We start from the raw sequence: 144,179 nt of genomic DNA, 5'->3' as shown, positions 1-144,179 counted from the left end.
AAGGTGTAGTTTGTGTCTGTGAACACCCATGTGTACACCTGTGTGGATAAGCATGCTTGTATTCCAAAGGTTTCTCCATGTAACGATCTGCTAGTGAGTGTGGGGAGCCATAGCCCCGTCCCCCAGGGCATGAAGCAGGTATGGAGGAGATCCAGGCCCCAGACATCTAGAGGCCCCAGAGTACGAGGACCCAAGGAGGACCACCAAAGGGGGGGGGAACCGTGCCACCCTCCTGGGAAGAGCTGAGTAGAGCCCCAAACGAGAGGTCACCCAGCAGCCACAGAGCAGAGGCCAGAGGGGGTTGCAGTGGCGTGCCCGCGGGCTCTGCCGGCAGCCAGCTGTGCCAGAGAGGACCGAGCTTCAGGCCCAGAGGCCAGAGGCCTGAGGACACCCCACCCCCCGGAAGGGGCCCAGCCGGGCCACAGGCGCCAGGACCCGCCAATCGGCCACCAGGAGTGAGCCGGTACATACATGAGTGCCCAGCCCCAGTCGACAAGAACCACCAGCACACCAACGTCTGAGGGCATCAGCCACCAGCAGGGAGTGTGGTGAGGGGAGATAGGCCTCCGTACTTTGGAGGGCCTGAGATGTTCCCAGAGAGGTGGAGTCTAAGACCCAATCTGACATATAGACACAGACGAACAGGCGCACGCAGACTCAAACGTGTATTCCCACCCCCATATACACAACCAAATACTCGGCACTTACCCAACATGTAGACAGACACAAATAGACACTGCACAGACAATCACACTCCCCAAACATACTCTATATCCCAGGTCCAGGTACCCCCGCCCCCAGAGGGGCAAGCCGCACCTAGACCCAGGAGGTGTAACCCTTCTCTCTGGGGTGGAGGCAAGCGGACCGCCTCCTTATCTGCAGTAGTAGGGAGGCCCAGCATCACAGACCCCAATCTGACGGCCAGCACCTCCTCCCAGCCCCCCAGCCCTGACGGCTAACAGAACCGGGGTGAGTGAAGACCCCAAACCTCCCTCTGCCCGCTCATATGTAGTGTTGCTGTGTGCTGTTCTAAAGTGCATTTAAAACACAGGAGGGCATGGTGCATCCTGCCAGAGAGCAGCACGGCTCCTCCCGAAAACCCTCAGTGTCTATATGCATTAAAATTGAGGGTAGGGCACCAGCGCCAGAGGTGGGTTGGAATACACCGACCATCCTCTGGATGCTGTAAAACGTGCCCACCCCCAAGGCCCTATATGTATGTGTTATGTGAGAGTGTGAGTGATGTGGATGTCTAGGTTGCAGAATAAAATTGAGGCACAGGTGGCCAGAAGGGGACAGAGGGGGAGTGCCTCCCCTGCACCCTGGTGGCATATCTGCACCCCAAGCCCTGCGTGTGTGGGTGGGTGTGGTAGAGCGGGAAGAGGGAGGTAGCTGAGGATGGGGAGGGAAGAAAGGGAGGGGCAAGCGGCCCCTCCCTGGGGCCAGCTCCCCCGCTGACCCCAGTAGGCACCCCCAACTCTGGAACCCACCAGGGCAAGGGGGCCCAGGCCCATCCGGACCGGGGCCCACAGCAGCAGCACCGCCCAGCCCTACAGAGTCCGGGGCAGCCCACCCGACTCCACCGCAGAGAAAACTGCACCCACCCCATCATCCAATCATCTCCCAAACTACACAAGACAATAGACACCCAGGTTGAGTTCATTCTCTACCTCTCCTATATCTCTCCCCCACCTGCAAAGTGAGCTCCTGTAGAGAGGAGACCACCTGCAAAGATATAACAGCCTCCCCACCAGTTAGAGAGCCCCCTAGTTGGGCTGATGCACCAGAGGTCCCCTGCACTGGGGCTGAGCCCCCCTGCACCCACCCGCCCACAGCCCCGGCGACACAACAGCCAGGACCCAAGCCCCCAAGGCCCCGCCAGCACCCCAGACCGGGGGCGGAGCACCCCCAGACCCCCAAGCCTCCACGCCCGTCCCGGACCCACCCAGGGGCAACCAGGCCACCAGGCCAGTAACCAACGTCCGCCAGTACAGACCCTCCCCTATCTCCGCTGTACGCAGCCACAAGGAAAACACCATCTAGGAGCCATCAGAGCCCCTAACCAGGTCATGGCCACATCCCCCGGGTTAGGCCCTCCAGGGAAAACGTCCCTAGGGACTCCCCAGACGCCCTAAGGCCGTCACTACCCCCATATCAACCATAATAGCGAAGGCAGGACCAAACCATGACCCCCCACCCCCACTAGGTGATGAAGCCGATCAAAGGAGCCCAAAGGGATTGATCAAATGTGGTGGCAGAGGCTGTATCAAGACTAATGTGATCTATTAGATGGTTTTTATATTGATTAGAATTAAGATTATTTTTATTTTTCCAGTTAAGGAGGACCGTTTTCTTGGCAATGCATAGGGCTGTAAAAACAATGTGGGCTGTGTTTATTTCTGCAGTGACCTCATCCAAGTTGCTCAGCAAGCATACTAAAGGGGAGGCTGGAATGTTACATTTCAGACACTTCGATAAGTCTTCACATATCTCACGCCAAAACTTCTGAACTGGTGGACAGAACCAAAGAGCGTGGATGTAATTGTCCGGTGTATTTGCTAGACAGTGTGAGCAGTTGTTGGAAGACGTATAGCCCATCTTGAACATCCTATGACCAGTATAGTGCACTCTATGTAATATTTTGTATTGTATTAATTGCAAACTGGGATTTCTGATCCATTGAAAGGTTTTTAAGCATATCTGAGACCAAAGGTTTTGGTCTAAGCTGATTGATAAATCTGCTTCCCATTTTGCAATAGGAAGTGATATTGATTCATCTATTTTAGAAAGCGTTCTGTATATTTTAGACAATAATTTGGGGGGTTTTAGATTAAAAAAATGTACCACACTTGGTGGTGTTTGTAATTCAGCTTCACTGGGATTAAATTTCTTTTTTACTATGGATTTAATTTGTTGATATTCCAAAAATCGTTTCTTGTTGATCCCATATTGTGTAACTAGTCTGTCAAACGAAATAAAGTCTGTTCCTTCCAATATATGTTCCAAGTATTTAATTCCTTTGCAACTCCAATCTGGAAAGTTTATCATATTATTGTTTTGTAACATGTCCGGATTGTTCCAGATAGGTGTACGTTTGCATGGGATTAATGAGGACTCTGTCATTTTTAGAAACTCCCACCATGCTGTCAGAGAAGAGCTGATGTTGATGCTTTTAAAGCATTCATGTCGTTTGATGTTTGAACTGATAAATGGTAGGTCTGAAATTTCTAGATTATTACATAGTGCCTGTTCTACATCTATCCAAGGTTCATCTAAGAAGGTGTGTTTAAACCATCTAGAGATGAACTGAAGCCTGTTGGCTAAAAAATAGTAATTAAAGTTAGGCAGATCTAATCCTCCTTTATCCTTGGTCCTTTGTATTGTTTTTAAGCTGATACGTGGGGGTTTATCTTTCCAAAGGAATTTAGAAATATATGAGTCTAGAGATCTGAACCAATCTTGTGATGGCTTATTTGGGATCATTGAAAACAAATAGTTTATTTTTGGCAAGACCATCATTTTTATAGCGGCGACCCTTCCCATGAGTGATATGGGTAAAGATTTCCATCTAGCCAGATCGCTTTCTACTGTCTTTAAAAGCGGGATGTGGTTTAATTTAGTTAATTCTGAAAGCTTAGGAGAGACATTAATACCTAAATATTTTATATTTCCAGATTGCAGTGGTGTAGGAGAAGAATTATGGAAGGAGCAATTAATCGGAAGAACTGTAGATTTTGTCCAGTTAATTGAATAATCTGAGACTCTTGAGAAAGAATTTATCAATGCAGTCACCGCAGAGATATTGGTTTGTGAGTTTTGGAGAAAAAGTAACACATCATCCGCATAAAGGCTGATTTTATGTTCTACATTCTTACATTTTATGCCCTTAATTACTGAATTCTGTCTAATTGCTGCTGCTAGTGGTTCAATAAAAATTGCAAACAGTGAAGGGGAGAGTGGGCATCCCTGCCTGGTGCCCCTCAGGAGACAGAAGCTGGAGGATGTTTGGTCATTTGTTCTGACACATGCTGTTGGGGAATTATATAATATTTTTAACCAGTTTATGAAAGAGGTTCCAAAACCAAATTTGTGTAAAGTTGCAAATAGAAATTTCCAGTTAACTCTGTCAAATGCTTTTTCTGCATCAAGAGACATTATTATGGTTTCAATGTTTTTACTGCATGAGTAGTCTATTAAATTAAGTAATCTACGTGTATTTGTAGATGAGTGCCTACCTTTTATGAAACCAGTTTGGTCAGGATGAATTAAAAGGGGGGTTATTTTCTCTGATCTCTTTGAGAGAGCTTTGCAGATTATTTTAAGGTCTACATTAATAAGGGATATTGGACGATAGCTTGAGGCAAATACAGGGTCTTTGCCTGGTTTTAGTAAGAGACTGATATTTGCAGAGTTCATATTTGGTGGTAGTCTACCATTTTCTTTGATTTCCTGCAACATTCTGTGAAAAACTGGTGCTAGAATTGTCCAGAATTCTTTGTAGAATTCTGCAGGAAAGCCGTCTGGACCTGGAGCCTTATTATTGGGCATACTTATCAGGGCTTCCTGGAGTTCACCTGGCGTCAGTGGCGAATCCAGTGCCATTGCTTGGGTGTCTAATAATTTTGGAAGAGTTATGTTGTCCAAAAACTGATCAATTTCATTTTTAGATGGGTTTATTTGTGGTGTATATAAAGTTTCATAGAAATCCCTAAAAATTTTGTTTATTTTTTTAAGATCATATATTGTGTTCCCAGATGAATCTTGAACAGCACATATAGTTGTTTTTTCTTTATTGATTTTTAACTGGTTAGCAAGAAATTGTCCGGATTTGTTACCGTGTTCATAATTTTGCAGGCGAAGTCTTTGTACTAAGAATTTAGTCTTTTTATTAATAATTTCATTTAATTCTAGTTTTGTTTTGCGTATTTTGTTTAATATTTCTTGATCTTGGTGTGATACATAGGCTTTTTCTAAGGATTTGATGTTTTTTTCTAGTTCCTGAATATTTTTGTTTTCTTCTTTCTTCTTATGTGATGAGAAAGAGATTATTTTACCTCTCATCACGGCTTTCCCTGCTTCCCAGAGGACAGATGCTGATGTTCCAGGAATGTCATTAAAGTCTAAATATGAAGTCCATTCTTTATTATTCTTTAGTATTTGATAAACTCTTCATCTTTGAGCAGCGATGTATTAAATCTCCAGTTTTTACTTGGTGTGGTATTATTCTTCTGCATTAGTGTTAAAGATACAGGAGCATGATCGCTGACAGCTATAGGATGAATCTCAGTGTCTGAAATGTCCCTCAGCAGTGAGCTGCTGACCAGAAAATAATCCAGACGAGAGTAGGAGTGATGAACATGTGAGAAGAAAGAATATTCCTTACTGTTGGGGTGGAGGGAGCGCCAAAGACCAAAGTCGCTCATATACTGTTTGATTATATTTGTGGACTGCCAATTACGCTGAGTTCCTGCTGTATTGAGCCTATCCATTTTTTCATTTAGTCCCAGGTTGAGGTCAGTAAACTAATGTTTACTGTCAGATGCTTCCTAAACACCTCATTGCAATGTTTCATCCCTGGAATATGAGTTTCTTCCTCAGGTCTGTACTGTTGCACTAATCATAAACCCAATCATTTTATTTAGCATTTAAAATAAAAATGTGTGAGATGATGTCATATATTTCACTTGACAAAGCAAGTTTGTTCCCCTGTGTGTATGTCTAGGCCAGGGGTAGGCAACCTTTCTGATGAGGAGTGCCATTTAAAATTTCCTCAGAAGTCAGTGTGCCATATGATTGCATTAGCAATAAATTTAATAACACTCTATATTAACGGTTACACACTATATAGAACCACTTTATAGAATTATATTTGTTCGCAGATGTTGGCAGCTATCAGCGAATAGTTATCAGCTATTTTGAAACAAAAACAAGAACACCATAACAGCAAATGAACTGTACAACAGAAAATGCAAATGCTATTTATGGTGTCCTCACAACAATGATAAGAAAAATAAACTGGGCCAATATGGCATGTTTGTTAATACACTCTGATCTCTGGTCTCCCACTCAGAAACACAGGTCTCCAAGTGTCCAGCATTCAGATGGCTACCTGAGGACACTCATGTGAGAGAAAATCTGCTCACACAGATATGTAGAGCCAAATACTGTCAATAAGTATTTGGCTCTGCAATGTTCTGAAGACAGTTAAACTTGTCAGGTAGTGATGTCCAGCAGGTGAAAATGCAAGCTCCATGAACACGCACAGCTATGGATTCCAGCTGCTTCGATGTTATATGTATGATTTCTATACATTTTATGTCAGATAAAAACTTTGGTTGTAAGCTTCAGATAATTATTTAATAAAAGCGAGACATTTTAAGTGAGAATAAGAAAGTATTTCTTTGTGCCCCCCTTTCCCTGTTAATACCCTACCTGGCCCCCTGGCAAAACTTTGCTAGACCCGCCCCTGCATAGTTACCAGCTGTCAGCTACCTAAAAAAAAAGGATCCTGGTGTTATTTGTCTCTCAGAAACAGTTCATAACTTCCCTTCAACTCATTCATGTCACCTAAAAGGTAAACCTGTTTCTCCATCACCTGTTCAGCTCTGATGATTCAGTAAGGACATCTACTCGTTCCATCTTCATGTTTCCCTCTCACCAGATATACAAACTGATATCATGACCAGCAGCTTTTACAGCTGTAGCTCCAGCAAACATCAGCTGATACTAGAAAGTAATATTAAATACATTCTAACAACAGCTGATCAAGCTTAAACGTGCTGCTGTTGTTTAGCGCGACATCCGCCGGTTTCCTCTTTCTGGCGCAAAGTGGGCGATAAACAAACAAGAGAGAAAAGCTGATCAGCTGATCATTGATCCGTTTCATGATTGAAGAAGAAACAGGAGAGGGAGGGGGAGAGAATGAGAGAAGAAGAGGCAGCTGTGCAGCGTAACGACAGAATAACTCCAGCTTTGTGTCTTTTTCCATTCTAGCTGAAGTACGGGACAAACTGTCCCTTTTCACCTCAACACGAAACGCGTAATATTTTCTCTCAATGCAGGACGATTCCGTCTTTTTACGGGACGGTTGGCAACTCTACTAACTAACCTTATGAATTAAATTAAGTTCAACATAGGTAACATCAAAGCACCCACCCAGCTGTATAGAAACTCCGTCATGCTAGCTAGTACGCAGTACGAGTTATTGTAACTGACTGTAAAAAGTCAGCACAACGAAAATAAACTACACCTAAACTTGGTTTATATCTGACCCAGATAGATTGCAGGTCATAACTTCTTACCTCAAGTTCAGTTCACCTGACACTCGGACCGGCGGCTACCTCCGGGCTCTCCTCCTGCCTCCCCTTTCTCTCATCCACCTGCTGGCCTCCACCACTTGCTAATTTTACTGAATCTGAGGAAGCACCGCCATAGCCACCACCAAACAACTGAGTTATTTTTACACACCGACCAGCATCTGGCCAATCCACCACCTTTCATTGTTTATACCGTTACAAAGAAAAAAAAAGTCACCGGGCCACCGAGCAAATGCCCAGTATGCCGGATGGCCAGTCCAGCTATGGTCGTGCCATCAGTTAACCGTTCGCGTGCCAACTGTGGCACGCGTGCCTAGGGTTGCCGACCCCTGGTCTAGGCGCAAGCTTCACATACATCAGAAACAGGAAACCCAGTCTGTTAGTCTCCACTCATTTGCAACATTCTGCTCACTTGTGTTATAATTAAATGATGTTTCCCTGATCTAATAACAATCAACTAATTTACATATCAATTCATAACCCACTAAGTTGACAGGAAAAGTTGATAACAGCTGGTTTGCAATCTTTAATCAGTCCCACATCATATTTAGACTTGGCCCACAGGCCGTCAGGCACCTCTGATCAACAGTGGGATCAAACAGTTCAACTGAGCAAACAGTGAACAGTATAACAATCGACAGCATAACTGTTTTATAAGCATTCAATTTTTAGGGAGAACAACACTTTTGGGTCCTCCCTGACTTGCCAATCACAAGCTCTGTTACAATTGTGCACAAATCTGCCCAGGTCTTCCCACCTGTAGTCAGCAGACCTAGCAAGGGAAATGTGTGGGGTGGATGCATCCATTATAAACAACCTTTTGTTCTTTAGTGAGTGAAATCGCAAGCGCAGCAAATGTAAAGCTCGAAAATAAGCATTTCACTGTTAGTTTATCATTTTCAACTCTTTACCACTCCTCCTCATCAGGACTCTGCGAAGCACAGTGAAAAGTAAAGTGCAGGCCATCAGCAGCCAAAAAAGGCATCTGGAGGCATGCAGTCACGTGCTGTTTGTAAAAAAAAAAAAAAAAACTTTCAGTGAGCGGCCCTGCCCCCAGGCTCCATTCATACACGAAGGCAGGGGTCACAGGGCTGTATTTCACCATTGCACAGTCATATTCTGACTGTGTGATTGTAATGCCATCATGGCAGGAGATCAAATTTATGGTTAATTTACACATTAAGTAAGTTTACTGGACATGAGTCTGACCATAGAAAACTATGTTTTAACTTTTGACCCTGTCCGTCAATACAGGACAGGTGAATGGTGAAATTATCTCTTTGAACATGGCCTGTTGCAGAGACAGTGTGGGTGTACCTGTTGGCTGGAATTTCAGGGAGGGTGAGAGTGTAACACAGAGTGGCTCCGTAGTCTACAAGAAATTCCACCTTCTCACCACACACAGACATTGTATACATAGGCAGAGATTTATAGGCTTTGTTTGTTAAATGTACATATTTGCCCTTTGGATGGCATGAAATGTGTTCTAAGTGTTCAATGGCTTCTTGCAACAGTCTGTGTGTTTGTGTATGTGTGTGTGTGGAGCACTTTTTCCCGTAGCACAGGGGTCAGCAACCTTTAAGACCCAAAGAGCCACTTGGACCCGGTTTCCACGCAAAAGAGAACACTGGGAGCCGCAAATACTTTTTGACATCTAAAATGAAGATAACACTGTATATATTGTTTTTACCTTTATGCTTTGTGTGAACAACTAAGGTGTGTTGCTTATGAAATCCGTGAAGTGCTACAGAGAAAATTACATTTTATTTATGTAATTAACACATTTTGAACTCTTAAAGAAATATAACAAAAGGAAAGACACCCAGCTGAACCAAAATGATCCATGTAGCAAACAAAAACTGTTGTGAGCCACCACCCTTATATCGCCTTTGGACTTTTGGAGCCTTGACCTGACTTTTAAAAAAATAATTGGAAAAAAAGCACTATGCTGCTAAAAAATGAAAAATAGATATTTGCAAAATTCTGCCTAAATATGTATTTTACCAGGTTAATGTGTGTGGCGGGGTGTGGTCTGCAGCACCGCTGCAGGGGAGGCGGACGCACCTGAGCGGCACCCGCAATCACGCCTCGCCGCCTTAACGTCTGTGCTCTCTCAGCTTTTGTGTTGGTCTGTGTCAGGCTGTGAGCTGAAAAACTACAGCCGGCTGTATGCGTACAGCAACCGTGTGTGAAAAGTGGTCAATAAAGAGATGCTGAAAAGCATGTTCATGGAAACATCGTCGGGTCTGCCGTGATATGTTTACAATGGGACTTCCTGAACCTCTGTGCACAGCGTCTGCAAATCGGGACTGTACGAAATCACTTTCATCTTTACGCAGGACTGTAAGCTGTCATCTGTGAGGCGTGAGCGGTGTTTGTTTTTAACATAGTTCACAGTGGAGAATAGCTGCTGACATAATGTGGATCCGAAGATCCATAACTGGCCTACCTGGGGTTGAAAGTCTCGATAAATGCACGGCGTTTAAGCGGGGACACCGGTTTCCGCGAGTGTGACGCTTATTTTGAGCGATGAAAAAATAATAAAATATAATTTTATTTTTTATATTTCAATATCACAATAATCTTCCAATTTAGAACTACATGTTAAAAAAAATAACTAACATAAATAAAATACACTTCAGCTAAATACTTCTAATTTATTTTCCCAAACCACGCGGAGCCGCACTATAAGGACTAAAGAGCCGCATGCGGCTTCGGAGCCACAGGTTGCCGACCCCTGCCGTAGCACTTGTTAGCGAAGCCTTCTTCATTGCGTCAGCATGTGTGTGTGCGTCTGTGTTTGTGTGTGGCTCTTGTATCACTCCTCACTGTATCATCGTGTGTATATATGTAGGTTTGTGTTTTTGCGTCACTTCCCTGTTCTGGTGTCTTGGGAAAACCACGGCCTGAAGCGTCCCCTGGAGTCCTGCCCTCCTCCTCTTAGTCTGCTTGCAGCCACCACTGCTGCTGGTCACTGCGCTGTCCACCCTGGTTCTGACCCAGATTGGGGCAGTCCTTTCTCCAGTGTCCATTCTGGGCGCAGGTGAAACATCTTGGTCTGTGTTTTGTCCGTTTTGAGGTGGCTTTTGACCTCGATTGCTCCTTTTGCCTCTGCCACGCCCTTTTCCTCTGCTGCCCAATCCTGCATGCTGGTTTGCCACAGCCTTGTACAGTGTTAATGCAGCGTTATAGAGGTCAGCATTCTGTTGCTCTCACGTCGAAGAGGGGAGAGGGGAGAGCAGGAGTCCAGGTCAGCTTCGGCTTTCTGTAGTGGGGCATAAGCACAAAAAAAAGGTAGAGGTGTATGAACAGGAAAATGTGTTGCTTGCTGTTTTCTATGGAGAGGGGAAGGGAGCCGACATAGGTCCTGTGTCAGCTTTCTCCCTCTCTCCTCCTTTTTCACATTTTTTTCACATTTTTTTCTTCCACTTTTTCTCCCTTTCAAAACTGCTTTCTCTTCTCTCCACCCACACTTTCAAACACTTCTCTTTCATCATTCATTCAATACACATCAACTGACTTAACCAGTTTCTTTTTCAGCATTTCTTTTTCTTTCTCACAACATACTTCATGCCTTCTTTCTACATTTTTTACCATCGAGTCAAAGACTGAGTTCTCTCCTTGGTCACCCGGTGGAGCATGCGCAACAGTCCACGCCCCAGCCCTTAACTCGGCCGTGCTGACTGTCATCCCATGTTATTCGGTAAGCGTCCTTAGCGAAGCCTTTTGCCTTCTACGGACCAAACGTGCTAAAATACCGCCGCCTAACGCCAGTCCCCCGGCGCCTAGGGGTTTTTTCTGCAGACTCTAAGCTACTCGGCCGAGCTCCCATGAGCCACTGCCCCAGGGGCCATTAGATCCTGTGTCTAGCTGAGACATCAGGAAATTGCTCTGTACTTAAGCCCACAACTTCTCCGTGAAATATCACGGAGGTGCGCCACGACTCACCCACCCTTTGGCCTGACCAAACAGAGAACCCAAGTGACTTATACATCCATATATGACATAGGTTGGACACAGCTCACCAGTGCAGATTCTCCCCTAGTTCTTTTGGATGATCTCGGTGTGTCGCTGAGGACTCGCCACACAACTCCCCCTTTTTGAAGCTTTAGTGGGACCAAGGATTGACTTTTTCCCTCGGGGTGATCAGCCGTCTTTGGGGTCATTCCTCAGCGCCCACACTCGGAGCATCCTGTTCGTGACGCCAAGCTTGTCATGGAATTTTGTAAATAAAGTCTGCAACACGGAAAGAGCTGTTGTCAAGCTATTTATTACTGCGCAGGAGAGCCAACACACACATCAAACATCACAGTTCACAGTCATGCCAGCTCTGCCCTTGGGGTGTCTCAGCTCCTCTTTTATACCCCCTCCCCACACACAACTTTCTGTATCTTTTAGTTACAACAGGTTTCTGTCCCATGGGCAGTGGCTGGGCAGAGCAACTTCCACCATCTTTTCCCAGGAAGCTCCTGGCACCTGTCATCTTGGGAGTTTCGTCCTTCTACGCCCTAACAGTTAGCAGATAACATAGTGAAACATCATTAGGCCTAGCTAAGCAGTTCTTTACGAGGTCATACTGACACACACTTGCTTCATCTTAAGCAAGGCAAAGGTTATACAAAAATCATACACTAAGATTCTAAACACATAAATCTAAATGTGAGGATAAACTAGAATTTTCCATAACAGGGAGTATATATGAAACTCTTCTTTTGTTTTCTCTGTGGTTTCAGATCTTTTACCAATGATGTCTACAAGTTAAGGCAAATCTGATGTTTAGAAACTGCCAAAAGTAATGGCTGAATGATAATAGCCTTTTAGCTGCAGTAAGAATTAGATTAGATATTTCTGTGTATCCAGATGTACTGGAGGCAGGAGATAGAGCTGATACTTCTGATGAAGCTTTAACCCAAAGGGGAGGCTCAAACTGAAAAAATATTGTGTGATTGATGTACATATACTTTCAAATGTTGGTGTCTGCCTTCCACTGAAACCAAAATTGAGTACTTTGGCATCAACTCAAACCACTGTGTTTGGAGGAAGAGAAATGCTGAGTATGACCCAAATAACACCACTCCCCAAAGCATAATGTGGAAACATTATGCTTTGGGGCAGTTTGTCTAAGGGTAGAGGATGACTTCACTACATTGACAGGGAAATGGACCAGACCATGTTTCTTTTTACTATAGAAAGTAAAATTTTGGATGAGAACCTCCTTCCCTCAACCAAATCACAAAAGATGGGCCGTGTATGGCAGCGGTCCCCAACCTTTTTTGCACCACGGACCGTTTTAATGTCAGATAATATTTTCATGGACCGGCCTTTAAGGTGTTGCAGATAAATACAACAAAATAAAATGATACGACTAAGACAAAAACTGTGGTATTTTGTAAATATAGTAATAAACGCAAATTCACTGTGTAATTGTGTCCTCCTCTCTGCCCCTTAATGCTCTCTGGTCGCTATGGTAATGCTTAAATATTTCTTTCAAAATAAGACACACAACTGCAACACGGGAAAAGTTAACAATAAAAACCCTGAAAACCCTGAAAACCATAAATTTCAACCATCAACTCAACCCAACTTCAACCCAACCATCAACTCTCGTAGACTGGTACCAGACCACTCACGGACCTGTACCGGTCTGTGGCCCGGGGGTTGGGGACCGCTGGTGTATGGGACTTGTAGCTATAGAGTGGCTATAGAAGGTTGTGAAGTGGCCTTGTCAGTCTCCTGACCTCAGTACTATAGCGAGCTGAAGCTTGAAGTTGCCAACCAGGCAACCAAGAAACCTAAAAGACCAAAATCCCACCTGAGAGATATGAAAACCTGATAATAAGAAATTATGCCAAGAAAGTTAGTATTCTTGACCAAGTCCTAAAACTAGGTTTTGCTCCCCAAGATCAAATACTTATTTCACTCAATGACATGCAAATCTGTTTATAATAACTTTTGAGGGGTTTTTAACTCTTGTGTTTTTCTGGGTTGTTTTTTTGGTTGAATTCTGTCTCTATCCAATTAGAGACTATTCATTGTTTTGGAAATGAATAAACTTACAAAGTGGCTTACAAACTTACAAAGTAGCTCAAATAATTATTTCTCCGACTGTATCTAAACTTTCCTTGGTCTGACAAACCTAACCAACATAATAAGACATCTTGTACAATTTTTGAGAGAAATACACCCCTTTGACAGGAGCAAACCTCTGACAGAAAAAGGGTTAGAAATGGCTTTTGCATAAGATTCCCTCTTATAGTTAACCATTAGACAAACTAGCTAATGTAGGCAAAGGTTGTTTTGACAAATCAAATGTCGTCTTTGCAGATCCTCCAACCCTTTTTGCAGCCCTGTGTTAGAACAACATCAAGGGGCAATGGAAGGACCGGAGGGCAACTATCACATTCCTTCATCCAGTCTGTGCCTGAGTCAGACTCCTGTCTGCATCACTGTAGCAAGCAGGTATTGGTCTTCACACACATGGTATATTGTTAGTTCCATAGGTAGTTGGTGAAAGACATAATTTTTGTAGTTTTGCCTCTATTCACCACCACAGTGAATGAAACATTCAAAAAGATAAAATTGATTGAAGTGCAGATTTTCAGCTGTAACTCAAGACTTTTAACAAAAATGTTTAGCAATTTTTGCCTTTAGAACAGCAGTCATTTTTCATGACATAGATTCAGCGGTGTATTGGAATCATTCCTCTGGGTTTTTGGCCTATATTACCACAACAGCATCACACAGGACACGACCCATAATAGTAATGCTTATTGGCTAGTGGATTTAAGAGCAGACCACAGTAACCTCCCTGAACAGGATCCAGTAATCATCACAGTAGTCTCCAGTATGCAGATTGGACAGCACCAGGACCTGACGTGCTCAAGAAGCTGACTGTACTCCTTGAGCATTTGGCAACACAAAAGAACAATCTGCAGATATTTTAGGCACACCTGGAATGGCTAACTAAAGGTTGGACAGTCCTTATCCCGAAGGATCCTCAGAATAGTAGGATAGTCCCATCCCACTACAGGCCAATAACCTGCCTTAATTTCACATGGAAGCTCCTGCCAGGAATCATAGCAGCTAAGATGAATGGGCATATGTCTCAATTCATGAGTGGGGCATAGAAAGGAATTGGCAAAACACCAGAGGGACAAAACATCAGCTACTGGTAGACAGAGCAGTTGCCCAAGACTTGTCTTCACCTTTCACCTTGCTTCTCCAGCTCCTCTCTCCGCCCTTAGTATGTATCCAGCTTCTCATGTTCTTCTTCACATTGTTCTTCCTGATGTAGCTATCACTTTATATAGCTACATCTATCATTACGGCCTTCTTCCTCTGCTTGTCCACTACTACTATGTCCGGTTGGTATGCCATCAACAGTTTTCTGTCTGCATGTCATTAGAGTTTTAGTTGGGGTGCTGTGATTCAGTTACATTTTGTTGCTCATGCAGGTCCTTGGAAAATAGCCCTCCAGAGCTGTCCTTTGAGGAGGAGAGGCCCTGGTCCCTTGAGCCTGGTGAGTCTTTCAAGTGTTAATTAATTTACATTTTTGGCTCATATATTGTTGCTATGAGCAGGTCAGGCTACATCGTTTTTTCATGTTTTGATTAAGGGACCCGTTGAGGCAGAAATTATCTTCTGTATATTTAAAATAAAAGAGTACAAGAAAACTTTCTGTAGAAATTGTGGTGGGATTGTTGCTACTGGCAGACTAGGTCTGGGGCTATTGGTGGCACTAAAAACCTTGTTGCTACAGCTTGTTGCTGTAAAGTGAAAACAGGCATACTAAAAAAAGAGGCAGACATTTTAAAAATGACATATGTGCATCATAATGGGAAACTGAGAAACAAAGCAGCCCCAGACCATCACACTATGACCCCTATATTTTACTGTTGGTTGATGTTCCTTTTCTGAAATGCTGCATTACTTTTACGCCGGGACACACACCTTTGGGGGGGGAGGGAGGTGCATGTTATTCTGCTGATGACAGCAGCACTAATGATCTAGGAAAACCATATATCACTTTACATGTTTTCTTGAATTTTTTTTTTAACAAATGCTACCATCAGATTAAATTTGAAAGCTATAATTGTGGACACTAAAATGCTAACAAAAAGATAGACAGACAAACAGATAAACCAAACTGATTACATACTCCCTCCCTTTGGGGCAACAATGACCCTTTTTTTACAATGAAAGATGGAATTTAACATAGACTGAGTGGCACACTGCTTAAACCTTGTATACAGTACATGCATAGTTTAATGGGGAACTACAAGTACTGGAATTACCACTCATTTTTGTTTGTATCTTTCTTTGTCTCTGTCTATGTACACTACATTATCAACTGTGCCTGTTTTTGTTCTCTGCATTACCATTTACCAGTTCTAAACCAAGCTTAGTGATGTGTGACTCACCATTCATTTCACTGCTGACTAACTGTTTTTTTACAATTTTGGCAAATGTTCTAGTGCACAGGCCCAATAGCACATTTATGTAGCACAAGCATTTCTAACATGTCAGGTTCTAACATTCTTGACTCCAAAGAAAGGCATGGCTTGTCTCATCCATTCTGCCAGTTTTATGGTATTTCCGATATTTGTGTACATCTTTTTTTGTGACGTCAAAATGCAACAGAATTAACAACTCCTGGCTGTGTTCATCAACCTGTTGTTTGTCACATACACGTATATCTTTTGGACAGTCTGGTGGTTCTCTTTTACAGAGCTTACAGAGCTTGTAAGCAAAGCTCTGTCTTCCTTGGACATTGGATCAGGCCTTTGACACTGATGTGGTTCAGCATCTCAGCAAAAGAAATCATCCTTTTGATGTCAGTAAATTGTGAACGTCTAAACCAGGGGTAGGCAACCTTTCTGATGAGGAGTGTCATTTAAAATTTCCTCAGAAGTCAGTGTGCCATATGATTGCATTAGCAATAAATTTAATAACGCTCTATATTAACGGTTACACACTATATAGAACCATTTTATAGAATTATATTTGTTCGCAGATGTTGGCAGCTATCAGCGAATACTTATCAGCTATTTTGAAACAAAAACAAGAACACCATAACAGCAAATGAACTGTACAACAGAAAATGCAAATGCTATTTATGGTGTCCTCACAACAATGATAAGAAAAATAAACTGGGCCAATATGGCATGTTTGTTAATACACTCTGATCTCTGGTCTCCCACTCAGAAACACAGGTCTCCAAGTGTCCAGCATTCAGATGGCTACCTGAGGACACTCATGTGAGAGAAAATCTGCTCACACAGATATGTAGAGCCAAATACTGTCAATAAGTATTTGGCTCTGCAATGTTCTGAAGACAGTTAAACTTGTCAGGTAGTGATGTCCAGCAGGTGAAAATGCAAGCTCCATGAACACGCACAGCTATGGATTCCAGCTGCTTCGATGTTATATGTATGATTTCTATACATTTTATGTCAGATAAAAACTTTGGTTGTAAGCTTCAGATAATTATTTAATAAAAGCGAGACATTTTAAGTGAGAATAAGAAAGTATTTCTTTGTGCCCCCCTTTCCCTGTTAATGCCCTACCTGGCCCCCTGGCAAAACTTTGCTAGACCCGCCCCTGCATAGTTACCAGCTGTCAGCTACCTAAAAAAAAAGGATCCTGGTGTTATTTGTCTCTCAGAAACAGTTCATAACTTCCCTTCAACTCATTCATGTCACCTAAAAGGTAAACCTGTTTCTCCATCACCTGTTCAGCTCTGATGATTCAGTAAGGACATCTACTCGTTCCATCTTCATGTTTCCCTCTCACCAGATATACAAACTGATATCATGACCAGCAGCTTTTACAGCTGTAGCTCCAGCAAACATCAGCTGATACTAGAAAGTAATATTAAATACATTCTAACAACAGCTGATCAAGCTTAAACGTGCTGCTGTTGTTTAGCGCGACATCCGCCGGTTTCCTCTTTCTGGCGCAAAGTGGGCGATAAACAAACAAGAGAGAAAAGCTGATCAGCTGATCATTGATCCGTTTCATGATTGAAGAAGAAACAGGAGAGGGAGGGGGAGAGAATGAGAGAAGAAGAGGCAGCTGTGCAGCGTAACGACAGAATAACTCCAGCTTTGTGTCTTTTTCCATTCTAGCTGAAGTACGGGACAAACTGTCCCTTTTCACCTCAACACGAAACGCGTAATATTTTCTCTCAATGCAGGACGATTCCGTCTTTTTACGGGACGGTTGGCAACTCTACTAACTAACCTTATGAATTAAATTAAGTTCAACATAGGTAACATCAAAGCACCCACCCAGCTGTATAGAAACTCCGTCATGCTAGCTAGTACGCAGTACGAGTTATTGTAACTGACTGTAAAAAGTCAGCACAACGAAAATAAACTACACCTAAACTTGGTTTATATCTGACCCAGATAGATTGCAGGTCATAACTTCTTACCTCAAGTTCAGTTCACCTGACACTCGGACCGGCGGCTACCTCCAGGCTCTCCTCCTGCCTCCCCTTTCTCTCATCCACCTGCTGGCCTCCACCACTTGCTAATTTTACTGAATCTGAGGAAGCACCGCCATAGCCACCACCAAACAACTGAGTTATTTTTACACACCGACCAGCATCTGGCCAATCCACCACCTTTCATTGTTTATACCGTTACAAAGAAAAAAAAAGTCACCGGGCCACCGAGCAAATGCCCAGTATGCCAGATGGCCAGTCCAGCTATGGTCGTGCCATCAGTTAACCTTGCCGACCCCTGGTCTAAACGTTTCCACGCCAGGTCAGTCAAATACATATAGCAGTTTAGCCCGTCCAAAAGGTGGTAACTTTTATTTGTTTAAATCTCGCAACAGTTTAGGTAAAGATAAACTTTAAAGCCTTGGAGAATCAATCTTTTGATAACTCATCTTGTGTGTTCCCAAGGACTTGGAACATTGGTTTGAGACTGCTCAGTAACTTGAGCAGACTGCAGTGTTGACTAGGGCTGCAATGATTCGTTGAGATTTCTGATTAACTTGATTATAAAAAAAATTATCATAAATTTTTTGCTTTGACCAAACTTCAGTGTTCACTGTAGCCACCACATACCCCTTACAGACACACAAACTCACTCATTCACTTGCACAAAAATAGATACACATAAACACACATCTACCTCATCCAGAAGATATGTATTGTCAGAACTCGTTTTACTTTCTGTTAAAAAAACAAAGCATTCTACGTAGACAGAGAATAGGCAGCTTTATTCCTCAGTTTAGAAGGCATATATACCTTAATTTATTTCACTTTGACCTTTGACTGTACTTGAAGTTTTTTATTTATTTTTGCATTTAGGAATATGTTTTCTTTTAAAAAAAAGTCAATTTAATATGGCACATAATACAATCTAGGGTTTTTTTGGGGTTTTTTTTAACAGATATTTTACGCAGTTTGTTAATATCAACACTTCACCGAGTTCTTTTGATTCCTCAGAGGCATCCGATGGAAGACAAAACACTGCTCAGCAGACCATTTAACACTTTATTTCTCTTTCACATTACTTCTAGAAGGGAGATGCGTCCTGCATGACACGTTGCCGCGTATCTCAAAATGGTGGTGTGCCCCTAACAATTTTATTACAGAAGCTCTCTCATTTTAGTCTAAACAACAGTGTCTCAGTAACTTTCCATTAGAGATGGTCCCCTCTTATCTACTTTTTCCCAGGCAAGTGTAGCGAGAGTCTGCAGCTTTCTACTCCCCAAGGACACATGGTCTAATTCCTTTATTTTTCAGGGCTGTGTCCACTTAATGCTATACTATATAACTTTATAACACTTATTAATAAAAATCATAGCATTATTGAGGCATTGTAAATTATTTAATCCCAACAAGTTAAACTTATAAAACCTGCCATTTCTGAAATATAACCCAATGAGCAGTTCCTTTTGAAAGATCTGTTTTTTTCCTTTTGAATCTTTATTATTGCTCATTCATAAGACAAAGTATTTCTTAGCCAATTACTCAATTAATCATTGAAATTATAGATAGAATTCTTGATTACTATAATAATATGCCAAATATCCTTGCTGCTCACTTGAACTTCTGCCACTGTCTGGATATGAATTTGGATCAGAGGTTCAGCTGTATCTATATCTGTTCACAAAATTGCTCAATACAATATCAGAGTCTTCAAACACAGGTGCACCTCGTATGTGTGGACTTCCTCTGTGATTGAATTCCAAGCAGTAAAAATAGTAAATGACTTTCCCAAGTGGTTTTGCAGGGTATACGATCAAAACTTTGAACAATCTCTCAACATACTCATGTGTCAGAAACGTCTGCATTAGTGTAACAGAATTGCTTTGCATGATTTCACACTTGGAGGAAAAATCAAGGCAACACAAGCCAGATGCTAGAGTTTAAAACGGACCTGTTCATTTTGTTGAGCCTTCAGTGTACAGCCATTGCCATTTTGCCAGAAGTGTTAGCAGAAAGGAGGAATAACAAAACCTTTTGACTGTGCTGGAATTCACAGTGCCTTGCCTGCTGGCCATACCAGGTTTTCTGGGTTTTATGAGCCTTGCACATGTTCCCCCAGCTTCCTTGCAATGTCTTGCCAGATGGTGCTTCATTTCGAGTACATATTGCACGACCCCTTTATCACTCCGAGTGGAGGAAGGAGACTCCCAACCCTTCGAGTATAGATCCAAGGGCCCATGTACATCCCAGCCATAGAGTAACTTGTAAGGGGAGAACCCAGTTAAAGGTAGGGGAACTTCTCTGTATGCAAACAGCAGGAAGGGCAGCCATGGGGGTTGGTTCCCTGGTCTTTTAGAAATGAGTGTAGATGACTGGCAGTGACTACAGGAGGTTTTGGTCTGACTTCCTTGAAAGACATGTTTTCTGGCATATGGAGCATGCACTTCAGGATTTCTGTATGTCTGCATACATTAAAGGCCAAAAGAACTGTGAACTGGATACATGTTTTTTGGCGGGAAGGTTTCTGGCCCAGGGGAGGGTGTGTGTTAGGTACATGATAAAGGGCCTAGGGACCAGGGATCACAAGATATTGGTGGTCACAGTCAACTGCATATAACACATGCTTATTAAAAATGAACTTTTCATTTCCCCTCTCACTTTCCGTTTTCCCCTTCAGTAACCTTAGCAAACAAGTTTTTCAATGTCTCATCCTCCCTACAACTCCATTCCCGGGATAACATCAACAGGCAGGCTCTGTACCACCCCAAAAGACAACACCTAGGACTGTTCATTAATGGTCACTGTCACATCAGCTTTGGGGTAACGATGCTTATCAGCATGTACACACAAAATTTCCTCCTGTCTGCTATAATCCACATTGCTCACTGGTACCATACAATGGTTAACCAAAGACATTTCCAACAAAGCAGTAACTCGCTGACTATTGACATTTACCATTTTCTAAGCGCTGCATTTCCACTGTCTTTCCCTGTGGGCTCCATCTCCTGCTGGGGTGCATAGCTATCCCCTGTGACCTTAGCTTTGCAGATGGGGCACACAGAAGTTTTGTGGCCTGGCTGCTGGCAATAATAACAAACAAGGTCCTTACCAGAGGTTTGTAAGTTTAGTGGTTCTCTTGTGGCTCTGGTTTACTCTCTGTCTTTGTTGGACCTGGCAGAGAAGACTGGAGCACTTGTTTTTGGTGCCCAGTGGAGCATGAAGCCAGAGCCCCTTTACAAGCATTGCAATACTGTACCACAAGCTTAGCAGCCGTAAGTCCATCTGCTGGCTTGTACTCCCTCACCCAGGTCTTCACCTTCACTGTGAGCACCCAGGTTTTCTGTCAGAAAAATTGTCTTATAAAGTGAGACACAGAGCAGCAAGTTTAACATATTTAAAAAATAAAGGGTGTTTATGTACAGTGGAGGATCAGCAGACTGGGTAAAAGACATATCAGGCAGTTTGTACCATCATTCCAGGAACAATCCCATCGAAGGCCTTGGACTGAATGGTGTCTCCAGGATTGTGGAACGGGTTACACATTATGTCAGTAAACAAGTTGTGCAACTTCCTGAACATACTTCTTATTTCATTACTTGCAAGGGAGCAACAGCAAAGTCTATGCAAGTGTTCGTCAGGGTGATCCTGTTGAGCCTTTTTATACATTTCACTAATCACACACTTCTGGGAAAATATATGTGTGACTTATTGCTGTAATAATATATTATAGTCAACCATATCGAACGCTGCACTGAGGTCTAGCAGGACAAGCACAGAGATAAGTCCACTGTCAGAAGCCATAAGAAGATCATTTGTAACGCGGTTTCTGTGCTGTGATGAGCTCTGAAACCTGACTGAAACTCTTCAAATTAAGCCATTTCTCTGCAGATGATCTGTTAACTGTTTGACAACTACTCTTTCAAGAATTTTTGAGATGAAAGGAAGGCTGGAGATTGGCCTATAATTAGCTAAGACCGCTGGGTCAAGAGATGGCTTTTTAAGTAACAGTTTAACTACTGCCAGCTTGAAGGCCTGGGATACATAGCTGATTATTAGAGCTAGGTTCATCATATTTAAGATTGAAGCATTAATTAATGGTAGGACTTCTTGAGCAGTACAGTAGGCGCAGTAGGAATGGGGTCTAAAAAAACAGTAATTATATATATATATATATATATATATATATATATATATATATATATATATATATATATATATATATGACTTCATGGATTTATTCACTACTCAAATTATATATATATATATATATATATATATATATATATATATATATATATATATATATATATATATAGTTGGTTATCATTTAGTGTAGTGTGGTCTGCTTTTTAGACAATCCCAGTTGGGAAAAGAAAGAACTGACAGCTGGAGCATCTCAAGAAAACAGATTTTAAAACTCACCAATGGAGAAATTAAAGGCTACAATAATTTGTATGTCTATTTATTTATGTCTATTTATAGAGCTCCATTTCATTTTAGCAAACACATTTTATCTATTGTCACATAATATCCTGTTTGACCTGAGACATGAAAAAATAACAAGCATAATGATTTACTCCCATTTTATGAAAAGTTAACATGACAAGAAAAATCGTAACAGCTAGGATTTATATATAACAATAACAACCATTAAACAATGAATCCCACATTGTTGTGAGAGGAAGACAGGATAAAAGACATGCTGTGGAAGAGAGCCAGCGATTAATAACAAGTAAGGTGTGTTTATAACACCAGAGAGGTGTAAACACATTGTGAGAAAGGTGATTGAAGAAGAAACATTCAGTGCTGTAAGATAATTACACTTCAAAAGATATCTTGGAATAAGAAAAAATATCTAGACTTTAGACAAGTGAGAAATATCTTAAAAGAAGTGTTGAGACACTCATTCCAAGTACTTTATTATGTCAAATAAACTCAAAACTGGCCCATCAGTGCTTCTTTCAGCATCACTTCTTTCTCACTTTTGAGAGGACGATTTTTGTGGTCACCAGTCTTTCACAGGGGTAACAACCATTCTCACTATGGACAATTTAGAATCAATCAACCAATTAACCTAACTCAGTTAAGTGCATGTCTTTGGACTGTGGGAGAGAGCGCCCATAGGAAGAGGCCCAAGTCAGATGGTGGAGTCAAACCCAGGACCTTCTTGCTGTGAAGTAGCAGTGTTAACCACTGCACCACTTTCTTGACTGTGTGTTAAAGTTTGAACAGAAAGAAAATTTAGAAAGAAAAGATGCAATATTGTGTCAGACTGGCTGTTTGAACCTTTCTTTGCTTCCACAGGTGGATGTTCAGAATCCATCGGTGAGTTAGTCTCAGGGGCAGCACATACTACCCTCTGCCCCTTCAACATCCAAAAGACACCATCTGACTATGACTTTCTACTTCCCCAACCAGGTAGCCCTCCCTAACAGTGCATGTACCTCCTCTCACTCAGCCATAGCTTCCTGTGCATGTCAGCTGTTTCATGCTGCCTGTCCTGTCTGTGTTCCTCCTGCAGACATGACAATGCATCTGTGCCATTTGCTGTGCTAACTATAAGTGCCCTTTGAACAATGTTGTATAACTCATCAGTAAACACAGATGATTACTATATAACACGATATTTAATTACACAATTTTATTCTATGAAGTTAAGTGTGGTACACTAATTATTGGAGCCATTTAATAAGCTCCCTGCTATAGTATGATCTGATTATGAGCAGGATGCATGTGCATATGTCTTTGTGTCATGAATGGATGGGTATGTGTGAGTGAGTGAATGGCCTGGGTGTGTGTGTGTGTGTGCACAGCTGGGCACAGCCCAGTGTTTGGGGCTCGCTGTCCCTTTGGGACATTGCTGCAGTTCCCAAGGATGTGGCCCTGCCTTTGGTTCCAGGGCGTGTGGCTGGATGTTCGGGCGTGGTTGTTGATCTGCTTCATTGGGGTTAGCTTATTTGGCGCGGGGGTGGTTCTCCGGAGCCTGGGGCCCTGGGCAGCCCACTACAGCTAGTGACCAGCCTCTGGTGGAGCTGGCGTATTTTGGCTTCTCAAGTGACAAAGACACATACACTGACACGAACACACACGCACAAAATCTATATTTAAAAAAAAATTCCCCGCTCGCCCCTGCGGGCGGGCTATCCTTCAAGATCAGGTCCTCTGCCAGAGGCCTGGAAGCTTGAGGGTCCTGCGCAGTATCTTAGCTGTTCCTAGGACTGCGCTCTTCTGGACAGAGATCTCCGATGTTGTTCCTGGGATCTGCTGGAGGCACTCGCCTAGCTTGGGAGTCACTGCACCTAGTGCTCCGATTACCACTGGGATCACCGTTACCTTCACCCTCCACATCTTCCCGAGGTCTTCTCAGAGCCCTTGGTATTTCTCAAGCTTCTTGTGTTCCTTCTTCCTGATGTTGCCGTCATTCGGGACTGCTACATCGATCACTACGGCCGTCTTCTTCTGTCTACCACCACTATGTCCGGTTGGTTAGCCACCACCATTTTGTCCGTCTGTATTTGGAAGTCCCACAGGATCTTAGCTCGGACATTCTCCACCACCCCTGGGGGCCTCGTCCATTTTGACCTTGGGACGTCCAGGTTATACTCCGCACAGATGTTCCTGTACACTATGCCACTTGGTTATGCCATTCCATGTATGCCCTTGCCTGCTAGCATCTTGCACCCTGCTGTTATACATATATATGTAAATATATATATATATATATATATATATATATATATATATATATATATATATATATATATATATACATACATACAGGCATTTTACTTTAACTGTCATGATATCATTCCAGAACTCCAACATATGGTCTTCATATGGTCTTCATTTGAATACTCAGATATATCTGACTGATTATAATCATTTTTGTATGTTTGATGTCTTAGCACCACCTCAGGGTGTAGAAGAGTCACACATTCATGCCGAATTCAGCCTTTTTTCCTCAATACTTTTCCTTTTTTAGCATTCTCCTGAAAGGCAGCATGCCTTTAGTATGTAATCCGTAGGACTGCAAGACTGCACATAGTTTAGAATTCTTAGTCAGCTACCTCCTCATAGAATAAGTATATACTGTCAATCAGGACAGAGCAAAAAACCCCAAAACAGAACTCTAGCATCTGGCTTGTGTTCCCTTACAGTATTTGAAGACACCTTAAACAGCTGCCCTCCATCCCAGCCTCCTCCTCCTCCTCCACCTGTGAGACACAGCTTTACTGAGCCGCCCTCATCATCCTCATCCTGTAACTCTTCCATATCATCCAACTCTGTTATCACTCAACTACACATGCCCCCCTCTGGACACGAGCATGCCCTGTTAACTCCAGGTAAAGTTTTTTTAAAAAAAAAACAAGCTAAATAAATCGTTTTAGGGCATTATATTTCTCAGTGTAATAAGTGTTACACTTATTATTTACAACATTACTTTGCTCGTGTTGGCTTGTGTGCGTGACTTTCTCTGTTGTCCAGACTCAGTTTTTGGCATGGTGAACAGTGCTGCTCCCTCGCATCCAGCCAAAAGGCAAACGGACAATGTGAAAAGCTCCAGAGACATCCTGGAGTACAACCATCCAGGTACAACCTCTCACTAAAGAGACCATCCTGTCTCTTTAGTGAGTGTTCACTGAGCTCATGGGCAGTTAGTAATACTGAAAACATATGTAAGTAGTATTAAAGTTGTCAAATTGTAGATAAAGTCACAGAGGCAGCACCCTGTGCTGGGCAAGCTGGATGCGTGGATTCATGCAGTTGATGGTAAACTCCATGACTAAGCAACAGGGGATCTTAATATAGTGCTCAGTCGGTGTATAAATGACTGCATGTTTTATAGGTTTCAGACCTTTCATGTTGGGAGTGGAAGATCAAAATTTTAAGATCTAGATGCCTTTGAAATTGTGCAGAACCAAAAATTTCTCCTTCAGTTAACCAAAGGAGAAATTTTTGGTTAAAAGGTTCAGAGAAGAAAAGGTATTTTTTCATGTGTTGACTTGAGAAATCTCATCAACATGGATTCTTCTTTATGTCCCTAGCAACTTTTCAATGAAGACAGTAAGACTGCTTTTATACAAATAGGCTTAATTCCTTTCAGTCAGAGGAGTAGAAAGGCAGGGGAACATCTAGGACATTTCTACATGGTTAGAATCTCATGACTTCATGAAAAATGTCTGAAATCTGAAGGTGCAGGAAAAAGATCAGTACGCTGATAAGCAGTGTTTAGTCTTCTCCTTCCTAAGTTTTCCACTGACATCATTTCTCTCCTCTTCCTCGAAGTATCACTGGACTGTTTGCAGGCACCAGCGAGGCCACCCAAGCCATATCCCAGGAAGAGTCCTCCAGAAATACAACCAGAAAAACCACACAGCCTGGAGCTGGAGAGTGAAGATGCAAAGATAGCCAAGCTGATGGGCGAGGGTTTCGCTTTTGACGATGTGAAGCGAGCACTGATGATTGCTCAGTACAAAGTGGATGTGGCCCGAAGCATCCTGCGAGAATTTGCCTTAGTGGCCCCCAGACTCAACCTCTAGTCCTAACAGATTGTGAAAGTGGAGCACAGCGATGAGGCCGTGCCTCTAAAAAGGGCTTCTTTATTCTCTTTGGTCTCAGAATTTTAGGGAAAAATGGTGAGGGAAAGAAACAGAAATATTTCAAGGGAGACTTAGTTTTTGTTGCCAAACAGAGATGACATGCACAACAAAGTGGCTAAAACCAAATCACTGCAGAGCATCAAAAAAGGGAAAGATATGGCTGTGAATGATTAAACCTGTGAAAAAAGAAGAGGCTTGTTATGTTTACAGTGAACTTTGCCAGTGCTGGCCTCTGGTTTTAATTCTTCTGTGTGTCTGGGTGCGTGGACCAGATCATGCTACTGCTGCTACTGTCCTTTCACATTACTCAGAGCTGAAAGATTCTTATAATAGCAAAACAGTTTCAGCTACACGTTGTCAGAGGGTCAGTTTTCATAACCAGTGGGGTGAGCCTTTCTCCAAGATGTTTCTTCTCTAGCTGCTTTCCACCCTCTCCTCTCTTTAGTGCCTTCTGTTTTACTTCCTCCTCCTCTTCCCGTATGTGTTTTTCAGAATACTCCATTTTTTGCCCAGAGTTTGACATAGTAATTGTACTACGTGTAGAGGAATAAATACTTTATTTGGACAAGAAAAGCAGAGGAGAAGCATGGGAGGGCTAATTTTGCTCCTCACTTCTGTTCCTACACCGGGGGGGTGTTTATTATTATGTTTTTCATCTTTGGGCAGCAAGCCTAGGAATGTATTTGTTCTCCATAAGTGACCTTTACCTTTTTTCATTCCCTCAGGCCTAGTTTTTTTCTTTAAGTGATGGTGTGTTTAATGTTTGTGGATGTTTGATTTGTCTGTGTCTAAAGCCAAGTTTAAAGAAATGACAGGAACGGGTGCAGTTCCATAAAACATACATATCTGTTAGATCTCAGAGATGAGACGATCCACAGCCACCTGTCTCCCATCTCACACTGAAAATGTTCACATCCACACATGATGGAGGAAGCACTCTCAGCCTGATTTTGAGAGAGTGTGACTTGATAGCTTGCATGTGAACACAATGGAGAAGAACAAAATACTGCAGAGGTTTCAAAACACAAGACCAGTTATATGCACGGTCATTGTAATCTTAAAAACCCTTACCTCACAATATGGCATCTGCTACAGGAAAAACAGCATAAAAACTTACCAAGTTTGTGAAGCACCATGTGCTTCACAAACTGCTACAACAACTTCAATGTTAATCAACCAAAACAACGACAGGTTAAAGCCTAAACCAAGAAAAGACACAATAGTGTCATAATAAAGAAACTTATCATGGGATGTCCCTCGGCGCCCTGAGGCTAAGCAGTGTTTCAGGGTTTCTTTATCACAAAGAAAAGTTTAAAGCCTAATCTTGAAAGTGCAGTGCCTGTCTCCTGAATCCAAACTGAATGATCTGCTGCCCATTCTGTTTTTCAAAAGTTACAATTTTAGCCAAAGACATGGGGTTGCATCTTAAAAGATATGTGGTGTAAAACTCAAATCAAACATCTTGTGCTACCTACTGTGGTGATCCCTTTGTGATAAGGGAGCAACTGAAGACAGCTTTTATACTGAGTATGCAGACCATAAAATCAAAATTGTATGGTCTGCAGTGACCTTTCCCTTCAGGGGGACTAATTGAACCTAACAATTACACATATTCACAGAATCCAGTCAGGTGTTAATATTTGTTCCTTTAATATGTCAAATATCTGGAATTCCATAATAATTTCACCTCATAATTTGAGACTGTGATAAAAATTTACTTTCCAAAGTAATTTTTGAGATTTCCTGAACAATTTCTTTGAAGAAAACAAGCTCTCAGGTGATGTGACACGTTGTAAATCGTTTATCTAGGTGATTTCTGTTTTTTAAGACCTATTTTGATATTTTTCTGTAATTGCTTTCATGCATTTGTCAAACCTGCGGATTTGTTGAAATCGTGTCTTATCATATGAACAATTTATCCTTTGTTCTGAGTTTTTAAGTCAATAAATCAAGACTCCCTATTACAAAAACAAACAACCGAGGTCAAAAAGTTGAACTGTCCTTAGATTAAATAGTAGATAAACTGTCGTTTTTATACGTTTAAACTTTGCTTGCATGTTTGCTTACATAACATTCGCAGACAGCATGCTGCCTAGATTAAACTAGGTCCTATTTTCCTGTTTTCACTTCCACATTCCAATTTTATGGTCATTCACTGTTAGACTATCAAAATAATCTGAGTTGATAAGTGATAGTGTTTCATTGTTTGTTTGTTTTTCACAGAGCCCACTCTGATTGAGGCTTTTCAAATGGAAATAAAACAGTTCAGTCAAAACTTTGTTATACCGTATATACAAGAAAATGATATTCACAGATCTACTAACACAGCTCACTGGCTTTGTGTGTTAGTCTTTAAATGGTTCAGTTGTATTTATAGTGTGAGTGTGATCCCCAGCATGAAGGCCTTTTTTTTTTACTTGAGTATTTAGTTCATGTTTTGGAACAAGCCAAGGTTTTTAACAGGCTTCTCCATGATAAAGTTCAACAGATTCACATTTCTACCAGATTAACATGCAAAAATGTGAATGTGGCTCTACCCCAGCCTCGTTCATGTATTAATGGAGACAGGGAGTTTACACATATCTGGAACCACAACACTGATATTCCACATTCTGATATGCCATTTAGTGGCATTCCCCCTTAACTCGATGGTTTACTTTTGCAGTGGTTCTTTTGTATAGCAACCATCTTTCCTAAGCTCAGTATTGTCCATTCTGTTTGGACACCCTTGTGATGGGCTTAAATAACCTTTGGTTGCAAAGGGCAATTTTAATGTTCTGAATTCATTTACATATTAATGTGCTCTAGTGAAAGAAATGTATTGATAATATGTCATGCATAATGTGCATTGTATGTTTATATTTATGTTATTCATGCTTTTTCTTGATTGGTTGATTTTTTTAAATCAATAATAAACAGTCACAGTTACCTATTAAATGGTTTGTGTTCGTGTATGCCAAGGTTATTAACCCTAAATCTGATGTGTGCATGCCCTTTCACAACCCTTTTCTGACAGCTTGTGTTTAAAATACACTCTTTTAGCCAGTGGCTTCTAGTGAAAATGCAACAGTAAAAACAAAGGTATCCATCCTCTTGTGCTTATTCAATTCAGGCTCCTGGGGCTGGAGCCTCTCCCAACTACTATAGAGCAACAAAGCTATGTCATCAGTAATTATGACACAGAACTTCCCTCTGACCACAAGCTACTCAAGTCAGATCAGGAGGAAGGTGTTTGAAAGTGATTGGAGGTACACGATTTAAAGGAATGTTGAAAGTTATGCATCAAACTGTGTTTTTTTTCCTTCCTTTTCTGTAGTTGAATGATGTGTTTGTGCATTATCTGTGGTCTCCATAGAGGAGACTGTCTCGGTATGGAGCTGCAAACTGCTCGACATCTGCCAGTTCAAGTCTTAGTGAAGAAAAACTACATGTTCATTATAGCAATCAAAATTACTTTTTAATATAACCTTGTTTCATGTAAAATTAAGAATAAATGTTTCACAATTTGCACTAATTCAGGAATCAGACAGAAATAGGTTGGTGGCAGTGACCATGTTAACTCTTTTGTGCACATAGTTTTCCTGTAGCGAGGGTTAGCATAGGAAACAGCATTTGAATAATGCAACTGGATTTCATTAGAGACTCATTAGAGACTTGTTCAACTAAAAAAAAAAACTGCAGTCATTGTTCATCTCTCAGAAATATGACTGCCAGGTTTGCCATGATGGCATTACTTCCTTAGGTGTCATCGTTAGAAAGGATACAAAACATTTTCATTGTGATGCAGATGATACCCGGTCTTGTCTATCTGTTAGGTCAGATGACACACAATAATTATTTAAACTACAGGACATAAAAACAAAGATCTGGACAACCCCCAACCGGTTGTGGCTGCTGGGTGCTGTGGCTCTTGGATAAAATTTGGATAAAACTGAGTTAATTGCCCAGGTGACAGTGGAGGATGGACAGATGTGTCTCAGAAGGTCAGTGCATATTCTTTCATTGAAGGAGCTGACAAGCCCAGAATCGCAGGTGAGTACCAACCAAAACAGGTAGTCTCCAAACAGTGATACAGATAGCTCACTACATACAACAACAACCTGGTCAAGAGGTCATTAATGTAAAAATAAGCAAAAGGATTAGGATTCAACTATTGTCATTACACATAGAGGGTAACGAATCTACTCTTGCACTTCTGATTAGATGCAAATTGTAAGTGCAATAAGAGCAATTATATACAGATAAGTTACGTAGAGAGCAAATATACAGATGTACTATGGGCAAATGTACGGATATACTGAGATATACAGATAAGGGTAGTATAAATGGTCCAGCCGACACGGGTTCCCACCAGCAGGCAAAATCCAAAAACAAGACCAGCCTACTTTCACCTGAGGATGCCAGAATCTATAAAAGGAAAAAAAACATACAATATTACAGAGAAAATTGCACCAATTATAGAATCCTTTGGTGACAGTAGGAAGGAAATATGCCATTTTAAGGGGAAGAAACCTCTGGCAGAACCAGGCTCAGAGAGCGGCAGCCATCGGCTGAGATGACTGAGATCAGAACATAGTCAAAGAATTCTGATTCTGACAATTAGTTTAAATGAATCAACACCCCTGAGTCATACTAACATAATCATCATGTTGTAAACCAGGTTTCTGTAAGGCAATTTGTTGATCAATTATTAATTCATGTACTAACAGGGACTTAGAAGAGAGAGACCTAATGTTAATGATCCACATTTTGCTATTTTACTCTTTGGTGTAGATGTAGATACTATCTAGTTCTTTCTTTACTGTTTTGGGGGAATAATGGGGGATAATGTGTACACTGTAAAGAAAAAAAAACAGATTTTCTATGAAATTTATAGAATTTTCTCATTATTATTAAATACATGACATATCAAAATGACAAAAACCATACATGAATTAGCATGTCTAATGTAGAATAGGATAAGAAACCAACCATCCTGTTGCTCCCATTGAAATTTATATAGCCTATTTAAAATCGAAAACTTAAAGTTGTCCATAGCCTACTGTTGTTACCATCAGCAGAGCGGGGGGAGGGTGTTTTTCCAGAAGCCCGGGTTCTCTAGCATATCGAAACTATCACTCCACACCTTTACATATTCCATATTAGAGCTGGGCGATATGACCCAAAATTCATATCTCGATATTTTTTAGCTGGATGACGATATAAGATATATATCTCGATATTTTTTTAAAGCCATAAAGTAAGAACAAAAAGAGAGTTCTTAGTCAAAGCTGTGTCCCAGATGATACACAGGCACTTTTATTAACATACAGCATAGATGTACATGAAAAAACTACTCAAAAATAAATTATGAGCAAATATTAAATAATGATGCTCTATAAATAAAAGAAAACTATGTTGTTTTGTGCATAACAAAGAGCTCACAATTGTGCAGTCAAAATGTAAACTAAAAGACGCTGAGCATAATAACAGACAGATTTCACAGCTGCTCTGTTCCCAACTTCTACTGCGTGACTGACAGCCTGGAGTTTGAAATCCGCTTCGTAACCATGTCTCTGAACAGGTGCCATTTATGGTCCTTATACACACACAGTACCGTAATATTATGTTGAAGCACAGTACGTATTACTCCGCGAGGCTCCTCGGTAGCCGTAATGCTTCGACAATCCATCAAGCAGTGCAGCTCTGTAGCTTACCAAAGTCGAACTAAAACATTTTTTGAGAGATTGCTGAGCGCCGCGTACCACATAAAATCGGTTCGCGGTCATCAAGCACAACCAGAATTCATACAAAAGGCGCGCAGTCAACTTTTGAGAAAATGAAAGGATTTCAGGCCGTGCAGTTAGGCGTTAGCGTGGCTAGCTCGTTAACACGTTGACGCCGTCCAGCCCCACGAACGGGGCGATGCGCAGTAACTTGTTAACGGAGATTTGCCGTGTCCATCTTGTCGCTGCCTGCAGGTGAAGCGATGGGGGAGGAGGGGGAGTTGTGTTCAGTGAAGGAGAAGCGAGGTCGAGTAACGTTGCGTAAAGACAAAAGTGGACGAAAGAGAGGCAAACTTGCGGCTCCACAACTATAATTATAACGTAACATAGACTATATCGATATAAAGGATATTGTCACATCTTATATCTCGTATAAAAATATATCGATATTTTTAAAAAAACTCGATATATCGCCCAGCTCTATTCCATATGTACGGGTACGACCCCCCTTGGTCGTGGCGTGTGGATACTTTTTTAAGACACTCCGGCTCGCCCGGCCACGCCCCACAGCTCACCTATAAAACAGCTGTGCAGACATGACACCAGTGATCGTTTGATCTCCACTTGTGTTGTGTGTGTGAGTGCCTTGAGAGTAGTGATGGTAAATTCGATTCTTTTTACTGAATCGAGTTTGAGTGAGTCACTCACCAAAATGAATCGGTTTTTTTGAGTCATTTGAGTCACTGAGTCAGTTGCCCAGAGAGTGCAAAAAATGTACATTTTCACTCAAACTTACTTTGTTTCGCTTTTCATGCATACTGTGGCAACCCACTAGAGGGCTCCACTCACACCCAAGCTGGGAGGAAGGGTTCTGCTGTGTTTGGGCGCAATATGCTCAGTTCATGTTTGGAGGTGAATAAAGTTGGAGTGTAAAACCAGAGCTCCTGTGTCGTGTGTCACATGCCTCCATACTATTGCTAAGATGAAAAACAACTATTTTATAGAGCAAAAAAGAGCAAAAAAAATTAAGATTTCTAAAAGGAACATTTATTTTATTTATTTTTATTTTATTTTATTTTATTAGTATTTTCCTCAAATGTGTCAAATATATATTTTCTCATCTAAATGTCCACTGAGCTGTGAGCCAGGGGGCGGTAATGCGCCTTAACATTGGTTGCCAGCCAAGAAGAAAAAGAAGAAGCTGTGGACCAGGAGGGAGGGGGTGAGTGAATGAGTGAGTGAGTGAGTGATTCGTTCATGCTACGATTCAGCACAGCAAGTGAGGGGGTGAGTGAGTGAGTAAGTGAGTGAGTGATTCATTCATCTCAAATGTGCTGTTAGCAAGTTAGCAGAGCGATGCCACTGTGAACTGAGGAGCTATTGTCTTGATGTGAGCTTTCTACTCAGGGTTTTTTCTTCCAGTTCAGAGCAGAAATGTTTCTGTTAGGAAACTGGCTGTTGTTTTTCCCCCCACAATTTTAATTATAAGCTAGATATATTTCTACTAATGAAATTAGTTTGCTAACAGCAACAGGGATGAGTCGTTGAATGAGTCAGTTGGGCTTGTTCACGAGTCAGTAAAGTGATTCTCGAGTATTGAACGATTTGTTCATGATTCACACATCTCTACTTGAGAGTGTTGTATGTATGTGCATCTGTCAAACCATGCTACCTTTGTGAATTTTACCTACAAGTATACTTTAACGGGTGAAATGAAGTGGCAAACCGTCCTGGCTTTATGAATATGAGCTACAAGCATACTCTGATGGGCAAAGTTAAGTGGCAAACCATCATACCTACTTAAATTTGTGCTGGAATTACTCTGTGACAGCAGAAATAGGATGTTTTGCCAAAGTAGGATGGTTTGTCACACCGACTAGGTGAGCAAACACAGCAGGGGCACGGCTTCAGCGTTCAAGCATACGCTGTCGCCTGGGTACTGTGCAGCTCGGCTGGGATGTATGTAAACGCAGAGGGGATCCAGCTTCAGCGTTCCAAGAGTTCGCTGTTGCCCTGCTTAACACTGTGGGGAATAAACAGTGGAAGGGGGAATTAGGCTACAGTTCGTGCCGGCTAACCATTAGCTGGCCGGTGAGTAGCATTCCAGCCTGTTAGCCTGTCTGGCGTATCGCCCGCAGCTCGCGGGTTAACGCGGCCAGCAGGGCTCCACTCGCAGCTTGGCTACATTGAGGAAAGGTGTCAGAGTTCCAAGCATACGCTGTCACCTGTCAGCACTGTGAGGCAGAAGTGAATGAACAGTGAAAGGGGAATTCAGGTTGCGGCTGGTGCCGGCCACCTGTTAGCACTTCTTGGTTAGCATGTGGCCCCGCCCCCTTGCTTGGTAGCAGAAGTATGGCAGCCCACACGTCCCAAACATGTCTGTGTATGGCATTTTTGCCTTTTGACGATAGACACAAGCAGTGTTGCTGTGCCTGAGCGAAAAGGGAAATAAATAACTACACTATAGCAGCCCAGAGCATATTGTGCTGGCTACAGAAGCTGACGCTTGCATGGACTGCTTTGTTGCCAGCACGAACTAGGGAGACCGTGCTTGGTTTTCTGAAAGCATTTAAATGGCTCGCCCTCCCCCATCTCATGCCTCCAAAAAAGAAAGCAGGATACTATGGGGACAATGGCTGCCACTGCTGTGGACACCAGATAGGAAGGCCATGGGCTGGGTCCCCTCCCACACCTGTTGCTGATTCACTGCTGGCCCCTCCCACAGTGTCCCTCCCATGGCTCCGCCTCTGTGAGGCCTGGGCCGGTGGAGATTGACTATCAGGTGGCGGATGTTGAAGAAACTTCCATCCTCTCCTCCGGTGTTGCCCACCTGTCCCTGGGCTGCCCCCTGCTGGTCCCCAGGCACAGTGTCGGGATGGGTCCCTTCAGCTCTTGATTGGAGAATGCCGGGTGTGGGAACTAGCCCTTCCTGAGGTCCCATCTAGTAGAGTGGACCTCGAGGTTGATGTCACACGGCCTCAGTGCCTCCTATCTCAGGTGCCGCTCCTGCCTGATTGGTCTGGTGGCAGGCAGTTGAGTGCCCTGCCTCCCAGCATTTGTGGTTCCCTGCCCACAGATGGTTGCTGCCATGCTGGCGAGAGTAGTTGTTTTTGGCTCCTCCCCCGATAGCCCCACCCCTGATCCCTAGTTGCCCCTTTGGGCCTTCCCTGGGCAGGGCAGCATGCCCTAACAGGGGCGTGAGGGTTACTTCCTGTCTGGCGTTGCCCGCCTCTTGCAGGGTTGTGCGGCCAGTGGGGTCCCCACTCAGCGGCTCGGTGAGCTACGCTTCCTCTCCTCACTCTGCTCATGGGATTCCAGGTTTCCAGGTTTGGGCCCTGGGCTCCCTAGGCTCCAGCTGGGGATCCTTGCACACGGGCTCGTCCTAGCTGACCGCCCGTGCTTCTGGCGTTTCCGTCACTCTAACCGCATGCCGTGGTTTTGAGCTTGTCAGACCTCGCTGTGTCTGACACTTCGGCCAGTGAGTGAGAGCTCCCCAGCCTGCTATGCTGGCTCCCTGTCTGGTGTTTTGCCTGTGTGTCACACTTGGGGCGACCGTGGTTCAGGGGATTAGGAGGCTCATCTTGTAACCGGAAGATTGCCGGTTCGATCCCCAGCTTTGTCTGTCTTAGTCGTTGTGTCCTTGGGCAAGACACTTTACCCTACCTCCTACTGGTGTTGGCCAGAGGGGCCGATGGCGCGATATGGCAGCCTCGCTTCTGTCAGTCTGCTGTAGCTTGCCTCCACCAGTGTGTGAGAGTGAATGAATAGTGGAATTGTGAAGCACTTTGAGGGTCTCAAAAAGTGCTATATAAATGCAATCCATTATTATTCTTATTATTACATGGCCAGCACGGGAACGCCCAGTGAGCTGGGACTTTGCGTCTGACCTTGAGCGTCTCGTTTGCGAGTTCACTCTTGAGGCTCCTCTGTCTGCGGACAAGCACGTGGTGACGGTGCTGGGGGTGGACCTTCAGGTCATCGCCTTGCTCAGCCCCCTACTTCAGCAGGCTAGGCTGCCAGCCCCCCTCCCTGTCTGTCAACAGCTTGGGGCGGCTTCGGCTTTGAGGATAGACAGGTCACATCCCTAGCTTGTCCTGCGGATGCTGGCTGTGTTCCCCTGGCGTGTTGCCCGCTTCGCCGACTTGGACCTCGGTGTGGCGGGTGAGAGTTCTCCAGCCTGTAGCACCAATTCTCTGTCTGGCATTGCCTGCTTGTCGTAGGCCTATGCCACCAGCGGGATGCTACTTGGCAGCTCGGTGTGCTGCGCTCCCTGGCGGTCTGCCTCGCCTTTCCTGGGCTGACCTTGAGCGGCCGATCACTTGCGGTCCTGAGTCCTGCATGACCGGTTTGGGCCAGCCTGGCATCTGCAGACTGCTGCCTCATCCCCCTGGCTCGGCCTTCGCGTCTGCGAAGCCCTGACCAGGGTGGTGTGTCTATTGGTGCGTTGTCATTGACTCCCGGCACCTTCACTCTCGGCGGTTCGGTTGCACTGTCTCCTCGCGGGGTGTCTTACAGAGTTACCCCGTAAATATGTAACGGTGTGGAGAGATAGTAGCGATGTGCTAGAGAACGTACGGGTACGGTGTAACCTTGGTTCTCTTAGTGAGTGACTATCTCTCCACCATCAGGCCGCTTGGAGACGCGTTCCGATCAAACTATCATCGGTGTCACATCTGCACAGCTGTTTTATACGTGAGCTGTGGCCGGGCGAGCTGGACTGTCTTAAAGAAGTAGCCACAAGCCACAACCAAGGGGGGTCATACCCTGTACATATGGAATATGTAACAGTGTGGAGAGATAGTCTCTCACTAAGAGAACTAGGGTTTCACCGTAACCGTACGGTCTTTTGTAGTGTAATTTGTTTCATAGTTAGATGCCTGACTGACAACTGTATAAAACAAAAACTACACACAATATTCGAAGCACATAGCGCACGTTGCAAAAACCCCCTATTTTTGGTATGATCTGAGCTCGGACACTAGGTGACTGAGCACAGCACTTACGCATGTGAGCGAGGGGGGAGAAGCTGCTGCCTGCGAGTTTGTCGGAGAAGTGCAGACAGGCAGACAGAGGAGAGCTTAAGTTTGACCAGGTACCAAAGCAAATCATTCGTACTATACAAACAATGTAAATATGACAGTGTATCACAAAAGATTGATATCAAACTGATCGCATGACCCATATTACGTTACTTGCTCTTCGAGTGAATCAACAAATGGCGAAATGAAAAGCCGAACAACAATGCTGGGGTTTTTTTTAGAGAGTCTTAGCTTACATGTGTGTTTCATATTTTCAGTTGCTCCCTCCTAAAACACTCTAAATCGGTTTCAGTTATGTACTAATGTACACAACAATGGACATAAGGAGCTTATTTCAAAGAGAAAACTCAGGTAAATGTTATTTTATATATTATGCTTTGTATGTTATTCAATATATTTCTATGCAAAACAAGAGGAATTTCAGTACATAGCAGTATATTCACAGTTGAAACCAGATACTTACATACACTTTAGGGAAAAACAAGAACATTTTTTTTTACTGTTAAACATCAATTTAGAGTAAACTTTTTTGTTTTAGATAAATAAATATTGAAATAAATTTAGGAGTATATATACACTAAGTTTATTGTGTCTTTAATTAATAAGAAAAACTTCAATTAATAAGAAAACTCCAGACGATTCCATTCTAAGCTTAAGAAGCTTCTGATAGGTAAGTTGAGTCCATTTGAGTAAATTGGTGGCACACCTGTGGATGCATATAAGGCACCCCAAAAATACAGAGCCTGTTTCTTTGTCATGGGAAAATCAAGAGATATCAACCAAAACACCAGGAAAAGAATTGTGGACCTCCATAAGTGTGGCTTAATTTTGAATACAATTTGGTTGCCATTTGCAATTAAGAAATGCATACAATTACTCTCTTTATTCTTAAATTTAACAAATAAGTTTTTTATATTTATCAATCAAAAAAATAAACATTTAGTCTGATTTGATGTTTTACAATTAAAAAAGTGTTTGTGTTTTTATCTGAAGAGTATGTAAATATCTGGTTTCAACTGTATATTTGATGATGTTGGTGTTTGGCTTGATTGTTAGCACAAAGAGGGAGAGAAAGGAACAGAGAGTGAGATGGAGAGGATCATGAGGACAGAACAGAGATAGAACAAGAGCCAGGTGAGACAGACATGTTAGTCAAGTGGTTGTTTGCCAAAACTCATCAAAACATGTATTTAGTACCTAGTGTATCTTTTTAGGTTTGTTATTTTTCAAATTCTATATTTATTAAGTTATGCAGGCTTGTTTGCACAACAAGGCTAAATAGTTATATAAACTTTAGGGCTAAGCCCCAGGTGTATAAAATGTCTGGCTCCACCTCTGGTTGTTACCATTGTCCTGTTTGAAATGGAATGAGAGAAGCCGGTTATTTTGTCATATGTGCATGTGCCGATATTAAACCTAAGGTACTAACTAGCTAACTGACTTATAACCTTATAAGTCCCATTAACCTTATAACTCCTGTTGTGTGTGTGTGTGTGTGTGTGTGGATATAATGGATATAAGGAAGTTTTTTCAAAAAAAGGAGCCACATTTAGGTAAAAGTGTAAGATCAAATGATCCGTCAATTAAGAATAATGTTGGATCAGTGTTTCAATATTTCTATCTTTTATGTACACATGGTTTGGTTATTTGCCTTTTGGTTGAAAGTACACTGAGAGAGGACTTTTTTATTATTGATCTTAATAGTATTTTTTTCATATTAATGTAATTTTTTTATTTAATTAAATACAATCTATTTGTGTATGATTGTCAATCCAAAGAAGGAGAGAGGAAAGAGGGGAACGTGAGGCGAAAGTACAAGGTCAGGAAGAACCAGGTAAGAAAACAGACAGGGAATAGTGACAGGCAAAACAGAAACTGTTAAACTGACAAAGAAAAAAAACCTTAATTTTACTCATACAATCTGGAAGTTCTGTTCTGCCTTGTTGAAACATTTTTTGAACCTCTTTAACAACATTCCAACATAACATTGTCATTGATTGGGGAGATTAAAATTAATGATATATTGTTATGTGGGTTAGCCACAACTCTACTAAAACCTCAGCCAATAATAGGTAGGCCAACTTTTGGACCATCTAGTTGTCTGTATGACTACTGCAGTACATGCACCACATTTGTGCACTCTCAGAAAATGCCAAGCTCCTCATGCCCTGGTGGAATGAGGAGCTGTACATTGTACGATAGGCAAAGTTGCCTCCATTTTTATACATTTTTTTTATTAATATTTTGTACATTTGTACATTTCAAGGACTCTTCTATTTTTGGAGTGTATTTTTTAAGTATCTTTATTATAATATACATACACATTAAAAGTGAATCTCTGTCCATAAAAAAATGCACTCAGTTTGCTTTTTACTCACTCTGAGCATCATTCATTATTTTCCCCCAGTAATTAACCCTCATAATGTCCTCCCGATTTCCATACACCTGTTGTCCTCAGGGGTCAAAAATGACCCAACGTCATTTGAGTGTTTTTACAAGTACAAAGTACAAATTGTCAATCAATTCAGTGGTACACCTTAGTTTTACTTAAGATTAACACATTAACACAAAATTTACCTTTCATTTTGCAATTTAGGGCCACCAGACCTTGTTTACATAAAGTATAGTCTATTTTTGAGCAAAAATAAAATGAGACAATAAAATTGTCATGTCTCGGCTGTGTGCAGGCAGGCAGAGAGGAAGGACCCAAGATGCAGGACTCACGGAAGCGAAAGTGAATTCCGAACAAACAGCTTTATTGCAGGGGTTACCGAACAGAAAACTAACTATACTGAAAAACAACTAGACTGGCATGACGAACAGAACACACAGGGAGTGAGGGCAGAAGACGTTAACGACGCGACAGAGAACAAAGGAAACACAGGGCTTATATACACATGGCAGTAATCAAGGGATGAGAGACAGGAGGGGAACACACCTGGGAGAAATCAGAGCTGACGGGACAGGGGAAACGTAAACTGAACACACTCACATGAGACGGGGACCTTCAGAATAAAACAGGAAGCACACGACAGACAGAGACACAGACGCAGACTCATAAGCAAGCACAATAACATCACGGACAGACAGAGAAGACCAAACACAGGCCACCTAAACTAAACATGAGGGCAAGCTAACAAAACCCCAAACCAGAATACTCATCATGATCGGCAAAGGAACAGAACACAATTACAATCAAAGCACCAGAGGATAAAGAACAATCCATAATGCAGAAAATAAACTAAAACATAAGAAACTCAAAATGCTGGGTCGAACCGACCCAGGACCGTGACACCATAGACAGACGGAGGGAACACAGAAGTGGGGGCAGGCAGGCAAAGAACAGAAACCTAACAAATGGCAATTCACAACAGAATACATACTCGGAATGAACAAAAGCATAAGGAAGCACAAAACACTGAGTCCTCAGACTCAGGACCATGACAGTACCCCCCCCTCAAGGGCTGGCTCCAGACAGCCCAACAGAAACACAAAAACCGGCCAAAAAACAGAAAACAACCCAACCAGGGCGGGCGGCGGGGGTCCAGGAAGGAGGGACGGAACCCAGAAAGACCCAGATGGTCAAGTTCAGGAGGCCGACCCGGAGGCCGACAGTGCAGGAGGCCAAAACAGTGCAGTCCCGGAGGCCGACCGTGTGAAAGGCAGCGGGGCAGGTCCGGAGGCCGGCCACGCAGTAGACAGTGGCGCCGGAACAGTTCTGGGGGCCGACCGTGTGGACGGCAACGGCGGCGGCAAGAGAGCAAGTCCGGAGGCCGGCCACGCGGAAGGCTGTGGCGGCGAGAAAGCAGTTCAGGGGGCCGACCGTGCGGGCGGCAACGGCGGCGGCGAGAAAGCAGTTCAGGGGGCCGACCGTGCGGGCGGCAACGGTGGCGGCAATTCAAGTCCATTGGCCGGCCACGCGGAAGACAGTGGCGGCGTTCAGGAGGTCGTCCACAGTGGCGAAGATGCCCAACAAGCGGCCTGGCAGATGACCGACGATGTAGAGGCGGCAGTCGGGGACCTGAAGGCTGCGTGGCCCGAGGCGGAGGCTGGACCAGACAAGGCAGCTGATGCAGGAGCTGGACCAGACGATGATGAAGATGCTGAAGCCGGACCGGGCGACGGCGTGGGTGAAGCCGATGAGGGGGCTGGGCCGGGCGACGGCATGGGTGAAGCTGAAGCTGGGCCGGACGACGGCGAGGATGAAGACTCTGAGGCTGCAGCTGGCGAAGATGAAGACCCTGAGGCTGCAGCTGGCGACGGCGTGGAAGCCGGAGACGCTGCAGCGGGCGACCTCGTGGAAGCCGGAGACGCTGCAGCGGGCGACCTCGTGGAAGCCGGAGACGCTGCAGCGGGCGACGGCGTGGATGAGGAGGCTGCTGCTGCAGCGGGCGACGGCGTGGATGAGGAGGCTGCTGCTGCAGCGGGCGACGGCGTGGATGAGGAGGCTGCTGCTGCAGCGGGCGACGGCGTGGATGAGGAGGCTGCTGCTGCAGCGGGCGACGGCGTGGATGAGGAGGCTGCTGCTGCAGCTGGCGACGCCGTGGATGAGGAGGCTGCTGCTGCAGCTGGCGACGCCGTGGATGAGGAGGCTGCTGCTGCAGCTGGCGACGCCGTGGATGAGGAGGCTGCTGCTGCAGCTGGCGACGCCGTGGATGAGGAGGCTGCTGCTGCAGCTGGCGACGCCGTGGATGAGGAGGCTGCTGCTGCAGCTGGCGACGCCGTGGATGAGGGGGCTGCAGGCGACGCCGAAGCAGATGAGGAGACGGCTGCAGGCGGCGCCGAAGCAGATGAGGAGACGGCTGCAGGCGGCGCCGAAGCAGATGAGGAGACGGCTGCAGGCGGCGCCGAAGCAGATGAGGAGACGGCTGTAGGCGGCGTGGATGTAGCTGATGAGGATGATGAAGCAGGAAGCTGGCTAGGTTCTCCAGAACCTCCAGCCGACGAGGCAGAAGGCTGGACGGGCTCCTCAGGCCCTCCAGCTGACGAGGCAAAAGGCTGGACGGGCTCCTCAGGCCCTCCAGCTGACGAGGCAAAAGGCTGGACGGGCTCCTCAGGCCCTCCAGCTGACGAGGCAGAAGGCTGGCTAGGTTCTCCTGAACCTCCAGCCGACGAGTCTTGGGGCTGGATGGGCTCCTCGGGCCCTCCAGCGGACGAGGCAAAAGGCTGGACGGGCTCCTCGGGCCCCCCAGCAAAAACAGTCCAAAAACCAGTGGGCACAGGGGCCCCTAACACACGCAGGGCTGAACCAGCAGGCACGTGGGCCTCTGAATAACACAGAGCAGAACCAGCAGGCACGTGGGCCTCTGGATAACACAGAGCAGAACCAGCAGGCACGTGGGCCTCTGGATAACACAGAGCAGAACCAGCAGGCACGTGGGCCTCTGGCAGGAACAGGTCAGAACCAGCAGGCACGTGGGCCTCTGGCAGGAACAGGTCAGAACCAGCAGGCGCACGGGCCTCTGGCAGGAACAGGTCAGAACCAGCAGGCGCACGGGCCTCTGGCAGGGACAGAACAGAACCAGCAGGCTCACGGGCCTCTGGCAGGGACGGAACAGAACCAGCAGGCACACGGGCCTCTGGCAAACACACAGCAGACTGCAGCTGCACAGAGCATTGATTCTGCTCAGGCAGCAACGGCCGGGTGCAGTCCTCAGCTGGCTTCTTAACCTCCAGGGGTCCAGAGTCTGCTGGGGGCTGAAACCCAGCCTCTGGGGAGGCCCTGGAGTGTATCTCAGTCTCAGAACTGGCCAGCTCTTGAGGAATGTTTACAGCCCTGTTGGGCATGTCTGTCTGCTTAACACGGGTGAGAAAAGAGGGCTGCTCAGCAGGAGACTGGGTCGATAAAGGCTGAAGTGACAGTTGTGGTGTGAATGAAACTAGTGAAGGAGCAGATGCTTGAGCTATAGGTAACGGAGTAGCTAACTGGGCAGCTGACTGAGCTGAGGGCAGCTGAATAGCTAGCTGGGCTGCTGAATGAGCTAACGGTTGAAGTGGTGTTTGTAGTGAACGTAATGCAGGGGGTGGTATTGGCTCCCCTGAGCCTCTAGGGCTCGGTTTAACCAGCTGAACGAGTTCAGAAGAAACAGTTCTGCTTAGGCTTCTCGGCTCTAAGAGCACAGGGCGGAAACAGCCCGTTAAGTCTCCCTCTCCATTCTTGGATTGAGAACCCACAGCATTATTAATAGGTTCAGCAGTATATGTCAAAACTGAATTCAAACTGTCCGGGGTTGGCTTGGTATCGACAAAAAAGTTCTTAGTTGGCTCCAACAGAGGGTGCACAATCAGAGTTTTGCCTGTACATTCCGATTCTTCAGCGGAACAAACATCAACGTAATCAGTCAGGGAGTCTTTTCTTTCTACAGGGCCGGGGTGAATGTCCATGGAACAAACTGCCTTCACCTCACTACTCTTAGCCATGAGAGGAAAACAGTCCCCATTACTATTCGCAGGTGAAGCAATAGGGGTACAGTCAACGTCACTCACCATTGCCTGCAGTTCTGACGAGTGATTGGGCTCCGGTTGTAGTGAGGAATGACGGCGGCGGCGCCGCTTCCTCCTGGCGGCAGGGGCTGAGGCGACAGGAGAAACTGGTGATGATGGAAAAAAGACGTCCTCGTCCTCATCCTGCGACCACATCGCCGCCAAGCAGGAGGCAGGTGAATTAAGCACTGAGCTGCAAGTAGTGGAGCTCTGTGGCCGCGGTGCGGAAATGCCTCTCCCCCGTGACGATTGCTGCTGTGTGGCAGACGACTCCGCAGAGAGCTCCGTATGTTGTGGCAGCTGTCGATGCGACGGCTTCGGCGAAGAATACTGGGCGCGGGCAAAGGCTGCAAGCTCCCGAGCTTGTAACACCTCATGAGTTTCATGCAGCTGGTCCATCAAGGCCATGTATTCTCTGAGCTGATGCAAATGAGGATTCCCCTCCAGGATCGCCTTGATAGCGTTAATTCCAATCGCCATCACCTTAGCGTCCGTTGTATGGGAAATCCGCTTAACCAGACATTGAATGCGGGAGATATCACACTCCCGGGACGAGCCCGCTGGGTCCAGGTTGTGGTCGCGTCGTTCTGTCATGTCTTGGCTGTGTGCAGGCAGGCAGAGAGGAAGGACCCAAGATGCAGGACTCACGGAAGCGAAAGTGAATTCCGAACAAACAGCTTTATTGCAGGGGTTACCGAACAGAAAACTAACTATACTGAAAAACAACTAGACTGGCATGACGAACAGAACACACAGGGAGTGAGGGCAGAAGACGTTAACGACGCGACAGAGAACAAAGGAAACACAGGGCTTATATACACATGGCAGTAATCAAGGGATGAGAGACAGGAGGGGAACACACCTGGGAGAAATCAGAGCTGACGGGACAGGGGAAACGTAAACTGAACACACTCACATGAGACGGGGACCTTCAGAATAAAACAGGAAGCACACGACAGACAGAGACACAGACGCAGACTCATAAGCAAGCACAATAACATCACGGACAGACAGAGAAGACCAAACACAGGCCACCTAAACTAAACATGAGGGCAAGCTAACAAAACCCCAAACCAGAATACTCATCATGATCGGCAAAGGAACAGAACACAATTACAATCAAAGCACCAGAGGATAAAGAACAATCCATAATGCAGAAAATAAACTAAAACATAAGAAACTCAAAATGCTGGGTCGAACCGACCCAGGACCGTGACACCATAGACAGACGGAGGGAACACAGAAGTGGGGGCAGGCAGGCAAAGAACAGAAACCTAACAAATGGCAATTCACAACAGAATACATACTCGGAATGAACAAAAGCATAAGGAAGCACAAAACACTGAGTCCTCAGACTCAGGACCATGACAAAAATATTTAAATGTTTAGATTATTTTGACTATTTGACTAACCACAGAGTGCTGTATGTTGAACTTTAGTGAGAATGGGTTTTTTTTTAATCATTTACAAATTTTAAATGGCAGCACATAATCACACCTGTTGTCCTCAGGGGTCAAAAATGACCCCATTTGGTTTGATTGATACTTAATTAATATGAAGTGGATTTTTCATCCAGTTTTAATTTAAACTTAATTCAAACATTTTGACACTATTTCTTTATTCCATTTCAAATTTAAGTCTGATAAAACCTCATTTAAATGAACTTTTTCTTTGTTTTTGGGTAAAAAATAAATTAAATGATCAGTTATTGTGATTATCATTTCACAACCAGAGTCGGTTGCTTTAACAGATTATCACAGACAGGTAGATGTCAAAGTTAATTTAGAAAGCTGTTTTTAAACTACTTCAAGTTTTTTACTGGCAACGAATAATCACATCTGTTGTCCCCTGGGCTCAAAAATGACCCCGTCTGGTTTGACTATTTATAAAGGAAAGGTATAAAATATCATCCATCTCTGTGTTTCAAGGTTTTAGTCAACTTTATTCCAACTCATTACCTGACATTTTTCTATGTTTTGGCATGGTAGGACACCAGGGCATGGGTCTTAGTGAAGGCAAACTTTCATGAGAACAAAGGCGTGTCCATATTTGACACAAGTGCAGAAGGAAGCTCAGGTTTATTCCTATGTACTGGTCCCATCATGGACAGCTTTCTTTTCTGCAGTTGCAGGCCAAGGGCATATGAAGTAAACAAGTTGTTACAGGTGATTGTTTTCTTTTGGTAACCTTCTGTAATGTTAGGGACAACTTACGTGCCCTGACTTACGTGCCCTGACTGCAGGCCAGATAGTTTGCCATCGTACACTAGCATGTTCCATGTACACCTGGCATAACATACTACCCATGTTTTTATCTCATAGTTCCCCGGTTTACTTGGGATGTTCTGTTGGAATGGACAGAGTCCTCTGAAGGGGACTAGGCACTCATACACAGTCACATCAGTACCTGGATCTTACATCACAGCAGGAGAAACACCCACTTGTACCATACACCTCATGGGAGCACGTTTGTGTCATGAACGACGATCTTCTATTGTGTCTTTATCATGAAATGATATCACTTTTGGGATTCTATGATTAATCTTGTGTTAGTCACGGTAGCATGAAAACTGCCCTACCGGACTCAGGATGTCATAAACTGGCCGTAGCTACTTTACTGGATAGATGCACGGCAGTAAGAATCAACATACCCACATATGCCTACAGCTGCATTCGATCCATTATTCTTCATTTGATGTTGTCCCTCCTTGCTTGTCATTGAGTTGGCTGTAGAGCAGGTCATCTACTAATTGGATGGTTGTTGGTTCAATCTCTGTGTGCTGTAGTCTGGAGTTCTTACCAAGGTGTCCTTGGGCAAGTTACTGAACCCCAACTTGGTCTCTGATGCATCCATTGGCATGTGAAAGTTAAAAAGCATAATACAAGCAGAATGCATGGTGTATAATGCTTTCAGTGCTCGAGTAGAAAAGCAATCGAAGGAGTATGGGACCTGGTATATGTGCTTGGACCATGGTAGATTGTCTTTCTCTGTGACGCATGAGAGAGTCATGCATTGTCTGTCACTGGGAAGGATAGAAGACCAGATCAGTGTTTCCTCACATTACTGCAAATATTTCTATGTCTCAGCTGACTCCTCTTTCTTGCTTGATTCTTTGTCTTCATCATAATTGAAATGGAAGATGTGCAGTCCTCTGACACATTCTGAAAATTCAAGAAACTTCAAGAAGCCCACTCACTTTCTTTCCAAGCTCCTTAGACTACCATGTCCTGGATGCCTGAGAACCTACTTGAACATAGTTCAGATTCTTCCTCATCATCATCTTCATCACTTTCCTTCACTTCATACCCTTCTTACACTTCTGCGGGTGGCTTCTTCAGAGAAAGGGTAGCATGTGGTCTAAATATTGGCTATATTTTCTTTATCTTCTAATCCTGGATCCTCCTGATCGTTGATTCTTCCTCCTCATTATTAGGGATGGGTACCGGTATCCGGTGCCATTATGGCACCGGTTCTGACATAAACGGTAGTAACCAGACCGAAAAGCAGCGCACATTTCGGTGCTTTATTTCGGTGCTTTTTTTTCCTGAGATGTCATACACTTTGGATTTTAGCCAATCATTTTACCTTTCCAAGGATAGTAGGCGGGCCCAGGTACGTACGTTCTTTTAGAGCAGAGCTACAGATTAAAAATGCCCAAGGCGAAGCGGTCACAGTCTGGCTGTATTTCACAGCAAAAGATGCAAACTCAGCAGCCTGCAGCAAGTGCTTTAAGGTGATACTGTGCAAAGGAGGTAACACCTCAAATCTGATGAAACACCTGGCAACGCATAGCGTTTTTTTAAAAGCCGAGAAATGCACCGTATTTGATAGCTTGCTGCAAGACCGAGCACCGAGCACATCTACTACGGGTGTGGTGCCTGTTATCGGACCTGGAGTTAGCAACATCCCCCAAGAACCCGAAGAGTAGAGTCCTGGCCCCTAGCCCTGCCAGTGTAGCAGAAATGATGACGGATGATGATGGCAGCAGCAGCCGTTCTTCTCTGCGTGAGTAGCTTAATGTTGTTTGTGTGTAATTTACGCTGAGTAGGCTAACCACGTTATTAAATTAATGCACGTAAGGTAAACTACCAAACACCGTCGTAGTTACATGCGGCTGTCTTCTTGTTTGATAAAGTGATACCATATATGCCCTATAGCTGCAAAAAAGGCTAACATTGTTATCTTTTTACAAAAAAAACAGCTAACATGAGAGGTTTTAGGACAAAGTTTGTGTTTTCCATTGTTTAAGCACCGGCTCCAACCAAAGGAGGTATGTTGTATCCACAGAAAAGGCTAACTTGGTTATCATTTTGCAGAAAAAAAGAGACTTCTAAAAATAAAAACATAACAGGTTTTTGGACACAATTTGTGTTCTCCATTCTTTAAGCACCGGTTCGAGCACCGTTTAAGCACCGGCACCGTTTCAAAAGTACCGGTTTGGCACCGGAATCGGATAAAACCTAAACGATACCCATCCCTACTCATAATAGAGGACAATATGTGCATTGTTCTACTGGTCATTCCTTTCCACAACATGGTAAAAAAAAAATTACTTTTTTCATACTTTCTGTGTATGTATTATTGTAGGGTCTACCTTACAATATAAAGCACCTTGAGGCGACTGTTGTTGTGATTTGGCGCTATATAAATAAAATTGAATTGAACTGAATGTAGAGCACCTGCCTCCTCATTGTGCGGCCTGTTTGTTTGTTTTTTTCCTCCAAATCTCTTTATTTGGTTTTCCAGTTTTCTTTTCCATAAAGATGACAAAGATTCAAATATAACTGATTACATATATACGGTAAAAATTGAACAGAATAAAATACAACAAACAACAAAAGAAAGTTGGACAGAGGATGTTATTTATCAGACTACCAATGAGGCTCAGTGATCGTTTATATCTGTGCTGTATTGAAGAGATCTATAAAAGGTTGCCAGGTTGAATGGAATTCTTCCAACCTCCCTCTTAGTAGGAGTTTAATTATTTCCAGCTGCAAATGTCTCATTGTATTAACGCTGATGTAGGAGGAACTTTTTGTTTCCAGTTTAGTAAAATTAAGCGGCGTGCTAGCAGCGTCACAAAACGTATTACATTATTTTGGGTGACAAATCTACAACAACCGGCTTCACTCCAAATAAAGCACAGATTGGGTCTGGCTTAAGTGGTTTTTTTTAGAATCTTAGACAAGGTTTGAAAGACATTATTCCAGTATGTTGTTATACAGGGACAATTCCAAAACATATGCGCCAGTGAAGCAGGTTGCTGTTTACATCTTTCGCAGGACGAGTTTACATTGGGGAACATTTTTGACAGTTTCAACTTTGATAAATGGAGTCTATGTAACACTTTAAACTGTAAAAGTCCATGACGAATACAAACAGAGGAAGAGTGTACATTTTCTTAGGCTTTTGTCCATTGACTGTCTGTGATTCTCATACCAAGGTCATTCTGCCAGACCTCTTTCAGATGATCAAGCGTGGTAGTTCCATCCAGTTGTGACAATGCATTGTGAACTTTTGTTATTAGTCCTTTTTTGAGTGGATCAAACTGGAATAAGTTATCTACGGTAGAGTCTGGGGGTCGATCTGGAAAGGATGGAAAATGACTCCTTACAAAGCTTCTGATTTGTAAGTATTTGAAAAAGTCATTACTGTGCAAGTTAAATTTTTCTTGCAATTGCTGGAATGTGGGAAAAACCTTGCTGATAAATAAATCCTTTATTGAGTGCAGCCCCTTGAGGTTCCATTGGAGAAATGAGATGTTTGAAAGTGATGGTGTGAATGTTGCGTTATTCATAAGTGGAGTTAGTATGGAGGCTTCCTTCCACCCGTAATATTTCCTTATCTGAGTCCAGATTTTAATTGTATGAGAGACTACAGGTTTCTTAAGGTCGTGTTTAGGGATAGGGAGAGCTGAATAGATCATAGCGTCTAATGAGGAGGGATAACAACTTTCACTTTCCATCATTGTCCAGTCGGCCCCCCTTAGTGCACAACCAAAACGACATGGAACGAACATTATATGACCAATAATAAAGACGGAAGCACGGTAACCCCATCCCTCCCTGACGTGTCGGTCTCTGCAGGTAGCCCTTCTTGATTCTTGAGTTCTTTCTGTTCCATATGAAATAGAATATTAAGGAGTCAAATTTATTGAAAAAGGTTTTATTAATCACAATAGGGATACACTGAAATAAAAATAAGAATTTGGGAAGAATATTCATTCTAACAATGTTTATTCTTCCTGCTAGTGAAATTAGTAGATTAATCCATTTGTCTATGTTCTTTTTGGTTTCATCATCTAATTTAGAAAGATTATGTTTAAATAAGCCATAATAATCCTGAGTGATATTAATTCCAAGATATTGGAACTGATTAGAAACTCTAAATGGTAAGGTGTTGAAGCTACTTGGGTTTCCTATTGCTTTAGAGTTGACTGGGAACAGCACACTTTTGGATAAATTCAATTTGTACCCTGACACTTCTCCAAAGTTTTGCAAAATCTCCATGATGACTGGGACTGATTTTGCAGGGTTAGAGATATACAGTAGTAAATCATCTGCATATAGCGAAACTTTATGTTCTGCTTTTCCCCTTCTAATCCCTGTATATTCATCTGTTGAGCGCAGTAGAAGAGCTAAAGGTTCAATGCAAAAAGCAGAGGTGAGAGGGGACAGCCTTGTCTTGTTGAGCGATTCAGATCGAAATAGTCGGAGTGGACATTGTTTGTTTGTACCGACACTTTTGGTTGGACGTATAGTAGTTTAACCAGAGAAATAAATTCAGGGCCAAATCCGAACCTCGACAGGGTCGAGAAGAGATAATCCCACTCGACCCTGTCGAAGACCTTCTCCGCATCCAAAGAAAGTAAAATTTCAGGGTTTGGATTATGCTTGTCTTGCGTATAGATAATGTTTAGTAGTCTTCTAATATTAACAAACAACTGCCTGTCTTTAAGAAATCCTGTTTGGTCTTGAGATATAATTGTTGGCAGAACTGTTTCCAGGCGTGTTGCTAAAATCTTTGCAAGTATCTTATTATCTACATTAATTAAACTGATCAGTCTATATGAAGCCGGGCCTAAAGGATCTTTTTCTTTATTATAGATCAAAGAGATGCTTGCCTGATATAGAGTTGGCGGTAGGACTTTTTTGTTCAGCGCCTCATTATATACTTCTAGCAACAGGGGTGAGATATGGTCTTTAAAGGCCTTGTAAAAGTCTGGTCCAGGAGCCTTGGAGTTTTGCAAATTATTTATTGCTTGCTCTATCTCTTGTGTAGTTATGGGTTTTTCGAGTTGTTCTACTTTTTCTGAGTTGATCGTAGGTACATTAAACTTGTTACAGAACATCTCAAAAAGTGCAGGGTTCTTTTTTGATTCTGAGGTGTATAAGTCTGCATAGAAACTTTTGAATGTGCTATTTATCTCCTTTGGGTCCCTCGTTATTTGTCCCGTATTGGTACGAATTTCTGTAATCAATCTTGTTGCTGCTTGTTTCTTGATTTGTTGTGCTAGAACTTTACTCATTCTTTCCCCCTGTTCATAATATTTATATTTTGTCTTGGTTAGAAGCTTGACTGCTCTTTCCAGTTTCCAGTTTGTTCTTGTGCAAGACTGTTGAGGGCAGCACCAAGTGTTGTCTGTCTACTTCCTGTATTTTGTCTTTTATACGACTTTCTTCTTCCCTTTGTTGTTTATTTAGCAAACTCTTCCATGAAACCAACTGCCCCCGAATATACGCATTTAGCTCTTCCCACAAGGTGGACCTTGTGATATCTGGAGTGTTATTAATTGACAGGTAAAAATCTATTTGATTCTTAATTTCGTCTTTCCCTTGTTTATTTGATAATAGACTATTATCAAATCTCCATATCTTTGTTGTATGATTGTACCCAAGGGCTAATTGCAAGAGAAGGGGGCTGTGATCCGGTAACATTATTGTGCTATATTCACAGTGTTTTACTGACGGTAGAAATTTAGAATCAATTAAAAAGAAGTCTATCCTGGTATATGTCTGGTGGGCTGGAGAATAAAACGAATATTATCGCACATTAGGATTTTGAACTCTCCAGGGGTCAATTATCCCATAATTTCCCATAAATTCCTGGATGGCTTTTGCCGATTTAGATATTTTGGCTGGTCTACTTGATGATCTATCAAGGTCTGTATTCAACACCAAGTTAAAATCACCTCCTATGATTAATTGGTGAGTATCGATATCTGGTAACTTTGATATTATTGACCGTATAAATTGCTCGTCGTCCACATTTGGAGCGTAAATGTTTACTAATGTAACTAAATGACCATGAAGTTTGCCAGTTAAAATAATATATCTACCCTGAGCGTCTGGTAATATTTTTGCTGCAGTAAATGGTACTGTTTTTTTGATCAGTATAGCTGTGCCTCTGCTTCCTGCATTAAACGTAGAGTGAAATATTTGTTCTATCCATTTGCAACTTAATCTGTTGTGGTCTTGTACTTTTAGATGCGTTTCTTGCAAAAAGATTATATCCGCATTTACTTTTTTTAAGTGGGCTAAAATGTTCCCTCTGAGTCCCCTACAGTTCCATGTTACAAATTTGACAAGATTTTGTGGCGCTCCTTCAGTAGAGGTGCCAATAGTTATTAACTGTTACTGACTGGTTAATGGATCTTACTCTGAGCTTTCTAGATGTGATCCTCTGAAATTCACAACTTTCTTGAACTAAACTAAAGAACATCCCCTTGAACTCAAACCTGAACCCCTTCTTTATTTTCAGTGAAACTGAGCTGCAAATGGAAAAGAAAAGAAGAGAAAAACAATTTTTGTCCAGCTTTTTATGGGCTGTAGACATCAGACTTACCACTAAACTCCTTAAGATTGTCTGCTATTACATACTATTCCCTCCTGGGTCATGTTGTTTGTAGAGATGGCACCCACTACCCCTCCTTGTCGGTAGATGTGGCTGGGCTCTGGATGTGAATACTGATGAACTTCTCTGCTTCGCGTGGATCTGTGAATGAGTGCTTGGTGTTGTTCACCGTTATAGTCAGCTTCGCGGGGTAGTACAGACTGTACGGGATGCCAGTATTCTGCAGTTTCCCTTTCGCGGGGTTGAATGTTGCACGAAGTTTGCTGACTTCGGGGTTCATGTCAGGGAAGATGTGTACAGGTGATCCTTTGTAGAAGAGGCGGCCTTTTTCCCTGGACAATTGCAGAATCTTCTCTCTGTCAGTGTAGTAGTGCAGGCGGACTATCATGGCTCTTTGGCGCTCTCCTATCCGTGGTTTCGGGGCGAGAGTCCTGGGGGCTCGGTCTATTATAGTAAGCGAGTCACCGTTTTCTTTCCCGAGCACTTCTGAGAAAAATTCTGCCATGAAACGGCTGAGGTTTCCCCCCTCTGCGTCCTCATTAATGCCCACCACACGCAGATTTTTTCTGCGGCTTCTGTTTTCTAAATCCAGGCATTTGTCGTATAGTTTGTTGTAATCTTTCTTTAGGGTCTCATGATCTTTTTCTAAGGCTGTTAATCTGTCTGTAGTGTCGCAGAGGGCCCGTTCCATTTCCTTCTGTATACTTGCTGTTTCTGCATGAATTTCGTGCAGTGTCTCTATTTTCTGTGAGAGCTCATGTCGAAGCTTATTGGTGTCCGCTTTAGCTTCTTCTCTTAGCGAGGAAATGTCCTTGCGTATGTTTTCATGCATATTCTCTATCTGCGTTTTGATATCATTCATCATACCATCGTGGTAGGCTTGCAATTCGCTCCGAAGGATCCTCACGGAGATTGGTGAATTCTCGTCCGCCATGTCATGTTGTTGCTCTTCGCCGCCAGGTGTAGCAGAAATTGACAAAGTTTTTTGTGTGTATTTCCAACTACTCTTCATGACTAGTTTTCTTCAGGAGGAGTTTGTACAGCTGTGTCTTGATCAAAATCTTTGAATATGTGTCCCAGGAGGTTTGGATAATCAAAAAACTTGGTGGAGCTGCCTTTCGCTGCTACTTACTCCATTGGCTGGAAGCGGAAGTTGTGCTGCCTGTTTTGTTGTTGTTGTGGTTGTTATGACCATTGCTTGACCCCACACATCAATGATCCAAGATCAAAGATGTTTGAAAGCAGTGACAATGTGGCCCTTTGCAACACTTTGTACTTTGGGGTCATTTTTGACCCCTGAGGACAACAGGTGTTAGTAAATCCAATAAAAACCCCATAAATAAATCAAATTACTTAAAACTTATTCCAATCATGCATAGCATAGTACTGAATAACTCCTGTTATTTTCAGACCATTTGATGAATAAAAAAAACACATTTTTGATGGCAAAAGATTTCTTTTCGGGTCAAAAATGACCCAAGGACAACACAAAAGTTAAGGTTAGGATATGTATGTTTTTTTATTCCAGGAAGGAACAGGTGTTTAAATGCACCAAGGAGACAGTTGGAGAGAATTCGGGACAACTGGAGACATTTAGGAATACAGGGACTGACAGATACAGGGAAGAACTCTCATCGTGACAAGTAAAGTTTATCTTGCCTGGCTGGGCAGCTCTCTGGGTGCTCAGCACCCCCAAAGCTCTGATCCTAGAATCGCCCCTGGTTTCATTCTATAATACTGGACTTATTTTTCTACGAAGGTTTGAACTTTGAGAATGTTTAAACAAGAGAGAAAAGTGTGAAAATGTTCATGCCTGTCTGAGAAAAGCGCAAAAAGTGTGTAGTGAGGGGTTTTACAGCCTTAAAACATAATAATTATACAAAATAATTGTAAAATATAAAGTTGGCTACTTCACGGATGTCACCTATCGCGGGTTATTTTTAGAACGTAACTCCCGCGATAAACGAGGGACCACTGTACTTTTCTAAAGCAACACTCTCTTTTTAATGTAATTTGTACATTTTTGTAAAATCAGTAGGAAGTGATATATTACGTGAAAATTCATTGTTCATTTTGTATCCTGGTTTTGAACAAAAACAAGGGGTATAGGGCAAATGATTTGTGGTGCAATGTCAACTTTCAAATTTGCAAAGATGTGGGAAGAAAACTGACATTGCATGGAAGGACACTACAAGAAGATGGACTGAAATCTGCAAAGCCAGAAGAAGTCAAGTCAGTCAGTTAAACAAATTAAAATCCTCCTCCATCAAGAATTAATAGTTTATTGTCACATACACTGCAAAACAGGGGTTACGCTGAGCAATGAAATTCTTACTTGCTAGTTCACTTCAAATGGGAAAATATATATAACTAAATATAAATAACTGAACTAAGTGAAAATAAAAATAATTATAAACATAGAAGAAGAAAAAAGTTAAGGAAGTACATGCAAGATGAGTGAGCTGGGTCTAGCCCAGACTGCTGAGGCAGTGAAGTCTGAGGCTGCATTTGGCTGTAGTTCTCATCTTTTCCCCCTCCAGTGTTCAGTTGCTGTCCCCATCTTCAGTCCAAATCTGTTCTGATTTGAGCCAAGACCCAATTGGGTCCAAGTCTTCAAAAAATAGGCTTATTCAAACTAAAAGCATACTTTGGGGTGTCTGTGGAAGTAGGTCATCTCCTAATTGGAAGACTTATGGTTCGATCTCAGGCTGCTACATTTCATTATATGAACTATTTGCTTAACACAGAAAATAAGGACACATTAAACAGTAGGTTTACAATGCCTTCACACAGTAAAAAAATAAATAAATTGGCAAAACAGAATAAAACAAAACTGAATGAAGCAAAACAAAATAAGACTTAATCATTGTAGGCCTGTGTAAATAAAGAGGTTTTAAGTCTGTTTTTGAATTTACACACAGATGTAACTCATCAGGTCAGCAGGTAGCTTGTTCCAGAGAAGAGGACCCCAGTACCTAAAAGCACCTTAAGCATACTCAGGTCACCAGGTTCAGATCATTTAACTGTTTCCAGAATCAGATCTAAGAGGTCTGACTGGGTTAGAGATATACTGGATGCCCAAACCACTGAGAGCTTTGTGAAGTAATAGAATAATTAAGTAATCACATGAATAGTAACCTTATTCATGGCATTATCAAAATTGAGATCACTATCCAAAATGATGCCAAGGTTCCACAACAAATTCAGATCCAGAAAAACCTGAATTTTCTGTTGTTTTTATGCAGCACATTCAGTGTGTAATGGCCTTCAGAATGTGGATGTGGTTCTTAGAGTATTTAAAAGTAGAATGAAAGGCAGAGCCTTCAGTTTTCAGGCCCCTCTTCTATGGAACCAGCTTCCAGTTTGGATTCAGGAGACAGATGCTATCTCTACTTTTAAGATTAGGCTTTTCCTTTTTGTAAAGCATATAGTTAGGGCTGGATCTGAGGCCTCACTTAGTTAGACTGCAATAGGTCTAGGTTGCTGGGGAATTCATTATGCACATAGTGTTTCCTCTTCAGTCACCTTTTTTATTCACTGTGTGTTAATACACAACTCTGCATTTAAGTTTTAGTTATTATTAATCTCTGGCTCTCTTCATAGCATTTATCCTGTCGCCTCCCTTCACCCCCAACCAGTTGTAGCAGATGGTCGCCCCTCCCTGAGCCTGGTTCTGCTGGAGGTTTCTGAATGTTAAAAAGGTAGTTTTTCCTTCCCACTGTCACCAGAACGCTTGCTTGCCAGAGTGGAGAGAGCCGTTAATCATATTTAGAAAATGATTTAATTTCATCACACTCATTTACTGAAGGAAATTCAGTTAGCATGGTTTTGGAGGGATAAAATACTCATCAGTGGATGAAAAAAAAAAGCAGAATTAGACTGGTTATCGTTGATCACTTGGGAGACATAGGATTCTCTGGTTAATTTAATTATTCTAGCAGTATAGTGCATTTTTATAGATTTCTAAATTAATTAATTTGTAGTTTATTTTCTCTTAGCTCTCCTGCAGTGTTTTTTGCCATCTTTCACTGTTTTTCCAGGGTGCTTTTGGTGGACCATGTATATTAATAGTTTTTACTGGAGCAATAGTCTCAATAACTTGAGCAATTGTATTAGAGAGGTTGTCCATCAATTCATCATAGGATAACAGGAATGGTAATGTACACTTTGAAAATTCCCTGATGAATGTATCAGCTCTGGTGACATGACGCTTATTGATGAATTAATTTGTGTTTTTGTTTTGACAGATGAACAATTGCAGGGAGTGACAGAAGTATTGGTGGACTGACACAGGGTGGGTTTTTCCAGGGAGTCCAGCAGCAGTTCATTCTCCCATCTTTGGTGAACGATGGAAATCCGACTTTCCAGCGTGGCTATTTTCTGGCTGAGCTGAAAAAGATCCAGGGCCAGTCGATTGTAGCGGGTCTCTTTAGTGGAATCCTTCTGAAACCATTTATGGGTAGGTAGCAACCAAAGGAGAAATCCATAAAGCAGAAGGACACCAACAGGTGTTCTGTTGGTGTTGGGCTGGTTGTCAGAATTCAATTGTTCAAACAAAAGTAGGTAGAAACAAATAGTTTCATAGTAGAAACAAAGTTTCAAGCTCACAGCAGATGACCAGTTGGTAGTGTCGTGCAGCAATAACCTAAAGTAATGGGAGAAACGTGTCAAGCCAGCCAAAACTGAAATATGATAAACATGTATTTTACTAATGATGACTGCAAATGATGTAGAGGTACATCAAAATTTATATTTGTCTGCACAGATCCACAAAAAAAGTAGAAGCTTACACACAGAAGCTTAGTTGACAGAAGAATATCCAACCGATTTATACAGACACACAGTAAGACATCATTTTTTTACTGCAGCTTTCCTGTCACTCTTTTTCTCACTTAGGCACAGGATGCTAATGCTACCAACACTTTTTCCAAACTCACAGACTTAGTGAGCACAACAGTGAACAGATTTGATTTAAATCCCTATCGTGGACAATGACTCACAGACCTAGAGCTATCTAAACCAGAAGTTCCAATATGAGACACAACCAATCATGGCAGACCGCCCCTCCATGAGCCTGGTTCTGCCGGAGATGCCTTCTTGTTAAAAGGGAGTTTTTCCTTCCCACTTTTTCCAAAGTCCTTACTCATCTGAATGTAATATTTATACAGGGAATATTAAATATCTATTTAATATTATATCAATTTATTTTAGTTAGTACTTAAAAAAACTGAATTGAATTTAATATATCACAAGGATGAATAGGTCTGATTCAGCAAATCCAGATTTATATAACTATTTTGTTTTGCTGAATTAGATCTAACCTCTAAAAGCAAACAAATATTCAAATGCTTCTGATCAGTTCAGTCTCTTTTTTTTTTGTAACTACTCAGCAGTCAGAAAAACATTTAGAACCAAGATCTAAACTACAAATGAGGCCAACATAGCAAATCTAAAAATAATAGTTTCTTGAGAAAAGAAAGTATTTCTATTGGCACACAACAGCAGCATTATTTTAGAAAAAAATTACTAAGGTCAGAATTATTAATCCTTCCTGATTAAAAAAAATGTTTTATTGAGCCATAGCACAAGCCACTGCTGTGATATATGCACTGTGTATTGTTGTGTGACCAAGTTTTCTGCATCTAGAAGAGCTAGATTAGTTATTTTTCAGTATGTATTGTAAATATTGTAACTTTATTTATTTATTTTTTTTAAATGAGCCCCCAGTGCAACACGAAGAGGCCACCGCAGACCACAACCCTAAAGGGAGCAGGCCAGCAACCATGCCCAGGTAGCTGCCTTGGAGCCAGTAAGCACCATGTCCAACAATAAAGCTGCAACATTTGTCTCTCCAGACTCCCTTAAGGCAGTGTCAGAGAGGAGCATGTTCAGTGAGAGACTGAGATTACCCAAATCCACTGAGCGGCGACTCCATCTAATTCACAGTACACAGTGCAATAGTTACATGCGTTTTCTTTACAGTGAAAATAAGAAAATAAAATGTCAATCATATATATTTATCTCTGTAATTTTCTGGATATTTATAATTGAGCTATTTGCATACATTAGAGCTATTTCTCATAACTTTGTAATATATTGTATTATTTAATTTAATGCAGTCTAATTTTCTTGAAGAAACTGTAACCACATAATGTCCTTAGGGATTAATCATTTTTGAGGAAGCAGATATTTTCTCCAATGTGTTTCACCAATCAGAACAGGCAATCAGATTAATTTATTAATCCCTAAGGAAAGACAATAAGAACAGTAACAGACTGAATATTTGACTCTAAACTGTACTCTTAAAGTAGTCTGTAAGTTCATTTGTAAAGTTTGTCTTTTTTTCCCAGTTCACAAAGACAGTTTTCTTAGCAATGCAAAAGGCAGTAAGGACTATATATGATGTATTTTATTCCATATCTAATTCACTTATGTCACCTATGATACACACCTTGGGAGGGTGGGATACAGCAACTAACCCATATGAATAGGTCTTCACATATAAACCTCTGAACATGTATACAAGACCACATAGCAAGCACATAGTTCTCAATGGAGTTGGCTGTGCAGTGGATCTCTAATCCTTTGTCCTTGATAATGTAAACAAAACTGCTAATCTTATCAAGGTGGAAGGAATCATGAGGAATTTTTATTTTATTAGTCCTTTATTTATCTAGATAAAAAATCTCATTGAGATTGAAAATCTCATTTTCAAGAGAGAGGGATATGTTAACATTTTGAAAGAAACCTAAAGCAGTCAGTAGCAAAACTGGGTCCTGGTCATTGGTTTTCTTCTAACACAACAACAACTGAAATCATACGTCGCTCCTACTGAAGAACTACATCCAGAAGACTCCCATCCCATTAAAAGTCTGAACCAAGGTCCGCTACGGAAGAACATCAAATGTGGAGGAGCTTGAGAAATTCAAAGCAGAACAGCCTGGGATTGCTCAGGAGACATGTGTGAGACTTGGTGAAAACTACAAATGACTGCACGGTGTTAGCAGTCAGAAAGGACATAACTATGAACATAAGGGAGGCTAATAATTTTGACCCTGGTAGTTTCTCACTTTCATGAAAAGTAAAATATGTAAGCATCCAAAATAAAACTAGGGTGTTTGCAAAAGCATGTTTAAAATTCCTTGCTCAGTTTAGCAGCACTTGGGAAATTTTCAAAAGCTATTTGTCCATCATCCACTTCCTAAGATAAAATGATAGGGCAGATGGCCAAACTTAGAGAAAGCTAAAGAAATGAGACATGGAATGGAATTGTACTAGGTTTTAATTTAACCATTTACCTTTAAAACTGGTTGCACATGTGCTTTTCACAACCAAATACTTACCTCTTCAGCTAGTGCCTTTTAAACACAGTCACTGGGCTTTAGTTTCTCGTTTTCATGAGATCTATTCATCTCCTCCTTGGTTTTCCAGGTTCCTTGTCTGTGGTGAAAATAGGAATATAAAATTATGATGCACCTACAGAATGACTTTGATCTTGCCCTGTGAGTCACTGCACTGTGGGCAATACCTTGATTTCTTACTGCAGAGCCAGCAGATGAGTCCCACTGTAATACCAACTAGGACGAGCCCTGCCACAACACCCCCTATGAGCTTTGCTTGGTCCTGATCTTCTGGAGATCCTGTAAACACAGCACCAAACAGCTTCAGCTTAAGATTATCATATGCCCACACATACGCTCACATGCACACACAAACAAGTTGAGCTGTGATAAAACTACATAATGTGTCTTCTTTAGCATATTCACAATGATTCTTGCACTACAGAGATCCTCTTTGCTCAAGCAATGCAATTTTATCAGCTAGGTCTACTGTTTTATGCAATGCTTATAATTCTGAGATTTGTTCACATTTACTTTAGTGACATGAAACAATCTGTTTAGATTGCAAGACGGCAATACTGGCAGTGCACAGTGGAATGTTGCATTTACATAACACCAAAGCACTAAAGCCTAAAGATGCATTATATATTAAGGGAATAATAAACAGAAAAGAATAGGCATCTCATAAAATAACCAGCAACACAGTGCAGTAGTTAGCACTGCAGCAGTTAGCACTGTTGCCTCATAGCATGTAGGCCCTGAATTCAAATCCTTCTGCCATAGCCAAAAGCGATGGGATAGTTAATTTGCTATTTTAAACTGGCCATAGGCATGAATGGTTGTCTCTCTTTCTGTGACTGACTGGACACCTGTTTACCTTTTGCCCTATGATAGATGTGACAAGGACCCCCTTGACCCTAAATTGGATGAGTTGGAAAAAGTGGATTAATATAGCAGTTTGATAAAGGATTCAGTCACTGCCCACCAGATAATTTCTGTTGTGTTACAGACGTGTAGCATAGCTGTTTTTTCTGCAGACTGACCTTTTTTTTTTTTCTTTTTTTTTTTATATTATATTCGCTTTATAAGTGTGGAATGTACATTATTTATCAGTTTAGGGTAACCTTACCTTTTTTTTTTAAACCTCTGGCAGTTCACCACTTACCTTTGTACCATTTCACAGTATTCTTTGGACTTGAACGACTTGAATTGCAATAAGTAACTAGAAAAATGGGGTTGTTCTAAAAATTGTGACCATAGCTTCACAGACAGTGTTACATCTAGTCAGTTTTTTTTTTTTTTTAGAGCAGGTCTCAATGGGTTAAATTAGCATTTATAAATTTAGTGTTTCATGTACATGTTTAAAACACATTCCTGATTCCTCATTCCTGGGCATGGTTCCCAGGCCCAGGCATAATCACAAAACCCACATTGAGCAGTTAAACTTGCAATTATGTATCATTTCTTATGTATTTTTTGTGAAATAAACATAATTTCAAGAAAGTCAAATTAAGTAATAGCACAGAAAATCAAAATCTCTTACCTCTTCCTTTCTTTTCCTCCTTAAAAACTGAAATGAAAAATGAATATATCAGAACTAAATTAAAGAAATTAAATTAAATAAAACAGACCAACACCATTTGTCTAAACACTCTTCTTAAAGCCAAACAAAATTCTGCACTGATGTAAACAGAGACTGGGCTGGCCAAATGTAGTCTCAGAATAGGAAATCAAAGATTTTTCCACTAATTGTAAGTTTTACATAAACACATTCTGTAGTAGTTTAAATCAGCAAATAACTACGGTTGATAACAGATCTAAATAACTTGTAGAAATTTAAATTTAAATAAAGAAATTGACCATACTCTCAAAGAAAGGAAAACATTAAAGTTTCACATTGAAGGACATGGGTAGTGCAAATAAAAATACAACTTTAAATATTTCATGCATAAGATAGATAACAAAATCATTGAATGTTTTGCAGCTGTATTAATATTTTCCAATCAATCATATTTGCTTTTGATTGTTAATCGAATATTTTATTGAATATATCTATTGACTTTTCAGGTCTTTTATTTCTTGTATGATATAGCTTCATAATTAAACAATAAGAACATTAAATCTGATGTCTTGTATTCATTACACAGGTATAGTTTGAAATACACTACTTTTGATTTAGAAGCACATCACACATCAGTAAGAGATCAGGACCAGCCTGAATTTTAGCTGGTATTGGATCATAAATGCTGCCTAATTAGGCTAGTACAGACTAATAGATTATCTTCAAGCAGCATTACAGTACTGGAATTTAAAAGATATTGAGAAGATGCCTGTTCAAACCTGTTTGACTTTAGTTATCTACTGCACAGAATTATCACACCTCTCTCACTCCTCACGTCTGTATAAAATAAAGCCAACCAACTAAGTAGTTCACAGCATCAACTTACCAGAGGAAACACTGATTGTCTCGGCATGTTGTCCCAGGCGGTTACTGACGTTGCAAGTGACAGTCAAGTTCTCCTTGGGGACTATGGTGATTTTATGAATCACTTTGCCATTGATGTAGGAGCTCTCCTCCTGAAAGCACACAGGACATACATTTTATTGGCTTAACTATTCTACAGGGTATTTTCTATGTTCTTTGTCAGTTGCATAATGGTGTCATGATGATAGTTCTCTTCCTTTCAATATATAATATCTCAAAATATCCTAGGATCCTCATGTCCTCATGCCACACGCTGGAAGAAGCGCCCAAGGAAACGGGGAAAGCTGGACTAGACCAGATGAGTACACTATTAGATGGATCCTGCCTGTTGCCCCTGGAGATCCCACGCCATTGGATAAGCTGGTCCACACTACGATTTAATAGTGTGTCAATTTTGTGTCGCGTTTTCCTAAGCAGCTTCGGTCCTCTGGATGTAGCATGTATCCCACAAATCTTCGCACCCTTGCCTGCGCTTCATACTTTAACGTCTGCACCCTTCCCGGCTCTATTAAATGCTAGCTCACTAGCAAACAAGATGTTTGTATTAAATGACTTCTTCAAGTCGCAGCAGCTGGATTTTCCATTTTTGACAGAAACTTGGCTTCTATGTGACAAGTCTGTTACTTTTTCTTCCTCCAGCTCATTCTTCAGCCTCCCTCAGACCTCAGGTAGTGGTGCTGGTTTAGCTACAGTGTTCAACACCCATTTTCGTAGCCATAAAGCAGTGCAGGATTATTCATTCTCAAGTTTCGAACTCCAGCTTTTTGAGCTACACCTGAACAGTCCTGTGCCTTTGCACAATTATAACCACTTTATCCAAGAGTTTTTAGATTTTATGACCGGAACTTTTCTTAAGTTGAACAGCACCTAAAAGACGAGCACCTAATGGTTTAATAGTATGTCAATTTTGTGTCACATTTCTTGATCCTGGGATAATTAACTTAAGCTGTGAAAGGACTTTCTGATATTTTAAATTAATTTTTAAGTGTACTAAAAATATTTTTGATATTCCTGGCCCTTATATCCAGAGATTAATTAACACATGCCTTGTTACAGGTTGTTCCCTATCATGTTTTAAAGAGGCTATAGATGAGCCCCTTTTTAAAAAACAGTCTGGACCCAACTGTTCTGGCTAACTACAGGCCAATTTCAAAGCACCCCTTTCTTTCAAAAGTTTTAGAGAAATAGGTCTACTCACAGTTGCAGGCACACCTTCATCTTAATGGGATCTCTGAAATTTTTCAATCTGGTTTTAGATTACTACACGGCACTGAGACAGCACTTTTAGGGGTTTTTAATGATATTCTATTAACTGTGGATTCTGGCAGCCCTGCTGCCCTCTTGTGGTTGGACCTGGCAGCAGCAGCCTTTGACACAGTTGACCATGATATCCTCCTATCACGGCTGAAATCATGTGTTGAACTTAAAGGATCTGTTCTTCAGTAGTTTCAGTCATACTTCTTTGGAAGGACCTTTTATGTGAGCATGGCTCAAAAATAGCCCCTCTTAATTATGGGTGAATTAAGGGTCAATTTTGGGTCCAGCCTTGTTTGACTGTGTATGTTGCCACTGGGGTCTATTTTTTCATAGTATAACCTTTTATTTCACTGTTTTGCAGATGACTTGAAGAGACTAATTGCCTTAAAGACGGTAAACAGTGGATGTCCTTAAATCTTTTAAAACTAAATGAAAACCAAACAGAAATGGTTATTTTTGACAATTCTGTTAGTAAATATATTGACAGTACTCTGGGCCCTTTATCTGCTCATTGTAAGACAAATGTTAAAAACCTTGATGTGTACTTTCACGGTTCCTTTAAACTGTGTAGGCAGTTGAGTGCAGTAGTCACTAGTCAAGTAGCTTTCCCCATCTCAGACAGCTAGCCAAGGTAAAGCCATACCTTCCAACTAATGTCTCTGAATGTGTTTTGACTACATGTTATCCACTTCAAGGTCTAAACTTAAATCTTGTAGCAACAGAGACTTCTCTGTGGCAGGTCCCAGACTCACAAACACTGGAAAATTTTAAATCTCTACTGAAGACACATTTTTATGGACTGGCTTCTAGCACATGTTACTTGAACATTTTTTTGTGTGCTTTAATAGCCTCAAGTCATTGTTGTTCTTAGTTGTTTTTATTATCTTATTGTATTATTCTTTCTATCTTATATTTTTATTGTATCATTGTCATGCATGTGCCTTATTTAGTTCCTTTTTAGTTTGTAAAGCACTTTGTGCAGCACAAGCTGTTGGAAATGTGCTATATAAATACATTTGACAGTAAACCCATCCTGCAAAATCATTCTGGTAGGAGTTCATACAAGCTATTTTTCTATTCCTTTTATCTTACAGTTGCATACACTGGAGCAGCCAGGGATCGACCCACCCTCTGATACCCTCCCCATTGTCTAACTGGACATGTGTTTAAGGTACTAAAACACAATGACAACACTTACCTTTATTGTGTTATTGATGCTCCACTGGAACTGGGGTTTTGGTACTCCTTCAGCTTCACAGGTTAGGACTGTGTCTTTGCCATCAGCAGCACGATATTTAGTAAGGCTGGTGATCCGAGGCTTTCCTGATACAAGCACATTATTTTTCTTTTTGACATTATTATCTTTGGCATCAGACCATGCAACATCATTGAATTTACAAAATATTACAACATACAGTTTTTTTTCAGACAGCCAAACTAAACATTGTTGAATTGTTGTGCCCTCGTAAATCTTACAGTGAAGGTGCATTGGGTATAAAGTTCAAGAGAATTTATGAAAGGAGCCTCAAGGTTATACGTTCAGTGACAATAACATCAACAGCAGATTGGGATCGAACCACCAACCCTCCAGTTAGTAGGTGACCTGCTCTACTACCTGAGCTACAGCGACCCCAGTATTGTGTATTAAAATATGAAGCCAAGTGGTCCTGCCAAGTATCAATGTGTGTGAAGACTGCATTCTTCCTCACCTTCTATGACTAGTTGAAAGCTCTGACGTCGTGTCAGACCAGTCAGTGAAACTTCACAGACGTAGTCTCCAGCATCGGCAAAGGTCAAATTACTAAACTCTGGTCTCTTCACCATCTTTCCATTCTGCAAAGCAGCATCACATACAGTCAATGTTTTAATAATCTGGACCTTTAACTCTAATGTAAATGAAACAGCAAAATATACATTTGCTTTTCACCAAATTTGGTAAAGTTTTACTTATTCAGCTTCCTTTGCATGTGGCCCTACCAAGGACAGGTAATAGATATGTAAATCAGATGATGTCAAATAGTTCTCTACTCTTTAGCCACTGCTCTTGTTCAAGGTCACAGGAATGTTAGCTTAAGTGGAAATTCAATATCATGAAGCTAACATGGAGTTTATACAGCCATATTACACAAAGACGCAGTTAGAAAAAGTCTTCTTTTCTTGCAAACAATTTCATTTATTTTAATATTTTAAATGCCTCTTTTCTGAAAAACAATGTATTGACACAGTCCTTACCTTTTTCCATAACTCTTTAGCATCACCTGAGGTACTCTTCTCTATCTTCACAGACAGGGTTTCCCCAACGTTCTTCACAACCTCTCCAGTGGGACTCAGACTCAGGTCCAGGTCTGGCAACATATACAACAGAAAAAAAAAAGAGTCAAGTAAGTTCAATTCTGTTTCTTTTTTAAATTTTATTTATTTACTGTTTATTTATTGTTTTATCACGCTAAAGCACATGTTATTCTTTAGTGTGATAGCACAGTGTTTCATTCATTTTGGCCGTTTTAGGTCAAAGGAAAAAACTGCCATTGATTCAGTGTGTTGGCTCTCACTGCGGTAAAGTGTCATTTTCTGTTCCTGTTACCTGTTTTCTGAAAACTTATAGATGACGTCTATTTCACAGTGTAATCATCCTGTGCTATACAAAGCACACTCTCTATTGATTCACCTTCTAATTATATTCACAGTATTCATTCACCGTGTCGCCATTTGCCAACTTTCTCTTAAGCACTTAAGCAGTTTAAAAGTTACAAAAAAAAGTAATAGCACACTTCACCAGAAGAAGCTGAACATTTTGGTATCAGAACTTTTTTTGTAGCACAAAGTATGTGGAAGTAGTTAAGTGCCAAAAATGTGCAGTAGGATAACAATCATTTGTTATCCTACTGCACATATCCTACTGCACATTAAGTGCCAAAAATGTGCAGTAGGATAACAATCATTTGTTATCCTACTGCACATATCCTACTGCACATTAAGTGCCAAAAATGTGCAGTAGGATAACAATCATTTGTTATCCTACTGCACATTTTTGGCACTTAACTACTTCCACATACTTTGTGCTACAAAAAAAGTTCTGATACCAAAATGTTCATCTTCTTCTGGTGAAGTGTGCTATTACTTTTTTTTGTAACTTTTAAACTTCTTATGATTTTTTTTAATCAAATCCTCTTCAAACCCACCCTACATTGAAACTTAACTACATCAGCATACTTTGAGCTAGAGAAAAACGCAAAACTTTTAATGGGCTCCAAGACCTTTAACTTTTCAGGTATTACTCGGTGTTTTGATATCTTTTACGGTTTTCAAACAGTAACAGTTTAAGTTTATGAAGAATTTGATTTTTCATTGAATGTTCCCACTACTGCATGTTGACATTACCAACTGTAAAGACTGAGGCTGGAGAATAGTCTGAAAAACTGTTCTCCTCTTTCATCCAGTGTCATCCTCACTGAGATAAGATTTATGGTTCTCTCTAAGAAATGTCACCGAAGCACAGCCTCCCCCATCCACCTTGCCCATAGAGGACGATGTTAAAACGGCACCTAAACTTCAGCTGTGGCTGTTTTTATACCTCAGTATAATAAACTCTATAAACATGAAAATTGAGAAAATTGTGTAGATTGGAAGTTGCTGCTGCTCAAGACACATCACATCACAAATCACTGCTCAGATGCCCAGAAACAGACGGTTGCCACATGAAAACTGTAGGTCCCAGTGACAAACTTTGATATCACAATGTCTGACAATTCTCTGCCGGGGGCTCAGCTTTTATCTCTTCTATGAGCACTATCATTGTTGTCAAAGACGTCTGATAAATCATTGACTAACAAATACAAATCGATCTGGCCACATCGTAGACAAATTGCTTATTACTGAACAGCAGATATACTGATCATAACATTCTGTCTACTGGCAGGTGACATGCATAACAGTGGCACCTGTTAGTGGGCGGGATATATTAGGGGGAAAGTGAACACTTCAAATTTGTGTTAGAAGCAGGAAAAATGGACAAGCATGAGGATTTGAGTGAGTTTGACAAAGGCCACAGTGTGATGTTAGACAACTAGGTCAAAGCATCTCCACAACGGTGTTCTTGATCTGCAAGGGTCTGTATCTATCAAAAGTGTTCCAAGAAAGGAATCGTGGTGAGCCAGCAACAGGGTCAAATGTGGCCAAGGTGTACCGATGCACGTGGGGAGCAAAGACTAATCCATGTAGCTTGTCCAGCAGACAAGCTACTATAGCCCAAACTGCTGAAAAACTTCATTCTGGTTCTAAACCAGTTAGGGTTATGTCCACCACCAAAAGCACCAACAATGGGCATGTGAGCATCAGAAATGGACAATGGAGCAAAGGAAGAAGGTGGCCAGATCTGATGATTCACATTTTCTTTTGCATCACATGGATGGCTGGGTGTGTGGGGTAATAATAGGATAATAATAATGATACAATAATAACACTAGAATAACATATTTATACTCATTCAGTGTAATTAAGCAGTGATGATGAAGTATGTCTGTAGATTAAGCTAATTTGTACCTCTGAATATTTTAAATTTATGGATATTATTTTAGCTGGAAACATATTTTAAAAAACACAACCCAAAAGCATCAGTAAATGCTCCTTGTTGCCTGCCAACTAGCTAGCCAGGCCAACATGAATTTTGCTCATGTATAGAAGGATGTTGTTTTATTCACGTCTGAGGTCCTTGCCCTTTGCCACTTTTGCTTACTCATTGTCAGAAATTTCCAGTTAGTTCTCCTGCTCCCTGCCTGATACTACACACTGTCTCCCTGCCATGCTGAGTTCTAAAAATTTAAATCTGATTACCATTATTCTGCTCGCATGACTTCATTTACCGTGAAAAAAAGTGCCTTGTTATAAACAGAAATTAAAAAATGTTCACTCCAGGTGGGAAAAATGATATTTTGTTTGTGCTGCCACAGTTATTTGTCCTTGGTCCTTGTTATGTTATAGTATGCTTTAGCTCTGGTTATGTCATAAGTACTCACAACTGACAACAATGTTCTGGGAGGCCTCCACTTTCTCGTTGTCAACCAGTGAGCATTTGTATTCACCCGTATCCTCTCTGTTGATGGCAGTTACAGTGCAGTTGTCCGAATTTTCAACCAGCATTTTCGTGCCCTGGTGAAGAGCAGGAGTTAAGAGAAATACCATTAGTTTAAAAAAAAACCAACAACAGAGAAAAAGACAAGAATAACTAGAAGTACCACATACACTCACGGGGCACTTCATTAGTTGGACCTCGACAGTATCAGGTTGGACCACAGAAAAGCCTTAATCATCATAAAGGAATGGCTATAGTGTGCAAAAATACTCAACTAGGCTGTGGCATTTGAAAGATGCTTAATTTGCTATTAAGGGGCCAAAAGTGTGCCAAGACAATATTCCCCTATTATGCCACCACAACTAGCCTGAACAGGTGATACTGTTCTGTTTCAAGGTTTGTTGTGTTGCACTTTCAGAAATGCTCTTTTGCATTGCACCTTGGTTACAATAAGTGGTTATTTGAGTTTCTGTTGCCTTCTATCAGCTTGAAGTATTCTGGCCATCCTCTAACCTGTGGTATCAACACAGAATTTTCACACAGACATTTGCTGCCATTTGTTGCTCACTGTATACTTTCTCTTTTTTAGACCATCCTCTGTAAATTCTAGAGATGGCTGTGTGGGAAAATTACAGTGCTGCTGAACTACTTAGACCAGCCTTTTTGGCACCATCAAATGCCAACATTCAAGGACACTTTTTAACCATCTTTCCTCCCCATGTTGACGCTCGGTTTAAACATGAGCAAGTCGTCTTGATCATAACTACATGCTTAAATACATTAGGTTGCTGCTGTAAAATTAGCTGATTAGTTATTAGTCTTAATAAGTAGCTGAACAGATGTGATAAAGTGGTCAGTGACTGCATATTAAGCATGCATTAAGTACAATGTATGTCAACCAGTCAAGCTGCAGTTTACATTTATGTCTGTCAAGATTTTTATAACACCAGTAAAAACTTTAAATTTGAATTTATCAGGTGGATAAATAATGTCGCATCATCAGTTATTAAATGTGGTCAAAAAACGATCTAACCAAAACTCCACCTGAGATCATCACAACGTTTTGGGAGGTCCTCTGACCACCAAAACCTGAAAATCTTGTGTTCTACGTGAACATAAGTGCCAAGTCTCTTTTGACCGTTTGGTGGACCAAGAAACATTTTTACTCATCTGCAAGATAAACAATGGGATCTGGCTCACCTTAATGTGAAAAAAGAAGGATCTAGGTGGAGGGTTGCCATCAGCAGTACACTTTAGTGTCACATTATCTCCTTCTATAATGGGCGGCTGTGACATAATCTGGAGAGTAACCTGCTCCGATGGATCTGTAAATATGAAATATTATTCAAAGACACCTTCAACTGATGAATAGATAACTGTCAAACTGGCTCAACTCATTTATCAGGCATAACATAAAATTATTATTATCATTATTATTATTATTATTATATGACTGATCAGTACTTCATCTACTGAGCGATAGGTATGAATTGAAAGCAATTCACAAATATAAAATTCTCCCATGATGTAGTCCCAGCAAGGACTTAATGATCCAACAGCCCCCTTCCATCTAATCTAACATTCCAGTAACAGAAAAGACAGGAGAGGTGAGAAATGCGGTAATTAGGATTAATCTGTGGCTAAACTGAAAGGAACTTGAACATGGCAGCACTGGTCAAACGTTTTAGAAAAACCAATTTTTTCCCATTTTTTTATTTTTATTATGCAGTTTAATGTCTCATTGCACTCTGAAATGAAAGCATAGTACAAACTAAAAAGCGAAAATTTCAGAAGAAATTTTAAGTGTGCCTATGCCGCTGCTAATCAGTGTAGTTTGCCATTCATACAGCTACAGAGAGCAAAACTCAGAAGAGCAGCCATTCTCCACCATGAACTATGGTAAAAACAAACACCGCTCGCGCCTCACAGATGACAGCTTACAGTTTTGGGTAAAGATAAAGTGACTTTGTACAGCCCGATTTGCAGACGCTGTGCACACAGGTTCATGAGCAGAAGTGCCATTGTACCACGGCAGACCCGACAATGTTTGCCTGAACACGCTTTGAAGCATTACGTTATGGGCCACTTTTCACACATGGTTGGTGTACCCACACAGCCGGCTGTAGCTTTTCAACTCACAGCCCAATACACACCCAAAAAACAGCCGAGAGAGCACAGACTACGCCCGAGAGGCGTGATTGCAGGTGCCGCTCAGGTGGGTCCACCTCCCCTGCAGCGGCACTGCAGACCACGCCCCGCCACACACATCAAACACGTAAAATAAATATTTATGCACTTTTGCATTCACTTTTTGTTTTTTGTTATTTTTACACAGTGTTCTGAATGATTAACAATGGTCTACAGCCAATCTTGTGTATTGTTATACAAACTTTGGTTGTAAGATTCAGATAACTATTTAGGGCTGGGCGATATGGCCTAAAATCCATATCGCGATATAATTTGAAGCACGTGCGGTAACGATGTATATCGCGATATATTCTTTTCTTCTGTATAACGTATTTTCCACACTATAAGGCACACTTAAAATCCTTTAATTTTCTCAAAAATCGAGAGTGTGCCTTATGTATGAATTCTGGTTGTGCTTACTGACCTCGAACCGATTTGGGCGTGCAGAAATCTGTTAAAAATGTTTTAGTACAACTTTGGTAAGCCGCACTGCTTGATGGATTGTCAGAGCATTACGGCTGCCGTAGTGAGGAGCTTCCTGGAGTAATCCGGGTAAAAACTCCGTCTTCTTCAGGTCCCAAAGTCAAATGAATACTGAGAGTTAAAAACGGTCTAAATTCTTTCATCTTTAATAAAATCATCAGCGTTGCCCGCTTTACCATGTGTAACAATTAAGTTTAACATACAGGCATCCATGAAAACAGAATTTATTAAATTTAACGGAGTTACAAGTTAACAGGAAGTTAGCTCGCTAGTTTCCATCTAAACATGACATACCATGTTCTGACTGAGAGATTTTTGAAACCAATTAAAACGTACAGCTCTGCTACCACTTCCAACATAAATGAAGACAGAAAACTAAACAGCAGTGACGTTTGCAGGGTTACTGAAGTTGGGCTAGCTGGTATATAATGTTGTGCTACGTGATTGCTAGCGACACAGCTATGTTAGCATAACATTAGCACAGTGAAGCTGGAGGATGAACGCCAACTTTTTTTTCCACTCGATAAAAGTTAACGTGAGGGATTCTGTATGGACAAATGCAATCGCATAACAGGATGCTATACACGGGCCAAACTTCAGTCAGGAGAACTGAGATTATTCATCCACAATACAAAGTTAGTTATTAATATACTGCAACAACATGGGAATAGAACAGCTGCGAGAGAATTCAACATTAATGAATCAATGGTAGGGAAGTGGAGGAAGCGCAGTGTTTGGCTTTCCCCATATTTCAAAAGTGTTTCATCTCTTTGCTATGACTGTCGCCCGGCATAATTTGCAGATGATAATGGTTGTAGCCGCTGCGATGCTTTCGACCAAAACAGGCGCAGCTTGATGACATCATCAACATGCGCTATCGCGATAGAGCGGTATAGTCAAAATCTCTATCGTTGGCCAAATTTATATCGTTTCTATCGTATATCGTTTATATCGCCCACCCCTATAACTATTTAACAAAAAGAAAATATTTTATATGAGAGTAAGAAAGAAAAGTATATCTTTGTGTCCCCCTTTCCCTGTTAATGCCCTACCTGGCCCCCTGGCAAAAGCTTTGCTAGAGCCGCCCCTGCACAGTTACCAGCTGTCAGCTACAAAAAAAAAAAAAGGAGCTTGGTGTTTATTTGTCTCTCAGAAACAGTTCATAACTTCCCTTCAACTCATTCATGTCACCTAAAGGGTAAACCTGTTTCTCCATCACCAGTTCAGCTCTGATGATTCAGTAAGGACATCTCCTGGATTTGGACCAGCCGCTTCTACAGCTGTGGCCCCAGCAAACATCAGCTGATACTAGAAATTAAAATCAAATAAATTCTAACAACAGCTGATCAAGCTTAAACGTGCTGCTGTTGTTTAGCGCGATTAACAAGAGCGAAAAGCCTATCGTTGATCAGTTTCACGATTGAAGTTGCAACAGGCCAGAGAATGACAGGGGAGGCTTCATAACGACAGAATAGATCGTAATATTTTCTCTGAATGTGGGACGATATCTGACCCAAATAGAGTGCAGTTCATAACTTCTTACCTGAAATTCAGTTCAACTCACGCTCCTGCCTGTTAGCAACCACCGGTCGATCGGCGGTCCCCTCGCCGCCTCATACGTGTCATTCGCGGCATGTCCTTTCTATCACACACCGGTGGATAGCTGCTCTCGGTTGTAGCTCCGCGTTAGCCAAGACCAAACAACTCAGTTATTTTTTCCACATCGACCAGCATCATCGGCCCATATAAACGAAAAATAAGTCCACCTAAGGCACAGACTGTTGGCGAGCGATCGGGTGATGGTCAGCAGTCTCACTGATGGCAAGCCCGGGTGCTCGAAGGGTAGCTAGCGGCGCTAGCTAGCGGCGCTAGCTAGTTAGCCGGCAACATTGTCAGATATAATATGGGATGTTTTGACAAAACGAGCAGATATTTGAAGTTTACACACCTACATTCTCGCCTGAAAATATCTTAAAAGTTCATTTTGTGACCTAGAAACACGAATAAAAGACGTTTAAAACGAAGAGGTGTCCGCCATTGTTGAACTCGGCAGAGGCGTGCTATGGATTATGGGATATTGAGTGTAAAAACAAGCATACAGATTTTCAGCCGTACTACTCCCGGTATACCACTAGAGAGAGCCAACCCACCACAAATAAAGTCTGTTTCTATGGAAATTGGCCTAAATTTGCACTAAAATCTAAATATTTCAAAAACTATAAAAGTCATAAACACCAAAAGTGTATACCATACTAGTCCAGCTCCAGCTGCACAAAATGATCTAACATATGTAACCCTATTGTCAAAACTGTTTGGCAGAGGAGCGCGGGAAAATTTTCACTAAAATATTAATATTTAAAAAACTATAATAGTCATAAACACCAAAAGTCATAGCACACCATTCCTGATCCAGCCGCACAAAATGAGGTAACATATATGAAGCTTGTCTCAAAACTGCGGGGCGAGATTCGCTGCAAAATTTCAGGCGGAAACTGAAGAATAATAATAACTAGAAAATTTGCATTTCCTGCGAAAATGCTGTGTGGATGCCTTAACGCTGAAGCTGTCTGCTGAAAAGCTGAAAAAGATGAAAAGTTGCAAAAAGTTGTATGGTGGTGAAAAAAAAAACATTGCCCTGAGCAGGATTCGAACCTGGCCCTCCTAATCTCAAGGCAGCCACTCATCTCACTGACCCAAAGTCATTCTCAAAAAGAAGAGGTGGAGAGACGGACAATTCTGCTGAAATGAGAAGAAGCTGCTGAGAATTGTGCTGATAAGAGGAGAAAAGGCTGAAAATTTCGCAGAAAAGAGGTGAATCAGCAGAATTTCTGCTGAAAAGAGGTAAAGAAGCAGAAAGTTGCGCTGAAAAGAGATGAATCAGGAGAATTTCTGCTGAAAAGTGTATTTTCTGAAAACAGCTGAGATTTGTGCTGATAAGAGGTGAAAAGGCTGAAAATTTTGCAGAAGAGGTGAATAAGCAGAATTTGGGCTGAAAAGAGGTGGAAATTCTGCTGAAAAGAGTTCAATCAGCAGAATTTCTGCAGAAAAGAGTTGTGCAGAACTCTTTTCAGAATTCTGCTTAAAAGATGTTTTTGCTGAAAATAGTTGAAAAAGCTGGTATTTGTGCTGAAAAGTGGTGAAAAAACTGAAAATTTTGCTGAAAAGGGGTGAAAAAGCTGAAATTGAGTTAAAAAAGTTTAACTGTTAACTGAAAAAAATTGTGCTGATAAGAGGAGAAAAGGCTGAAAATTTTGCAGAAAAGAGGTGAATCAGCAGAATTTTCTGCTGAAAAGAGGTAAAGAAGCAGAAAGTTGCGCTGAAAAGAGATGAATCAGCAGAATTTCTGCTCAAAAGTGTATTTTCTGAAAGCAGCTGAGATTTGTGCTGATAAGAGGTGAAAAGGCTGAAAATTTTGCAGAAGAGGTGAATAAGCAGAATTTGGGCTGAAAAGAAGTGCAAATTCTGCTGAAAAGAGTTCAATCAGCAGAATTTCTGCTGAAAAGAGTTATGCAGAACTCTTCTCAGAATTCTGCTGAAAAGAGATTTTTGCTGAAAACAGCTGAAAAAGCTGGGATTTGTGCTGAAAAAACGTGAAAAAAACTGAAAATTTTGCTGAAAAGGGGTGAAAAAGCTGAAATTTCAGTTAAACAGAGTTAAAAAGTTTAATTGTTAACTGAATGAAATGTTGCCACAAGCGGGATTTGAACCCAGGATTCCCAGTATGAGAACGGCTGCTCATCCCACTGAGCTAAAACACAGCTCAGCCCGGCGATCAGAAATAAGTGACCACATTTATAATGTGTTCCATTCATTTCAATGGGCAAAAATATTGCAAAAAATATTCAATATCTCAAAAAGTATAGAAGTTATGAGCACCAAAAGTCATAGCAGTCGTTAGCAGAAAGAGCAGAATTTTTTAGAGTTTGAACTGAGAAAATCGGCTGAAAACTGAGGGAGTAGTTAAGTGCCAAAGTACGGAGCAACTAGAAGAATAAAGATAAAGAACTAGAAAATTTGCATTTCCTGCGAAAATGCTGTGTGGATGCCTTAACGCTGAAGCTGTCTGCTGAAAAGCTGAAAAGTTCCAAAAAGTTGCATGGTGGTGGAAAAAAAAAAAGTCGCCCTAAGCAGGATTTGAACCTGGCCCTCCTAGTCCAAAGGCAGCTACTCATCTCACTGAGCCAAACGCATTCATACAAAGAAGAGGTGGAGAGACTGATAATGCTGCTGAAATTAGCAGAAGCTGCTGAGAATTGTGCTGATGAGAGGTGAAAAGTCTGACAATTTTGCAGAAAAGAGGTGAATCAGCAGAATTTCTGCTGAAAAGAATTTTTTTTTCTGAAAACAGCCGAAACAACCTGGAATTTGTGCTGAAAAGGGGTGAAAAAAATGAAAATTTTGCTAAAAAGTGGTGAGGAAGCTAAAGTTTACCAAATCAAAGTATTTGTGCCAAAACATAGTATTTCTGCCATATTGTGGTAATTGTGCCACAAAAGTTATTACATTAAAACATGAATACGGATTAAAGATGAAAGAAACTGGCAACAAATTCCTCCACTACAAACCAGTCTGATACCACTACTTTGCAGTGTTCACGTTTACTAAGGCACTACCCAAAAGGCGCCACAAGAGGGCACTCCAACACAAGAGATGACCTATGTACACTGATGCACTTAGTAACAGTCAGCCTCCTACTTTGCCACTACGTAATACAGCGGAAATACAGTAGCAGAAATACAATGTTTTTGCAGAAACACTGTAATTTCACTCAAATACTATGAAATAGCAGTAATACTATGATTTGGCAGAAATACTATGTTTCAGTACAAATACTATGACAAAGCAGAAATACTATGACTTAGAAGTAATACTATAACAAAAGGGATTCCTCAAAATACTATGAAATTGCAGTAATTCTATGATTTGGCAGAAATACTGTACTCCGTACAAATACAATGCTTTGGTAAAAATACTATATTTTGATTTTAACTCTATGATTTGAAAAAGATGAAAGCATTGAAAAAGGTGAAAAGGCTGAAATGAGCAGAAAAGAGATGAATCAGCAGAATTTCTGCAGAAAAGAGGCAAAGAAGCAGAACGTTGCGCTGAAAAGAGGTGAATGAGCAGAATTTCTGCTGAAAAGAGGCAAAGAAGCAGAACGTTGCGCTGAAAAGAGGTGAATGAGCAGAATTTCTGCTGAAAAGAGGCAGAATTTCTGCTGAAAAGAGGCAGAAGGTTCTGTATGTAGAAAAAGAAACACGATGAACCATGTGTGAAATAAATAAAGAAATGAAATGAAAGAACAACCTGATTCTGCTCAAATTCACCAATCAGAGCTACTGCCTCTGTCTGCTTCATTAGCCTGGGTACTTGTATGTATTTCGGTCTATATTAGAAAAGCTGCTAAAATGATAAAACTTTGCAGAATTATAATAAATGATCAATATAAATTACAGGTCTGTGATAGTGTTTAAATTTGTAATGAAAAAAAAATGTTGAAGCAAGGTGGGATTGAACCCACGAGCTTTGAGCTGCAGAGCCGTGTCATTACTGATTGCGCCACCTGGCAAGGGGGCGGGCGGCTGAAAAACAAATAGATCAGCAATCAGAAATAGATCGCAGTGAGAGGCGAAAAGCGCCGTTTTTTGGAGTTACAAAACGTCGTGTAACTCAAAAACTAGGAGGGCTAGCAGCATAATTCTTGTACTGGGTGAATCAGCGGACTTTGGTGTATTTTGACTGCGATTTTCATATCTCTTTGTACCTCCGTCGCGGAGATATGACGAGAGAAGAAACGGCTTCATTTTCAGAGTGTGAGAACTGAGAGGAGGACAGATTTCCACCCCTCAAACAAACGTAATTTATGGCTCAACGGTAAGATGAATGTAAAAACTGCTTCCACTGTGAGTGTCAGCAGTGTCTGAAGATATATTGGCACAAGCCTCATGTCCTAACTTTGCTTTGTTAAGGAGATATGGCGATTTCAAAATGCCTCCCGTTACAGAATTTGAGCTCTGAATTTCAAAACCTCCCCATAGACTTTGAATGGGAAGTAACCAGACTATGTGTCACTTCGAGGCAAATTGCGAAAAAACGGTAAATCTCACAATAAAGATAGTAACATTGTCTGAAAGCCAGCAAAAATACCTACGTTTTGATGTATAATTTGTGGAGGTTGAGTGGAAATTGAGCGAGTAGCAAGAAGTTGTTCAGACATGAAGAGAAAATTCAGAACAGACCAGCACACACTCTGAATTAATTGCATAGCAACCATAGCAACGCATGTATTTTCTGAAAAATCACAATTTTGCAACTGAAAACTTAAAGAGGTATAAAATGAAAACCGTAGAAGATCTGAAAAAGCTGAATCACACAGGAATAGCCCAATAATCTGAGAACATTTTAAAGTTTGAATGGAGTTTCTAGGTGAAAGTATGAGGAAGCAGTTAAGTTTCAAAACCAAGCAAGTTTTAGCAGAATTGTGGAAGTTTTCCATTCATTTCAATGGGACAAATTAAAGGAAAAAAGTGTAATATTTTAAAAAGTATAATAGTAATAAACACCAAAAGTCATAGCAGGAATTAGCAGAAAGAGCAGAACAGTTTAGAGTTTGAACGGAGAAAATCGGCTGAAAACTGAGGGAGTAGTTAAGTGCCGAAAAACGTACGGAAGCAACTAGATTATGGTGGAATAAAGAACTAGAAAATTTGCATTTCCTGCGAAAATGCTGTGTGGATGCCTTAACGCTGAAGCTGTCTGCTGAAAAGCTGAAAAGTTCCAAAAAGTTGCATGGTGGTGGAAAAAAAAAAGTCACCCTGAGCAGGATTTGAACCTGGCCCTCCTAGTCCAAAGGGAGCTACTGATCTCACTGAGCCAAACGTATTCACACAACGAAGAGGTGGAGAGACTGATAATGCTGCTGAAATTTGCAGAAGCTGCTGAGAATTGTGCTGATGAGAGGTGAAAAGGCTGAAAATTTTGCAGAAAAGAGGTGAATCAGCAGAGTTTCTGCTGAAAAGAGTTTTTTTTTCTGAAAACAGCCAGAAAACCTGGAATTTGTGCTGAAAAGGGGTGAAAAAAATGAAAATTTTGCTAAAAGGTGGTGAGGAAGCTAAAGTTTACCAAATCAAAGTATTTGTGCCAAAACATAGTATTTCTGCCATATTGTGGTAATTGTACCACAAAAGTTATTACATTAAAACATGAATACGGATTAAAGATGAAAGAAACTGGCAACAAATTCCTCCACTACAAACCAGTCTGATACCACTACTTTGCAGTGTTCACGTTTACTAAGGCACTACCCAAAAGGCGCCACAAGAGGGCCCTCCAACACAAGAGATGACCTATGTACACTGATGCACTTAGTAACAGCCAGCCTCCTACTTTGCCACTACGTAATACAGCGGAAATACAGTAGCAGAAATACAATGTTTTTGCAGAAACACTGTAATTTCACTCAAATACTATGAAATAGCAGTAATACTATGATTTGGCAGAAATACTATGTTTCAGTACAAATACTATGACAAAGCAGAAATACTATGACTTAGAAGTAATACTATAACAAAAGGGATTCCTCAAAATACTATGAAATTGCAGTAATTCTATGATTTGGCAGAAATACTGTACTCCATACAAATACAATGCTTTGGTAAAAATACTATATTTTGATTTTAACTCTATGATTTGAAAAAGATGAAAGCATTGAAAAAGGTGAAAAGGCTGAAATGAGCAGAAAAGAGATGAATCAGCAGAATTTCTGCAGAAAAGAGGCAAAGAAGCAGAATGTTGCGCTGAAAAGAGGTGAATGAGCAGAATTTCTGCAGAAAAGAGGCAAAGAAGCAGAACGTTGCGCTGAAAAGAGGTGAATGAGCAGAATTTCTGCTGAAAAGAGGCAGAATTTCTGCTGAAAAGAGGCAGAAGGTTCTGTATGTAGAAAAAGACACACGATGAACCATGTGTGAAATAAATAAAGAAATGAAATGAAAGAACAACCTGATTCTGCTCAAATTCACCAATCAGAGCTACTGCCTCTGTCTGCTTCATTAGGCTGGGTACTTGTATGTATTTCGGTCCATATTAGAAAAGCTGCTAAAATGATAAAACTTTGCAGAATTGTAATAAATGATCAATATAAATTACAGGTCTGTGATAGTGTTTAAATTTGTAATGAAAAAAAATGTTGAAGCAAGGTGGGATCGAACCCACGACCTTTGAGCTGCAGAGCCGTGTCATTACTGATTGCGCCACCTGGCAAGGGGGCGGGCGGCTGAAAAACAAATAGATCAGCAATCAGAAATAGATCGCGGTGAGAGGCGAAAAGCGCCGTTTTTTGGAGTTACAAAACGTCATGTAACTCAAAAACTAGGAGGGCTAGCAGAATAATTCTTGTACTGGGTGAATCAGCGGACTTTGGTGTATTTTGACTGCGATTTTTATAGCTCTTTGTACCTCCGTCGCGGAGATATGACGAGAGAAGAAACGGCTTCATTTCCAGAGTTTGAAGACTGAGAGAAGGACAGATTTCCACCCCTCAAACAAACGTAATTCATTGCTCAACGGTAAGATAATTGTAAAAACTGATTCCACTGTGAGTGTCAGCAGTGTCTGAAGATATATTGGCACAAGCCTCATGTCCTAACTTTGCTTTGTTCAAGAGATATGGCGATTTTAAAATGCCTCCTGTTACAGAATTTCAGCTCTGAATTTCAAAACCTCCCTATAGAGTTTGAATGGGGAGTTACCTGAGCATGTGTCACTTCGAGGTGAATTGCGAAAAAACGGTAAATCTCACAATAAAGACAGTAACATTGTCTGAAAGCCAGCAAAAATACCTACGTTTTGATGTATAATTTGTGGGGGTTGAGTGGAAATTGAGCGAGTAGCAAGAAGTTGTTCGGACATGAAGAGAAAATTCAGAACAGACCAGCACTCACTCTGAGTTAATTGCATAGCAACCATAGCAACGCATGTATTTTCTGAAAAATCACAATTTTGCAACTGAAAACTTAAAGACAGATAAGATTTAAACGGTAGAAGATCTGAAAAAGCTGAATCACACAGGAATAGCCCAATAATCTGAGAACATTTTAAAGTTTGAATGGAGTTTCTAGGTGAAAGTATGAGGAAGCAGTTAAGTTTCAAAACCAAGCAAGTTTTAGCAGAATTGTGGAAGTTTTCCATTCATTTCAATGGGACAAATTAAAGGAAAAAAGTGAAATATTTTAAAAAGTATAATAGTAATAAACACCAAAAGTCATAGCTGGAATTAGCAGAAAGAGCAGAACAGTTTAGAGTTTGAACTGAGAAAATCGGCTGAAAACTGAGGGAGTAGTTAAGTGCCGAAAAACGTACGGAAGCAACCAGAATAATAAAGAACTAGAAAAAATTGCATTTCCTGCGAAAATGCTGTGTGGATGCCTTAACGCTGAAGCTGTCTGCTGAAAATAGCTGAAAAACATGAAAAGTTGCAAAAAATTGTATGGCGGTGAATAGCTGAAAATACTGCTGAAAACAGGTGAAGAAGCACCATTTTTTGCTGAAAAGTGGTGAAAAGCCAAATGTTCTACTAAAAAGGGGTAAAGACGGAGAAATTTTTGCTGAAAAGTGGTAAAAAGAAATTTTGCTATGAGCAGGATTTGAACCTGGCCTTCTTGGTCTCAAGGCAGCTACTCATCTCACTGAGTCAGAACATTGTCGCTAATATGGGATGTTTTGACAAAACGAGCAGATATTTGAAGTTTACACACCTATATTCTCGCCTGAAAATATCTTAAAAGTTTATTTTGTGACCTAGAAACAGTATTAAGAGGAAAATAAAAACTAAGTGATGGCCGCCATTGTTTGACTCGGCAGAGGCGTGCTATGAATTGTGGGATATTGAGTTTTCCACCAAGCATTACCGTAACTTTTGAATGATTTGCGCAACCTTAAAAATTCCAATGGCTCCTGAAAGCAGCGACGCTGTGCGCACCGTTGATATTGTCATCATTACGGTAATCCAAATAAGGGTAGACAGGCCGTACTACTCCCGGCATACCACTAGAGAGAGCCAACACACCACAAATGAAGTTTGAAATTTGTATCAGTGGGACCAAAAGATGGCGCCAACACACCACAAATAAAGTCTGTTTCTATGGCGCCAAAAGAAGAATCTTTCTAAATTTGCACTAAAATATTAATATTTAAAAAACTATAAAAGTCATAAACACCAAAAGTGTATACCATACTAGTCCAGCTCCAGCCGCACAAAATGATCTAACATATGTAACCCTATTGTCAAAACTGTTTGGCAGAGAAGCGCGGGAAAATTTTCACTAAAATATTAATATTTAAAAAACTATAATAGTCATAAACACCAAAAGTCATAGCACACCATTCCTGATCCAGCCGCACAAAATGAGGTAACATATATGAAGCTTGTCTCAAAACTGCGAGGCGAGATTCGCTGCAAAATTTCAGGCGGAAACTGAAGAATAATAATAATAACTAGAAAAATTTGCATTTCCTGCGAAAATGCTGTGTGGATGCCTTAACGCTGAAGCTGTCTGCTGAAAAGCTGAAAAAGATGAAAAGTTGCAAAAAGTTGTACGGTGGTGAAAAAGAAAATGTTGCCATGGGCAGGATTCGAACCTGGCCCTCCGAGTCTCAAGGAAGCTAGTCATCTCACTGAGCCAAAGTCACTCTCCAAAAGAAGAGGTGGAGAGACGGACAATTCTGCTAAAATGAGCAGAAGCTGCTGAGAATTTTGCTGATAAGAGGAGAAAAGGCTGAAAATTTTGCAGAAAAGAGGTGAATCAGCAGAATTTCGGCTGAAAAGAGGGAAAGAAGCAGAACGTTGCACTGAAAAGAGGTGAATCAGCAGAATCTCTGCTGAAAAGAGGTTTCTGCTGAAAACACCTGAAAAAGATGGGATTTGTGCTGAAAAGGGGTGAAAAAACTCACAATTCTGCTGAAAAGGGGTGAAGAATGAGCAGTAATCTCATTCTCTCAGAGAAGAGGTGGATAGACTGACAATTCTGCTGAAATTAGCAGAAGCTGCTGAGAATTGTGCTCATAAGAGGCGAAAAGGATGAAAATTTTGCAGAAAGAGGTGAATCAGCAGAATTTCTGCAGAAAAGAGGCAAAGAAGCAGAACGTTGTGCTCAAAAGAGGTGAATCAGCAGAGTTTCTGCTGAAAAGAGTTTTTTTTTCTGAAAACAGCCAAACAAAGCTGGAATTTGTGCTGAAAAGGGGTGAAAAAATGAAAATTTTGCTGAAAAGGGGTGAAGAAGCTAAAGTATACCAAATCAAAGTATTTGTGCCAAAACATACTATTTCTGCCATATTGTGGTATTTGTGCCACAAAAGTTACTACATTACAACATGAATACGGATTAAAGATGAAAGAAACTGGCAACAAATTCCTCCACTACAAACCAGTCTGATACCACTTCTTTGCAGTGTTCACGTTTACTAAGGCACTACCCAAAAGGCGCCACAAGAGGGCACTCCAACACAAGAGATGACCTATGTACACTGATGCACTTAGTAACCGTCAGCCTCCTACTTAGCCACTAAGAAATACAGAGATATTACAGTGTACAAATTCACATAAATTTGCAGGGCGAACAAAGAAAGCAGGAACAAGCCCAAAGCAGGATTCGAACATTGCCCTCCTGGTCTCAAGGCGGCTATTCATTTCCCTGAGCCAAAGTCATTCTTACAAAGAAAAGGTGGAGAGACGGACAATTCTGCTGAAATGAGCAGAAGCTGCTGAGAATTGTGCTGATAAGAGGTGAAAAGGCTGAAAATTTTGCAGAAAAGAGGTGAATCAGCAGAATTTCTGCAGAAAAGAGGCAAAGAAGCAGAAATTTGCGCTGAAAAGAGATGAATCAGCAGAGTTTCTGCTGAAAAGAGTTTTTCTTCTGAAAACAGCCAAAAAAGCTGGAATTTGTGCTGAAAAGGGGTGAAAAAAATGAAAATTTTGCTGAAAAGGGGTGAAGAAGCTAAAGTATACCAAAGCAAAGTATTTGTGCCAAAATATAGTGTTTCTGCCATATTGTGGTACTACTACATTACAACATGAATACGGATTAAAGATGAAAGAAACTGGCAACAAATTCCTCCACTACAAACCAGTCTGATACCACTTCTTTGCAGTGTTCACGTTTACTAAGGCACTACCCAAAAGGCGCCACAAGAGGGCACTCCAACACAAGAGATGACCTATGTACACTGATGCACTTAGTAACAGTCAGCCTCCTTGAATTGGCAGAAATAATGTGATTTAGTAGTAATACTATAACATAACAGATATACTGTGATGTTGCAGACATAGTATGTTTTTGCACTACTCATTTGTAGTGAAAAAAATTAGCAATATAAATTACAGGCCTGTGATAGTGTATAAATTTGTAGTGAAAAAAAAAAGTTGACCAAGGTGGGATTGAACCCACGACCTTTATGCTGCAGAGCCGTGTCATTACTGATTGCGCCACCTGGAAAGGGGGCGGACGGCTGAAAAACAAAGACATCAGCAATCAGAAATAAAAGAGATTTCTGTTGAAAATACCTGAAAAAGCTGGGATTTGTGCTGAAAAGGGGTGAAAAAACTCAATTCTGCTGAAACGGGGTGAAGAAGAGGTGTTGGACTGTTGAGAAGAGTTAAATAAGTTGAACAGATATGTTTGGGTACAAATACTATGATTTGGTAATAATACTGTGTTTTAGCACAACTCCTGAGATTTGATTGAAATAATATGATTTAGAAGAAATATTATGACTTTGTACGAATACAATGTTTTGGCACAAATACCATGATATGGCAAAAATACTATGATTTAGCAGAAATACTATGATTGAGCAGAAGTACTAAGATGTAGTAAAAGTACTTTGATTTAACAGAAATGCAATTATGGAGGAGTAATACTTTAAAATGGGAAAAATATTGATACACACACAGATACACAGAGCCTAAAGGGAAGAGTATTTGTGCCATGGAGTGTTAAGAAGAATCTGAGGTCCATATTAGAAAAGCTGCTAAAATCATAAAACTTTGCAGAATTGTAATAAATGATGAATATGAATTACTTGTCTGTGATAGTGTATTAATTTCTAGGGAAAAAAAAAATGTTGACGAAGGTGGAATTGAACCCGTGATCTTTGGACTGCCGACCGGCGTCATTACCAACTGCGCCACTGGGAAACAGAGCAGCAGCTCGGAAAACGGGGAGATGAACTGTCAGATTTAGATCGCGGTGAGAGGCGTAAAACGCAGATTTTTGGAGTTACAAAACGTCGTGTAACTCCAAAACTAGGTGGGATAGAAGCACGATTCTTGTACTGGGTGAATCAGCAGACTTTGCTGAACTTGGACTGCGATTTTCATAGCTCTTTGTACCTCCGTCGCGGAGATATGATGAGAGAAGAAACGGCTTCATTTTCAGAGTTTGAAAAGTAAGAGGACAGATTTCCACCCTTAAACAAACGTAATTTATGGTTTAACAGTAAAATGACTGTAAAAACCGCTCTATGATTTACATGAAATACTTTGATTTAGAAGAAATTCTATAATCTAGCAAAAAGCACTACAGCATAGCAGAAATTATATCACTGAGCAGAATTACTAGGATTTAGCACAAACACTATGATTTGGCTCAAAAATCTTTATTTTGCAGTTATATTATGATTTGGCAGAAATACTATAAGCAGTAATAATATAACAGTACATAATACTGTTATTTTGTGGAAATACAATGCTTTATCACAAATACCATGATATGGCAAAAATACTATGATTCAGCAGAAATACTATGATTGACCAGAAGTACTAAGATGTAGTAAAAGTACTTTGATTTAGCACAAATACTATTATGGAGGAGTAATACTTTAACATGGGAGAAATATTGATACACACACACATACACAGAGAGCAAAGTGTACAGGGGCTGTTGAGAGTCTGGGCTTGGCATATCTAGGTCAGCTAAATTGGCTGCACCTGCTGTAATCAGTACTTACACACAGAGACACAGAGAGAGCTATGGGTTTTCTTCAGTGTATTTCTCACATTCAGGATTCCCCTCGAACAAATGGCCATAATTTCTTAACCGTAGGGGCTGGAACGCTCATTCTGACACCGTTTTGTTCAGAAGAGATGGGGGAATCTGCAGGTCTTCATAATTCAGAGATAAGATATAAATTATTGAAGATATATGACTTGTAATACACTGTAACTGAGTAGAGGCAAAGTAAAACTGCCTTGACTTGCCCTCAAACAACATTTTGTAACTCTAAATCTATATGGACCATCAAAATCATTCTTTCACCGTAAGAAACAGCAGGCTTTGGTGAACAGTCATGGGAATTTTCAGTTCTCTGTTGAAATCCATCAAAAAGATATGACGAGAGAAAAAAGTGCCTCATTTCCAGAGTTTGAAATCTGAAGAAATCTGAGCGAGGGACAAATTTCCTATCCTCAAACAAGTGTAATTCATGGCCAAACGGTAATAGGTGAGGAACAAATTCTTGAATTGTGAGCATCAGGGATGTCTGAAGATATATTGGCACAAGCGTCATGTCTCAACTTTATTTTGTTAAGGAGATATGACGATTTGAAAATGCCTCTCATTAGAGAATTCCAGCGCTGATTTTGAACAAACTCTGCATTGACTTTCTATGGAGAGCTTTAAGACTTTGTGTTGCTCTGAGGAGATTTGCAAAACCTCTTTAAATCCCACAACAATGATAGGGACATTTTCTGAAAGCCAGCAAAAATACGTACATTTTGATGTATAATTTGTGGGGGTTGAGTGGAAATTGAGCGAGTAGCAAGAAGTTGTTCAGACATGAAGAGAAAATTCAGAAAGGACAAGTGCACACTCTGAGTTAATTGCATAGCAACCATAACAACGCATGTATTTTCTGAAAAATCACAGTTTTGGAACTGAAAACTTGAAGAGGTATAAAATTAAAACGGTAGAAGATCTGAAAAAGCTGAATCACACAGGAATAGCCCAATAATCTGAGAACATTTTAAAGTTTAAATGGAGTTTCTAGGTGAAAGTATGAGGAAGCAGTTAAGTTTCAAAACCAAGCAAGTTTTAGCAGAATTGTGGAAGTTTTCCATTCATTTCAATGGGACAAATTAAAGGAAAAAAGTGTAATATTTTAAAAAGTATAATAGTAATAAACACCAAAAGTCATAGCCATCATTAGCAGAAATAGCAGAACAGTTTAGAGTTTGAACGGAGAAAATCGGCTGAAAACTGAGGGAGTAGTTCAACGGCAAAAAACGTACGGAAGCAACTAGAATAATAAAGAATAAAGAGAAACAGGAACTCAATAGTGTGGATGCCATGAGGCATCCACACAACTAGAAAAATTTGCATTTCCTGCGAAAATGCTGTGTGGATGCCTTAACGCTGAAGCTGTCTGCTGAAAAGCTGAAAAAGATGAAAAGTTGCAAAAAGTTGTATGGTGGTGAAAAAAAGTGTTATCCTGAGCAGGATTTGAACCTGGCCCTCCTGGGCTCAAGGCAGTAACTCATTTCACTGTGCCTAACTCACTCTGACAAGGAAGGAGATGGAGAGCCTGTCAATTATGGTGGAATGAGCTGAAGCTGCTGAGAATTGTCCTGAGAACAGGTAAAAGGGCTGAAAACTTTGCAGAAAAGAGGTAAATCAGCAGAGTTTCTGCAGAAAAGAGGCAAAGAAGCAGAACATTGCGCTGACCAGAGGTGAATCAGCAGAATTTCTGCTGAAAAGAGGCAGAACAACCTGGTTCTGCTCAAATTCACCAATCAGAGGTAGTGCTTCTGTCTGCTTCATCAGGCTGTGTACTTGTATATATTTCTGCCATGGAGCGTTAACAAGAATCTGAGGTCCATTTTAGAAAAGCTGCTAAAATAATAAAACTTTGTAGAATTGTAATAAATTAGCAATATAAATTTCAGGTCTGTGATATTGTATCAATTTTTAGTGAAAAAAAACAATGTTGAACAAGGTGGGATTGAACTGACGACCTTTGAGCTGCAGAGCCGTGTCATTACTGATTGCAAGGGTCTGAAAGACAGAGACTGTTGCAGAAAAGAGGTGAATCAGCAGAGTTTCTGCTGAAAAGAGGTTTTTTTTCTGAAAACAGCCAAAAAAGCTGGACTTTGTGAAGAAAAGGGGTGAAGAAGCTAAAGTATACCAAATCAAAGTATTTGTGCCAAAACATAGTATTTCTACCATATTGTGGTATTTGTGCCACAAAAGTTACTACATTACAACATGAATACGGATTAAAGATGAAAGAAACTGGCAACAAATTCCTCCACTACAAACCAGTCTGATACCACTTCTTTGCAGTGTTCACCTTTACTAAGGCACTACCCAAAAGGCGCCACAAGAGGGCACTCCAACACAAGAGATGACCTATGTACACTGATGCACTTAGTAACAGTCAGCCTCCTACTTAGCCACTATGTAATACAGCGATATTACAGTGTACAAATTCACATAAATTTGCAGGGGGAACCAACAAAGCAGGAACAAGCCCAAAGTAGGAAGCTGCTGAGAATTGTGCTGATAAGAGGTGAAAAGGCTGAAAATTTTGCAGAAAAGAGGTGAATCAGCAGAATTTCTGCAGAAAAGAGGCAAAGAAGCAGAAACTTGCGCTGAAAAGAGATGAATCAGCAGAGTTTCTGCTGAAAAGGGGTTTTTTTTCTGAAAACAGCCAAAAAAGCTGGAATTTGTGCTGAAAAGGGGTGAAAAAATGAAAATTTTGCTGAAAAGGGGTGAAGAAGCTAAAGTATACCAAATCAAAGTATTTGTGCCAAAACATAGTATTTCTGCCATATTTGTGCCACAAAAGTTACCACATTACAACATGAATACGGATTAAAGATGAAAGAAACTGGCAACAAATTCCTCCACTACAAACCAGTCTGATACCACTTCTTTGCAGTGTTCACGTTTACTAAGGCACTACCCAAAAGGCGCCACAAGAGGGCACTCCAACACAAGAGATGACCTATGTACACTGATGCACTTAGTAACAGTCAGCCTCCTACTTAGCCACTACGTAATACAGCGATATTACAGTGTACAAATTCACATAAATTTGTAGGGGGAACAAACAAAGCAGGAACAAGCCCAAAACAATCAAATAACTGGGCTGCCATAGCTATCGCTAACTAGCACATACGCTAAAGGTAACTAAAACCAATACACACAAGTAGCAGGGTAAACATCTTAAGCATGGAACATTAACTCACGTTTATGTGACACACACCATCCCCAACAAGTACAGGATGGGCTATTTGCTCCCCTTCCCAGCAGCTCTCTTCTCAATCGTTAGCCCAGGAACGAAGGAAGACCATCTAGCTCAGAAGTCCCATGAATTCCCTCACTGCTCAGAGGCTGCTGGGTAATGTAGCTCACAATAGCACAGGTTTTTCTACAAGCACAAATACTAGAACATAGCAGAAGTACTGTGATTTTGTTGAAATACTATGCTTTAGGACAAATACTATGATTTGGCAGAAATACTATGTTTTAGGACATATACTATGATTTGGCTCAAATACCATGATATAGCAGCAATACTATGTTTTGGCACAAATACTATAATTGAGTGCAAGTTCTTTAAGATAACAGAAATACTATGATTTAGCAGAAATACAATGTTTTTGCAGAAACACTGTAATCTATATTTTGATTTGAATACTATGATTTGGCACGAGTAGTATGATTTAGTACAAATACTACGAATTGGCAGAAATACTGTGACTTAGTAGTAATACTATAACATAACAGATATACTGTGATGTTGAAGACATAGTACGTTTTTGCACATATGCTACGATTTCGCTCAAATACTATGAAATTGCAGTAATACTATGGTTTTGAAGGAATGCTATGATTTGGTAGAAATACTATGCCTTAGTAGTAATACTATAACATAACAGATATACTATGATTTTGCAGACAGTCTATGTTTTTGCACAACTAGCACAATGTGGCAGAAATATTATGATTTGGCACAAGTACTATGATTTAGTAGAAATACTCTTATTAGCATAAATGCTATGTTTCAGTACAAATACTATGATTTGGCAATGATACTGCGTTTCAGCACAACTACTGAGATTTGATTGAAATACTATGATTTAGAAGAAATACTATGACTTCGTACAAATACTACTATGTTTTGGTTCGAATACTATGATTTGCAAAAAATACTATGATTTGGCACAAGTACCATGATTTAGTACAAATACTACGAATTGGCAGAAATACTGTGACTTACTAGTAATACTTTAACATAACAGATATACTGTGATGTGTTTGGCACATATACTATAATCAGCAGATATACTATAACATAACAGAAATTCTACGACTTAGTAGTAATACTATAACGTAACAGAAATTTTAATTGGGCACAAATACCATGATTTGGCAAAAAAATACCATGATTATGCACAACTACCATGATTGGGTACAAATACTATGATTTGGCACAAGTACTATGATTTAGTACAAATACTATGATTTGGCACAAATACTATGATTTACCAGAACTACTATGTTTTAACATAAATAATATCTTTTGACAGAAATGTCTGCTAAAAGGTACTATTTCTGCTTTTTAGCAGAAATCCTGCAATTTTGCATAAACACTATGATTTGTGATAAATACTATGATTTGGCAAATATACCATGTTCAACATATATACTATAACATAACAGAAATACCTCCACCTACTAGTAATACTATAACATATCAGAAATGTCATGATTTGACACAAAAACCATGATTTGGCACAAATACCATGATTTGGCAAAAATACTATGATTACCCAGAATTACTATGATTGAGCAGAAGTACTAAGATGTAGTAAAAGTACTTTGATTTAGCAGAAATACTATTATGGAGGAGTAATACTTTAACATGGGAGAAATATTGATACACACACACATACACAGAGCCTAAAGGGAACAGTGGCTGTTAAGAGTCTGGGCTTGGTATATCTAGTTCAGCTAAATTGGCTGCGCCTGCTGTAATCAGCCCTTACACACACAGACACAGAGAGAGCTATGGGTTTTCTTCAGTGTATTTCTCACATTCAGGATTCCCCTGAATGTGCAGTACGCAGTATTATTGATTTGGCAATAATACTGCGTTTCAGCACAACTACTGAGATTTGATTGAAATACTATGATTTGCAAAAAATACTATGATTTGGCACAAGTACCATGATTTAGTACAAATACTACGAATTGGCAGAAATACTGTGACTTACTAGTAATACTTTAACATAACAGATATACTGTGATTTAGCAGACATAGTATGTTTTTGCACATATACTACGATTTTGCTCAAATACTATGAAATTGCAGTAATACTATGATTTTGAAGGAATACCATGATTAGGTAGAAATACTATGCCTTAGTAGTAATACTATGACATAACAGATATACTGTGATTTAACAGACAATATGTTTTTGCACGAATACTACGATTTCGCTCAAATACTATGAAATTGCAGTAATACTATGATTTTGAAGGAATACTATGATTTGGTAGAAATACTATGCCTTAGTACTAATACTATAACATAACAGATATACTGTGATTTTGCAGACATAGTATGTTTTTGCACAAATACTACAATTTGGCAAGAAATACTATGTTTGGGCACAAGTACTATGATTTGCTATAAATACTATGATTTGGCACATATACTATAATCAGCAGATATACTATAACATAACAGAAATTCTACGACTTAGTAGTAATACTATAAAATAACAGAAATTTTAATTGGGCACAAATAACATGATCTGGCACAAATACCATGATTTGGCAAAAAAATACCATGATTTGGCACAAATACAATGATATGGCAGAAATACTATGATTGGGTACAAATACTGTGATTTGGCACAAGTACTATGACTTAGTACAAATACTATGATTTGGCACAAATACTATGATTTAGCAGAAATACTATGTTTTAACATAAATAATATCTTTTGACAGAAATGTCTGCTAAAAGGTACTATTTCTGCTTTTTAGCAGAAATCCTGCAATTACTGCAAATACTATGATTTGGCAGATATACTATATTCAGCACATATACTATAACATAACAGAAATACCTCCACCTACTAGTAATACTATAACATATCAGAAATGTCATGATTTGACACAAAAACCATGATTTGGCACAAATACCATGATTTGGCAAAAATACTATGATTACCCAGAATTACTATGATTGAGCAGAAGTACTAAGATGTAGTAGAAGTACTTTGATTTAGCAGAAATACTATTATGGAGGAGTAATACTTTAACATGGGAGAAATATTGATACACACACACATACACAGAGCCTAAAGGGAACAGTGGCTATTAAGAGTCTGGGCTTGTTATATCTAGGTCAGCTAAATTGGCTGCACCTGCTGTAATCAGCACTTACACACACAGACACAGAGAGAAGTATGAGTTTTCTTCAGTGTATTTCTCACATTCAGGATTCCCCTCGAACAAATGGCCATAATTTCCTAACCGTAGGGGCTAGAACACTCATTCTGACACCGTTTTGTTCAGAAGAGATGGGGGAATCTGCAGGTCTTCATAATTCAGAGATAAAATATAAATTATTGAAGATATATGACGTGTAATACACTGTAACTGAGTAGAGACAAAGCAAAACTGCATTGACTTGCCCTCAAACAACGTTTTGTAACTCTAAATCTACATGGAGCATCAAAATCATTCTTTCACCGTAAGAAACAGCAGGCTTTGCTGAACAGTCATGGAAATTTTCAGGTCTCTGTGGAAATCCATCAAAAAGATATGACGAGAGAAAAAAGTGCCTCATTTCCAGAGTTTGAAATCTGTAGAAATCTGAGCGAGGGACAAATTTCCTACCATCAAATAAGTGTAATTCATGGCCAAACGGTAATAGGTGAGAAAAAACTTCTTGAATTGTGAGCATCAGGAGTGTCTGAAGATATATTTGCACAAGCCTCATGTCTCCACTTTGTTTCGTTAAGGAGATATGACAATTTGAAAATGCCTCTCATTAGAGAAATCCAGCGGTGATTTTGAACAAACTCTCCATTGACTTTCTGTGGAGACTGTTCAGACTTTATGTTGCTCTGAGGAGATTTGCAAAACATCTGTAGGTCCCACAACAATGATAGTGACATTTTCTGAAAGCCAGCAAAAATACCTACGTTTTGATGTATAATTTGTGGGGGTTGAGTGGAAATTGAGCCAGTAGCAAGAAGTTGTTCAGACATGAAGAGAAAATTCAGAAAGTTTCACTGTCCACTCTGAGTTAATTGCATAGCAACCATAAGAACGCATGTATTTTCTGAAAAATCACAATTTTGCAACTGAAAACTTAAAGAGGTATAAAATTAAAATGGTAGAAGATCTGAAAAAGCTGAATCATACAGGAATAGCCCAATGATCTGAGAACATTTTAAAGTTTGAATGGAGTTTCTAAGTGAAAGTATGAGGAAGTAGTTAAGTTTGAAAAACAAGCAAGTTTTAGCAGAATTGTGGAAGTTTTCCATTTATTTCAATGGGACAAATTAAAGGAAAAAAGTGTAATATTTTAAAAAGTATAATAGTAATAAACACCAAAAGTCATAGCAATAATTAGCAGAAAGAGCAGAACAGTATAGAGTTTGAACTGAGAAAATCGGCTGAAAACTGAGGGAGTAGTTAAACGACAAAAAACGTACGGAAGCAACCAGAATAAAGTATAATAAAGAACTAGAAAAATTTGCATTTCCTGCGAAAATGCTGTGTGGATGCCTTATCGCTGAAGCTGTCTGCTGAAAAGCTGAAAAAGATGAAAAGTTGCAAAAAGTTGTATGGTGGTGAAAAAAAAAATGTTGCCATGAGCAGGATTTGAACCTGGCCCTCTTGGGCAAAAGGCAGTTACTCATCTCACTGAGCCAAACTCACTCTCACAGAGAAGAGGTGGACAGACTGACAATTCTGCTGAAATTAGCAGAAGCTGCTGGGAATTGTGCTGATAAGAGGTGAAAAGGCTGAAAATTTTGCAGAAAAGAGGTGACTCAGCAGAATTTCTGCAGAAAAGAGGGAAAGAAGCAGAATGTTGCACTGAAAAGAGGTGAATGAGCAGAATTTCTGCTGAAAAGAGGCAGAAGGTTCTGTATGTAGAAAAAGAAACACTGTTCAACCATGTGTGAAATAAATAAATAAATTAAATGAAAGAACAACCTGGTTCTGCTCAATCTCACCAATCAGAGGTACTGCCTCTGTCTGCTTCATCAGGCTGTGTACTTGTTTCTGCCATGGAGCGTTAACAATTGTGCTGAAAAGAGGTGAAAAGGCTGAATATTTTGCAGAAAAGAGGTGAATCAGCAGAATTTCTGCAGAAAAGAGGCAAAGAAGCAGATACTTGCACTGAAAAGAGATGAATCAGCAGAGTTTCTGCTGAAATTTTTTTTTTTTTATGAAAACAGCCAAAAAAGCTGGAATTTGTGCTGAAAAGGGGTGAAAAAAATGAAAATTTTGCTGAAAAGGGGTGAAGAAGCTAAAGGATACCAAATCAAAGTACTTGTGCCAAAACTTCCATATTGTGGTACTACTACATTACAACATGAATACGGATTAAAGATGAAAGAAACTGGCAACAAATTCCTCCACTACAAACCAGTCTGATACCACTACTTTGCAGTGTTCACGTTTACTAAGGCACTACCCAAAAGGCGCCACAAGAGGGCACTCCAACACAAGAGATGACCTATGTACACTGATGCACTTAGTAACAGTCAGCCTCCTACTTTGCCACTACGTAATACAGTGGAAATACAGTAGCAGAAATACAATGTTTTTGCAGAAACACTGTAATTTCACTCAAATACTATGAAATAGCAGTAATACTATGATTTGGCAGAAATACTATGTTTCAGTACAAATACTATGACAAAGCAGAAATACTATGACTTAGAAGTAATACTATAACAAAAGGGATTCCTCAAAATACTATGAAATTGCAGTAATTCTATGATTTGGCAGAAATACTGTACTCCATACAAATACAATGCTTTGGTAAAAATACTATATTTTGATTTGAACTCTATGATTTGAAAAAGATGAAAGCATTGAAAAAGGTGAAAAGGCTGAAATGAGCAGAAAAGAGATGAATCAGCAGAATTTCTGCAGAAAAGAGGCAAAGAAGCAGAACGTTGCGCTGAAAAGTGGTGAATGAGCAGAATTTCTGCTGAAAAGAGGCAGAATTTCTGCTGAAAACAGGCAGAAGGTTCTGTATGTAGAAAAAGAAACACGATGAAACGTGTGAAATAAATAAAGAAATGAAATGAAAGAACAACCTGATTCTGCTCAAATTCACCAATCAGAGCTACTGCCTCTGTCTGCTTCATTAGGCTGGGTACTTGTATGTATTTCGGTCCATATTAGAAAAGCTGCTAAAATTATAAAACTTTGCAGAATTGTAATAAATGATCAATATAAATGACAGGTCTGTGATAGTGTATAAATTAATAGTGAAAAAACAAATTTTGACCAAGGTGGGATTGAACCCACGACCTTTGAGCTGCAGAGCCGTGTCATTACTGATTGCGCCACCTGGCAAGGGGGCGGGCGGCTGAAAGACAGACATTTGGGCAGTGAGAAAATAGATCGCGGTGAGCGGCGAAAAGCGCCGTTTTTTGGAGTTACAAAACGTCGTGTAACTCAAAAACTAGGAGGGCTAGCAGAATAATTCTTGTACTGGGTGAATCAGCGGACTTTGGTGTATTTTGACTGCGATTTTCATAGCTCTTTGTACCTCCGTCGCGGAGATATGACGAGAGAAGAAACGGCTTCATTTTCAGAGTGTGAGAACTGAGAGGAGGACAGATTTCCACCCCTCAAACAAACGTAATTTATGGCTCAATGGTAAGATGAATGTAAAAACTGCTTCCACTGTGAGTGTCAGCAGTGTCTGAAGATATATTGGCACAAGCCTCATGTCCTAACTTTGCTTTGTTAAGGAGATATGGCGATTTCAAAATGCCTCCCGTTACAGAATTTCAGCTCTGAATTTCAAAACCTCCCTATAGACTTTGAATGGGAAGTAACCAGACTATGTGTCACTTCGAGGCAAATTGCGAAAAAACGGTAAATCTCACAATAAAGATAGTAACATTGTCTGAAAGCCAGCAAAAATACCTACGTTTTGATGTATAATTTGTGGAGGTTGAGTGGAAATTGAGCGAGTAGCAAGAAGTTGTTCAGACATGAAGAGAAAATTCAGAACAGACCAGCACACACTCTGAGTTAATTGCATAGCAACCATAGCAACGCATGTATTTTCTGAAAAATCACAATTTTGCAACTGAAAACTTAAAGAGGTATAAAATGAAAACCGTAGAAGATCTGAAAAAGCTGAATAACACAGGAATAGCCCAATAATCTGAGAACATTTTAAAATTTGAATGGAGTTTCTAGGTGAAAGTATGAGGAAGCAGTTAAGTTTCAAAACCAAGCAAGTTTTAGCAGAATTGTGGAAGTTTTCCATTCATTTCAATGGGACAAATTAAAGGAAAAAAGTGTAATATTTTAAAAAGTATAATAGTAATAAACACCAAAAGTCATAGCAGTCGTTAGCAGAAAGAGCAGAACAGTTTAGAGTTTGAACGGAGAAAATCGGCTGAAAACTGAGGGAGTAGTTAAGTGCCGAAAAACGTACGGAAGCAACTTTAAGAATATTAAAGAATAAAGAGAAACAGGAACTCAATAGTGTGGATGCCTTTGAAGGCATCCACACAATAAAGAGAAACAGGAACTCAATAGTGTGGAAGCCCTTTTAGGGCATCCACACAACTAGAAAAATTTGCATTTCCTGCGAAAATGCAGTGTGGATGCTGTAATGCTGAAGCTGTCTGCTAAAAATAGCTGAAAAAGCTGAAAAGTTGCAGAAATTGTAAAAATTTTGCAGAAGCTAAGGAACTTTGCTAAAATGTAGTAACTTAGCAGAACTGCAATATCTTAGAGGAAACATAATACTTGGCAGAAATAAAATAGCATAGCAGAACTTAGCAGAAACATTGTAAGTTACCAGAAACACGATAACTTCTCAAAAATACAAGAATTTAAGAGAAATAGTATAAGATAACAGAAAGAATATATTTAGCCAAACATTCTTAATCATTACAGAAATACTATGATTTAGAAAAACAGTACAACATAGCAGAAATGCTGTGATTTACCAGAGACACTGCAATATACTATGAATATTGTAATTTTAAATAAATACTATGTTTTAGCAAAAATACTCCAGTTTAGCACAAATATTATAACATAGCAGAAATACTATTCTATAGCAGAAATGCTATATTTAGAAAGAAAAATATAATATAGTAGAAATACTTTGATTTAGCAGAAATCCTACAATATAGCTTAATAACAATGATTTAGAACAGATTCTATGATTGAGCACAATAGTAATAACTTAAGTAAAAATATTGGAAAGGTAAAATGACAAGCTGAATAAAAAGGAACATGGTTAAGTTCGCTGAAAACTAATTTTAGTTCACCTGTGAAAAAATAAAATAAAAATACATTTAGAAAAAAAACAAATAAGAACAGCCAACAGATACACACAAAATCAAATATGGATACACAAATCAACAAATACACAAGAAATCAAATATGGATACACAAATGTACAGAGAGAGACACACAGACAGGGTCTATGCCAGTCAACCAGTCTGAATATATTATATTTTTATCCAACAATGAGATGCTGCCCTAAAAAGGGTCTTTGTGTGTGTGTGTGTGTGTCTCTCTCTCTCTCTCTCACACACACACACACACACACACACACACACACACACAGCAGCAGAAAGTGAACAGGGGCTGTTAACAGCATGTTTCTAGGTCAGTCAAACAGCTGTGAGCTTGTCAATTTGAATCCACCAATCAGAGAGGCTGTGTACGTTTTCCTGCCAAAACTGGTGCACCAAGTGCAGGCTTTTACACGCACAGCACAGAGAGAGACAGGATTTTTGCAGTCTATTTCTCATAGTGAGGACTCCCCTCAAACAAACAGCCATAAATTCCTAACCGTAGGGGCTAAAACGGTCATTTTGAGACCATTTTGTTCGGAAGACATGGGGGAATCTTGAAATGTTGACCATTTAAAATACAAATATAAATTTAAAGATATATGACATAGATGATTGGTTGTCTTAGAAGCCATGAATGCCCCAATATGCAAATTTGAATGTGCCAGGCCTCAGATATGATTGGTTGTCTTAGAAGCCATAGAAAAAGCAGTAAAACTGTACTATGATTTGGTAGAAAAACTATAATTAATCAAAAATACTATATTTGGCAGAAATACTATTTTTTAGCAGAAAAACTATATTTAGCACAAATCTTATAAAATGGCAGAAATACTATAATTAACCCTCTGGGGTCGCTGGACGCGCCGGCGCGTCAAAATCACATGACCAATTTAAGACGACACAGCTACAAGATGCAGCACGTCAGAGTCTCCATTTCAACTTGGGTCGAAAGTGCGGACTTCAAACTACATACCAGTTTTTGAATTGTGTCGATGGGCCACGTAAAACCAGAGTTATGATAAAAAATACACGCGATGTTTTTTTCTGAACAAAACAGTGGTGTTTACAGCGGGAAGAACGGTAAAAATGGCGTTTTCTACAGACAGCGCTAGCAAGCACTCTCCCTTTGCGAGTGAAAAAAGGATAACAAAAAATACCCCTTCCCTATTGGTGTTAGAGTTTACCATGTCAGCCAATCAAAAAAATGATATGGCAACATGTGGCACAGTTAATCCAAAATGCTGCAGCAAGAGTACTGACAGGGACTAGAAAGAGAGAGCATATTTCTCCTGTTTTGGCTTCCCTTCATTGGCTTCCTGTTAAATCCAGAATTGAATTCAAAATCCTGCTCCTCACATACAAGGTCTTAAATAATCAGGCCCCATCTTATCTTAATGACCTTGTAGTACCATATCACCCTATTAGAGCACTTCGCTCTCGCTCTGCAGGCTTACTTGTTGTTCCTAGAGTATTTAAAAGTAGAATGGGAGGGAGAGCCTTCAGTTTTCAGGCCCCTCTTCTGTGGAACCAGCTTCCAGTTTGGATTCAGGAGACAGACACTATCTCTACTTTCAAGGTTAGGCTTAAAACTTTCCTTTTTGCTAAAGCATATAGTTAGGGCTGGACCAGGTGACCCTGAATCCTCCCTTAGTTATGCTGCAATAGACGTAGGCTGCCGGGGATTCCCATGATGCATTGAGTTTTTCCTTTCCAGTCACCTTCTCACTCACTATGTGTTAATAGACCTCTCTGCATCGAATCATATCTGTTATTAATCTCTGTCTCTCTTCCACAGCATGTCTTTCATCCTGTTTTCCTTCTTTCACCCCAACCGGTCGCAGCAGATGGCCGCCCCTCCCTGAGCCTGGTTCTGCCGGAGGTTTCTTCCTGTTAAAAGGGAGTTTTTCCTTCCCACTGTCGCCAAAGTGCTTGCTCATAGGGGGTCATATGATATGATTGTTGGGTTTTTCTCTGTATTTATTATTGTGCTATCTACTGTACAATATAAAGCGCCTTGAGGCGACTTTTGTTGTGATTTGGCGCTATATAAATAAAATTGAATTGAATTGAATTGAATTGGTTGTTTAGGGAGAAGGGGACGTTTTTAGGAGTGACACCTGTGACGGAAAGCAGGCGAGTGAAAGAAAGAGAGAGAGCGAGTTTTCACGTGTGAGACATTAGTGACGTTTAGCGTGTTTGGAGGCTATAGTTAGTTTGTTGTGTAGTTATTGTCTTGTATTGTGTGTCAGTTAGACTGCTTAATTTCATATTTGCTCTAAAAAAGCCGTCAGAGGCAGATTCCAGTGTAAACGCATGTTCCCACATGGAAAACTGCACTCATGCACCTCCTGCTGTCAGACCTGCAGGGTTTAGGCCTGTGGTGTTCTCCTCTGTCTTATACTGAACACAAACTACATTTTTTGGACTGGCACAAATCATTTGTGTGCCTTCTTCCTTGATGCAGAACACCTGATTGTTCTGTAAATAGATTTAAATGGTTATATAAAAAACGCCCGAGGCCTTTGCTGCATTTTTAGGTAAATAGTACCATATAACTTTGTTGTTTGCAAAACTTATGCATAATTTTTAGAAATGTACAATTTCTATTTGCATTTCAAGTTATGAAAATGATTCGTTAAACATGTTTGTGGGTTTTACAGTAAAAAATATAACTTTTTTCTACTCGGATTTTGAATTTCTTGTCTGAATTTAGATCAACTGTGCTAATATGGTATGCCAAAATGAAAAAATAACTCAAATTTCAGATATTTGAGGTTGTGCTGAAAACAATGATACCAAACAAGGCAAGAAAAACATATTTTAAAGGTGAAATATAGAGGTAAAATCAAAAGTAGTCAAAAACGGCCAATTATACCCTGGACCCCAGAGGGTTAAGCAGAAATACTATATTAAGTACAAATCCTATAAAATGGCAGAAATAGTATGATTACTGAAATAAAAATAAATACTGAAAAGCAGCAGAAATGCTATGACTTAGCACAATAGTAATAACTTAAATAGAAAAATTGGAAAAGCAAAATGGACAGCTGAAAAAATCCTGAACATGCTAAGGGTCCCTCAAATGTAATTGTGAAACGAAAAAAAATCAGCAAAAAAAAAGTATAACAGTCACACAATCACAAATATGTACACATATGGAAACACACATGCACAGAGAGACACACACAGGATCAAATTCAGTCAACCAGTCTAAATATATTGAATTTAAATCATACAATAAGATGCTCCCATAAAAACTCTCTCTCGCCCTCTCTATCTCTCTCTCTCTGTCACACAAACACACACACACACAAGATCCAATTCAGTCAACCAGTCTAAATATATTGAATTTGAATCTTACAATGAGATCATCCCATAAAAAGGCTCTCTCTCTCTCTCTCTCTGTCACACACACACACACACACACACACACACACACACACACACACACACACACAGGGAGAGAGAAGTAAGTTTCTAGCTCAGTCAAGCAGCCTGGGAGCTGCTGAATTTGAATCCACCAATCAGAGAGCCTGTGCACTTTTTCCCGCCAAAACAGGTGCACGCAGCACAGAGAGACACAGGATTTTTGCAGTCTATTTCTCATAATGACGACTCCCCTCAAACAAATGACCATAATTTCCTAACCGTAGGGGCTAGAACGGTCATTCTTACACCGTTTTGTTCAGAAGAGATGGGGGAATCGTCAAGTGTTGACAATTTATCATTAAAATATGAATTATTAAAGATATTTGACTTCTAATGCACCATAACTGAGTAGACCAAAGCAAAAACTGCCTTGACTTGCCCTCAAACAACGCTTTCTAACTCTAAATCTATTTGGAGTATCAATATCATTCTTTCACCGTAAGAAACAGCAGGCTTTGGTGAACAATCATGGAAATTTTCAGGTCTCTGTGGAAATCCATCAAAAAGATATGACGAGAGAAAAAAGTGGTTCATTTCCAGAGTTTGAAATCTGAAGAAAACTGAGCGAAGGACGAATTTCCTACCCTCAAACAAGTCTAACTCATTTCAGAACGGTAATAGGTGAGAAAATAATTCTTGAATTGTGAGCATCAGGAGTGTCTGAAGATATACTGGGACAAGCCTTATGTCTTAACTTTGCTTCGTTAAGGAGATATGACGATTCGAATATGCCTCTCATTACAGAAATCAAGCGGTGATTTTGAACAAGCTCTCCATTGACTTTCTATGGAGAGTTTTGCGACTTTGTGTTGGTCTGAGGAGATTTGCCAAAATTCTATAAATCCCAAAACAATGATAGTGACATTTTCGGAAAGCCAGCAAAAATACCTACGTTTTGATGTATAATTTGTGGAAGTTGAGTGAAAATTGAGCAAGTAGCAAGAAGTTGTTCGGACATGAAGAGAAGACTGCAAAACCTTCAGTGGCACACTGGAAGCCAAGTGCATAGCAACCATAACAACGCATGTATTTTGTGAAAAATCACAATTTTGCAACTGAAAACTTTAAGAGGCATAAAAGTAAAATGGTAAAAGATTTGAAAAAGCTGATTTATACCTGAATAGCCCAATAATTTGAGAACATTTTAAAGTTTGAATGGTTGTTCTATGTGAAAATATGAGGAAGTAGTTAAGTTTCAAAAACAAGCAAGTTTTAGCAGAATTGCAGAAGTTTCCCATTCATTTCAATGGGACAAATTAAGCTTAATATTTTAAAAAGTATAATAGTGAAAAATACCAAAAGACATAGCACACATTAGCAGAAATAGCAGAATAGTTTAAAATTTGAACGGTGAAAATCGGCTGAAAATTGTGGAAGTAGTTAAGTGCCAAAAAGTGTACGGAAGTCCCAAGAGGAACTCAATAGTGTGGATGCCTCCAGCATCCACACAACTAGAAAAATTTGCATTTCCTGCGAAAATGCTGTGTGGATGCCTTAACGCTGAAGCTGTCTGCTGAAAATGACTGAAAACTTTGAAACGCTGCAAAAATTGTATGGCAGTAAAGAAACTGAAAAATTTTGCTGAAAACAGGTGAAAAAACAGAAACCTTTGCTGAAAAGAGGTGGAAAGGCAAAGATTCAGCTTAAAAGGGGTAAAGAAGTTCAAATTTGTACTGAAAAGAGGAGAGGTGAAAAGGTTTCTTCTGAAATTAGCAGAAGATACTGAGATTTGTACTGATAAGAGGTGAAAGACTGAAAATTCTGCTTAAAATAGGTGAATCAGCAGAATTTCTACTGAAAAGAGGTAAAGAAGTACAACGTGGCACTGAAAACAGGTGAATCAGCAGAATGTCTGCTAAAAAGAGATTTCTGTTGAAAACACCTGAAAAATCTGGGATTTGTGCTGAAAAGGGGTGAAAAAATTCAAAATTATGCTGAAACGGGGTGAAGAAGAGGTGTTGGGCTGTTGAGAAGAGTTGAATAAGTTGAACTGACAAATGCGATGATATGGCACAAATACTATAATTGGGTACAAATACTATAATTTGGCACAAGTACTATGATTTAGTACAAATACTATGATTTGGCAGAAATACTATGCCTTAGTAGTAATACTATAACATAACAGATATATGATGATTTTGCAGACATTCTGGTTTTACACAAATACTATAATGTGGCAGAATGACTATGTTTTAGCACAAATACTATGATTTGCTATAAATACTATGATTTGGCACATATACTGTATTCAGCAGAGATACTATAACAAAATAGAGAGTCTACGACTTAGTAGTAATACTATAACATAATAGATATACTGTGATTTTGCAGACAGTCTATGTTTTTGCACAACTAGCACAATGTGGCAGAAATACTATGATTTGGCACAAGTACTATGATTTAGTAGAAATACTCTTATTGGCAGAAATACTATGTTTCAGTACAAATACTATGATTTGGCAATAATACTGCGTTTCAGCACAACTACTGAGATTTGATTGAAATACTATGATTTAGAAGAAATACTATGACTTCGTACAAATACTATGTTTTGGTTTGAATACTATGATTTGCAAAAAATGCTATGATTTGGCACAAGTACCATGATTTAGTACAAATACTACGAATTGGCAGAAGTACTGTGACTTAGTAGTAATACTTTAACATAACAGATATACTGTGATTTAACAGACAATATGTTTTTGCACGAATACTACGATTTCGCTCAAATACTATGAAATTACAGTGATACTATGATTTTGAAGGAATACTATGATTTGGTAGAAATACTATGCCTTAGTAGTAATACTATAACATAACAGATATACTATGATTTTGCAGACATTCTATGTTTTTGCACAAATACTACACTTTGGCAGAATTACTATGTTTGGGCACAAATACTATGATTTGCTATAAATACTATGATTTGGCACCTATACTATAATCAGCAGATATACTATAACATAAAAGAAATTTTAATTGGGCACAAATAACATGATTTGGCACAAATACAATGATATGGCAGAAATACTATGATTGGGTACAAATACTATGATTTGACACAAGTACTAGGACTTAGTAAATACAAATACTACGAATTGGCAGAAGTACTGTGACTTAGTAGTAATACTTTAACATAACAGATATACTGTGATTTTCCAAACATAGTATGTTTTTGCACAAATACTACGATTTCACTCAAATACTATGAAATTGCAGTGATACTATGATTTTGAAGGAATACTATGATTAGGTAGAAATACTATGCCTTAGTAGTAATACTATAACATAACATATATACTGTGATTTTCCAAACATAGTATGTTTTTGCATGAATACTACGATTTCGCTCAAATACTATGAAATTGCAGTAATACTATGATTTTGAAGGAATACTATGATTAGGTAGAAATACTATGCCTTAGTAGTAATACTATAACATAACATATATACTGTGATTTTCCAAACATAGTATGTTTTTGCATGAATACTACGATTTCGCTCAAATACTATGAAATTGCAGTAATACTATGATTTTGAAGGAATACTATGATTAGGTAGAAATACTATGCCTTAGTAGTAATACTATAACATAACAGATAGTGTGATTTTGCAGACAGTATGTTTTTGCACAAATACTACAATTTGGCAGAAATACTATGTTTGGGCACAAATACTATAATTTGCTATAAATACTATGATTTGGAACATATCAGCGGATATACTATAACAGAAAAGAAATTCTACGACTTAGTAGTAATACTATAACATAACAGAAATTTTAATTGGGCACAAATAACATGATTTGGCACAAATACCATGATTTGGCAAAACAAATACCATGATTTGGCACAAATACGATGATATGGCAGAAATACTATGATTGAGTACAAATACTACGATTTGGCACAAGTACTATGACTTAGTACAAATACTATGATTTGGCACAAATACTATGATTTAGCAGAAATACTATGTTTTAACATAAATAATATCTTTTGACAGAAATTTCTGCTAAAAGGTACTATTTCTGCTTTTTAGCAGACATACTGTAATTTTGCATAAATACTATGATTTGGGATAAATACTATGATTTGGCAGATATACTATATTCAGCACATATACTATAACATAACAGAAATACCTCCACCTACTAGTAATACTATAACATATCAGAAATGTCATGATTTGACACAAAAACCATGATTTGGCACAAATACTATGATTTCCCAGAATTACTATGATTGACCAGAAGTACTAAGATGTAGTAGAAGTACTTTGATTTAGCAGAAATACTATTATGGAGGAGTAATACTTTAACATGGGAGAAATATTGATAAACACACACACATACACAGAGAGTAAAGGGAGCAGTGGCTGTTAAGAGTCTGGGCTTGGTATATCTAGGTCAGCTAAATTGGCTGCACCTGCTGTAATCAGCACTTACACACACAGACACAGGGAGAGCTATGGGTTTTCTTCAGTGTATTTCTCACATTCAGGATTCCCCTCGAACAAATGGCTATAATTTCCTAACCGTAGGAGCTAGAACGGTCATTCTAACACCGTTTTGTTCAGAAGAGATGGGGGAATCTGCAGGTCTTCATAATTCAGAGATAAAATATAAATTATTGAAGATATATGACTTGCAATACACTGTAACTTAGTAGAGGCAAAGCAAAACTGCCTTGACTTGCCCTCAAACAACGTTTTGTAACTCTAAATCTATATGGAGCATCAAAATCATTCTTTCACCGTAAGAAACAGCAGGCTTTGGTGAACAGTCATGGAAATTTTCACGTCTCTGTTGAAATCCATCAAAAAGATATGACGAGAGAAAAAAGTGCCTCATTTCCAGAGTTTGAAATCTGAAGAAATCTGAGCGAGGGACAAATTTCCTACCCTCAAACAAGTGTAATTCATGGCCAAACGGTAATAGGTGAGGAAAAGATTCTTGAATTGTGAGCATCAGGGATGTCTGAAGATATGTTGGCACAAGCCTCATGTCTCAACTTTGTTTCATTAAGGAGATATGACGATTTGAAAATGCCTCTCATTAGAGAATTCCAGCGCTGATTTTGAAGAAACTCTCCATTGAGTTTCTATAGAGAGTTTTGAGACTTTATGTTACTTTGAGGAGATTTGCAAAAAATCTAGTACCTACGTTTTGATGTAAAATTTGTGGGGGGTTGAGTGGAAATTGAGCGAGTAGCAAGAAGTTGTTCAGACATGAAGAGAAAATTCAGAAAGGACAAGTGCACACTCTGAGTTAATTGCATAGCAACCATAACAACGCATGTATTTTCTGAAAAATCACAATTTTGCAACTGAAAACTTAAAGAGGTATAAGATTAAAACGGTACAAGATCTGAAAAAGCTGAATCATACAGCAATAGCCCCATAATCTGAGAACATTTTAAAGTTTGAATGGAGTTTCTAGGTGAAAGTATGAGGAAGTAGTTAAGTTTCAAAAACAAGCAAGTTTTAGCAGAATTTCTGAAGATTTCCATTCATTTCAATGGGACAAAAAAAAGGAAAAAAGTGTAATATTTTAAAAAGTATAATAGTAATAAACACCAAAAGTCATAGCACACATTAGCAGAAATAGCAGAACAGTTTAGAGTTTGAACTGAGAAAATCGGCTGAAAACTGAGGAAGTAGTTAAACGGCAAAAAACGTACGGAAGCAACCAGAATAAAGTATAAAGAATAAAGAGAAACAGGAACTCAATAGTGTGGAAGCCCTTTGAGGGCATCCACACAATAATAAAGAAGAAAGAGAAACAGGATCTCAATAGTGTGGAAGCCCTTTTAGGGCATCCACACAATAATAATAATAAATCCGACGAATAGTAATATGTGTGCCTCTTGGCATAGGCACACATAATAATAATAATAATAATAAATCCGACGAATAGTAATATGTGTGCCTCTTGGCATAGGCACACATAATAATAATAAATCCGACGAATAGTAATATGTGTGCCTCTTGGCATAGGCACACATAATAATAAATCCGAGGAATAGTAATATGTGTGCCTCTTGGCATAGGCACACATAATAATAAATCCGAGGAATAGTAATATGTGTGCCTCTTGGCATAGGCACACATAATAATAAATCCGAGGAATAGTAATATGTGTGCCTCTTGGCATAGGCACACATAATAATAAATCCGAGCAATAGTAATATGTGTGCCTCTTGGCATAGGCACACATAATAATAAATCCAACGAATAGTAATATGTGTGCCTCTTGGCATAGGCACACTTAATAATAATAATAAATCCGACGAATAGTAATAAGTGTGCCTCTTGGCATAGGCACACTTAATAAGCAATTTCAGTAGAAAAAGAAATCATGGAATCAATTTATAGACCAAAATGTATTCTAACTTTGGACTCATAAAAGTAGCCACCTTTGGCACATATAACAGCTGAAAAGACCAGTGGCATTCTTTCTACAATAGAATCAAATATTCTTCAGAAAGTTCTTTCCATATCTGTTGCAGACGTTCCCATAAATGTGTGGCACTTGTAGGTTGCTGTGCTTTCACACTTCTGTCCAGTTCATCCCAAACTAGCTTGATGGGGTTTAAGTCTGGAGACTGTGCTGGTCACTCCATGTTTTCAAGCTTTTCCTGAGGTAGTTCTGGCATAGCTTGGACTTAAGTTTTGGGTCATTATCTTGCTGTAGGATGAACCGCTGACCAACTAGGTGCATACCAGAGGGTATTTCATGGCACTGCAGAATGCTGTGGTAGCGGTTTTGGTTCAGGGTGCCTCTCACTCTGTACAAGTCACTGAACCTGGATCCAGGAAAACAGCCCCAGACCATCACACTTCCTTCTCCATGTTTGACAGTTTATGCCACACACTGTGGAACCATCCTTTCATCTATTTGAAGGCGTACAAAGATCCTGCATGATGAACCGAAGATTTGAAATTTTAATTCATCGGTCCATAATACCTTCTTCCAGTCTTCAGTAGTCCAATGGTGGTGTTTCATGGCTCAGGCAAGCCTCTTTGTCTTATTCTGATGTCTTAGCAATGGCTTTCTTGCTGTAACTCGTCCAGTCAAACCTGCAGCTCGAAGTCTTCTCTTCACAGTTGAAACTGAGACTTGCTTACTACGACCACTATTACATTATATTATACTATTATATAACTATTATTTTAAATAATAAATAATGTACTTTTTTATCCTCTGGCAGTTCTCTACTTACCTTTGTACCATTTCAAGCTATTCATTGGACTTGATCGACTTGCATTGTGATAAATAACTGGAAAAAATTGGGGTGTTCTAAAACTTTTGACTGGTAGTGTATATAATAAAAAAATATATTAAGACAGAAAACGTCCCTGAAATGCAAAGAATTTTACATTTCTTCTTGTCAGATTTTAAAATTTATCTGCTGCAGTGAGAGAGCCCCTGTTCCACACCTATGAAGGGAATCTCTTAAAAAACATGGTGCATGAGTTGAAGCATGCAGTTTTACACACTATGGACTTTCTTCCAACATTTTCATTGGATCTTATCTAACAGCAATGAAAGCATTTTAGCCATTTATTCCCTAAAAACCTTAAGCATACAAGTATTAAAATTACTTTGTGGCAATGTAGCTCTATATGAGAAGATGGAAAAAACAGATTTCATATAGCTGTAGTACAGTGATACAGACTGATGTCAGCACTGCCTTCCACTCACAGTGAATGGGAAAAGGTTCCAGCTCAGTCTCCTGCTTAATCAGTGTGTGTGTGGCTTCACAGGCAAAGATTGCATCAGCATCCTCTTTGGTGGCTGCATATTGGAGGGTGGAGAGCACGGTGGATAGGCCTGTGTCAGGATCCAGCTTCAAGTGGTTAGTGATCACAACAGCTGGAAAGGCAAGATGACAACCACACCAGACACATGTACATACCCACACAGACAGACAGACAGACAGACAGACAGACAAACAGTCAAAGACACACAGATTTCGTCAGCTGTTACTATTCCAACATTGCTTCAATTTAGACAATGAAAGTCAAAGACTTTCCTATTAATCATAATCAGAATACTTTATTGATCCCTAAGGAAATTATGTAACATTTATGTAATAATTATAATGTATTACTGTGTTCCTTCTGACAAGTAAGCAATGAATTTTATCATATATCGTTTTAGCTATTCTCTTGAATAAATATAATGCCCTCTAGAGGGATCTCTATGACAGCAACTTCCCCAGTGTGACTGGATAGTTTACAGGTGACCGTAAGGGAACAAATGCATTACATTTTTGATCATCTTTCAAAAGTTGTCCATTTTTTTTCCACTTGATAGTGGCTGCAGGGTTTGCTTCTGCCACAACACATGTTCCAACCTAAAAATGAAAGAAAACAAAACATAAACAATTATACACCAACTTGCATTTTTGTCACACTTAAATGTTTTAGATCCTTACACAGTGATGATCTTTCTGAAACTGCCATAACTAAATTCAGGGCAGTGAATTCCTCCATTGTTATCTTTTTCAATGCCGTGTCTCAAATCAACACAGAACAGCTACCCAATCTTCACTCTCACAGAGGTCGATTATCTTGCTTATAGTGTTGCATTGTCAGTGTTTTCAACCCCGGACACTGTGGCATCTCCGAAAAAGGCGGCAACAAATCAGAGATACTTGGTTTTATTCCAGGTGTAATTCACAAATGCACATAAAGCAGATAACGCACAAGCTGCAGAGGAAATTGCATTGCACTTATTTAGAAGATCTTTGGCCTGGAAAAATAATTTGTAGCTGGTACAAACACAACAGGGTGATCACAAACATCCCACAGATATGTCATATGTCAAGTACAGCAATTTTAACAACTGCTGACATTTACTTGGACTCACTGATTGATCTTTCTGACTTCTTAGGAGTGGATGTGATTCATCACACAGCCACTCCTGGGAAGATTCACCAATGTTCTAGGTTTCCCCATTGTGAATAATAATCTCTGTGGTTTAATGGAGTCGCAAAGCTTTAGAAATGGCTTTGTAACCCTTTCCAAACTGGTAAATGTTAATAACTTTGTTATCAGAGGTTTCTTTGGATTGAGATTGATCTTTTAATCTACTTAAATTTGTCAGAAAAGTTGTAAGTTGCTACTTAAGCGATTTCTTGATGCAACTGGTTTGAAAAAAAAAAAAATCAGGCCTGGGTATGACTAGTACAACTGAACTCAGCTTTTAAAAAACAAAACAAAAACTGTGGTTAATCGTAGTTTATTCACGATTTAATGAGGGCCGAGTGGCAGTTAGGTTTGGGTAGTGTTTCTCCCTTAGTAAATCAAACCATCATTTAATTATTTACTTGGGTCTTTAGAACACTACTTAAAGCATAAAAGACATTATTCCAAAATATATTTCTTTCCTACTGTTGCGATCATGGTAGTCGAAGCTAAAAGTAGAACATGGTTAAGTTCAAGATAACATCTAACTTCTAACTACATAACTTCTAGAAGTTACACGTTATCTAGATAAGCAAAAATATCTGAGCTACAGTGACCCTTCCTCTTCAAGGACAAGTGGACCAAAGCTATACCAGCAAAATGCAGCATACATATCCAACAGAAAGTGTGATTGTAGGGGCCAAGTTTTCCATCTTTCTTATTTTTTATTATTTTTCCTTCAGTTTATTTTCCTTTCATTAGTCACATCTTATGTAACGTACACATTCAACACTGCTTGGAATTTCTTTTTTTTTCCCTACTTCACTTGTTTATACTATCTGCTATGAAAGTTTCCTCATCTCAGCTTAAAAACAATTACTACTTAATGCCTGCAGAACGGGGTGTTCATTGCAGGGTAGGTGCAGATGGTAGCATGAAACTTTGCACACCGATTTTGATGTCTCATGTGTCGCACAACACAATCTTTGTGGTGTGTTGGCTGATTGTGCACATCTCGAGTTTTTAACCTGGCATGTTGTGCTCCGGCCTCCGCAGCTGGGCTGAAGACAGGAGTATACAATTGTTTTGGTTTTTACTACCATTTTAATGATAATACAGCACAGGAGCTCAGGAATATACAGATAAGCAGAGGGAGATGTTGAAACAGTTAAAACTGTTAAAACTTGCAAAAACACCAAACAAACAAACAAACAAAAAAAACCCACTCTACAAAGTCTTCGCTTCTGGTTTTGACTATAGTCCTCTTATACCAGTCCTTATGTAGCTGTACTGTCTAAGGCTACGTTCACACTGCAGGTGTCAATGCTCAATTCCGATTTTTTGATCAAATCCGATTTTTTTTGTCTGCTTGTTCACACTACAAATAAAATGCGACAGCAAACGCTCTCTAGTGTGAACGCTCAAAGCGGCCCACATGCGCAAAAGAAGATGTCACACACAACGCGCTCTGTTTAGACCCAGAGCAAACAATATTGTTTGACTGATGGCCCTTAATATAAAGACTTCGGACTTTACGTTTCCCAATTTTTGCTTTAAGTTATTTTGTTATTTACATAATAATGTAGATAACCTAATAATTATCCTTATTGCTGTTTTAGAGGAGCAGTGCTTCAAAAGATAGTTGTAGATTTCTGTCAGAATCTGCAGATTATACAGTACAAATAAAATGTTCACGTTTCTCTAATGTTGTCTTCCCAACAGTTTCACTGACATCTACACTGGATGGCCAGGAAGCGTTCGCGATGTCTTCTCGGGCGCTTCTCCAGCGCTGATAATTGGCGTCTGTCTTGTGTCAGTGACGTAAAAGACGGATTTAATGCGACATGACCGTTCAAACAGCAGTCGCTTTCTAAAACATCGGATATGTATTGGATTCAGTACCACACACGAAAGTGACCCAGATTGGATTTGAAAATATCAGATTTGTGCCGTTCACACTGTCATACCATGATCGGATATGGGTCGCATAGGGTCAAAAAAAATCGGATTTGATGCACTTTTGCCTGCAGTGTGAACGTAGCCTAAGTCACGACAGCTATTGTTCAGGAGAATACGGCAGCTGCTTCCTGTGCTGTAACAGTGTGTATGAATACAAGTTTCTGTGAAACATGGTTTTGCGGAGGTGAGTGGAGCAGGCACATTCTGGCCTAGAGATAAAGAAAGCAACAAGTTGCTTCAAATTAAAAAAAGAAATCTTATGAAAGGTCTCTGTTGTAAAGACAGACAATGTAATTTTACACATACAATGTTACAATGATGCCATTGGTTACTGTATAATATGCTTTAGATGTTATAAAGCTTCTTTTCAGCCTAGTATAAACCACAAAGACAACTTGTCAGTAAAAGCAGCAGTTAAACTGTGGATCCAGTACTGTTAAGACAAAATTCTCTAAGCTGATACTATTTCATGTATAATGCTGAAGGAAGCTCTTAGTACTTTCACAAGTAAAGTAAAAACCACATTCTGAAAAAATTAGACGTGGCCTTCAGAAGGAGCAGTCTGACAGTGACTGTCAACAACAAAACCTGCCTTCATTACAGTCACCTGCATGGCAAAACAGACATAGACTGACTTTTGTGAGCTAATGAAAATGCTATAAGAACAAGGTCATGCTTTCTGCATTCTCCACCACTAAATCTCTCTCTCTCGCTTTCTCTCACCTAATACTACATAACTATATTTTGCAAACATTTCTGTATACACAATTACGTTGCATCATGGAACAACTTGACACATCTGATGGACAAACACTGAGACTTACCGCTGTTAATTTGTCTTTCTGTAATAATTCACTTTTGTCCATAATCTGCACTGATGATGGCTTCTCTGCAAACACAAAAGGACAAAATCAAGGTTTGGAATTAAATTCAATTTTTAGATTGCACCAAATTACAACAAAAGTTGCCTCAAGGCACTTAATATTGTAAAGTAAAGACCCTAAAATAATACAGAAAAACCCCAACAATCAGACGACCACTAATGAGCAAACAATTTGGTGACAACGGGAGGTAGGTTTTAAATGCACCTTAGAACACACATGCATCAACACTACATATGAGCGGGCGGAGGGAGGTTTGGAGTCTTCACCCCCCCCCCCCCCCCCCTTCTCTGTTGCCTGTTGGGGCGGGGGGGCTGGGAGGAGGAGTTGGCCGTCCGATTGGGGTCTGGAATGTGGGGCCTCCCTGCTGCTACGGAGTTGGGCGGTCTGCTTCTCTCCAGCCCAGGGAAGAGGGTAACACTACCTGGGTCTGGGTGCAGTTTCCCCATCTAGGGGCAAGGGTACCTAGACCTGGGGTATACAGTACGCTTGGGGAGTGTGATTGTGTGTACAGTGTCTATTTATGTCTGTCTTCACGTTGGGTGAGTGCTGAGTACTTGCATATGAGAGCATGAGGGTGGGAATGGATGTTTGTATCTGTGTGTGCCTGTTTGTCTGTGTCTATATGTCAGGTCGGGTATCAGACGCCACCTCTCTAGGGACATCTCAGGCCCTCCGAGGTATGAAGGCCTATCTCCCCCCACCACTCCCCCAGCCAGTGGCAGACGCCCTCAGACATCGGTGCATTGGTGGTTCTTGGTGTCCGGGGATGGGCGTCCAGGTACACACCGGCTCTCTCCTGGTGGCTGCTTGTCGGGGCCTGGAGCCTGGGGCTCGCAAGGGCCCCTTCGCGGGGTGGGGTGCCCTCGGCCTCTGGGCCTGGGGCTCGGTCACTCTGGCACAGCTGGCTGCAGGCGGAGCTCACGGGTACGTCACTGCAGACCCCCCTGGCTTCTGCTCCACGGCTGCTGAGTGACCCCTCATCTGGGGCTCTCCTCAACTCTTTCCGGGAGAGTGGCACGGTTGCCCCTCCGTTGGTCTTCCTTGGTCTCTTGTGCTCTGAGGGTCTCTGGATGTCTGGAGCCTGGATCTCCTCCATACCTGCTTCAGGGGGACGGGGCTATGGCTCCCCACACCCTCTAGCAGATCATTACATGAAGGAACCTTTTGAATACATGCTCACAGGTGACAGGTGCTGTCATGCTCACAGGTGTACACACGGGTGCTCAAAGACACAAACTACACGCTTTTTGGCTCCTACCTCAAAGCACACTGTGCGCTGTCGATCTTATGTGCTGCACAATAATATTCAATATTTAGTATTTATTTTTATATTCACATAGATTATCGCGATGATGTTGTTTATTATATTGCTCTCTTTTTTTTGCTTGTTTTCTCTTTTTTCTTTCTCAACAGGTGATCCAGGTGATTGATATATGTATTTTTTGTCTGTTTGTTTTGTTGGTTTTTGTTTTTTGCCCTTTATCACCATTCCTCTTCCCCACTGTTTTTCTTTCCCTACCTCTATTTCTTTCTCCCTTTTCTTTCCCCCAGTCATGTCTGTCCCGTGTGTAGCCAGTGAAAATAAAATAAACAATAAAAGCAAAGGTGAATCAAATAGACCAATACGGCAAGGCCGGGATGGTCCATTTGGTAAAGTAAATCCGTTGGGCATCTTTCTTGGCCTTTAGACAATAATTCTGATGGCAAAAAAACAAACGGGACAGGCGAAAAAAAGAAAAAAAAAAGACAACGGGAGGTAAAAACTCCCTTTTAACAGGACAAAAGACATGCTGTGGAAGAGGGCCAGAGAATAATGAAAACTCCTTAATTAAATGCAGAGTGCTGTTTAAACACATGATGCGTCCAAAGGGGTGAGAGGACAAGAAAAGCCCAGTTTATCATGGGAAGCCCCAAGCAGCCAGGTCTATTGCAGCATTACTAAAGGAGGACCCGTTCCAGCCTAACTATGTGCTTTATCGCTGAATCAGGTCACTTATCCAGTAATTTTAAGCCTGATTTAAAAAGTAGAGAGGGTGTCTGTCTCATAAATCCAAGCTGGGAGCTGATTCCCCAAAGAGGAGCCTGAAAGCTGAAGGCTCTGCCTCCCATTCTCAGAACCACAAGTCTGACATTGGCAGTACAACAAGGCCCTGCAGATCTTGGTTCAGTCTGTAGGTAATGTTTTGATCAGACGTAGGTAGCTAGGGGTATTTCAAAGGTGCAGAGCCAGGTCTCCAATTCAATTATCCTGGCCTCCAGAGTTGTAAACAAGCTACATTTATTACAAGTATTGTTATTACTAAAGGAGGCCGAGGAGTAGCTAAACATCTGACACACTGAGCAGGTGAACAGGCCATGCTACTAGCGAGTCGCTAAGCTAAGCTAGCGAATCTCTAAATACACACTGAATGAATACTGTGAATATAACTAGCGAGTGAATCAGCAGAGAATGTACTTTGGATAAAGCATGTGAAGATTACACTATGAAATAACACGCTACATACAAGTTTAAATTTAAATTGGCTACACAAAAATACCACTGTGCATTGTAACAGGAACAGGGAGTGATACAATAACGCAGAGAGCTAACACCCACATATATTTTATATTATATCACATATAATATAAAATATTATATAATTCAATAGCAATTTGCCTCCTGTTCCATCTTTATGCCCTGTTTCACAGTTGAATTTGCAAAACCCATAAGCTGGTGATACATCAGGACTTTTGGGAAGAGAAATCTTGATTCCAAACTGTATTCCCTTAAGCACATAAGCCACAAAAGTGCCAAATCCACAGTGGATAACACTTTTTAAACAGCTAATTTATAGCTGCTGTAAGCTGTTTGCTAGCCGACTGCATACAAATATACTGAGTAAGCTTGACAAATATAATTGGTTTGGGTTAATTATTGAGTGCTAAAAATTAAATTAATTTCAGTTTTATTTATATAGTGCCAAATCACAACAGCAGTTGTGGTGCTTTTTATTGTAAGGTAAGCCCCTAAAATAATGCAGAGAAAACAAGAACACCTGAAGAGTCACATGATCCCCCATGAACAAGCACATCGGCGAAGTGGGAAGGGAAAACTCCCTTTTAACAGCCAAACTTAATGCGCACGTTACAATGACCTGTTCACTTTTGTAAAGGCAGACTACCTGGCTAGGTGTGTTTGAGTTGTCTGTGAGTGTAAACATAAAAAGACAAGACTTTCAGTTAGACTCTTGTTGCATAAATGACATTTGAAAGGAATGACATGAATTACCATGGATTTGACATGAATTAAAGTTGCAAAAAGATTATAAATATTATTATGTCACACTTTTACAAAAAGCTCGCTTTGGTTTTTTGGGTTTTTTTTACAAAAATAAAGTTTAGACTGCCTTGGTGAATGATTAAATGGGGGGAGCAAATTCAAGATTGTAGTTAAGCTTACTGTTAACAACAACAGAGACGGGATACTCCATGAGGTTGGCGTCTGACACCACCATGCAGGTGAAAGTCCTCTGGTCTTTGAGTGAGGCCTGGGTAATGAGCAGGCTGAAGTGCCTATCGATGCTGACCCGTTGAGCATAACCATCTGTGGCCTGAACTGTGGCCTGGTCACTGCGAGCCTGTTTGATTAACAAATCACCAGGTGTGCCATCATCTTTTTCCTAAAGTGTAAGGCAACAGAAGAATAAGACAAAGAAGACAGGGTTTGTCAAATCTGTGCAAATCTTCATTCTTCAAGCGTATTTATATAGACGTGTACAAAAATAGAACAATTTTAAACAACGCATTTAAGCTTTCATTTTCATCCAAGTAGAATGTTCAAATGTATCACATATGTGCTAATTAGAAGAGGTGTACACTGCTAACTCATAATGCAAAATTCAACAGGTCATCTCTGCCAGGTAATCTCTTTAATTACAGTGTGGATTAAGTGGAGCCATATTTATCTGACTTCTTTAAATAAGTCTTGAAGACACTAGCTGTAGATTTATGATGGACATAAGCCTAAAGTTTTGCCCTAGACAGGACACTCTCTCATAGTTTTATATTATTCATTCCCTTAAGCTGGGCATACACTGTGCAATTTTTGACACAACAACCGTGAAAAGAGTTGGATGGACATTGCTGCTCCATTGCAGCTGGCTGGTCAGTGTTTAGCAATTTAGCAAAGTTGATGGTGGTGGTGTGTGTCTGTGTGAGTGAAAGACAGAGAGGGAGAGAGAGAGACAGATTTTGTGTTATAAGCTTCATGTTATGGACGCACAGTGTGAGCACTCGGTTCGTGTTATGAAGGAAGGAAGGCTCAGAGTTTAGTGAATGGGTGTGCTGGGATGTGCTAAAAGGTGGGCCTTTACAACAGGTCGCATCAGAGCACCGGGCTGTATAGTGTGAGACCATGCATTGTGACCCACAAACTTCTAACCCCTGTGATTCAATCGTACAGTTTGAGCAGAAGCTGAATAATGCGACTGAAAAAAATTGCACAGTGTATGCCCAGCTTTAGGCTGCATGGTGATATTCACACAGCTGGCTGTTTACTTCACAAGTAACTCAATGTCAGTGTATACTTACATATTTCCACTTGATGAACATCAGATCTTCTGGTGGTGTAGCTCCACCATTGCATGGCATGACAATGGTTTGTCCATACAAAGTAGTCAAGTTTGCTGTTCCCTTTACTGCATAACAAAAGACCACAAATTGTTAGAATAAATGCACATATAAAGTTCTACCATCTACCATTTAACTGAAAAAAAAAAGAAAAAAACCCCAACACATTCTTAGTAACATGTGTACAGCAACAGTTGGCATTTTGAGTACTGCTTGTTTGCACCCTGATTAGCCAAACCTGGGTACATGAACATATCCATGTAGCTCTTCTCCCCTGACTCAGTCAATCCTTGTGCACGTCAAACCCTAACAGTGTTACATTTCCAAGATGTTAAAAACTGCTGAGATCATAAGAAACCCAGCAACAACAAGAAGCATTAATGTACCAGTGGGTCAGTGAGCAGCTCCTCCCAACTATAACTGTCTTAAAATGTCTGGGTGTTAACAAGTGAGTCAAACTATACCACAATATCCTGGCACTCCAAATGTGATGTGTGATACCACACATATCACAACGATCATGTGTAATGTCAGGGAAGTAAGAAAATTGGTGGAAAAAGATGGATGGACAATTTTGCTTGTTTCCCTGTCCAGTTTCTTGTCACTGAATTCTGCATTTCTACAAAAAATATATATTAACTGTTAAAAACAAAACATGTTGAAAAACTGTGAGTACAAACACTCAAATATCACTGAGTGAAATTAGACAAAAATATAGAAAGTGAGAATGGTAAGAGAAAGGCTAACAACAACATACAATGACATTTTTGATTTTTTATTATGATGAAAATGTTAATGCAGCCCTGGCTATTTGTTAAGGTTTGAAGTGACTTTGTGGAGTTATTATTCAGAATTTCACCCTGCTCAGTAGCGAGTAAAAAAAACCAAAACAACTTTGTTTAGTATAGTTTCTGTGTATAAGTCTGTTTTATAGATGTTGAATGTAGCTTTGTTTAAAGTTATACTATATGTGTACTATATGTGCTATATACTATATGTGTAAAATTTATTCTGGCTCTAAGCAAGTTGCTGTTTGAGTTCTTTATAAAGTGCAGATGTTGCCGATCCGTGGAACCAGCACCTCAATACAGAGATGTGAGATATAACGAAATATATCACATGACGATATCAAAACATCTATCGTTTTTTATATTATACTCTATTGTTTATTTTGTGCTGTCGCAAAACACACGGTTTACTGTAATATGTTTTCATTGCTTTAGATGACAGTTTGCAATAGTCACCACGGTACAGCAGAAAGGCCAGGCAAAACAAATCGAGGAGCTCGTTCCTAAACGAGGGCCTACTTCTGTGGCGTGGACGTGATTCAGTTATGAAAAGTGTGACATGGAGGAGAAAACTGCACAAATTATACAAGAAAATGGTCCCCACCACAGACACAAACACAACAAACCTTCTTTACCACTTACACAAGAATCACATTAAAGAGTACAGACAGAGTTTTGAGAAGACTCAAACATTAGAACAGGCTTTTCCCCATGGTACACCATGTAATAAAGACTCACAGAAAAATAATCATGGCTATTACAAGTTACATCTATAAATATATGGTTTCATGCAATGGCAAAACAATTGACTCCAAGTGCACAAACACTTCACATAAGTTGATTTGCCTCATTTATATTATCATTTTATATGTAGACAACGCTGCAACAACAGTTTTGTGGATGAGCTGAACATCGCAAGCCTATATTAGCTTAACCGTGCACTTGAGAGACTGGACACTCTGCAGTCGATGTTTGCAAGCCGCCATACAGGAGCAGTAATGATGGCTGGAGGCATCAGGGAAGCTTATGTGTGATTGTGTGAGTCATCCAGTGTGTGTCACTACGGAATAACACCATGTAAGGTCCATATTTGTTAATCTAATCTAAATGTAAAAAAAAAGAAATAGTACTTTTGATGTGGTGATGATATAAACTATTCACTAAATTTGTAGGAATTGCACTATATAATTTTGGTCATATCGCGTAGTCCTACAAAACAGGAAGTCTAGATGGTCTCTCTGTTTAAAACGCCCAGTCCAATCCAGTCCAGGGGACTTGCCTTGTTTTAACTGCCTCTATCCACTGGTTGTCTACATTGATTTAAAAAAAAGGAGCCCCAAGTAGTCTTGCACTTCAGGTATTTACAGCTCCAGTCACTACTGACGCACTCCAGAGAATGTATGCAATACACTGAATACCAGATAAAGTTGTCACTGACAATGGGCCCAAGTTCACAAATTAGGTTTTCCGATTAGACTCCGGCACATCTGCAATGAACAAAGCATTTGCTAGAAACTCTGACTACATCTTACACAACCACAGCAGAGTTGGTGATAGGAAGACATTGAAGGCATTGAAAATTTCTCTGATGCAAACTTGATATATAAGTGACTATGTTCATGCTAACTCTTGCAACTTCCAAATCTCAATACTCTTTAAGGTCTTGGACTTAGGGGTGAGCGGTATATCGAATATACTGTATCACGAGTTTTTCCATATACGATGGCTAAAATGGCTTTATCGTAACCATTGAGTATAAATTGCCATGGCAATATTAATCTGTCTGCATGCAATTCACTGTGAATGCTTTTTCTCCCAAACTCTGCAAATGCATCATTAATTTCCCCCTCCCAAATGGAAAATTTTCTACCTGGTACACCGTGGTGAATTCTTGCTTCATGTCCTTTTTTGTTGCTGTGATCGTTTGCTGGTAAAGGTCTAGTGTTGACCACAGGAAGAAACATACTGTTGACAGTACAGTCATTTGTAAAAAACAAAACAAAACACTGAGGGGTCGATTTGAATGAGTATACCAGCTCAATTTTAGGCAGTAAATGGCCAAAAAAACATTTGTTTTTGGAGGTTATTTAAACATATTGTGATATATATCATGTATTGTGATGTAGCCAAAAAATATTGTGATATTAGATTTTCCTCATGTCGCCAACTTGGAATGTGAATACCACAGGCTGCAGTGTTCAGAGCAGCGTGAATCCAAGCCCAAGTCTTTGATTTAAAAATTAAAAACAAACAAAACACATTTCTATTCATCTGAAAGAAAAAAAATACCATCCGTTTTAATAAAGAACTAATTTCCTTTTCCTTTTAAAAAACCTAAAATGTGACATATCCCTCTGTCTTTCGGAAGACCATATATAAAATCAAAGTTAAAATTATATAAACTTCTCGATCAACTGCATGCTGGCCCATGGTTAATCCTAGATGTGATGCCCTAGAGAAGCACAGAGGGATGGAAAGACAAGTGCCCTTGGGAATTTAGGCTAATTAATTCTATATGTGAAAATGGCCTTCTGTAGACTCAGCAGGCTGTTGAGGCACCAGCATGTCTGGAGAGAAACAGAATATCCTCTTGTTCAAAATGCCCTTCATTATTTACAATTCATTTAATTAGACAAAAAATAATGCCCAGTACAAGAACTTGTTTTCTAAGGTCCGAAACATGTCCAACAGGCAAGTAAACCAATTAAAAACTAAGACAATGTGACCTGCAGATGTCCTTCCTCCTTATACATGTTAGTGTGCATATTACATGGCACCAGTGGTGGACCTGGCAATTCTAGTTTTCTAAGCAATGCTGAGCAATGCTGGGCAGTGAACACAGGGCCCACTAGAGGACGTTGGGTCTTCGGGCCACCATGATGAAATCTGTTTCTGACTATTTGGTCAGCGACATTCACAACTACTTCCTTGTTCTTCCCATGTCGACACTGAACTTTTACTTTTGTGGTTCCTAAATTATGGCGTCCCCCCCCCCCCCCCCCGGAAAAACAAAAAAAAACAAACTCAACAACTTTTCTCTAAAACACATCAACATCAGTACCAGAGTTAGCTTGTAGTCAGTGTTAATCGGTTTTAGGACTATTTTTAATCAATAAATCAGGTGTTAGTGAATGGTCCCTTCTCTCTCTCTACAGGCCTGACCACAGGACATGATATGGTTGCCATGGTGATGTGTGTGAGAAGTGACATCTCCTTATCCGGTCGTTAAGTGATGACGTGACGAATCCTACTTCCGGGCCTAAAGTAGTCTGCGTTTAATATGGCTTTTGTGTTGTTAACATGTTTAATGTTTTGTATTTTCTTCTATTTAATCTCAAAAAGCTCCTAAAACAGTCAGTGATCACTGTTGACCTCCCTCGGCTTTTATTACCGCTAATCATTTATTTAAGCTCAGTTTTTAAAACCTTACGATGTAACTACAGCACAGCCCATGCAGCAGTATATGAATAACTAACCTCGTATTGTGGATGGATTATCTCAGTTGTTCTCCTGGCTGAAGTTTGGTCTGTTTACAGCATCCTGCCATGCGATTACATTTGTTCCTGACCACTGAGAACCCTCACGTTAACTTTTATCGAGTGGAAAAAAAGTTAGCTTGTTTATATTATGCTAACATAGCTGTGTCGCTAGCGGTCACGTAGCACATCATTATATACAAGCTAGCCAAACTTCAGTAACCCTACAAACGCTGCTGTTTAGTTCACTGCTGTTTAGTTTTCTGTCTTCATTTATGTTGGAAGTGATAGCAGAGCTGTACGTTTTAATTCTATAGCTTCCATCTAAATACAATATAGCATCTATATTGTATTTAGATGGCTAGCTTTAGATGGAAGCTAGCAAGCTAACTTCCTGCTAACTTCTAACTCCGTTAAATGTCATAAATTCCGTTTTCATGGATGCCTGGATGTTAAACTCAATTGTTACACCTGGTAGAGCAGAACGCTGATCATTTTATTAAATATGAAAGACTTTAGACAGTTTTTCAACTCTCAGTAATGCCACAGTGATCATTTGATATATGGACCTGCAGCGGAGTTTAGGCCCAGACACGGCTAGTGACGTCAGACTTAACGACCGGATAGGGAGATGTCTGAAAGGTACAGCCTGAGATGTGGTCTAAAGGCTTCCCTCCAATGTTTGACCAATCGTGTTAACATTCTGTTTTTACCACATGCAATAAAAGTGTTTACTGCCTGGGCCCAGCAGCCTTTGCCTCTGAGCCAGAGAGACGGAGGTCCACAGTCCACATAAAACAAGTGGAAATTCCAACCGTTTGATAATAAATTGTGAAAACTTATAATCTGAGCACATTTGCCTTTTCTCGTGAAAAAAAACCCCCAACAACAATAGCAACTTTCAAGGTAAACACCACATAGTACTTCACAACAAAATACACCAAAGTTAACCAAACACAAGGCCAAAAAGATTCATTTTTAGACGTATTTTAAAAGAGACCGCTGAGACCACATATTTCAGAGGTAGACCCTTCCAGAGTTGCAAAAGCACAGTCTACTTTAGTTTTCAGCTTTGTATGATGCACAGCCAGCAGACCTCAACTACATGGCCTCAGGGGCATGTTAGGGACATAACGATTTCAAAGTTTATTGATGTAAGTGTGTGGTTGTCCATGAAGAACTCTAAAAGCCAGAATGTTGAAATGGACTGTAAATTTAATGGGGATCCAATGCAGCTGGGTCAGCAACGGCATGACCTCAGTACTTGGAAGACTTTGTCAGCACCCTTGCAGCATCATTCTAAACAACTTACAGATGTTCCAAGGAGTTTTTGCTTAGACAAGCGACCAGTGATTTAAGGTAATCTAAACATAATGAAATAAACGCATGCAGGGGTAGGCAACCTTTCTGATGATGAGTGCCATCTAAAATTTCCTCAGAAGTCAATGTGCCATATAGTTGTATTAGCAATGAATTTAATAACGCTCTATATTAACAGTTACACACTACATAGAACAACTTTATAGAATTATATTTGTTCGCAGATGTTGGCAGCTATCAGCAAAAAGTTATCAGCTATTTTGAAACAAAAAAAAGACACTTTTTATCCATAACAAGAACTCCATAACAGCAAATGAACTGTACAACAGAAAATGCAAATGCTATTTATGGTCTCCTCACAACAAGGATCAGAAAAATAAACTGGGCCAATATAGCATGTTTGTTAATATAGAGATACACATGTTAATCTGATCTCTGGTCTCCCACTCGCAGAGACACAGGTCTCCGAGTGTCCAGCATTCAGACAGCTACGTGAGGACACTCTTCGTGTGAGAGAAAATTTGCCCACAGAGATATGTACTGTCACTAAGGTCTCTGCAATGTTCTGAAGACAGTTAAACTTGTCAGGTAGTGGATGTCGAGCAGGTGAAAATGCAAGCTCCATGAACATGCACAGCTATGGATTCCAGCTGCATCTGTAGTTCTGCAAACTTTGACCCCCACAGACTCGAGCTTTTCAGTTCAATCAGCTGCATTTCGATGTCCTCTGTGTCCAGGCAGTTAATGCGAGACAAATCCAGCTGCTCATTAAAGCTTTCTGGTTTGATCAGAAAAGAAAACATTGGTCCATACACCTGAAAGTCCCGAAAACGCATTGTGAATTCTGTCTCGAGTCTACAGATGTATCCGTGTATTTCCGCAGTGCTGATGCTGCGCTGAGCGGACAGCTCCTGAAGCATTTGAAGTGTTGGAATGTGGAAATTTCAACATCGCTTGAAAAAACTGCCAGCTAGTAACATCCCTCTCACCGGTAGGCAAAGTGATTTTTAGCCAATTACAAGTTGAATCTGGTAGTTGGGGTTGTTAGCTAAGATACTGTCATTAAGAAGCGGCACAGCTAATGAGTCTATGCGAGCTAATTTGCGATGTGCACCACTGGTCCGGCCATTTATTTTTTAATGCACCCTCTCAGATTAATTCACTGCGTGTCGTGCCCAGGGCTGGACTGGGACAAAAAAATCGGTCCGGGCATTTTGACTAGAGACCGGCCCACCAGGTATTATAGGAAAAGCCATAAAGGCAAGGCAAGGCAAGGCAAGTTTATTTATATAGCACAGTTCAACAGCAAGGTGATTCAAAGTGCTTTACAGAGACATTAAAAAACAAAAACAAATAAAAAGCATGATTTAAAATGAAAAAAGGAGTAATTTTTGAAATTTAAGCTTAAAAGTAAAACAGTGTGGATTTGGTGCTTTATTCAAATGCAGCTGAGAACAGGTGAGTCTTCAACCTGGATTTAAATAAAGTGAGTGTTTCAGCTGATCTGAGCCTTTCTGGGAGTTTGTTCCAGATATATGGAGCATAAAAGCTGAATGCAGCTTAAAAAACCGGATCCAGATGACCTGAGGGATCTGGAAGGTTCATACTGGGTCAGGAGGTCACTGATGTATTTTGGTCCTAAACCATTCAGAGCTTTATAGACCAGCATCAGAACTTTAAAGTCTATCCTCTGACGGACAGGCAGCGAGTGTAAAGACCTCAGAGCTGGACTGATGTGGTCCACTTTTTTGGTCTTAGTGAGGACTTGAGCAGCAGAGTTTTGAATGAGCTGTAGTTGTCGGACTGATTTTTTAGGTAGACCTGTAAAGATGCTGTTACAGTAATCAAGTCTACTAAAGATGAATGCATGGACTAGTTTTTCCAGGTCCTGTTGAGACATCAGATCTTTTATCCTTGAAATATTCTTGAGGTGATAGTAAGCTGACTTTGTTATTGTCCTAATGTGTTTTTCTAAGTTTAGGTCTGCGTCCATCACTACACCCAAATTTCTCGCCTGGTTGGTGGTTTTTAGGTGTATAGATTGAAGTTCTCTGGTGACCTGTAATCATTTTTCTTTGGCTCCAAAGACTATTACTTCAGTTTTGTTTTTGTTTAGCTGGAGAAAATTGTGGCACAACCAGTCATTAATTTCCTCAATGCATTTACCAAGAGCCTGTACAGGGCCTTGGTCTCCTGGTGACGTTGTGATATATATTTGTGTGTCATCTGCATAGCTGTGATAGTTTATTTTGTTGTTCTTTATAATCTGTGCCAGTGGGAGCATGTAGTGTTAAACAGGAGAGGTTCCAAGATGGAACCTTGGGGAACTCCACATGTGATACTTGTCTGCTCAGATGTGAAATTACCTATTGATACAAAGTATTTCCTGTTTTCTAAGTATGTTATGAACCAGTTTAGTACAGTTCCTGAAAGACCTGCCCAGTTCTCCAGTCGTTTGAGTAATATGTTGTGGTCAACTGTATCAAATGCTGCACTGAGATCCAGTAAAACTAAGACTGACATTTTTCCACTGTCTGTATTCAGACATATGTCATTAAACACTTTGGTCAGAGCAGTTTCAGTGCTGTGGTTGAATGAAAACAGACGCTGTTGTGACAGTGATGTACACTGTCTTGTTGGTATATGTACGATTTCTATACATTTTATGTCAGATAAAAACTTTGGTTGTAAGATTCAGATAATTATTTGTTAAAAGCTAGACATTTTAAATGAGAATAAGAAAGTAGAGTATTTCTTTATGCCCCCTTTTCCTGTTAACGCCCTACCTGGCCCCCTGGCAAAACTTTGCTAGACCCGCCGCTATACAGTTACCAGCTGTCAGCTACTTAGAAAAGAATCATGGTATTATTTCTCAGAAACAGTTTATAACTTCCCCTCAACTCATTCATGTCTCTGATGATTCAGTGAGGACATATCCTGGTTTCATCTTCATGTTTCCCTCTCACCAGATAACCAAACCGATATAATGACCAGCAGCTTTCACTGCTGTGGCTCCAGCAAACATCAGCTGATACTAGAAATTAATATTAAATAAATTCTAACAACAGCTGATCAAGCTTACATCCACTGGTTTCCTCTTTCTGGTGCAAAGTGGGAGATAAACAAACAAGAGAGACGGCACTTGCGACAGAAAAGCCGATCAGCTGATCATTGATCAGTTTCATGATTGAAGTAGCAACAGGAGAGGGAGAGGGAGAGAATAGATCTTGAGCTTTATTGTGAAAGGTTTATGTGGAAAATAAACAAGCGGACACGCCGTGGTTTTACCGTCGTTGTTGCTAACGACAGCGCATAAAAACAAGTGCTTGTCAGTCTGTAGTGTGGTTATATTAAATATAAGAGAAAGAGAGAACTTTAAGAAATTAATATAGCCACTACAGTGACCATCAAAACCATGAAAAAATATTGCTGTAAACAGTTTATTTTGCGACACCAGGAAACAAACGATAGCGTAAAATGAAACGATAGACGTTTTTATATCGTCATCCGATATATATCGTTATATCGAACAGCCCTACTATCAGTGACATCACAGCACCCACCCGGCTGTATAGAAACTCCGTCATGCTAGCTAGTACGCAGTACGAGTTATAGTAACTGACTGTAAAAAGTCACAATGAAAATAAACTCCACCTAAACTTGGTTTATATCTGACCCAGATAGACTGCAGGTCATAACTTCTTACCTGAAGTTCAGTTCACCTGAACTTCACCTTGCTGACCCCTGAATGCATGAATACCAATCTCCAATTCAGATAGTGACATAATAGAATTTCACCTATCAATGTTCCTTAAATGATAAAAACAAGACCAAAACAGATATGTGATATCTCTCCAGAGGGAAAGCAGACTCAAAAGCAATCCCAGAGTTCCTAATGGAAGATTTAGCAAATGAGGCAACGTAACCAAGTGCTTTGATTGTGTTAGGTGCAAATTTGCCAGAGGCACAAACAAGGGTTCAGTTTTTTATACTTGTTGGTGTTGGAGAAAGCTACCAGCCATCTAACTTTTAGAGTCTAATCACCTATTCAGGATAATTTCCTTTTTCAGCTTAGTAACATCCTAGGACTCAAAACAGATAAACTGAAAGTCATCTGCATAGCAGTGATAAGAAATGTCCTTAAAGGTGCTCAAAATTTGCTGAAGAGGGAACAGATAACAGAAACAGATACCCCAAACAGAACCTTGTGGCACACCATATATAAGAGAACTGGAAGAAGACCTGGACTTAGAAATAGCCTAAGCAGACCCAGATACACCCATCTAATAGCTCAGCCTATTGAACAAAACATGATGGTCAACAGTATTAAAAGCAGAGGTAGCTTCTAAACTCAGCAAAACGGAACATTCTCCATTATCAGTTCACATCAAATGTCACTTAACACTCTAAGAGCTGTTTCAGTGGAATAAGCTCTACAAAAGCCAGATTGAAACTAATCACAGAATACTGTACTTGTCCAAGACAGCTATTAGCTGGTTAGCCACAACTTTTTCTAAGATCTTCACAATAAATGGTAACATTTAACTCTTATTTACTCACCGAAAGGCGCACAGCCATTATTTAACAAAGAAAGAGGCCTTTTCCACACAACATGCAAAATGTGACACCATGCTGGTTGAAAGCAAAACAAAATCCGCATAGCAGAAATGTAGTCACACATGTTTTTCAGGTTTGTCAGCCTGTGACCTAAGCATCAAATGACAGCCTCTGTAGAATTAAAAACATCCTGTCTCATTCTCAATGATGCTGAAATACTAGTTCACACATTTATTACTTGTAGGCTGGACTACTGCAATTCATTATTATCAGGATGTCCTAAAAATTCCCTGAAAAGACTTAAGTTGATCCAAAATTTGGTAGGAAGGGTCTTGGCAGGACCTAGTTATCCAAAGCTTCCGGTTCGAAAAATACGGATGATTTTGGTAGCTCCACTGAGGCATCAGGGAGCCAGAATTCAGTTACAATTAGTAGATAATAACCCACGGAGCGCCCAGTGGTTTCACAATCTCAGGTGGGATACTTTGGGTCCAATCCAATATAAAGTTCAGGCTGAGGCCAATTTCTCTCAGTTCCTGCTGACTGAAAGTGACCAGTGCGTTGCACTTAAAAAAGCATAAAAAATGAAAGCATAAAAAAATGCAAAAGCACAAAAGCGTGCATAGCAGCTGGGAGCGCTGTGCTGCAGATGCTGCTTATGTTTGGAGAAAAAAGGGAGAGGTGTGCAACTGAAAGAACACCATCCAGCAGTGAAACTTGGGGATACTTCAGTGCATCCAGAACTGGGAATTTCATCAAAGCGAAGGAATTATGAAGAAAAAAAGACACTTGTGCAAAACTGGGTCTGGGTCGTCACTTTATCTTCCAACACAACAATGACCCAAAACATATTTTGCTCCTAGTAAATAACTCCAGAAGACCAAAGTGAACAAAGTACTGTGTGTTCTGCAAAAAGCTCTCACTTGAATCTGATTTAAAATCTGTGGTCTGACCTGAACACCAAGGTCCATACAACAAGACCATCAAATCTGGAGGAGATTGAGAGATTTGCCAATAAAGAAAGGGCTGGGATTGCCCAGGAGACCTGTGTGAGACTTGCTGAAAACAATAATCAATGATTACCTAGCAAAAAATGAGACACAAATCCTTAATTAAAGCTGCAAGCAGCGATACGAGGGCCCTCGCACCCCAGCACATCGAGCCAAGCCCAACACCTAAAACCAGTGCGTCCGATCTGATGTCACATTGATGGAATTCATGCATTTAACCACCAGCTAACATTTCATCTAATTCAACCATTATTATAGTCGTCCCACTAGGTGGCGCTCTAACCATTACTGACAAATGGCATGAAAAAACATTTCCGAGCTCAAGTCTCATCACGCCTGCGACCTTTGGGAGAGATTGGATATTGTGTTTTTGAGTGATAGCAGATTACTGCTTTTTGGCGAGTGATTGAAACTCCACGTGCCGCCATGACCACCCCGTTTCCCTGAACGTAAAAAGCTTCGCAATTTAACATCACAAAGCTCTTTGGATTCCACGCACTGGAGATCGCGTAAATCTAATGAAATCCCTTGGAGGAGTTCGTCAAAGAACGGTGCCTTAAAAAGAAGGGAAATTGTCACCAAAATTACACATTAATTTCAAAATGGCTGACTTCCTGTTGGATTTGGGATATTGCTCCAAGAGACTTTTTTGTACATCTTGATATCTTCCATAAGCTTACCAGGTTTCAGACTCATACATAAAACACAGAGCAGGGGCTGTTGTTTTGAAATTTTGTAGGGGGCGCTGTGGAGCCATTTTGCGCTATTCAATAAAAATGGTTAAATAACAAGAAAGCGCTCATCACATTGGAGGTGTGCGCCAAATTTCACGACATTTTAAACTTTCCAAGCCCCTCAAAAGCCACTTCATTATTAATGGTGAACCGCGTTGCCACCAGGGTGCGCCGTTCAGTTTAAAGTCACAATTTTCTCACTGAAGCATCATGAGGGACTGATGGTGATATTCACCGCTTTTGAAGTGGCCACGATGAACCTGTGAAAATCAGTGCAACAAAATATAAGACATGACATTTCCTGTTGCCACTAGGTGGTGCTCTAGGTATTCCTGACAATGGGCACATCAATCTGTTCAGGGCGGGTCTGACATCACGCCGTTAAAGTCTGGTACTGATCAGACTGGATTTCATTGAGTTATACTAATTTGTTTCTTCATGGCGAGACATCAAAGTTCGCCATGCTGCTGGGGTCACACCCTTTCGTGAAAAGTCACAGTTTTCACTATAACCCAAGACCAACTCCTTAAGGCTTTCCTGGAGAAATTTGAGACTGCAGATGTCACCCATCACAATACTGTACCCCAAGGTGTAAAATATGACATTTCCTGTTCCCACTAGGTGGCGCTGTCCCTGGTGTCAAATATGGCAGTTGAAATATGTTCAGGGCTGGAGCCTTATCATATGTGTGCTCTTTGGTCCAGGTCGGACCATGTATGACAGAATGAGAGGCAATAAGATTTTCATGGCGAGTCATCGAAATTCGCCGTGGCGCCACGGCCTCACAGTATCGCGAAAACTCAAAAGCTCCGCAATTTAACATGGCCCAGGTGTGTAGTTGACACTGACCAAATATGAAGCTTATACGACCAAATCCCAAGAGGAGTTCGAAAAAGTTCGAGGCATGGAAATGGCAAAATTAGAGCCAAAATGTCACCTTCAATCCAAAATGGCGGACTTCCTGTTGGGTTTGCGTCAATGGTCCCACTGACTTTTTTGTTCGTCTAGGCATGATACACATGTGTGCCAGTTTTCATACATGTAGCTCAAACGATGTGTTCGTAGGGCTGCATTTAACAAGGCATAGGTGGCGCTACAGAGCCATTTCCCAATGCTCATATGTAAACCATTAAAATACAAAAAATCTTTCACCAGACCTGGCATGTGTGAAAAATTTCAAGAGTTTTTGAGCATGTTAAAGCCCTCAAAAAGGCAATTAATTTCGGTAAAAAAAAATAATAATAATAATAATAATAATGATAATAAACGGAGCAGATACAATAGGGCCTTCGCACTCTCAGTGCTCGGGCCCTAATAATAAACAGAGCAGATACAATAGGGCCTTCGCACTCTCAGTGCTCGGGCCCTAATAAGAAGAAGAAACGGAGCAGATACAATAGGGCCTTCGCACTCTCGGTGCTCGGGCCCTAATTATGTTAAAATTTGTAATAAACAGCCATCCATCTTCTTCCGCTTATTCGGGGCCGGGTTGCAGGGGCAATAGCCTAAACAGAGAAGCCCAGACCTCCCTCTATCCAGCCACTTCTTCTAACTTGTCCGAGGGAACACCAAGGCCAGCCGAGAGACATAATCCCTCCAGCGTGTCCTGGGTCTGCCCCAGACCCTCCTCCTGGTGGGACATGCCCGGAACACCTCACTCAAGAGGCACCCAGGAGGCATCCTTATCAGATGCCCAAACCACCTTAACTGGCTCCTGTAATAAACATGATTCTGATAAAGCAAATGAATATTAGCAAGCTCCACATAGAAGAATTATCTACTCTACTCTCTAAGGATCTGTGTGCCATTACAGATAGGACAAAGTCTCTTTCTCGAAATCATGTCTTTAGTTCTAAAGGGCTAAAAGATCTTAATATTCTGTGACATGGGACTGAAATTCACTGGTAATATGCCTAAAATGTATACATGTGAAACACTAGAAGATTGTGTAAACACGTGCATGAACATAGGGAGCATTTCTGTTTCACAACACTGAAAATCTGAGCAGCTTGACAGCGTTAGAGTCATCATATATCACATGTGAAGCCTCATAGTGTAACACTGATGGTTTTACAAGCACAGAGGTGGCTTTCAGCTTTAAAAACAGAGAGGTTCATGCTGCATGAGGCTTAGGATTACCGCCAAGTATTTTAAATGGAAGTAATGGTATATTACCATCCCTCACTGGTATGAAGTATGGACCAAGATATTACTTAAAAAAACAACAACAACAAAACCCCCCACACATATAAGGGCCCCAAAGGGCAACATTGATCTCTCTGTTCAACTATAGTAAGTGTAGGTTGTCAGTCCACTGTCAGTACAACTGCGTTATCAATATCCTGGATGTCCAAGTCCATTTACTCTGGAAGAGGCTGCAAAACTTTGTGAAAGGAATCCAATACGAGTTGACGAGTCAATGAAGTTCAATTCTGTCCAATCCAATACTGAGGTCATTTGTTAAAGATGTCATTAACTCTTTGTCAGTAAGCGCTGCTGTTAGTCGGTGTTAGATCCACTTTAAAGAAAGTTTCACTGACACTGTTAGACTTAGACACTTAGCGAAAAAACTCATACCATGTGCAAATGTAATCAAACTTTTTCCGAGGGAAAGTGTAATTTTCTCTTCTCCTCCGTCTCTGGTTTACTATCTATGTTGTTGGGCTTTGCATTAAATTCAGAAGACGCTGTTTTATTCTTGTCAAAAGGAGCCAATAAATCAGAATGCAGAAGCATGAGACTGCTTTTATTCACTAGTACATCATTCAGTTTGGATTTCTCCAGTTTCCTCTTTTCAAGGTGGGAGGAACTTTTTTTTTGTATATTAAAAGCTACTACTCCCCACTGGGATTTGGCCAAAAACAGTGTTTAACTTCTTGTTTAGTCACGCTCACCTGTAATTGTCAAATGACTTTAAGCTAACGTCATTTCAAGACGGAAACTACCTGACACATCACAAGGCAGAAGTGATACCAGTGTATCACAACGCATCATATGAATAGTGTTCATGTTTGTGTGTTTAGCAGTGATCTCATTTATTTTCAGTTTCAGTTTCACCGCTTCTAATTTCAGCTACTGTTCATGCTCTAGTGGTGAGTCACCGAGTCAGGTGCTTTTTCATTCTGCCGTGAAGTCCGGGGACTTTCTGCTGTGTAACTTATCACACAAACTACTACTACTACTACTACTACTAATAATAATATTATATATATATATATATAAGTACATAAAAATTCAAGACCTCCCTGACTTACATGACAAAAGACATAAAAGTATTTCTGGCTTCTTCTTAACCTACTCGGGCATATCAAACAATACACAAACACACATAAAACAGGTTCCTTTGCTTTACCTTTTCTTTAAAAATAAAAGGGAACTATTTTATGTTAAGTGGGTAAAGTGGGAAGCCCAACGCTGAAAATCAGTCACGAGCATGTCTCGGTTTCCTCACCCAGCTGGTGAATTATTTGTATTTTACGCTAACTGTAGTCTGTATTGTATTTTTGTGTCAAATCAACATCAGCACTCTAACCTGTCTAACCATGCAAGGAGGTATTCCTACTACATTATTAGGGAAGCTTACCTTGAACCAGCGTCCCAGCGTTGACCAGAAACAGCAAAAGTAAAGCGACAGTATCCATCGTTTTGAAAAAAAGAAAAAGATATGTAGCTTGTGGGGTTGGTGGATGACCAGCAAGACAAGTAATGACCAGTGGAAATCAAACCAAGGTTTACAAATATCGCCAGCAGATTTGAAAAGTCCGAAACATTGTCAGCGAAATGCGTTTTGAACTGGGAGGCCGGGCAGGTGGAATACGGAAAAGCTGACGAAAGGACAGGGGGAGGAGGAGGAGGAGGAGATTCTTAGGGGATTTTGCTTCATTGTTGCCTGTAGCACGATCTGATATCCTCGGGCGTTTATCAATATGCGTACTTGTGCGTACTTGCGTTCTCGTGTACTCGTGATACGTCATCAGTCGGAGACCAAGTACTGTTCCAATTCGAAGTACGCATCAAGCCGAGAACGCGAAAAAGTCCCGGATGTGTTCTCGATCCGCCCGTTTCATCGAGCATGCATCGGTGTGGACTTGGGACAGCTATATATCCCAGAATGCATTTCGTCCAAAACTCAACAGCGGACTCCCGGCACATCGTTTTCAACCCCCCCCCCCCCCCCCCCCCCCGCTCGCGGACGTCTCACTACTCAGGTTAAAGAAACTCCAGCAGCTGTCTATAGTATTGAGTCTCCACTAGAATAGAAATAAAAGCATCTCACCTGCTTGTTTTTATTAAGGTATGTACACGTATGTACATGTACACTATTTTTATTAATAGAGGTTTCACTACTGAGGTTAAAAATGATATAGGGCTTTGGAGCGTGATGTCACGGGAGCGGGGCCACGCCCCCTCCCGCCATGACAGTAGGCCAAGGAAAGCACACGGAAGCGTCAGCTATGGTTCGTACGTGCTGTGTTGCAACGTTAGATCACACGATAGGGAAGGCAAGAAGCTGGAAAATTGGCTCTCTTTTCATCGTTTCCCCTCCTGGAGGCAACGGGAGGGACCTCATGTATCCGATATTACTAAACGAAGACGTCAGGCTTGGATTGCAGCGGTCAGACGAGCGGATATCGAGTTCTCTGCCATCCCCAATTTTTTGTTGGTTTGCTCGCGGCATTTTCTTTCCGGCGAGTTCTAAATAAATTCATATCTCTCTTAATAGGCTTTTCGTGTTATTTTGAATGCGCTGAGGTCATAGATAATTAGATAAAACATCCTAATGTGTGATGCTGCAGAACCACGTCATGTTGACGGAGTAGCGTATTATTTGGCATTATTGCAGGCAAACCAGCATATGAAATATGAAACAGAAAAGAAAAGTATGTTTATTTTTTTATTCAAGATCTGTTGACATGTACTTAGCAAGTACATACACATGAAATGCAAACTATTTACATGGCAACGCACAGCTGGCAACCTCTGGCTGTATCTTGGTCATATGGTCAACGTACTCACAACGTGGAGGCTTAAAAACGGCCAAATCTTGTACCCAACCGTTTGTGAATTAGATGTGCGCCTCCAGGAATTTATAATTCCTAAAATGATTCGCCGTGTATGCGCTGACTCCACAGACAAGGTACGCGACGATATCGGGATAGGACAACGGCGGTAGGCTGTCTGGGTTTCCGCTCCACTGCCTTTTTTCATACGGGTCCACATTACCGATGCACGCTATTTTTTCCATGTACCGTTTCTTGGCGTCTGGGCGCAGTCGGTCGCGATACAGCCCTTTGTCTTTTGCGTTGATTTTAAGCGTGGTTCTGGCAGTCCTGCTTCCAACACAGTGTGTTTGTTTTGATTTGTGGCCTTCTGACATGGCGCCGCGATCCCACAATGCACTGCGGCGTGACGTCAACTCCAAAGCCCTATATAAGTCACTTAGATCACTTCTAAATGTTAATGTTTGGTTTATTTCAGTGTTTTATTTGTTTCTGAGTAAACCGGTTTGGCTGTGATTAAAGTTAAGCTTCATAACATGTTACTCACAGTTAAATTAAGAGGGGACGGCAGTAAAAACTCCGGACCTGTGACATCATCACGTACGCTGGTGTTCCAATTGTACATATCGCGAGTCCGTGCTCGCGTTCTCGGCGGGTACGTACTCCCGTGCGTTCTCGGCGAGTACGTACTCACCGAGAATGCGAGTACGTACTCGCGTACTTGGGCATTGATAAACGGCCCCTCGTGTCGGTGTTGTTCCCACATCGTCATAATGGGCGTTTATCAATATGCGTACTTGTGCGTACTTGCGTTCTCGTGTACTCGTGATACGTCATCAGTCGGAGACCAAGTACTGTTCCTATAGGGCTTTGGAGTTGACGTCACGCCGCAGTGCATTGTGGGATCGCGGCGCCATGTCAGAAGGCCACAAATCAAAACAAACACACTGTGTTGGAAGCAGGACTGCCAGAACCACGCTTAAAATCAACGCAAAAGACAAAGGGCTGTATCGCGACCGACTGCGCCCAGACGCCAAGAAACGGTACATGGAAAAAATAGCGTGCATCGGTAATGTGGACCCGTATGAAAAAAGGCAGTGGAGCGGAAACCCAGACAGCCTACCGCCGTTGTCCTATCCCGATATCGTCGCGTACCTTGTCTGTGGAGTCAGCGCATACACGGCGAATCATTTTAGGAATTATAAATTCCTGGAGGCGCACATCTAATTCACAAACGGTTGGGTACAAGATTTGGCCGTTTTTAAGCCTCCACGTTGTGAGTACGTTGACCATATGACCAAGATACAGCCAGAGGTTGCCAGCTGTGCGTTGCCATGTAAATAGTTTGCATTTCATGTGTATGTACTTGCTAAGTACATGTCAACAGATCTTGAATAAAAAAATAAACATACTTTTCTTTTCTGTTTCATATTTCATATGCTGGTTTGCCTGCAATAATGCCAAATAATACGCTACTCCGTCAACATGACGTGGTTCTGCAGCATCACACATTAGGATGTTTTATCTAATTATCTATGACCTCAGCGCATTCAAAATAACACGAAAAGCCTATTAAGAGAGATATGAATTTATTTAGAACTCGCCGGAAAGAAAATGCCGCGAGCAAACCAACAAAAAATTGGGGATGGCAGAGAACTCGATATCCGCTCGTCTGACCGCTGCAATCTAAGCCTGACGTCTTCGTTTAGTAATATCGGATACATGAGGTCCCTCCCGTTGCCTCCAGGAGGGGAAACGATGAAAAGAGAGCCAATTTTCCAGCTTCTTGCCTTCCCTATCGCGTGATCTAACGTTGCAACACAGCACGTACGAACCATAGCTGACGCTTCCGTGTGCTTTCCTTGGCCTACTGTCATGGCGGGAGGGGGCGTGGCCCCGCTCCCGTGACATCACGCTCCAAAGCCCTATTCGAAGTACGCATCAAGCCGAGAACGCGAGTACGTACTCGCGTACTTGGGCATTGATAAACGGCCAATAAATGTTGTTCCAGGTACAACATTGCAAGTGACCAATCACATTGTTGTGACGTCATACTTTTTGCGACTTCGGAAAAAAACGCCTTAAAAAATCTATTTAACTTGCGAGAAAGCGTCACTGTCCGCCGATCCAGCAATTTGAATTCTTTGCATTTCATGATACTGTTCTTTATTAAACGGTAAGCATTATACATATTGTACTTGCAACAGGGGCGATTTTAGCCCATTAGCCCAAAACGAATCAAAGCACCCCCAAAGATTTCTTACTTTTTTTGGCAATATTTGCTGTTTGTGTGACACACTACTAAAAATATAAAAAGCATACAGTACGTAATTGAGATGGAACATTTTAACAACAAAAGTATAGATAACCCCCCCTCCCAAAATGGTTTGTTCCAGCTCGGCTCTTCCCTGCTCTGGCTCTAGCTAGCTCCGTTGCTGCCAGAGAGATGGTGGCTGAAACGCAGCGGAGCGGAGGTGGAAGCGCCTGGCTTAAAACAGGACATATTAGCTGCATTTAACCTTCAGTTAATCTTTATATAGTTAGGTAGGAGTCAGGCCATGTTTCTTTTTAGCTGAAAAACATTACATCCAGGTAACCTGCTGGGTTGAAAACGTGTTTCCCGACTATGTTTGCTACCCTACAATCCGTCCTGCTCTGTAGTAAAATCAGCGATATTTGACCGTCCTGTTGCTCCCATTGAAATGTATACAGCCTATTTAAAATCTAAAACTTAACATTGTCCGTAGCCTGCTGCTGTTACCACTGTCCTGTTTGAAATGTAATGAGAGAAACTGGTTATTTTCTCATATGTGCATGTGCCGATATTGAACCCAAGCTAGCTAACTGACTGGATGCCCATTAACCTTATAGCTCCTGTTGTGTGTGTGTGTGTACAGAGAGACAGCCAGGTTCATAATGGATATGAGGAAGTTTTTTCAAAAAAAGGAGCCACATTCAGGTAAAAGTGTTGTGTGTTTCAATATTTATATCTTTTATTAGATGCACATGTGGTTTAGTTATTTGCCTTTTGGTTGAAAGTACACTGAGAGAGGACTTTTTTATTAGTGATCTTAATAGTATTTTTGTAATCTAATTGAATATAATCTATTTGTGTATGATTGTCAGTCCAAAGAGGGAGAGAGGAAAGAGGAGAACATGAGGAGAAAGTACAAGGTCAGGAAGAACCAGGTAAGAAAACAGACAGGGAATACTAACAGGCAAAACAGAAACTGTTAAACTGGCAAAGGAAAAAAAAAGCAACTAATTTTACTCATATAATCTGGAAGTTGTGTTCTCCCTTTATTAAAGCTGCTATACAGAATCTGCAAAACAAACTGGGTTGTCAGCCCTGGCACTGCATTACCAGCTTCAGTCAGAGGAAGTCACGGTTGCCAAAAACATTTTGAAGCTCAAGAGTGAGGCTGGTGCCATTCCAGATATGTTAACATTGGACAATCTTCTGGATAATCAGATCTTCCCCACACTGAAAACTGTTATTCAGGTTGCCCTAACAAACCCAGTTAGCAGCTGTAGCTGTGAAAGGTCTTTTAGTGTCTTAAGTCAGCTCCATACCTGGCTGAGTAGGACCATGGGTCAAAGCAGACTCCAGCACCTGGCTGTGATGTCAGTTGAGAAAGAGATGCTTGAGAGAGTTGACCACCAAAATGTGATAGACAGATTTGCCAGCCTCAAGGTGAGGCGACATAGGTTAAAAGAAAAGAAAAAATCTGCAGAGCCATAGTAGTATCTGCAGTAAAGATCTTTTCGTACATTGTACCATAGGCCAAGGTGTCTTAATTTTTAAAAATTTTTAATAATATTTTGTAAATTCACAGACTCTTCTATTTTTGGAGTGTATTTTTTATGTGTCTGTATTATATTATACATACACTTTAAAAGTGAATCTCTGTCCAAAAAATGCACTCAGTTTACTTTTTACTCACTGTGAGCATCATTCATTATTCTCCCGCAGTAATTAAGGTTAGGATATGTATTTTTTTTTAAATTCCAATCCATTCTTCTTTGGCAGTAGTAGTCTTTTGCAGCATTTAAATAACCTTTATCAGATTTGATGGTTTTGTTACAGACTTTTCAAAAAAGTGTTTTGCTTTTCTTTCACAAATGTGGGATTAAATTGTGTTAAAATGTACAAAACAGTCATTTCATGTTTTGTGACGATGACCCAGGCACAGAGAGACTTGATGAATTTAAGAATCTTATGATTTAATAAAGAAATTTGCAGACTTGCACAGAGATGGTAAAATTATGGTGACTGATAATGGAGATGAAGACAACAGACGATGAGGACAGGGAGGAACAGGGGTTTAAATGCACCAAGGAGACAGTCAGAGGGAACTCGGGACAACTGGAGACATTTAAGGATGCAGGGACTGACAGAGACAGGGAAGAAGTCTCATCGTGACGAGTAAAGTTTACCTTGCCTGGATGGGCAGCTCTCTGGGTGCTCAGCACCCGCAAAGCTCTGATCCTAGAATCGCCCCTGACTTGCAACATTGGAATTTCATAAATGAATGAATCGCTTGGCTTGCAAAAGTATGACGTTAAGCAGATAAAGGTGGCTACGGATCAAAATACCGTTCAACAAGACAGCATTTGCACCTGGCTCGTTACAAGTCACGAAATATTTACTATGTGGATTAAAAATCGAACATAAATATATTCCGGTATATGCTTGTCACTGCTTGATTTCCGTTTTAGCATTTGCAACTAAAATTACCGTCACATTTAAAACATCTCTGATTTGACGCTTTTTCAGAAGAACAACAGTTTCTTAATGCAAATTAATTAACAACATTTTGTTTGCAAAGTAGATCCACTGCATAATTTTAAAGTACAAATGAAATTTTTAGCAGTAAACTCTTACAAGATCTTTAATTTAAAGCCTCAATTTCATGTTATACATGTTCATTACAAGGCCGGATATTTAGAAGGAGTAGAGGGAGCACGTTTGTCACGTGTATTTATCATGAATATGCTGTATATGGCACTGTTAAAGGAACATATAAACAGAGGAAAATGAAATAACTAAAGTACCTCATACTGGTTCAGGTTTGATATTAATTTAGAACGAATAAATTAAAAATGGAATTAAATTGGAATTAAAAATGTATGTGTTTGTGGGTGTATGCGAAAATCACAGGGCAAAGAAAGAAAAAGGTCTATTACATTTTGAAATCTCACTGCTGTCACCTTGTGCTGCTGGCAGGATCCAGGACTTGATCTTCTCTTTACATTTTTCTTATACAATACTCTCAGTCATCGGAGGAGCAGGGGGGTGGCTTACTAGGCTTAAGCCCGGGTTGTTTTTTCAGAAGCGTGGGGTCTTTTGGAGTGTAATTTGTTTTATAGTTAGTTGCCTAACTGGCAACTGTATAAAACAAAAACTACACACAATATTCAAAGCACATAGCGCACAGTTGTAAATTCCCCCTAATTTTGGTATGATCCGAGCTCGGACACTAGGCGACTGAGCACAGCACTTACACATGTGAGCGAGGGGGGAGAAGCTGCTGCCCTGAGTTTGCTGTAGGAGAAGTGCAGACAGAGGAGAGCTTAAGTTCCCTTTCAGTCGATTCACTCGGTACGACACATAAGTATGGGATATCACGCCCTCGTGTGCCCTGGCTGAAGAAACCTTTATTCACGCCTTTAAGGCAGATGACGTGTGATGACACGCGCACGGCCCCGCCTGCACATATAGCCACTGTCATCACAGTCATCCCTCAGTTCGATAGCCCCTCTTCACCGAGCCAAATTGCTCAGTGAGGCCACCTTGTGTTGTACCTCGCAGCTAGCTGCTGCTAGTTAGCTCCGTTGTCTGCCGGCTTGAACTTAGCTTAACTGCCCTTGTTGGTGTTAGCCTCCACCGCGCAGTTGGTGCGTAGGCTGCCCGCGGAGCGCTAATTTCGAGTATTCCTGTGCAGCGTTTTGCTTTGCGTTTTGGAATGGACTCCAAACCGAAGCGAGCAAAGCAGAAATCTTCTGTTCGCCCCTGTCCTCAGTAGGGATGGGTATCGTTTAGGTTTTATCCGATACCGGTGCCAAAATGGTACTTTTGAAACGGTGCTCGAACCAGTGCTTAAAGAATAAAGAGCACAAAAACCTCTTGTATTTTTATTTTTCCCAGTAATTTTTTTTAAGCAAAATGATAACAAAGTTAGCCCTTTCTGTCAATAAAACATAACTTCTTTGGTTGGAACCAGTGCTTAAACAATTGAAAACACAAACTTTGTCATGAAACCTGTGATGTTTAGCAGTTTTTTTGCAAGAAGATAATCATATTAGCCTTTTCTGGAGCTATACGGCATCGCTCTTGGCTGATGGCATGCCCACCACAAGAGAAAACTCTTTCAGAAGGCGTTGATGAGGCTGGGACACACAAGTATTTTTCTGATAGGGCAGATAAATTGGGGAGTGTATCCCTCTTACTCCACCACCAGGCCACAGGGTCTTGTCCAGAGGTAATTCCTGGCAGTCTTTTGTATATTTGAAGCTCCTTTTGTACCTGCTCTGTGATTGAGGGGACTCTACCAGCTTGAGAAGCAGCCTGTTGAAGCTCTCTGTCTTCATCCTCACACAGCTTTTCTAAGGGTGACTTCTGGACCTTACTTAACTGAAAAACAACAAAAAAAAAGATGTGTGAGGTTTGCAAAATAAATAAAGATCACTTTTAGAATATAGTGGTTGTGTTTAGAAAAAATCTGAAATTACATATTTTTCTGGCTTGTCCATGTCAGCATCATCCACCTCGCTGTGTGCTTTGGGGTCCTCAGTGGGAGGCTATGGACACACAGATAGTAAAAGAGCATTTCTTCAACATAGAAACTACATCATGATGCAAAAGGACAAGATTGTACACCAATGAAAATACCTGTGCAACTGCTGCTGTGGCATTTGCAACTGCTGCCTTCTCCAACCTGTCCCAGATGTCAGTAGCTGCCTCACCACCTAGCCTGCCTTTAAAACGTGGGTCCATCATCGTGGCCTCCTTCAGAAATTTCTGAAGGTTTTCATCCTTTAAGTAAAACAAGATATAACATAGGAGCTGATACTGAAAAAAGGTAACCCTATTTTTCATGCGCATTGATATTGTCTGCAAATACTTGATATCTTTCCTGCAGACTACCCCAGACTTTCTCTTTTATTGAAGAGGTGAAAACACTGTCTTCATCACATCGTCTGAAATGTGCCTCCAGCTTGGCCAGGATGGGGATGATTTGGCTGCATGTGGGTGACTTGTCACTTGACACACACATGGTTGACGTGTACAGGACTTGCATGCACTTAATAAACTCCTCTGCCTTGATTAAATCAGTGTGCGTGAACCTTTCTAGCCTGTTGAAAAATATTCACAATGTTAAAGGTAACTGACGTAATTTAGCTCTTGCAAGTGATGCTCATGTCATTCACTTACTTGTCCTTCTCCATAGGCTTCCTCAGCCGTTGATCCAGAGCAGCTGCCTGGATTGCATCAAACTGCTCCATAAATCTCTCCACCATTAGGAAGAGAGAATTCCAGCGCGTTTTAACGTCAAGAATTACATTATGCTCTGGCAAATCTAAAGCACAGATAGACACAAACATATTTTAAATTACTATAAAAAAGGTAATATGAATAACAATACTTCTTGATATGTAACTGCATGCGCTACTTACTCAGGATTCGCTGCTTTTCTCTGAGCACAGTTTTGCTCAAGGATGAACGTTTGAGCCACACCACAACTGAACGGATTTTGGCACACCAGCTGGAAACTGCAGGAATTTCATACACCTTTTGTGCGGCCAGGTTGAGGGTATGAGCAAAGCATCCCACTTTTAAAAAGTCCAATTTTTTCAAAGCAACATCCATGTTGCAGGCATTGTCTACAGTGGCAGCAATTATTTTCCCTCCCAAGTGAAATTGCTCCACAACGCTTGATATTTCCTTAGCGACAACTGGACCTGTTTGTGACTCATAAACTGCTTCAGTGCTAAGCACATTCTGCTTCATTTTGCCTTTGTAGATGTAGTGAACAGTCACTGTGAGGAAATGGTTCTGAGCAATACTGGTCCATCCATCACAGGTGATAGCAATGTCGGCCTGGACATCCATGGTTTGTCGGAGAACGAGCAGGGGAGCTCATTGTTGGCCCAATGTGTTGCCGCTGCGGCGCCAGTCGGCCACGATGGCACCTCTCTTTTCTCCCTGTTTCGCCGTGCTGCTGAGAAGCTGCAGGTGGACTGGCCCTCTCCTCCGCCAGCTCAGAAGCCGTCGCGGTTCGTGGGTTTTTTCCTCCCACCGGAGCCCGCAACAGCTAAAAACTGCCTTCCCATGTTCCCAGACTTTGTCTGCGAGCTAACAGCATCATGGGACAAACCTCTGTGTCACTGTGCCCAGCTATGGACAGTACATGGAATTGGACGGCGCCGAGGAGGCTGGCTTAGCTAATCCACCCCCTATGGAGGTGCACCCCCTGGGCAGAGGGATGGCTTCGACAGTAGTGGTGCAGAGGCACCTGTGGCTGACACTCTCTGAGATCCCGGATAGGGACAGAGCTGTTTATCTGGACGCACCAGTGTCTGCGGCTGGGTTATTCGGACATTCACTTGAAGCCATTCAGGCTAGATTCGATCTGAGGAAGAAGCAGACAGAAGCTCTGCGTGACATCATCCCCAGACGTCAGGCTAAGCCCAAGCCCGCAGCTAGCTCTCACAGGCTCCTCTGCCGACTGGCAAGAGACCGCTCCTCGCACCTTTGTGAAATATGCAGAAGCAGTGCTAGCGCCCCTCAGAGAGAGAGGCATCCACATCTTAGCCTACCTACCTAGACTGGGCTCTCGTAGCTTGCTCCAGAGAGCAGGCAGAGACACAGCTGTCACTGGTTCTGTCACACATTCAGACACTGGGGTTCTCTGTGAACTTTCGAAAGAGTTCGCTAATCCCGAGTCAGCAGATTTCTTTCCTCGGTTTGGAAATATGCTCGCTTTCCAGCCGCGCGTGTTTGTCGGAGCACAGAGTGGCCGTGTTTCATCGCTGCCTCGCTCAGTTTCAGACTACGTTTCCAGACGATATTACGCTTGTTGGGCATGATTGCATCTATGATCGCCGTAGTGCCACTTGGACTGTTAAAAATGAGAGCATTTCAACGCTGGACTCTCTCTCACCACCTGTCTGCATTGCGTCACCTCCGGAGGAGGCTGACGGTAACCGCGTCTTGCATGCTAGCTCTCCGTCCTTGGAGGGAGCCCGGGCTGCTGCATCAGGGCTCTCGGATTGGGAGGGTGTTGTTTCGCAAGGTGGTGTCCACAGATGCTTCCCTAAGAGGGCGGGGAGCGCTGTGCGAGGGTGCATCGGTGAGAGGAATCTGGTCCACATCAACCACTTAGAGCTGTTAGCAGTGTTCTTAGCTCTAAAACATTTCCGTCCAGTCCTGGAGGGCTAGCATGTCTTAGTCAGGATGGACAATTCAACAGTGGTGTCTTACATAAACAGGCTCTCTTCCTCTGTTGAAGCTGTCTCACTCTCTGCTGTTATGGTGCAGTGTTCATTTTCTGTCTCTAAGAGCCACCCATGTCCAGGGCCACCTGAACCTGGGGCTGGACCTGCTCTCTAGGGGGGGTCCTCTGGTGAGAGAATGAAGGTTGCACCCTTTAATAGTGGCTTAGATTTGGGATCTATTTGGCAAGGCGCAAATAGATCTTTTTGCTTCCAGGGTAAATACTCACTGCCCCCTGTTCTTCTCCATAATCGACCACGATGCACCCTTGGGCATGGACGCGCTAGCGCACCAATGGCCAGACGTGCTCCTGTATGCATTTCCCCCAGTGGAAATGATATCTCCAGTTCTAGAGAGAGTGCGTCGGCAGTCTCTCTCTCTGATTCTAGTGGCCCCTTGGTGGCCCACAAGATCGTGGTATGCCGAGATAATCAGCCTGCTAGCAGCCAGTCCTTGGCAGCTTCCTCTCCACAGGGACCTCCTCTCTCAGGCGGGAGGAGAAGTGGTTCTTCCGCGCCTGGATCTGTGGGGCCTTCATGCTTACCTGCTGAGAGGTTAAACTTGATTGCTAAGGGTTTGCCACCTAGTGTGGTAGCGACAATTCAGAGCGCTAGGGCCTCATCTACTAGAGGCTTGTACGCTTGCAAATGGCGAGCCTTCGAGCAATGGTGCCAGGACCGCTACACTCTCCCATTTCAGTGCTCTATTGTGGATGTTTTGACATTCCTGCAGGAGCTGCTGGATAAGGGGCTTTCATTTTCGACAATTAAGGTTTCTTTAGCAGCTATATCTGCTTGTCCTATTGACTTTGACGGGGTGACACCAGGTGCACATCCCCTTGCCATACGTTTTCTGAAAGGTGTTCGCCGGCTGAGACCCATGCTTAACTCGAGTGTCCCTGCTTGGTACTTGTCTTTGGTGCTGGAGGCCCTTTGTAGCCCCCCGTTTGAACCCATTGAGTCTGTGGATATGAAATTTCTTTCATATAAGACTGCATTACATCTTGCTTTGGCTTCGGCAAAGCGAGTGGGTGACCTTCATGTGCTGTCTGTGCATCCCTCCTGCACGCAGTTCTCTCCTGATGGCCACAAGGTCGTATTGCGTCCAAATGCTGCCTATTTTCCCAAGATCATGCCTGCATC

The 144,179-nt window shown here is 40.7% G+C and overlaps 2 protein-coding genes across 6 annotated transcripts in view; one reads left to right on the top strand and one right to left on the bottom strand.

Annotated features, from left to right (window-relative positions):
• Positions 1-29,282, top strand: part of cblb (Cbl proto-oncogene B, E3 ubiquitin protein ligase) — a 125,552-nt gene extending 96,270 nt beyond the window's left edge. For 2 of the 4 annotated variants that reach the window (XM_063487873.1, XM_063487876.1), the window contains 6 exons: positions 13,641-13,775; positions 14,771-14,835; positions 23,068-23,181; positions 24,921-25,106; positions 25,249-25,353; positions 26,050-29,282. In XM_063487873.1, the coding sequence (XP_063343943.1) occupies positions 13,641-13,775; positions 14,771-14,835; positions 23,068-23,181; positions 24,921-25,106; positions 25,249-25,353; positions 26,050-26,303 (859 nt within the window). In that variant the 3' untranslated portion in view covers positions 26,304-29,282. The remainder of the gene's footprint in view (positions 1-13,640; positions 13,776-14,770; positions 14,836-23,067; positions 23,182-24,920; positions 25,107-25,248; positions 25,354-26,049) is intronic. The other 2 variants (XM_063487874.1, XM_063487875.1) reach the window with 2 other exon arrangements.
• Positions 29,283-53,951: 24,669 nt separating this feature from the next.
• Positions 53,952-132,721, bottom strand: alcama (activated leukocyte cell adhesion molecule a). 2 transcript variants are annotated; one of them, XM_063487878.1, is made up of 16 exons: positions 132,125-132,721; positions 116,618-116,724; positions 115,488-115,707; positions 111,989-112,053; positions 108,565-108,652; positions 107,998-108,168; positions 69,797-69,921; positions 68,541-68,673; positions 65,758-65,870; positions 65,235-65,358; positions 64,724-64,848; positions 62,231-62,360; positions 61,327-61,353; positions 59,972-60,083; positions 59,787-59,883; positions 53,952-57,088 (listed from the first exon to the last, which is right to left on the bottom strand). In XM_063487878.1, exons 1-15 carry the CDS (start codon positions 132,180-132,182, stop codon positions 59,805-59,807), a joined length of 1,677 nt encoding a protein of 558 aa, XP_063343948.1. In that variant the 5' UTR covers positions 132,183-132,721; the 3' UTR covers positions 53,952-57,088; positions 59,787-59,804. The 2 variants fall into 2 exon arrangements, with proteins under 2 accessions (XP_063343948.1, XP_063343949.1); XM_063487879.1 differs by lacking the exons at positions 68,541-68,673; positions 69,797-69,921.
• Between the last annotated feature and the right edge of the window lie 11,458 nt (positions 132,722-144,179).

The sequence above is a fragment of the Pelmatolapia mariae genome, linkage group LG10_11 (assembly GCF_036321145.2).
Source record: "Pelmatolapia mariae isolate MD_Pm_ZW linkage group LG10_11, Pm_UMD_F_2, whole genome shotgun sequence".
NCBI classification, from domain to species: domain Eukaryota; kingdom Metazoa; phylum Chordata; class Actinopteri; order Cichliformes; family Cichlidae; genus Pelmatolapia; species Pelmatolapia mariae.
Note: the sequence above shows the minus strand (reverse complement) of the source record. Positions and strands in the feature narration are given on the sequence as shown.

Bases quoted from the DNA above. Each gene is read 5' to 3' on its own strand.
- alcama (XM_063487878.1), bottom strand. From the start codon at position 132,182: ATGGATACTGTCGCTTTACTTTTGCTGTTTCTGGTCAACGCTGGGACG. The intron at 112,054-115,487 runs GTAAGCTTAACT...TTGTGTTTGCAG, and splicing joins CGTCTCTGTTGTTGTTAACA to AGAAGCCATCATCAGTGCAG. The intron at 65,871-68,540 runs GTGAGTACTTAT...ATATGTTGCCAG, and splicing joins CCAGAACATTGTTGTCAGTT to ACCTGGACCTGAGTCTGAGT.